Source organism: Homo sapiens, chromosome 15 (assembly GCF_000001405.40).
Source record: "Homo sapiens chromosome 15, GRCh38.p14 Primary Assembly".
In the NCBI taxonomy this organism is placed as follows: domain Eukaryota; kingdom Metazoa; phylum Chordata; class Mammalia; order Primates; family Hominidae; genus Homo; species Homo sapiens.
In genome coordinates, this window is record NC_000015.10 from 98,065,666 (window position 1) to 98,209,844 (window position 144,179).

At 42.6% G+C, this 144,179-nt stretch overlaps 2 long non-coding RNA genes and 1 pseudogene across 3 annotated transcripts, besides 3 other annotated features; all 3 read right to left on the bottom strand.

The window, feature by feature from the left end:
- RNU6-1186P (RNA, U6 small nuclear 1186, pseudogene) lies at positions 9,002-9,098 on the bottom strand (annotated as a pseudogene).
- Positions 11,575-11,869: an enhancer, noted in NCBI's record as "tiled region #12410; HepG2 Activating non-DNase unmatched - State 24:Quies, and K562 Activating DNase matched - State 5:Enh". NCBI's record gives its function as "activates a minimal TATA promoter and a strong SV40 promoter by Sharpr-MPRA in HepG2 and K562 cells {active_cell/tissue: HepG2 | K562}" and the evidence as "EXISTENCE:reporter gene assay evidence [ECO:0000049][PMID:27701403]".
- On the bottom strand, positions 17,314-23,088 carry LINC01582 (long intergenic non-protein coding RNA 1582). The gene is made up of 4 exons (NR_120325.1): positions 23,033-23,088; positions 19,957-20,109; positions 18,169-18,235; positions 17,314-17,784 (listed from the first exon to the last, which is right to left on the bottom strand). It is a non-coding gene; the product is annotated as a long intergenic non-protein coding RNA 1582 (long non-coding RNA).
- Positions 26,151-26,712: an enhancer, noted in NCBI's record as "OCT4-NANOG-H3K27ac-H3K4me1 hESC enhancer chr15:98635045-98635606 (GRCh37/hg19 assembly coordinates)". NCBI's record gives its function as "activates a minimal SCP1, AML or CMV promoter by ChIP-STARR-seq in naive H9 embryonic stem cells {active_cell/tissue: H9 hESC(naive)}" and the evidence as "EXISTENCE:reporter gene assay evidence [ECO:0000049][PMID:30033119]".
- LOC105371010 (uncharacterized) lies at positions 46,116-66,846 on the bottom strand. 2 transcript variants are annotated; one of them, XR_932698.4, is made up of 3 exons: positions 65,769-66,846; positions 48,888-49,043; positions 46,116-46,523 (listed from the first exon to the last, which is right to left on the bottom strand). It is a non-coding gene; the product is annotated as an uncharacterized LOC105371010 (long non-coding RNA). The 2 variants fall into 2 exon arrangements; XR_932699.4 differs by having other exon boundaries at positions 48,888-49,121.
- Positions 112,555-113,754: an enhancer, noted in NCBI's record as "CDK7 strongly-dependent group 2 enhancer chr15:98721449-98722648 (GRCh37/hg19 assembly coordinates)". NCBI's record gives its function as "activates an origin of replication core promoter dependent on BRD2, BRD4, P300/CBP, MED14 and CDK7 cofactors, with strong dependence on CDK7, by STARR-seq in HCT116 cells {active_cell/tissue: HCT116}" and the evidence as "EXISTENCE:reporter gene assay evidence [ECO:0000049][PMID:35650434]".

Sequence of the window (144,179 nt, forward strand, 5' to 3'; positions counted from 1 at the left end):
ACTTTTGGATTTACAAAAATGGCTTTTAACCACGGTACTCATTTTCAGATTTAATTCTAACAACAGTCACTGGGTAGACACAGCTATCCTCATTGGAAATATGGAAAACCAAGGCTCAAAGAGTAATTTTTTCAAGATTCACAGCCAGTAAGGTGTAAAGACATAATCTTGGCAAACTCCCCTGAGGATAATGCAACTAGGGGAAGCAAGGAGTGTTCATACATTCACCCCACACACCATGCCTTCCCAAAGCAGGTCCAGAGGGTATTGAAGGCCCCATCCCTCCTCCCTTTCTGCCCAAGTCTCTGAAAATCATGAGGTACCAAAGAAAGGAGAATGAGCAGCTCTAGAGAAGGAGATAGCACCGAGGCTAAACAAGGGATCATCTGTTTATCACATCACATGTGGCTTCATCGCTTTTCTACCTTCTTTAAACTCCTTCTTTTGACTGGAGAGGCTGGGAGCCACAGCCCAGAGGGCTCTTTGCCTTTAACAAGGCTCTGAACATCCAGACCATGTAGCCAACAGCCCCTTGGCCACATTAAAAATCATTAACTGGGAGGCCATTAGACTAAAGCAGCTCCAGCTCCCTGGGTTCCTACATGAGCAAACCAAAACCTAATTCAGTGTAAATGGTAAAACTAACCTTAAGCTTCACCACTCAGAAACGGCCAAGCAACCTCTCACCAGGCAATCTCCACTGGAGTAATCCAAATAAGGCTATGGCTCCACATTAATTAATCAATCATTTTCTTTGACTCACTTCCAGGTTCACCCTGTAAGTCTTCCCCCCTCGTGCTCCTTCAGCAGAGCCCCCAAATGCTTGCAGTCTGGAGTTACCCAATTAATGAGTCAGTCTGCTCAAATAAAGTCTTTACATTTTAATGTGCTTCAGTTTATCTTTTAAAGGCTACCAAGAGGAACTGAGGAAGAATCAGTCTCTGCATAGAAGCAACACTCTTCAACAGGCATGCAACAGCAGCAACTGGGCACCTGTCAGACGAAAGCACTATGAGCTGTGTGGGACTCCAGAAACTAACAGCAGCACAGAACACTAGTGATGCTGTGGGTCCCCCAGAAGCATTTCCACAAGAGGAGCTTCACTGGACTCTCACTGAATGCCTCCGAGAAGTCTGTTGAGCAGAAACAATTACCCCCAATTAATACATGAATATAACTGGGGCTCAGGGAGTTTACATAAATAGGTAGGTAGATATCCTTCATTCAGTATTCTCCACAGGACAGGCATTACAGTGTCCATTTCCATGAATAATCTTTCAATCCTCACAAGAGTCCTATGGTGTCCACCTTAAAGAGGAAAAACTCCGAAGTTTGGAGAGATTATGTGATGTGCCCAAGGTCATTAAGCCAGCAGTGGGATGGGGTCCCACACTCAGGTCTTCTGGCCTCAAGTCCAGAGCTCTGTCTACAACTCAGCAAAGGCCAAATTTTATCCCCAAGCCTCCTAGAAACTCCTAAGTAGTCACTAACACAGCATATATCCTTTATAGGCTTGTCAGAGCCCCCAGATAGACACAATGACACAACATGTTAAGTGGCATGCTTCAAAGAAGGAAAATATGAGTCTGCATGTTAATTTGGGAAAGCCTATTCCCAGTAAATAAGTGTTTAAGGCCTGGACTTCAGGGAGTTTCCAGGATGGATGGTACATAGAAATAGGCAGGGGTGGGAGGTCAGACTTTCCCTAGAGTTGAATTTTTTCTTGAATATTTTGGTCCAATTTATGGTAAATTCTGTTTATACACAAGGCCTTCTGAAGTGGATTTTAATCTCTCAATCTGGAGTTAGAGCACGCAGCAGCAACTGCCTTATAAACTGCAGAGGAAGTGAAAGATGATAGCTGTAATATAACCGTTTCATTCAGCATAATAGGAAATAAAGTGGAATGGGTGATTGGAGCAGATACGGCACAGAGCAAGTACCAAGCATTACTCACACTCTTGAAATGATCACAATTACATGCATCTCCTCATGACTTGGGCAAAATAACCCATGAAAGAATATCTGCTGAATGTGAAGTTGGGGGAACAGGAGGTTTTTAGGAGGGGAACAGGATTCATTACACTCTACATCTTAAAGACACAAATCCACTTGACCAAGGGATGTCTGTGCATTAGCTCCAGTGCACCTCGGAATCCCTGGAGGATGATACAGCACTTCACAACTGAGCCATGGGATGAGAGGCTGGTTTGGATCTCTGTCCTGGACAAGAGAGCCTGCTACACCCAGGCTGGTTAAAGCAGTAATCCTGGAGATGCCAGTAGGAACTCCCACATGGCCTCTGATTTCTTTACTCTTTATACTGAGAATGGGTATGACTGAGTTATCCAAATGAGGTCTCTTCTTGGAAGATGCAGCATCTGCTTTGAGTGTGCCTGCAAGCCCTACCCTCCTGCACTCCTGTAAATAAAGTGCAGCACCACATACTCTGGTCAAGGAAGGGCTCTGTTCGGAGACAACTGCTGTATTGCATCTATGGTGGCATAAGAGAAGTCTCTAAATTTCCAGCAGTCCTAAAGAGCAGATGATAAGGTCACAGAAGACAGTGACTCAAGGCCAACGTCATGCAACTCGCAGGTCTTCCCTACCCTGCAGCCCTGAGCTCTGGGCTTATCCCCAGAAGTCCCACCTCTTATAAGCTTTACCGGGAGCCTAAAATCATGAGAAACCTCAGGCTTCCTGGATAAAGACCAAGAGAGCATGCCAAAGAGGACACCGTTTCTCTAAACCCAACCTGTGAAGGAAGACCTGGGATAAATTACTTGACCCTCTGCTAAGGAAATATGTCCAGTGGGGGAATATCTGTCACCTGCCAACTTAAAGCCCTTCAGAATCTGTCTGCCACCTTGGGTATGCAGTGCACACCCCACCAAGCACCAACCCCAAGGGTGCTCCACTTCCAAAAGCCTCTGTGGTTCAACTTGTTTGAGATGCACTCCCAGGTCCAACCTCCTCTTGGAGACTCACAGTGCATGCAAGCATTGTAAAGGCTCTGAGAAGTCCCAAAGTACATAAATCCACTCCTCCTGCAAATTCCTTTTGATTTGAGCATCCCGTCATCAATTTTGCAGAGCATGGTGAGCTAATTTATTGAGAGAATCTGATACATTTCCATGCTGGTGGAAGAGTCCAATAAAAGAGAGCTCTGCTCCCCATCTTAGGCCATTGTGTTGCAGACATGGGACTTCCTTTGTGTCTAAGGTCAAGTTTAAATATCTTTGCATTTAAAAAAATTAACTGGCACAAGAAGTAGAGTGGGGCTCTAGAGTTTGAGGGAGGTAGACTTCAGCATCAAGTCCTAATGAGAAGAGATTTATCGAACAAGAAGAGGCCTCTAGCTTGGAGTTTAGAGTTTCTGTCTTGAGAAGGGACAGTCTCTGAGTGAGGGGATGGTGGACATACAGGTCCTGTGCACCTGCAGCTAAGCCTCAGGAAAGACTCAAATGGACAAGTCTGGCTGGAAATGGGGAAGCTACCCCCCGCCACACACAAACACACACCACCACCACCATCAAAAGGGGCCATGCTGGCTTAGAAACTGAGCATGAGTGGAATTTAGTGTGCACCAATTACAGAAAGCCCTCCTCAAGCGTTCCAGTATGTGTCAGTTCCCTGCAACCTTCCCACGGTGGGTGAGTAGGAGGACGATGCCCCTTAGATAATTATGCTTAAATTTTCTACCTCACAAGTGCATGGTAGGTTCAGTCAGATTTAATTAGATTTGCAGAAACAGAGTAATAAGACTTTCCTTACACTTCAGTCTCACTGTGACTGCATATTCAAACTGCACCCCAGGAGTTACACATACCAACACTCCATGGAATTTGTTTCCTGCATATTACTCATTAGGAAATGCTTGAGAGGTTTGACTTTGTTCTTTTCCCCAAATCTTTACCTCCTTTCCATCCCTCTGTAAATAAGTTGAGGAAAAACGTTATTCTAGTAATTAAATAAATATGACCTCAAATAGAGCTGAATGTCAACATTCTTTCAAACATCTGCACCAAAAGTAAAAACCTGATTTGGCCTTTTTCATTTCACATTTTGGAATACCTGGATATTTGACCTCTCACACAGACAGCCAAATTTTCTTCCATTAATTTCTTCACTACTTTGACCTGAACGAAAATTTTTGAATCTATTCACCCGTTTTATGAAAGTAAATTACCATGAATTGAGTTTTTAAAATAATCTTAGGATTAAAGTCCTAGAAAAAAATGTTCATGATATATTGATAAGCAAAATGTAAGTCAACAAACAGAATGCTCCACATATACAGTCATGTTCTATAAAGTTGCTGCCAACACTGAATTAGCAAATATCGAACCACTGCTCCTAAAGGAAACAAAGGATTAGGTTCCTGTGAGCCTCTGGTCACAATATTTTTATTAATAGATTAATACATAATCTTTGTTTCTTGTGTTTCTGCTTAAATAAGCCTTATTTAGTATACATTATTGCTTCACTAACTGGAACTCACTACTGACAGCACTGTAACTTGCTTAGGTCTGAAGGAAACTTATCTAATACACATGACTTTCTCTGTGCAGTACACTACAGCCATCCTGAGTGCAGGAACACTAGCCAGCACTTCAGCACTACTCTTGGGGGCCATTTCAAAAGGCAAGAACACCAGCAAAAACACAGAAATGCAAAATATGCGACACTAAACAGACAATGAAAACCACATTTGTTTACAATATGAGAGCTCCAACAGTAAGGCAGAGCTTCTCTGTATTCAGCCTCAGCTGGGAATGTGGTCCTCAGAGAACTCAAACATTTTGCCTCTCTGCACATGTCTGTGAATGGCCATGACAATGGCATGAGTATTGATTTGGCGGCTACAAAAAAATTTCAATAAGTGAATTTGCAAATACAGAATCCACAAATAATGAGAAACAACAGTACTATTTTTATAATCATAAAGAATGTTATTAAACTTAAAATCTTGGCCCTCATGGGATGACAAGAATAGTGATTGTAGTATACACATACTCAGTGTGTTCTGAGCAGCACAATCCAAATTTCTCTCCTTATATTAGACACAATTGCTCCATTTTGCTGATAATGAACACAATTGGATTTTCCCTTCTGATTCTACCCTTTTCCATTGATCCTATAGACATCACAAGAAACAAATGTGGCCCCATTTTCTTTTATCATAAATTTATGATTATAAGAAGACACTCCCCCATTTTCCCAATGTGAAAATTTTAATATAGGATCCTTAAATGATGCAAATAAGCTTGCAATATTTTAGAACAAGTAGCCAATGTAGTTGCACATAATTTTAACCTTACAAATCACAGAATAAGGTGTTATTTTTAAAAGATTGCTTTTTTTTGCTAAGTATTTCATAAGAGAATTTTATTCAAACTGCTCACATATTTTAACGTCCATTTCTCCAGCATCCCTGGAACCAGATTTTTAACCATTATATGCCATTTTGCATTTATGTCCGCTTCCCTTCTAAGTTGCTATACACACTTTTAAAACATATAAATGGGACAATCACTCTAATTTTTATCCCAAGCTTCAAGTATCCACTGGCACAACATTAGGATAGTGCTATGCCTCAAATCTCCTGTGGCGATCTGACAAAATATTTCTTTTTAACGTGTCCTTCAAAAGCTAATCTACAATTAATGACATTTCAAATGCTGAAGTCTTCTTCCTAAGGATGATTACTACTCAAGTATTAATATTCTTTCCCACTCCCACTCTTCTTCTCCCATTCTTCCTGGTGACCTATGAGAGTATCCTAAACTAGAATTGATTGAAATCATTTAAGGCTAAGTGTGTCTTCCTTACACAATTCATATTGTTCAAAGTAAAACAACTAAGATACTGTCCTATAATAGAAGATAATTTGTAAGGATTTGAATATTGGGCAACTCCTTCCTTTCGGGAAAATAATTCAAGGGAGGGGAGGAGGAAAATCTTCCTTACATCTGGGCACATATTATAATTTTATTCCAAGAAACTAACAAAGCCTCTCCATAGGCCATGGGCCCCTCCTAGAAAATCTGACCTCCTATTTCCCAAACCTTGATAAACCATGCCTTTATCCATGTATCTGGTGGTGAGGAAAAGCTAGCAGGGAATTAGTACACAGGGTGATGGAACTGGATATTAGATTTTTGTCAGGTAATAGTTTGCAAATATTTTCTCTCATTCTGTGGGTTGTCTGTTTAATCTGTTGATAGTTCCTTTTGCTGTGCAAAAGCTCTTCAGTTTATTAGGGCCCACTTGTCAATTTTTGGTCTTGTGGCAATTGCTTTTGAGGACTTAGTCATAAATTCTTTGCAAGGCTATGTGCTGAATGGTATTCCCTGGATTTTCCTCTAGGATTTTTATTGTTTGAAGTCTTACATTTAAATCCTTGATTCATCTTGAGTTAATTTTTGTATATGGTGATAAGTAGGGGTCCAATTTTACTCTTTTTGGTTTCATGTGAATTTTAGAATAGTTTTTTTCTAATTCTGTGAAGAATGACATTTGTAATTTGATAGCACTGAATCCATAGATTGCTTGGGGCAGTACGGCCATTTTAACAATATTAATTCTTACAATATACAAGCATGGAATGTTTTCCCATTTGTTTGTGTCATCTCTGATTTCTTTCAGCACTGTTTTGTAGTTCTCTTTGTGGAGATTTCACCTTCTTGATTAGATGTATTCTTTGGTATTTTATTTTTTGACACTATTGTAAAAGGGATTGGGTTCTTAACTTGGCTCTCAGCTTGAATGTTATAGATGGATAGACATGCTACCAATTTTTGTACATTGACTTTGTGTCCTGAAACCTTGATGAAGTCATTTATCAGGTCAAGGAATTTTTTGGATGAGTCCTTAGGGTTTTCTAGGTATAGAATTATATCATCAGCAAAGACATGATTTGAAATCTTATTTTTCCTATCTGGACGCTTTTTATTTCTCTTGCCTGATTGCTCTGGCTAGGACTTCCAGTACTGTTATTTAGGAGTAGTGAGAATGGGCATCTCTGGCTTATTTTTGTTCTTAAAGGGAGTGCATCCATCTTTTGCCTGTTCAGGATGATGTTGGCTATGGGTTTGTCATAGATGGCATGAGGTATGTTTCTTCAATGCCAAGTTTGTTGAGGGTTTTTATCATGAAGGGATGTTGGGTTTTGTGGAAACTTTTCTCTGTGTCTATTGAGATAATCATATGGTTTTTGTTTTTAATTCTTTATGTTTGTGAGTCACATATATTTTCATATGTTGAACCAACCCTGCATCCCAGGAAGAAAGCCTACTTGATTGTGATAAAATAACTTTTTGGTGTGCTGGTGGATTCAGTTTGCTAGTATTTTGTTGAGGATTTATGCATCTATGTGCATCAGATTGGCCTGTGGTTTTCTTTTTTCATTGTGTCTTTGCATACAATCAGTTAGGGAAGAGTTCCTCCTCCTCGATTTTTTGGAATAATTTCAGAGTTCGTACCAGCAATTTTCCGTTATGTCTGGTAGAATACAGCTGTGAATGTATCTGGTTCAGGGCTTTTTATGGTTCACTTCTGACTGATTCGATTTTGGAATCTGATATTGGTCTGTTCGAGATTTTAATTTCTTCCTGATCCAATCTTGGGAAGTTGTGTTTCCAGGAATTTGGCCATTCCTCTACATTTTCTAGTTTGTATGCATAGATGTGTTCATAATAGTCTCTGAGGACCTTTTGTATTTCTCTAGAATTGATTATAATATCACTTTTGTCACCTCTGTGCTTATTTTTTACAGTCTATCAAGCTTGCTTATTTTTTCAAAGAGCCAACCTTTGGTTTTATAAACCTTTTGTATGGAATTTTGGGTCTCAATTTCATTCTGTTCTGCTCTGATTTCAGTTATTTATTTTCTTCTGCTAGCTTCGGGGTTAGTTTGCTCTTGCTTTTTAAGTTCCTCTAGGTGTGATGTTAGAGTGTTAATCTGAGATCTAAATTCTTAATGTAGGCATTTAGAACTATAAACTTTCCTCTTAATACTTTTGTTGTATCCAGAGATTTTGCTATGTCATGTTTCTGTTTTCATTTATTTCAAATACTTTTTTAGTTTCTGCCTTAATTTTGTTGTTTACCCAGAAGTCATTCAGGAGCAAGTTGCTTAATTTCCTTGTAATTTTGTGGTTTTGAGAGATCTTCTTAGTCTCTTCTTCCTGGTATTGATTTCTACTTTTATTCCACTGTGGCCCAAAGTATGGCTGGTATGATTCCGATTTTTTTAACATATTGAAATGCTTTATGGCTTAACATGTGGTTGATCTTACAGTACGTTTTATGTGCAAATGAGAAGAATGTATATTCTGTAGTTGACGGATGGAGTGGTTGGTAGATATCTATTAGGTCCAATTAGTCAAGTGTCGAATTTAAATCTAGTATTTCTTTGTTAGTTTTTTGCCTCAATGATGTGTTGAACACTGTCAGTGGAGTGTTGAAGTTTCCCACTATTACGGTGTGGACTATATAAGACTTTTCATTGGTCTGGAAGTACTTGCTTTATAAATCTGGGTGCTCCGATGTTGGGTATTTATATATTTAGGTTAGTTAAGTCTTTTTGTATTGAATCCTTTATCATTACATAATGCCCTTCTTTGTCCTTTTTTTACTGTCGTTAGTCTGTTTTATCTGATATAAGAATAACGATCCCTGCTCTTTTTTCATTTGTGTGATAGATCTTTCTCTACCTCTTTACTTTGAGCCTATGGGCATTGTTACAAGTAAGATAGGTCTCTTGAAGATGGCAGATGAATGGGTCTTACCCTTTTTTTTTTTTTTTATCCAACTTGCCACTGTGTGCCTTTTAAGTGGAGCATTTAGACTATTTACATTCAAGGTTAATATTGATATGTGAGGTTTTGATCTTATTGTGGAGTTGTTAGCTGGTTACTTTGTAGTTTCTATTGTGTAGTTTCTTTTTAGGGTCTATGGACTACGTACTTAAGTTTCTTGTGTGAAAACCCATTTTTTAAAAAATATGGAATGCTTCATGAATTTGTCATCCTTGTACAGGGGCCATGCTAATCTCTGTATTGTTCCAATGAAAACCCATTTTTGAATGGCCAAAAAAATTACTCTATGAACAGCCTCTCTAAAGAAGAGGTTCATATGGCAAAGAAACCTACAAAGAGATGCTCAGAGTCATGAGGAAAATAATCAAAACCACAAAGACATACCACTATATACATATTAGAATGGCTAATTTTTTAAGTGACAATACTTAGAGCTGGTGAATACATGAAGCAACTGGAACTCTCCTAAATAGTACTTAGTATTGGTAGGGATGAAAAATGGTGCAGCTACTTTAGACAAGAGTTTGGTAGTTTTTATAAAAGTAAACCTCCACCTGCCATATGACCCAGAAATCCCACTACTAGGTATTTACACCAGAGAAGTAAAAACATACATTCACACAAAGATCTGAATGTTAATGCTCATACATACTTGATTTGGAATTGCCAACAATTAGTAAATGACCCAAATGTTCCTCAACTGGTGAATGGATAAACAAATTTTGATATATCCATGCACTAAAATGTTACTAAAATAAAAAAAAGAAGAACTTATGCTGAAACCACATGAGTGAATCTCAAAGCATGTTATGTGAAAGCAGCTAGATACAAAAGCCATCATGCTATCTGATGCCATTTATACAATCCGGAAAAAGTAAAACTATAAGGAGAGAAAATAGATAAGTGATTATCAGAGGCTGGGAATGAAAAAAGGAGGCTGACTACAAAGAGGCAAAAGGTAACTTTATAGGGGATTCAGTGGTTATTACACAATTGAAAATTTTACTGTATGTAAATGATTCCTCAATAAATCTGACATCTCAAGGTTACTATGGGCAGCATAGCAGGCTATCTAAACTGTTTATCAAACAGAGAAGAAAGAATAATGAAAAACTCATAACTTCCTGGAAACATGTCTGGCCATCTCCCTTCAAAGATGCTAAAGTCTCTACAAGTTCAGACAAGGCCTTGGTTGAACTGTTTCTTATGGGAAAAGCATTTAATATTATCATCCACCCCAAATACTAAGTGATGATATTATCTTTCCCTACTAGGGAGAGATATTTCAAGTATAAATGTGATTTTAATTAGATGCTCCTCTTTCCAACCCAGTTATGAATTCAGTTTCACCCATGTAAGAAGTAGATGGGAGAACTTGATTAAAGCCAGTCACTGGGAAAACAGCATTAGCATAGATGTGGAACCTCAGAAGCATATAACAGGTATACTTTTATAACCTTGTCCATGACATTGACAATTATGATCTCAATGGGCATTTCTATTTTGCCTTTTCAGTAAGTTCATAATATACTACAAAAAGTCCACTTGATTAATGTTCAATTTTAAAATATGAGATCAAAGAAACACAAAAACCTATTCAAATGCTGTGCTAAGATGCTCTGTCTTCAATAATACTGAATTAGTACGAGCTTTTGGCTATTGACTTCATTACTTTGACAGCTGAAATAACATGTTCATGCCTTACGTCTGTCTTGACTGTTTGGGGTTAGAAAAAGAATGCCAGGTTATGCATGGTATTTTCTAAATTAACTTGAGCTCTGCATTTGTCTACAGGCCTACGAGGTTCAATCCGTAGGCTTGGTACCTGAGGAGGTGGCAGGCACAAGTGGAAGTTTCCGCTTGGCTAGGTGCCATTGTCATAAGAAGCCAGTGTCACCTCTTGTAAAGGAATTATTTAATCTTTTAAAACAGATTCAGTAATAAATTCTACCCTGAAAGAGATAAATTAGTGCATAAAGTACAAAAAGTAATCCCTTTGATAAGCATGCTATCATGCTTATCTATTTTCTGTCATGACTGTGAAATCAGAGTGAAAATTTAACACTGATTATAAACATCTTAAAATTTAAAGTTGCAAGAAAAAAAAAGAGGTAGTGATGGTGATGAAAATTGCAGTGTCATGGCTAGTTCAGAAAAACTTCTTCAGAGTGCTGCAGGCTTCCAGGAACAGCAGAGGGAGGGGCCGTGCCTGTCAGACCAGAAATAGCAGCAGGCCAAAGGGCCTGTTGTCCATTCCTCCCAAACCTCCACCAACAGAAAACCCCCTGGATGATCCGAGTAACCCGAACATCTTTCCTTTATTTCACTTATAAAAGAAAAGGCAAATTTCAACACAGGAAGTTAACCGTGACCTGGTGAACTGAACCCAGAAGATGGACTGCTCAAAATACCACGAAAAGACTGAAATGATTTAAGAAAATGACAAAGAAAAAGAGAAGGAGAGAGGAAGCCACGATGAAGGAGAGAGAGCGATAAAATTTTGGAATCTGCAGAGCCCTGGGCCAAAAATGCAGGCACTCAATTTGGAGGGTGGGGGGCAGGAGCACAGCAGTTCTTCTCCTCTCTGACCCTTCCTGAGAGCTCAGGGCCTGAACACACCTGTCATGGGTGGGGAAAAGGGCTTACGAACAGGTGTGCATTTCAGCCTGCAACAGAGGAGCTGTGAACCCCAGGATCCCATCCAACCCCATGCAGCAACTACCACCCTCCAAGCCCGCAGGGCCCATTCTGGAACAGCTAAAACAAAGAGGTCTGATCTGCTCTGGAGATCAGGGAAATGGATACAGAAGTATAAGGCAGATGACTGGAAACAGGGATCAGGGAATGGTAGCGAGATCTGCCTTCCCACCCCTGTGAGTCACTGGCTGTGCCCCACCTACACACCAGCACGCATGTGCAGCCAGGCAAGAGAAACGACGCGCATGGGATTCCCTCCTCCAGAAGGAGGGAATTTCACAGTATTTCATGGTATTTAACTTTTTCTCTGATTTGGTGAATTTATGAAAAGTGTCATCACGTGTCAGGAGCTGCATGGAGGACGAGGCTGTTTAGATTATGTAATACTTGATAGAGACAATAAAACAGATATAATGTATGTCAGAGTTAAGAGGCATACTCACAAAACCAGTACCCCAACTCAACCACCAAGCTCAGAAAGAGACCACGCCCAACATAGGGAAACCCCTTAAGACCCCCTGACTGCATCCCTCTGCCTCTGCCTCAGAGGGAACAATTATTTCTAGTTTTCTGCTTATCCTTCTCATTTTTTTTTAAGAAAAAGATTTTTTTCAGATTACGTCTGTATTCCTAAACAATATACTCTTTAGCTTTGCTTGCATATTAGCGTGATAAAAATGGTATCATCCCATATTACTGACTCTGAAGTTTTGAGGCTCACTGTCACCCATCCATTTCATGATGGTGGCAGCTTTGGGTCATTGATTTTGACAGTTGTATCATATCCCACTGAGTAAATATACCCAGCTTTTATTCATCTATTTTCCGATGGTTGGACATCTACATTATTCTCATTCTGGCTACTACACCAAGGCAGCTAAAGACATTCTGTTGTACATGCTTTTTTAGTACTCAGCGGCAGGAATTTCTCCTGGGTATATAATCAGTGGGTTCATAGGACTTACTTACATTTAAGTTTATAAGATAGGCTCTTTGAAGTGCTTGTATCAGCTTACACTCATGCCAGCAGTGTAAGTTCTTTCTGTTTTTATATTTCTGAGTACTTGATCTTATCAAATTTCTTAATTTTTATAAATTGAAGAGTATTTAAAAAGTATCATATGATGTCTTAATTTTCATTTTCTTGAAAATTAGTATTTTTTTTTTTTTTTTTTTTTTTGAGACGGAGTCTCGCTCCGTCCCCCAGGATGGACTGCAGTGGCGCAATCTCGGCTCACTGCAAGCTCCGCCTCCCGGGTTCACGCCATTCTCCTGCCTCAGCCTCCCGAGTAGCTGGGACTACAGGTGCCAGCCACTACGCCCGGCTAATTTTTTTGTATTTTTAGTAGAGACGGGGTTTCACCGTGTTAGCCAGGATAGTCTCGATCTCGTGACCTCGTGATCCACCCGCCTCGGCCTCCCAAAGTGCTGGGATTACAGGCGTGAGCCACCGCGCCCGGCCCGAAAATTAGTATTTTCAATTAAAGGCAGCCAAGAAATTTCTAAGAAATGTAGTCAAGAAAATAAACTCAACCCATACTATTGAGTTTTTCCTCTTTTTTACTATTTATGTTTCCACCTATGAGAAATTTCCTCTTTTTTACTATTTATGTTTCCACCTATGAGAAATGTCTATTTGTATCTTTTTTCCTCTTCCATTAGGTTGTTTTTCTGAATTTATAATGGTTCTTTATACACGCTGGATACTAATCCTTTTCCAGCTGTACATGTTACATCTACATGTTTTAGATTTGTCTCTTCCTATTTTATAGTGTCTTCCAAAGAATTTTCTTTTTTTTTTTTTTTTTGAGATGGAGTCTCACTCTGTCACCCAGTGTGGAGTGCAGTGGTGCGATCTCAGTTCACTGCAAACTCCACCTCCCAGGTTCAAGTGATTCTCCTGTCTCAGCCTCCAGAGTAGCTGGGATTACAGGCACCTGCCACCACACCTGGCTAATTTTTGTATTTTTAGTAGAGACAGGGTTTCACCATGTTGGTCAGGCTAGTCTCAAACTCCTGACCTCAAGTGATCCACCTGCCTCAGCCTCCCAAAGTGCTGGGATTACAGGTGTGAGCCACGCACCCAGCCTAAAGAATATCTTAATAATTAAAAAAGTAATCCATATTCAAGGTGAAGAACTCTCAATATCATAAAAATGTCAAGTCTACCAAAAGCAGTCTATAGCTTCAGTCAACTTCCAGTCAAAATCCCAACTGGTTTTTAAGGTAAGTTACCTTGTAATTCACCTTCCTGTTTGAGTCAATAATTATTTTGTGCAAAAATCAACATGGAATGGAATAAGCAGCCTTTCCTACACCTGGAATAGTGGAGCAGGCCTGAGTCACATGGAAGCAGGTTTGAGTCTGAGTCCTATGTTCACCAGCTCTGCACTTGAGCAGAGTACTTCTCAAAGTGTCTATTTTCCTGTTTTTATTGGAGATAAGAATAACTAATGATAGCATCGCTAAGCGAGATAACATATACAAACTCTTCTAGAGTCATGGTACATAGTAGGTGCTCAGTAACGTGCAGACTGCCTTCTTCCCCATGCTTCCCTTTGTCTCACCATCCTCCCTTGAAGCATAGGGCTATATGGGCTTCCTGAGCCCAGCAGCCCAGCCCCCGTTAGAAAAGAGAGGCTCCCAGAGACCCTGCCCTTGGCTGGACACCCTGAAGTTCTCATGGGGGACTGAGCTGCAGATGCCTGCAGGGACTGGGTACCTGGGCATGGAGGAGGCAAATAGTCAGGGCCCACAGGCCCAGGTCATCCTACCCCCATCCACAGCCATGGAGACTGATTTAATAGTAATATTAAACATAATGAATAATAATAAATAATGCTATTTATTGTAAAACCACTTAGCAAAGTCGAAGTAGACCCTAAGATTAGTGTCACTTTCATTATTGTTATTTTTACATGTCAGTTGCTTTACATGGATTATCTCATTTAATTCTCGTAACGACCCTATGAGATCAGTCTTACAATTTTTTTTTCTTGGCTTTTGACAGCCCAAGATGCAGAGGCTCAGATGGGACAAACAGGTTCCTTGTGCAGGGTCATGTGGGTACCAAGTGTTGGAGGCAGGATGAGAAGCAAGCAATCCACTTCCACTGAGGCCCCACCTCCCACTGTTGTTAGCTCAGTGCCAATAGCTGCCTTTTACTCCACGTCATGGACAGTCTAGCCCATGGTACGCCGCTAACTGGCCTCTCCATCTTGACCAAACCTCCACAAGGCCTCAGGTTTGCAGGGTCCTGTAGACACAAAGTCTGCACCTCCTATTCAGACCTGAGCCTTTCCCTGCAGTGTGGACACTCCGCAGAGCACCTGGTAGGAACAGGCCCCTTTCCCTTTTCCTAGGCAGAGTGCCCTATGACTCTTCTGCCCACAAGCCCAGTCCTGTAGTCCCACAGTTTTCACGACCCCATCCAAGGCGCACAGAACCCATCCACAGCTGAACCTAAGCAGAGTAGACTTTTGCCAGGTGTGCACCTGGCCAATACACTGCCTATCTTGTGGCATGGTACTGTGGGTCAGCAAGGGGCATGTAACCCACAGACTGGAGAGAATAATGACTAACCAAAACAGGTGTATATAAAGAATTCAGTGCAACATTTTACAGTAAACCTTCAATGTTTGGCTTCACTGTAAATGCCATTGTTGCTTCTAGACATCTGCACCTATATTTGCTCCGTGTATTAACTCACAATGACTTCTGATGAGACTTTAATTGCTTACAGTCATGCAAAGGCAGAGTGTACTAGTGCACCTTGCCATGGGCCTCAGCTCTGTCATTCACTGCCACCTTCAGACAGTCATTCCCCTTCCTGGCTTTGCTATCTGTAAAAATGACTAATCAGTGATCACCAAGGGCCCTTCCTTGTAAAACATATCTCCTTCCATTAGCTTTCCAATTATGCATCCAGTTCAACCAATTAACAAATATTGATTGATGTTCCACGACCTGCCAAAAGTGAAAATGCTTTTCATCTCTATCTAGAACATGATTTAAATCTGTTTTTGTATCATGCAGAATGGAAAATACGAAGCACTAAGATCAAAGTTAAGAGCCATAAGGCCTTGACTGTCTCTTCCTTTCCCCTGGAATGTGATACCAGGCAATACCTGGCCCTTTCCTGAGCAGATGAAACTTACACTTCCGGGCATCTCACTTGCACTCACATAGGCACCTTGCATGGCCCAGGGAGGGGCTTCAGCAGTATATGCACATGGTCATATGTTTTTGTCCTATTTTCAAAAGTAAGACATTTTAGCTGCAATCAGTGAAGGCTGTGTCTCTTCCCACTGCTGACGCCCCCCTCCAATCAGGCCTTCCATCATGTTAAGTGGAAGGGGAGTGAGACTCCCCATGAGAACTTTTGGGGTCTAGCTAAGGACAAATTGAGTTGGGGGCACATTGACTTGAGTAGAATATGTGCATGTGGTTCACAGTAACTTCCTTGGAGAGCTAAGTTATTGCTGTCCTGGTGTAGGAATGACGTCCAGGGATACTTCTACTACCCTCCAAGCAGACTCACTGAGAGCCATGACACCAAGATAGATCATGTCCTGATATGGTCATGTGCTACTACTGTCCACACCACCAGTAGCATGTGATTAGAGAAAAAAATAGATACAGAAGCTGGTCTGAAATATCCTTCCAAATCTCACAACTCATATATGACATATGAAAGAAAATTGATGGAGGAAATTTAAAATTTGGCAACAATTCTAAATATTTACCTGACATGAAAGTGCTTTTTATCTGTATAGCAGGTTGAGAAGCTAAAAGAAACATCTCAAACTATGAATAACACCAAAAAATGTTTAATTAACCACAACAGAGTAGACTCCATTATCTTGAGTCTCTCTATAAAAAGCAATATCAAAAACACTGCTATCAAAGACGATGCAGGCAAAAGATCAAAAAAAAATGACAGAGTATTCCAGGCAGATAATTAATTTAAAATATCATATTATTTTGTGATGTTCGTAGTTTTGTCAACTTAAAAATTGTGTAGCTTGTGATTTTTCTTTTCTACATATCCTCTTGCATACCTAATTTTATTAATTCACAAATTGCATTACTATTCTGAAAGAGGATCCTCCAACTGCAGAACATCAAAGCTCCCCCACCACCAGGACCTGCCCCCTAACTGCACCTGAACTTGAGAATCTTCAGTTTTTCTGAGTGGCCTGGGGTCTCAGAGTGGACATCATTCACAGGGCAGTCAAGGGGATGGCAAAGGGATGGCCACCAGGCAGCCAATCCTAGGAGACATGGGCAAGCCAAGCATGGCAGCAGGCCTGATCCGACCCACTTCTATTGTCTTCATGAAACTAGATGCTGGGGAGACACCTGATCACTGCTCTCTTGCCTCATTTGGGGCAAATAAGCACGACACCACACACACACACACACACACACACACACACACACACACACGGCAAGCCAGCAGGGCCCATCCAAAGGCCTCAGGCAGGAGCTCTGCAGGCACTTTCTGTCCTCCTCTTCTGGAGCCTTACAGCCCACCTTTGACAAGAGATTCAGACACCTTGAATTCCTGTGCTTACCAACGGCCAGGCCAAGGAGAGTCCAGGAATGCCACCTGCTTCCCATGAGAAAGGAATTTCTCACATGACACAGGGAAAGAGTATGCCCCCCAACTCCCGGAATTGGGAGGATGACATGAGACAGGAGGGATGGGAGCAGTGTTTCTAGAATGCTGTGTGTAGGTGCTTATAGAGTCCACATGAAAGATAGAAACAAAGTCCAGACCCTGCACTTGATCTTCGTTTAACCAGTACAATTTATCTTTTCATCTGAGCAAGCTCCAGTTCTGCCAAGTAGTCGCCACTCTATATCCCTGACTCTGGGCCACTGTAGAGTATTCTTGTTACCGGCCAGGACTCAAACTATTTAAACTTGCAAATAGGCTACTTGAGTCTGCAAGGACTTGGGGTGATGCAGCCAGAGAGGACACGAACACGTTACCTCCACTACACTCTCAGACTCTCAGACCATTTGCTTTGGTTCTCAGGAGCTTCTGCCCAGCCCGACTCCCCTTTTGGCCCTATGGAAGTTGAACTTGAGGCTCCAGAGGCAGGCTACACAAGGAGCTCCTTGCTGGCATGCCTCCAAACGGTATCCACCAGCGCCTGCTCCGATTCACGCCAAGGTGACATGCACACATTTGAGCTGGTGAGGTACTTAAGAGGCAGGACTTCTGGTTCATTAAGCAGCGCCCTCCAGGACTACATACCTGATAGGAAGGATAAACAACTCAGTTAGTAAAGACTGTCCGTCATCTCCAGCTTGCCAGGGAAACAACTATCAAGAGCTTTCTTCTGATGAAATATCAATTTCTGTGCATCACTATGCAGCAGTGACTTCCTCCGCCCACCCTCACCCCCCGGCATCCATCAATCTTCCTTACAAAAATGATTACAGATAAATGGACAGTGAAAATCACAACTGCCCCGGGCATCTCTAACTCCCTGTTGCAGTTTTCACGTGCAGCATGCAGTGTGAGTTTTGCCCTCAGAGGGGCTCTGTGTGCAGGCTGCTCTTGCCTTTCCCAGTGGGAAACGAGTGGAGCCTGCCTCTGTTATTCGCTAAATCTTTCCAACATGCAACATAGCCTCACCTTAGAGAATGCTGGACAACTCAATGTCAAAAATAGCCTGTTTCATTGCCAATACGCAAGGCCAACCCTAGGCAACAAGAATGAAGATTAATGCCAAATCTCAATTCCTGGTTCCTCACATCCTCCTTGATTTTTAAAAAAGTGAGGGAAAAAAAAAAAAATCTGAGGTGGACAAGAAGCCTATTTGGCCTCCTGCTGAAAAGATATTAGTTTAATACACATTTTATTAAACATTATTTTCATACATGCATTCTGCACCTAGCATGTACGAGGCCATATACTGAGCATTTTGCACACGTTACCTTTTGTAATCCTTGCAATAACCCTTGAATTAAGTAGTGAGCTAAAAAGAAAGAGGCAGAATGGGCCAGAAATCCAACTTTCTCGGATTCTGATTCTGTGCTGTGTCTTGGTGCATAATTTTAAGAATCATGGGTATCTCCCTTCAAGAGCCTTCCCTACTTCCACCACTTCGGAAGTACATCCTGGAAGGGACCAGGTAGAGGCAGAGCCAGCGGCCAGCTGCTGGGAGGAGAAGTAGAGAGGGCTACTTAGTACTCCTCTTCACCTCTCGGGCAGAGATGATAAAAAGGAAAATTAAAAGGATAAAGGCTTAGATATTCCCAGGCTAAGAAAGGAGAAGAAAACCCAAAGTATATTAATATTAACCAAAAGGTATAAAAATATATCCCTGGCCGGGCACAGTGGCTCACACCTGTAATCCCAGCACTTTGGGAGGCTGAGGTGGGTGGATCACCTGAAGTCAGGAGTTCAAGACCAGCCTCATCAACATGCAGAAACCCCATCTCTACTAAAAATAAAAATTAGTTGGGCTTGGCAGCGCACGCCTATAATCCCAGCTACTCGAGAGGCCGAGACAGGAGAATCACTTGAACCTGGGAAGCAGACATTGCAGTGAGCCGAGATCACGCCATTGCACTCCAGCCTGGGCAACAAGAGCGAAACTCCATCTCAAAAAAAAAAAAAAAAAAAAAAAATATATATATATATATATATATATGTATATATATACATACACACACACACACATATATACATATATATGTATACATATATGTGCGTGTGTGTGTATATATATATCCCTAAATCTGGGATGCTTGGCTCAAATCTGCCCTACAAAATTGACCCAAGTTCCCAAGTTGACATTGTATCTCTTGAGAAAGGGGTCTATTCAGTGTTTAGAACTGTAATATATACACACAAATACAAAAAGTACAGAAGATAATATAATACACACCATGCATTCCCCCTCCAAAAATGAGAAGTATTGTTTCCACCTCTAAAAATCACAGGTTTACTAACTTCTTCTAAGAATCTAGACAAAGAGGCCTTCTAAGAAATGTTTTCGATGGTGCCACCTGGTGGATTCATCCTAAAAGTGCTATCTGCTCTTGCTCACAATTAAACTGACTTAAGAGGACAAATTCTCATACATAATGAGATATTTGACCCACTAATTTTTTCCCCCAGCTTTCCTTTATTTTCTCTCTAGGCATCCTCAGCCTCCCTTCCATTCCACTACAATCAACTGATCCTTGGAGTTCCCATTTCATTTCATAGCCTTTCTGCTGCATTAGAGCAATTTTACAGCAAGATTTACAACAATGTCAGGAATAAAGAAAACTGTTGTAAAATAGCCATGGACAACATTACAAACTGGCAATAAAATCGACCATAATGCACAGCTGGTATTTATGTAAGCCACCTGTTCCATTTTTAGCTACTCCTGATCCCTGCTTTTATCCCATTCACTGTGCTTTGAAATACCTTTTACTTGTCTCCTTCTCCTCTAAAGGTCTTCAGAACTGATAAGTTCCAGAATTTGCTGAGCCCTCATATTGGGGTACCCTTGCTCATCTATGAGCCCAAAGGCCCAACATGGCTGAACTTTGCTTCCCAGTCTTTGAACTCTGCCAAAACCTGGATATTGAACAGAAGAAAAGTTTCAGCAAAACCCTCATGCAACTGCAAGATACATTTAAATATAAATACATATACTCATCTAAAAAAATTAAACAGTCAAGGAACTATGTACTGTTCACCCACTATGGAGAAAATACTAGAGCCATAATTTGTAGGACTGGTTCCCATTGAATGAGCAGCATCTAAGTATGAGCTTAAAATTTTACACATTATCTCTAATTCATGCAGCAACTCTTCAAGGTTGCTTGAATCAATTACTCACTACCTCTGTGACTTCAGTAAATAATTCTATCAATCTCAGTTTAGAAGTTGGCCTATCAGGGCCAGGCGCAGTGGCTCACGCCTGTAATCTTAGCAATTTGAGAGGCTTAAGTGGGCAGATCACTTGAGGTCAGGAGTTTGAAACCAGCCTGGTCAACAAGGTGAAACTCCATCTCTACTAAAAATACAAAAAAAAAAAAATAATTAGCCAGGCGTGGTGGTGCGTGCCTGTAGTCCCAGCTAGTCAGGAAGCTGAGGCAGGAGAACTGCTTGAACCCAGGAGGTGGAGGTTGCAGTGAGCCAAGATAGCGCCACTGCACTACAGCCTGGGTAGCTCGGTTGAAGAAGAGGAAGAGGAGGAAGAAGGAGAGGAAGAGGAAGAGGAGCAGAAGAAGAAGTAGAAGGAGAGGGAGAGGAAAAGGGAGGAGGAGGAAGAGGGAAAGGGGAGGGGAAGGGAAGGGGAGGAAGAGGAGGAGGAAGAGGAGGAGGAGGAAGAAGGCGGCGGCCTATCAACTGTGTGGAATTGTAGTGAAAATTTAGAGTAGCTGTTTTAACAGGTAAGATTCACCAAATGTTTATTCTGTACTAAGCATCCTTATAGGAACTCTCCACATATTAACTCATTTTATATAGTCACAACCAACCTATGAGATGAGTACTATTAATATGCCCAGTTCATAAAAGAAAGCTGATACACAGACAAGTAACTTGCCAAAGGCCACAAACCCGTAAGTAGCAAAGCCAGGATGTGAACCCCCCCAAAAATCATATTCCAGAGCACTCTGTTCTTCATACAGAGAGATATGACTATTATTTAGATCATTAATTTTTTAAAAATCAAGGAGTGAAGTCAGCATAAATGATGGAAATAAAGACTAACAAAACTTCTGTTCTCCACAGAAACAAGGAGAAAGTTGGCAAAGATTATTAGAATCAACTTTTCCAGAACTCTAGAAATTGACCTCTAGAAATTGACCAAAGACTTGTAGCAACTCAAGAAGCATGTATTTAAGAAAACCAGCCAATTCTCAATAAGAACAGTAAGCTTTGTGGCATTTTACCTTGATTCACTCTCATGCCTCACTTTCCTTTCCTGCAGTGGCCTTGAAAAATGACACCCCACATTCCTGGAGCGGTACTGGAGCCACCAGAGTGAGCAGAATGAAGCTGTTTTTAAAGCCTCATTCCCAAAGATTTGTCCTTTCGGAACTGTCTCGTCAGACCTGTCTGGTAATACTCTGGAAGACTCCACATGCAAGATTGTCTGTATTTGACCTGACTTGGAGATTTACTGGTTTCTGGTATTTACAGAAATCTCTGTCCTATCCTTACTCAACAACCAAGCTAACCAAATAGAGACTTCAGTTGCCACAAGTAACAAAGAGTACAGACTTTGTAGAATTAGTTCAAAAAAATTATTAAATATACAAAACAGCTAAAAAATTGCAGCACCAACAATATACTCTGGGGAGGGAGATAATGATTTTAAGAGGTGTCACAATGTATTATTTTAAGTAGTCATCAACAGAAATTACAAGGCATGTAAAGAAACAAAGTATGGCTCTATAATAGGAAATTAAGCAACTAATAGAAACGGTTCCGAGAAAGTACAGACTTTAGTCTTACTAGAAAATACTTTAAAATTGGTTATTTTAAATGTGCTCCAAGAGCTAACAGAATGTGTGTCTAAACAACTGCAGTAAATTATGAAAACAATGTCTCACCAAATGCAAATATTCACAAAGGGATCGAAATTACATATTTTTGAAAAATTTATAGAAATTCTGGAGTTAAAAAGTACAACTAAAATGAAAATTTCACTATAGGAGCTGAGCACAAAATTTGAAGAAGCAGAAGAGAGTATAGCAAACTTGAAGATAGGTCAATTGATATTATCTAGTTTGAAGAACAAGAAGAAAGAAAATGAACACAGCTTTGGAGGCCTTTGGGACATCAGCAACAAAGCAAGATGTAGATTAGAAGAACTTCAGAAAGAAGGGAGACAGAGAAAGGGATAGAAAGAATATTTGAAGAAATAACGAATCAAAACTTCCCAAACTTGATGGAAAACATCAATCTACATATCTAAGAAGCTCAACAAACTGCAAGTAGAGTAAACTCAAAGAGATACACAGTCAGACACATCATAATCAAACTGTTGAGAGAATCTTGAAAGCACGAGAGAGAGACAAGTCATGTTCAAGGATCCTCAGTAAGCTGATTTCTCACCATAAACCACGGAGGCCAGAAGATACTGGATGACATATTCAAAGAGCTGACCAATGTCAACAAAGAATTCTATGTCCAGCAATATTATCCTTCAAAAATAAAGAAAAAATTGGGACGCGGGGGCCCAGAGCTTTCGGGCAGGCCCAGCCATTGAAACCCGAGACGCGGGGAGGAGCTGTCGCTGCGCTCCGGGAGGAACGAGGGCGGCCCTGGGCCTGGCCAGAGCGGCTCCCCTTACCTGTGACTCAACAGGCGGCCTCAGCCTCCATCCTCGGGCTAGGCTGGCGCCGCGCCCCGCCCCGGAGGCTGTCCCTGTGCCCCTGGCGTCCTCCTCCCTCTCCCATTCCTCCCCAGGGGCTGCCCCCATTCCCCGCTCCCCGGCCCCTTCCCCTCCCCCAGGGTCACCACCCAAGTCTTCCCAGCTACCAACCCCTGGCTCCCCAGAGAGTTTGCAAAGATTGTGGGCTCCACCTTCCCTCCTGATTCGCCACCCGCAGGAGAATTTACTATTTCTCTTTCATTTGTGGGGAGAAGACACCGTTAACGCCCCCACCCCCCGCTCACACGCCCACCCTCGCCGGTGCCCCGGGCCTGAACGCGGCACATCTCAACCCCCTCCCACGCCCCTTCACACTTCTATTATTTCTGTTTCTTTGGACAAGAATCATTTGCGTTAATGATTTTTTTTTGAAAACGTTCAAGTTTCACTCCAGTAAGCTTCCTAGAAGGAAGGAGGAGGTGAGGGAGGAGAGAGAAGGAAGAGGAGGAGGAGGAGGCTTTGGCTGCAGCTGCGGCGAAGGCGGTTTTGGCGACTTTGGCGGCGAAAATTTAGACAGTTGAAAAATAGGCCAAAGCACACTGAACCTGCAGGACATCCCGTAATCTTTTCTGCCCATTTCAAAGTCTTTCCCTGTCCTCACCCAACTATTACAGGCCGCTTTTGCTGAAACCTGACAATGTCATTTAGTAAATGTTCAGCTAGTATTCATTTGAAATAGAAATAACCAACAGCAGGTAATTTCTTCTTGGCCTGTTTCTGCGTGTTATCCAAGGGGAGGTGGAATACAGTGGTGGTTTTAAAATGCCAGCAGCCTAGGAACCCAAAGGCCTCAGCAGCCTGGCACCTCCCCACCCCCCTGCGGCTCTTAGGGGCCGAAAGATTGAGGGTCGTGATCAACTCAGTATACCACTGGAGGCCACGTGAGTAAGCAGCAAACTGTTTCTCATGAGAGCAGGGTGTTGGCAAACTGACAACCTGTGTCTGCCGCCCAGAAGGACTGCTGAGGGCAGTCACCACCCAGGTGCAAGTGTTTAGGATTAGACACAACTGAAGCCTGTTAGTAATGAGAACTTGTGATAATCAAACAGCTGACCAGTCTTAGGGCCTCCTCCCTGCTCATTCTCCCAATGAATGCGAAGGGCTGTGGAAGCTCGGGGGGCTGCCTTCGCTCACTAGAAGCAGGGAGCTCCCTTCTTCCCGGTTTCCCCTTCCTTTAAAACAGATTTTTTTAATCATTTCTACGTTTGTCCTTTCGTTCAGTCCTGTAATGACGGTCTCAAGTAGTAACAATAACTGTCGTAGTGACGGTCTCAAGTAGTAACAGTAATAACTGTCATAGTGACGGTCTCAAGTAGTAATTGTGGCAGTCAGCCACAGACACACAGGACTAAAGGTTCATTAATGTCTGCTGTAAAAATGTAGAATATATTTCTTCAAGGTCTGAAGAAGTATACATTTTTTGATGTACGTTTTTGTCACATTTTTTAAAGTTCTCTTGTTTTTAAAAAATAACATGTATAGGGCCGGGCGCAGTGGCTCACGCCTGTAATCCCAGCACTTTGGGAGGCGCAGGCGGATGGACCACCAGGTCAGGAGATAGAGACCATCCTGGCTAACACGGTGAAACCCCGTCTCTACTAAAAATACAAAAAAAATTAGCCGAGCACCGTGGCGGGTGCCTGTAGTCCCAGCTACTCCGGAGGCTGAGGCAGGAGAAGGGTGTGAACCCGGAAGGCGGAGCTTGCAGTGAGCCAAGATCGCGCCACTGCGCTCCAGCCTGGGCGACAGAGCGAGACTCCGTCTCAAAACAAATTACATGTATAGTGAACAGTTCCTTTAAAATACGTGTGTGTGTGTGTATACAGCATATATAAAGAATAATGAACTGAAAAGTTCCCTGCTTCTCATTCAACTATTTCCAAAGTCAGTATTAGTCAAATACCTTCTTTCCTTTTAGTTTGAGTTTTGTGTCTCACATGAGTAACTTTAAACTACTCCAAAACTAGAAAATAATTCTTCTAAATTTACCTCCAGTACTTTTACTGTCTTGATTTTCAGATTTGAATTTTAATCCAATCATAATTCACTGACCTATATGGCATAAGGAATGGATCTAGCTATATCTCATGGTTCCCACACCATTAAATGGTATATTCTTTCTGCTACTAATTTGAATTATCTCTTTAACTATATATTAAATTCTCATACACATTCTAGCTATTTGATTGACAGTTTTCCTATTTCTACAACAATATTGCACTATTTTAATTACCCTAGCTTTTAACATATATTTGGATATCTGGGAAGGCAAGCCAGTTGCATCTAGTCTTTTAACATTGGTTTGCATTAACATTTTTAAAGTTTTGAACCTTCCCATTACAGAACATGGCATCCTTTCATTTATTCGGGTCTTCTATGTTTTTTTTCCTAAAGTTCCAGGTTTTTTTTCTTTTTTTTTTTTTTTTTGGAGACGGACTTTCGCTCTTGTTGCCTAGGCTGAAGTGCAAAGGTACAATCTCCGCTCATTGTAACCTCCGACTCCTGGGTTCAAGCCATTCTCCTGCCTCAGCCTCCCAAATAGCTAGGATTACAGGCACGAATCACCACGCCCGGCTAATTTTTGTATTTTTAGTAGAGAACAGGGTTTCACCACGTTGGCCAGGCTTGTCTGGAACTCCTGACCTCAGGTGATCCACCTGCCTCGGCCTCCCAAAGTGCTGGGATTACTAGCGTGAGCCACCGCACCCCGCCAGTTCCACAGTTTTCCACAAAGGCATCTCATACATTTCTTGCCATGTTTATTCCTAGAGATTTCTGATATTTGCAGGGCATTGTGGATGGGCTCTTTTCCCCAATTACATTAGAATTAGTTATTGCTGATATATAAGAAAACTCTTAGGCCCCGAGAGGTGGCTCCCACCTGTAATCTCAACACTTTGGGAGGCCAAGGCAGGAAGCTCACTTGAGGCCAAGAGTTCAAGACCAGCCGGGGGAGGAGCCAAGATGGCCGAATAGGAACAGCTCTGGTCTACAGCTCCCAGCGTGAGCAACGCAGAAGACGGGTGATTTCTGCATTTCCATCTGAGGTACCGGGTTCATCTCACTAGGGAGTCCAGACAGTGGGCGCAGGCCAGTGGGTACGTGCACTGTGCGCCAGCCGACTCAGGGCGAGGCATTGCCTCACTCGGGAAGTAAAAGGGGTCAGGGAGTTCCCTTTCCTAGTCAAAGAAAGGGATGACGGACAGCACCTGGAAAATCGGGTCACTACCACCCGAATACTGTGCTTTTCCACGGGCTTAAAACACGGCGCACCAGTAGATTATAACCCGCACCTGGCTCGGAGGGTCCTACGCCCACGGAGTCTCGCTAATTGCTAGCACAGCAGTCTGAGATCAAACTGCAAGGCGGCAGCGAGGCTGGGGGAGGGGCGCCCGCCATTGCCCAGGCTTGCTTAGGTAAACAAAGCAGCCGGGAAGCTCGAACTGGGTGGAGCCCACCACAGCTCCAGGAGGCCTGCCTGCCTCTGTAGGCTCCACCTCTGGGGGCAGGGCACAGACAAACAAAAAGACAGCAGTAACCTCTGCAGACTTAAATGTCCCTGTCTGACAGCTTTGAAGAGAGCAGTGGTTCTCCCAGCACGCAGCTGGAGATCTGAGAACGGGCAGACTGCCTCCTCAAGTGGGTCCCTGACCCCTGACCCCCGAGCAGCCTAACTGGGAGGCACCCCCAAGTAGGGGCAGACTGACACCTCACATGACCCCGTACTCTAACAGACCTGCAGCTGAGGGTCCTGTCTGTTAGTTTTCCTTCTAACAAACAGAAAGGACATCTACACCAAAAACCCATCTGTACATCACCATCATCAAAGACCAAAAGTAGATAAAACCACAAAGATGGGGGAAAAAACAGAACAGAAAAACTGGAAACTCTAAAAAGCAGAGCACCTCTCCTCCTCCAAAGGAACGCAGTTCCTCACCAGCAACGGAACAAAGCTGGACGGAGAATGACTTTGACGAGCTGAAAGAAGAAGGCTTCAGATGATCAAATTACTCCGAGCTACAGGAGGACATTCAAACCAAAGACAAAGAAGTTGAAAACTTTGAAAAAAATTTAGAAGAATGTATAACTAGAATAACCAATACAGAGAAGTGCTTAAAGGAGCTGATAGAGCTGAAAACCAAGGCCCGAGAACTACGTGAAGAATGCAGAAGCCTCAGGAGCCGATGCCATCAACTGGAAGAAAGGGTATCAGTGATGGAAGATGAAATGAATGAAATGAAGCGAGAAGGGAAGTTTAGAGAAAAAAGAAAAAGAAACGAGCAAAGCCTCCAAGAAATATGGGACTATGTGAAAAGACCAAATCTACGTCTGATTGGTGTACCTGAAAGTGATGAGGAGAATGGAACCAAGTTGGAAAACACTCTGCAGGATATTATCCAGGAGAACTTCCCCAATCTAGCAAGGCAGGCCAACACTCAAATTCAGGAAATACAGAGAAATCCACAAAGATACTCCCTGAGAAGAGCAACTCCAAGACACATAATTGTCAGATTCACCAAAGTTGAAATGAAGGAAAAAATGTTAAGGGCAGCCAGAGAGAAAGGTCAGGTTACCCTCAAAGGGAAGCCTATCAGACTAACAGCTGATCTCTCGGCAGAAACTCTAAAAGCCGGAAGAGAGGGGGGCCAATATTCAACATTCTTAAAGAAAAGAATTTTCAACCCAGAATTTCGTATCCAGCCAAACTAAGCTTCGTAAGTGAAGGAGAAATAAAATACTTTACAGACAAGCAAATGCTGAGAGATTTTGTCACCACCAGGCCTGCCCTAAAAGAGCTCCTGAAGGAAGCACTAAACATGGAAAGGAACGACTGGTACCAGCCGCTGCAAAATCATGCCAAAATGTAAAGACCATCGAGACTAGGAAGAAACTGCATCAACTAACGAGCAAAATAACCAGCTATCATCATAATGATATGATCAAATTCACACATAACAATATTAACTTTAAATGTAAATGGACTAAATGCTCCAATTAAAAGACACAGACTGGCAAATTGGATAAAGAGTCAAGACCCATCAGTGTACTGTATTCAGGAAACCCATCCCATGTGCAGAGACACACAAAGGCTCAAAATAACAGGATGGAGGAAGATCTACCAAGCCAATGGAAAACAAAAAAAGGCAGGGGTTGCAATCCTAGTCTCTGATAAAACAGACTTTAAACCAACAAAGATCAAAAGAGACAAAGAAGGCCATTACATAATGGTAAAGGGATCAATTCAACAAGAAGAGCTAACTATCCTAAATATATATGCACCCAATACAGCAGCACCCAGATTCATAAAGCAAGTCCTTAGTGACCTACAAAGAGACTTAGACTCCCACACATTAATAATGGGAGACTTTAACACCCCACTGTCAACATTAGACAGATCAAGGAGACAGAAAGTCAAGAAGGATACCCAGGAATTGAATTCAGCTCTGCACCAAGCAGACCTAATAGATATCTACAGAACTCTCCACCCCAAATCAACAGAATATACATTTTTTTCAGCAACACACCACACCTATTCCAAAATTGACCACATAGTTGGAAGTAAAGCTCTCCTCAGCAAATGTAAAAGAACAGAAATTATAACAAACTGTCTCTCAGACCACAGTGCAATCAAACTAGAACTCAGGATTAAGAATCTCACTCAAAACCACTCAACTACATGGAAACTGAACAACCTGCTCCTGAATGACTACTGGGTACATAACGAAATGAAGGCAGAAATAAAGATGTTCTTTGAAACCAATGGGAACAAAGACAACATACCAGAATCTCTGGGACACATTCAAAACAGTGTGTAGAGGGAAATTTATAGCACTAAATGCCCACAAGAGAAAGCAGTAAAGATCCAAAACTGACACCCTAACATCACAACTAAAAGAACTAGAAAAGCAAGAGCAAACACATTCAAAAGCTAGCAGAAGGCAAGAAATAACTAAAATCAGAGCAGAACTGAAGGAAATAAAGACACAAAAAACCCTTCAAAAAATTAATGAATCCAGGAGCTGGTTTTTTGAAAGGATCAACAAAATTGATGGACCGCTAACAAGACTAATAAAAAAAGAGAGAAGAATCAAATAAACGCAATACAAAATCATAAAGGGGATATCACCACTGATCCCACAGAAATACAAACTACCATCAGAGAATACTACAAACACCTCTACACAAATAAACTACAAAATCTAGAAGAAATGGATAAATTCCTTGACACGTACACTCTCCCAGGACTAAACCAGGAAGAAGTTGAATCTCTGAATAGACCGATAACAGGAGCTGAAATTGTGGCAATAATCAATAGCTTACAAACCAAAAAGAGTCCAGGACCAGATGGATTCACAGCCGAATTCTACCAGAGGTACAAGGAGGAACTGGTACCATTCCTTCTGAAACTATTCCAATCCATAGAAAAAGAGGGAATCCTCCCTAACTCATTTTATGAGGCCAGCATCATCCTGATACCAAAGCTGGGCAGAGACACAACCAAAAAAGAGAATTTTAAACCAATATCCTTGATGAACATTGATCAAAAATCCTCAATAAAATACTGGCAAACCAAATCCAGCAGCACATCAAAAAGCTTATCCACCATGATCAAGTGGGCTTCATCTCTGGGATGCAAGGCGGGTTCAATATACACAAATCAATAAATGTAATCCAGCATATAAACAGAACCAAAGACAAAAACCATATGATTATCTCAATAGATGCAGCAAAGGCCTTTGACAAAATTCAAAAACCCTTCATGCTAAAAACTCAATAAATTAGGTATTGATGGGATGTATTTCAAAATAATAAGAGCTATCTATGACAAACCCACAGCCAATATCATACTGAATGGGCAAAAACTGGAAGCATTCCCTTTGAAAACTGGCACAAGACAGGGATGCCCTCTCTCACCACTCCTATTCAACATAGTGTTGGAAGTTCTGGCCAGGGCAATTAGGCAGGAGAAGGAAATAAAGGGTATTCACTTAGGAAAAGAGGAAGTCAAAATGTCCCTGTTTGTAGATGACATGATTGTATATCTAGAAAACCCCATTTTCTCAGCCCAAAATCTCCTTAAGCTGATAAGCAACTTCAGCAAAGTCTCAGGATACAAAATCAATGTACAAAAATCACAAGCATTCTTACACACCAACAACAGACAAACAGAGAGCCAAATCATGAGTGAACTCCCATTCACAATTGCTACAAAGAGAATAAAATACCTAGGAATCCAACTTACAAGGGATGTGAAGGACCTCTTCAAGGAGAACTACAAACCACTTTTATTTCCTCAAGGAAATAAAAGAGGATACAAACAAATGGAAGAACATTCCATGCTCATGGGTAGGAAGAATCAATATCGTCAAAATGGCCATACCGCCCAAGGTAATTTACAGATTCAATGCCATCCCCATAAAGCTACCAATGACTTTCTTCACAGAATTGGAAAATAGTACTTTAAAGTTCATATGGAACCAAAAAAGAGCCTGCATCACCAAGTCAATGCTAAGCCAAAAGAACAAAGCTGGAGGCATCACACTACCTGACTTCAAACTATACTACAAGGCTACAGTAACCAAAACAGCATGGTACTGGTACCAAAAAAGAGATACAGACCAATGGAACAGAACAGAGCCCTCAGAAATAATGCCACATATCTACAACTATCTGATCTTTGACAAACCTGCCGAAAACAAGCAATGGGGAAAGGATTCCCTATTTAATAAATGGTGCTGGGAAAACTGGCTAGCCATATGTAGAAAGCTGAAACTGGATCCCTTCCTTACACCTTATACAAAAATCAATTCAAGATGGATTAAAGACTTAAACATTAGACCTAAAACCATAAAAACCCTAGAAGAAAACCTAGGCATTACCATTCAGGACATAGGCATGGGCAAGGACTTCATGTCTAAAACACCAAAAGCAATGGCAACAAAAGCCAAAATTGACAAATGGGATCTAATTAAACTAAAGAGCTTCTGCACAGCAAAAGAAACTACCATCAGAGTGAACAGGCAACCTACAGAATGGGAGAAAATTTTTGCAATCTACTCATCTGACAAAGGGCTAATATCCAGAATCTACAATGAACTCAAACAAATTTACAAGAAAAAAACAAACAACCCCATCAAAAAGTGGGCAAAGCACATGAACAGACACTTCTCAAAAGAAGATATTTATGCAGCCAAAAAACACATGAAAAAATGCTCACCATCACTGGCCATCAGAGAAATGCAAATCAAAACCACCATGAGATACCATCTCACACCAGTTTGAATGGCAATCATTAAAAAGTCAGGAACCAACAGGTGCTGGAGAGGATGTGGAGAAATAGGAACACTTTTACACTGTTGGTGGGACTGTAAACTAGTTCAACCATTGTGGAAGTCAGTGTGGCAATTCCTCAGGGATCTAGAACTAGAAATACCATTTGACCCAGCCATCCCATTACTGGGTATATACCCAAAGGACTATAAATCATCCTGCTATAAAGACACATGCACACGTTTCTTGTGGCACTATTCACAATAGCAAAGACTTGGAACCAACCCAAATGTCCAACAATGATAGACTGGATTAAGAAAATGTGGCACATATACACCATGGAATACTATGCAGCCATAAAAAATGTTGAGTTCACGTCCTTTGTAGGGACATGGATGAAACTGGAAATCATCATTCTCAGTAAACTATCGCAAGAACAAAAAACCAAACACCACATATTCTCACTCATAGGTGGGAATTGAACAATGACAACACATGGACTCAGGAAGGGGAACATCACACTCTGGGGACTGTTGTGGGGTGGGGGGAGGGGGGAGGGATAGCATTGGGAGATATACCTAATGCTAGATGACGAGTTAGTGGGTGCAGCACACCAGCATGGCACATGTATACATATGTAACTAACCTGCACATTGTGCACATGTACCCTAAAACTTAAAAGTATAATAATAAAAAATTTAAAAAAAAAAGACCAGCCTGAGCAACATAGCAAGACTCCCTCTCTACAAAAAAGAAAAAGTTAAAAAATTAGCCAAGCATGGTGGCACACACCTGTGGTCCCAGCTACACAGAAGGCTGAGGTGGGAAGATCGCTTGAGCTCAGGAGTTTGAGGATTCAGTGAGCTCTGACAGTGCCACTGCACTCCAGCCTGTGTGTCGTCAGAGGGAGACACTATCTCTTTAAAAAGAGAAAACTATTAGCTTCAGTATATACCAGTCTCATATCCAACCATTTTTAAGAGGTCCAGTAATTTTTAAAAATCAATGATCATAAATATTATAATCGGATTGTCTATAAATAAGCTGGATCACTAAGCCTTTCCCAAACCTACTCAGCCACTTAGCACTCACTTCTGACACGAAATTTACCCTCGGCCCCAATCAAGAAAAAAAGAAAAATGCCTCTTACATGTGTATACCGGAAAATAGTGGCCCCTTGAAGGCCTGGTGCATGTTTTAGTGTGGCCCCTCTTCCATTCCAAGAGGATATTAAGCTCTCTGCTGCACCCTCCATCTGGCCTCATTTGTCTACACAAGAATTTCCTCAGTGTTAAGAACACAAATGTTCCAGTCATTCCTAAGATATTTGTGAAATTTCAAAGAAAAATCCAGTATTTAAACAACAGGGCTAACAAGCTACTGGATTTTAACAAACAGAAAACTTCCCGCTTCAACAGTTGTTACTTTGCAGTCAAAGAGCTGTAGTCCCTAAAAAAAAAAAAAAAAAAAAAAAAAAAAAAGGCTTAGCAAAAATCTAAAAGAAAAATGTAAGACAGAAGAAAAATAAAGACAAATCCTTCTACAAAATATAAGAATTATCACCTTGTGATATAGCATAGAAAACTGCCAGGAATTTTATTTATTTATTTATTTTATTTTTTTTGAGACATCGAGTCTGGCTCTGTCACCCAGGCTGGAGTGCAGTGGTGCGATCTTGGCTCACTGTAATCTCTGCCTCTCTGGTTTCAGTGATTCTCCTGCCTCAGCCTCCCAGGTAGGTGGGACTACAGGTGCACACCACTACACCCAGCTAATTTTTGTATTTTTAATAGTGATGGTGTTTCATGATGTTGGCCAGGCTGGTCTCGAACTCCTGACCTCAAGTGATCTGCCTGCCTCAGCCTCCAAAAGTGCTGGGATTATAGGCGCAAAGCACCACACCTGGCCCTGCCAGGAATTTTAAAACAGCCATTTTCAAAACTATTAATTCAAAATTCACAGGTGAAGTTGTAAATTCCATTATCTTCAATATCAGTTTCCCATGGCATATTGAAGATGATACCAGCATACCAATTTCTTGATGGTTTTACAACCATTTTGAATGATTGTTTCTCGTCTTTTTTTTTTTTTCATTTTTAGAGACAGGGGCTTGCCCTCTCATCCAGGCTGGAGTGGAGAGATCATAGCTCACTGCAGCCTTGACCTCCCAGGCTCAAGCGATCTTCTCCCATCAGCTGGGAGAAGCTCCTATGTAGCTGGGAATACAAGAGCATGCCACCATGCCTGGCTTCAAGTTTTTAATTTTATTGATTCTCACTCTGTCGCCCAGGCTGGAGTGCAATGGCACAATCTTGGCTCACTGCAATGTCTGCCTCCTGGGCTCAAGCGATTCTCCTGCCTCAGCCTCCTGAGTAGCTGGGACTACAGGCACCTGCCACCACGCCTGAGTGTTTTTTTTTTGTATTTTTTTTTTTTTGTAGAAATGGGGTTTCACCATGTTGGCCAGGCTGGTCTTAAACTCCTGACCTCAAGTGATCCACCTGCCTCAGCCTCCCAAAGTGCTAGGATCACAGGCATGAGCCACCGCACCCAGCCTCAAGTTTTTAATTTTAAAAGAAGTAAATGGTGTAAGCATTTGAGAAGCATCCTTTAGTATAAAGTTCAAAAACATGAATGTATAGTGTCCAATACCTCCAAGAAGATGAATTAGAGCTTTAGATTCCTAACCTACCTGGGCACAGCAGCCAGATCCCACCTTGAACAACCAGCAAATTCACATCCCGGTTGGAGTGGTGGGGTGTGGGAGAATGTTTTTATCAAATTTTTAACAGATTGTACTAGGAAAAAATTGTAAAATAATTGTAAAAAATTAGTGGTGCTAACTGCTTCTGTTAATTCCTAGTACACATCATAAAAAGTATAATTTTGAAAACAAAAATGTTGGCCATGCCTCTTCATAATGCTCTTCTAACTATTGTGAATAGTGCCACAATAAACATATGTGTGCATGTGTCTTTATAGCAGGATGATTTATAGTCCTTTGGGTATATACCCAGTAATGGGATGGCTGGGTCAAATGGTATTTCTAGTTCTAGATCCCTGAGGAATTGCCACACTGACTTCCACCATGGTTGAACTAGTTTACAGTCCCACCAACAGTGTAAAAGTGTTCCTATCAGCAGCCATACCATGTCCCCTGTTAAGAGAAATATTCAAATGCAAGATTTTGCAAATGACAGCTCACAGCCCCACTAAGCCCATTGCCCATTTTTGAACAGCCTGAGAGCTAAGAATAGTTTCTACACTTGCAAATAGCTGAAAAAATCCAAAGACTATTTCATGACACATGGGCATTATATTAAATTCAAAATTCAGCATCCATAAATAATTATTGGAATGCAGTCACACCCATTCACTTACATATTATCTATTGCTACTTTCACACTGCAACAGCCAAATTCCAACTGGCCCACAAAGCCTACAACGTGGGCCAGGTGTAGTGGCTCACGCCTGTAATAACAGCACTTTAGGAGGCTGAGGCAAGCAGATCACTTGAGATCAGGAGTTTGAGACCAGCCTGGCCAACATGGTGAAACCCTGTCTCTACTAAAATTAGCCGGGAGTGGTGGCGTGCACCTGTAATCCCAGCTACTCAGGAGGCTGAGGCACGAGAATGGCTTGAACTGGGAGGCGGAGGTTGCAGTGAACCGAGATTACACCACTGCACTCCAGCCTGGGCCACAAAGTAAGACCCTGTCTCAAAGACCCTCCTAAGAGGGTCACATCTTGCTCTCTTAATCCTAGAGTCAAATCTGATTACAAACATTTTCCTCTCTGGAATCCCGCTCGTAAAGAAGATCACTGTGCTCTCTGTTAAATAAAACAGCTCCATTTAGTTGCCTTATTCGTTCTCAGGCTTACTGTATTTTATCGGCCTGAAGACTGTTTGACATCAATTTTTAGAGAGCGTTTGTTTTTACAAGGGAAAAAGAAATAAAAGTGCAGATGTTGAACCTCAAAATCCATACTTCTCGGAGCTATTTTCATTCCAGAAAGTAGGAATGTGCTGGGGGTTTCTTGTGTGGGGAGAGGGGAGGTGAATGAATACAAAAATAGACATATCACTGTGACTAAGTAAAATATTTTATGTCTGTTGTTTTTCCTATTAATTTCAAAATTAGAGAAAACTTTAGAACAAAAAAAAGTGAATTATGGGAAAGTGAAAACTCCAGGACACAATCCAGTTTAATTAAAATAGGAATAGCTCCTGTCAAATCAAAAAAAAAATGATGAAAATTTCAGCTTTGTTATCAGAAAAGTAGTATGGTTAAAGATGGGCAGTCTTTGCACTTAAGGAGTCTGCTTAAACACAAGTTCCCATTCCCAGACCTCATCGGTGAATGTTGATAGCAGAGTTGGACCCTAGCAGCAACCAACTTTACAAATGTGGGCATTTCTGGCCGGGCGCGGTGGCTCATGCCTGTAATCACAGCACTTTGGGGGTTCGAGGCAGGTGGATCACGAGGTCAGGAGTTCCAAGACCAGCCTGGCCAAGAAGGTCAAACCTTGTCTCTACTAAAAACATACAAAATAGCCAGGCGTGGTGGCAGGTGCCTGTAACCCCAACTACTTGGGAGACTGAGGAAGAGAATTGCTTGAACCTGGCAGGCAGAGGTTGCAGTGAGCCGAGATCGCACCACTGCACTCCAGCCTGGGCGACAGAGAGAGACTATGTCTCAAAAAAAAAAAAAAAAAAAAAAAAAAAAAAAGACACAAAACGGCTGTGATGGGGGGCATTTCTTAATGGCCCACTCTCTTCCTTTAACTGTGCAGGGGAAGCCAAGACCCCATGATGCAACTAGGTAAGTGATAGGAGCCAGGAGAGCTGCTCACCAGAAGAGGTTGAGACCAAGTCCACAAGTGCCTCCAGGAATATGAGAAACTGGGTAACTTCCGTGAAATGAGGCGAAGTACAAAGCCCTCTGCATCCCACTCAACACAAGGTGGGCTCCAGCTTCTCAGGGCAGGGAGTGGGAGACCAGTGGGAGCAAATGGCACATCCCACCTGTCCTTGGCTATAAAGAAGCCTGCAGCCCACACCAGGAGCCAATTAAAGGGAATTGTACCTGGTTCAGAATCCCAGAAAGCCATCAAGTGGGGTCTAATCCCCTGGCGTGATCCCAATTAAAAGGGAGCGCTATCAGGAGAACAATTCAGCAGATGGAGCCACGTGGTCCTGCTGTTACACTGAGCTCTCTAGAGGCCGAAGGGTGCTTGAGAGGCTCTGCCTGCTTCCCTGAAAGGAGTTTCTCCTCCCCAGACCTAGCTAGGGACAGAGAATTATGGCTCTTATTATACAGCTTTGGAAAAATAGTATTTTTAGCTTAAAAAAAGTTTTTAAGACTATTTTGAGAGACAAGGTCTTGCTCTATCACCCAGGGTGGAGTGCAGAGGTGCAGTAATGGCTGACTGGGCTCAAGTGATCCTCCCGCCTCAGCCTCCCTGAGTAGCCAGGACTATGGGCGCACACCACTTTAGAAATTTAACTGACGCAGTCTTGCCATGTTGCCCAGGTTGATCGTGAACTCCTGGCCTCAAGCTATCCTCCCACCTTGGCCTCTCCAAATGGTGAAATTAAAGGTATAAGCCAATGCACCAGGCCAAAAGTTCTTTTTTTTTTTAAACAGTATTCCCTGAAAGATCAAGATATTGTATAACAGTTTCTTCAATAGAGGAAATAGCCCCAAATGTTAGCTTTTTCAGTTATTCTGACACAATTAAGAGGAGGACTGTCTGCAGAGCCAGATGGCATGCCACGGCTGTGGCTCACTGTCAGTGGCACATTTAACGAGTCCAGCAGTGTCAAGCAAGCACTTTTCACAGGCAGAACGCAGAGTCGTGAGCACAGAGCTAGCAAGCCTGCACAGACACTAGCTAGGTGGCAAGCCTCTATTCCTCAGGGCCAATGAAGCTGGGTAAAGCGCCTGGGACACAAAGAATCCATACAGGATCCGGTGTGCGATCCTCGTTTCTCAAGACAGGAAACCTGAGCACAGAGGTTAACTTCCCTGAGGACCCACAGCTTCTAGACAGCGGTGCTTGCAATCAATATTTTAAAGGTAGGCGCCATAAGATTCATCTATGGTTTTGTTTTGTTTTTTTTTCTGCTCACATCGCACATGTGGAATCAGTTTCCAGAGCAATCAAATTTTACCAAATATAACGGCCAAACACAATGAGGAGCTCCGGCAGGGAGCAGAAATTCCTAAAGAGGAAACAAAATCTAAGTAAACGACTTGTAGGGTAGCCCACAGTACCCAGGACGGTACCCCTTTGAGCACGTTCTAGTGTCCCGTCCCAGACACCCCTCCATCCCAGGCAAACCAGGACAGCTGGCAGCCAAGCCTTTAGCTCACCTTTGAACCATCCTGAACAACTAACCAACTCCGAGCCGAATGTCCAGAAAGTCCCTGCTAGTATTCCTATGTCCGGAATTGGTGGGTTCTTGGTCTGACTTCAAGAATGAAGCCGCGGACTGTCGCAGTGAATATCACAGTTCTTAAAGGCGGCGTGTCCAGAGTTTGTTCCTTCTGATGCTCAAATGTGTTCGGAGTTTTTTCCTGCTGGTGGGTTCGTGGTCTAGCTAGCTCAGGAGCAAAGCTGCAGACCTTCACAGTGAGTGTTATAGCTCTTAAGGCACCACATCTGGAGTTGTTCGTTCCTCCCGGTGGATTCGTGGTCTCACAGGCTTCAGGAGTGAACCTACACACCTTTGTGGTAAGTGTTACAGCTCATAAACGCAGTCAGAACCCAAAAGAGCGAGCAGCAACAGGTTTTATTATAAACAGCAAAAGAACAAAGCTTTCTTGATCTCAAAAGTGACCCTAGCGCGTTGCCACCACTACCTGGGGCAGCCTGCTTTTATTCTTACCTGGCCCCACCCACATCCTGCTGATTGGTCCATCTTACAAACAGCCGATTGGTCTGTTTTACAGAGAGCTGATTGGTCCGTTTTGACAGGGTGCTGATTGGTGCATTTACAGTCCCTGAGCTGGACACAAAGGTTCTCCACTTCCCCACCAGAGTACCTAGATACAGAGTGTGGATTGGTGCATTCACAAACCCTGAGCTAGACACAGGGTGCTGATTGGTGTGTTTACAAACCTTGAGCTAGATACAGAGTGCCGATTGGTGTATTTACAATCCCTTAGCTAGACATAAAGGTTCTCCAACTCCCCACCAGAGTAGCTAGATACAGAGTTCCATTGGTGCATTCGGAAACCCTGAGCTAGACACAGGGTGCTGATTGGTGTATTTACAATCCCTTAGCTAGACATAAAGGTTCTCCAACTCCCCACCAGACTCAGGAGCCCAGCTGGTTTCACCCAGTGGATCCTGCACCGGGGCGGCAGGTGGAGCTGCCTGCCAGTCCCGCGCCGTGGGCCTGCACTCCTCAGCCCTTGGGTGGTCGATGGGACTGGGCGCCCTGGAGCAGGGAGCGGCGCTCGTCGGGGAGGCTCCAGCGGTACAGGAGCCCACAGAGAGAGGGGGGAGGCTCAGGCATGGCGGGCTGCAGGTCCCGAGCCCTGCCCCGTGGGAAGGCAGCTAAGGCCCGGCGAGAAGTCGAGCACAGCAGCTGCTGGCCCAGGTGCTAAGCCCCTCACTGCCCAGGGCTAGCGGGGCCGGCCGGGCGCTCCGAGTGCGAGGCCAGCCGAGCCCAGGCCCACCCGGAACTCGCGCTGGCCCGCAAGCACCACGCACAGCCCCGGTTCCCGCCTGCGCCTCTCCCTCCACACCTCCCCGCAAGCTGAGGGAGCCGGCTCCGGCCTTGGCCAGTGCAGAAAGGGGCTCCCACAGTGCAGCGGGGGGCTGAAGGGCTCCTCAAGCGCAGCCAGAGTGGGCGCCAAGGCCGAGGAGGCGCCGAGAGCGAGCAAGGGCTGTGAGGACTGCCAGCACGCTGTCACCTCTCACTCCCACCCGCTGTCCTCAGCTGCATCCTTGTGCTTTCAAGGGGCATCGCCTTATCACCCTCCCCTAGATCCTTGGCCTTTCCGGGCCCAGAACGCTAAGGAAGCCCAGCAGCCAGGAGGAGTTGGGCTCCCGCTCCACAGTGGCCCGGCAGTCAGCACGCGACCAGGCCCGCAGAGCGCGCAGAGCCCGGCCGCTGGGCCGCCGCCTGACCCAGGAAGCGCAGCGCGAGCTCCCACTCCGTCTTCATGGATTCCCAGCCCAGTTGCGTGGTGGTGACTGGGTAAAACTATATTATTTTTTTCTCTCCTATTTGTTGCCGCTTTTAGCCTGCCCCTGGAATGCGCACTGGCCTGATCCTGGGTCTTAAATAGTTCCCTGAGGGAAAAAAAGAATGGCAACTGGTGGTGCTAATAATTCCAGATGGAAACGAACTTGCTGCTGTGCCCCATTAACAAACAATCAGGATCACAGGCATTTCTGCTTCTGTGGTTCATTCGCTTCAAATAACTTGAGTGGCGGGCACGAAGGTGCCACTGGTGGCTTAGGCTCAGACCTTGCCTTTCAACCCAGCAGGGAGGAAGCTGAGGCTGGTACCTGTTTTCCCTGAGTGGGGCCCGAGGCACGTGAGGTATCCCTTGGGGGTGCAGGCTCATAGCAAGGAAGAGGGATCTATACGCCCAGAAACCACAGGGCCCTCACAAGGCTTGCAAACCCATCTACAACAGCCACCCGCAAAGGAACACACAGTCCCCACTCCCAGAGTAAGAACTTCCATTTTTCAGGGAGCTGTGAAGCACCCCCTGAGAGCCACTAGCTGGAGACCCTGAGCCCCAGAAGGTCAACTTGGAAGGAATGGTGGCTGCTCACTCCTGCAAACACCAGCACATCCAGAGTCACCCCCACCCACACGTGCCTCACCAAGTCAGCATCCCAGCTGGTCCCTGGGGGCCTGATCTTCACAAAGCTCTTTATTTTTATTAATTTTTTTTGAGACAGAGTCTCGCTGTGTCCCTAGGCTGGAGTGCAGTGGCACAAGCTCAGCTCACGGCAACCTCCGCCTCCCGGGTTCACGCAATTCTCCTGCCTCAGCCTCCCAAGTAGCTGAGTCTACAGGTACGCACCACCACGCCCAGCTAATTTTTGTATTTTTAGTAGAGATGGGTTTTCACCATGTTGGCCAGGATGGTTTCGATCTCTTGACCTTGTGATCTGCCCGCCTAGGCCTCCCAAAGTGCTGGGACTACAGGCATGAGCCACTGCGCCTGGCCCTATTTTTATTTTTATATTTTTAATTTTTCTGAGACAGTCTCCCTCTGTTGTCCAGACTGGAGTGCAGTGGCTCAGTCATAACTCACTGCAGCCTCAAACTCCTGGGCTCAAGTAATCCTCCCACCTCAGCCTCTGGAGTAGCTGGGACAACAGGCACTCACCACCACACCCCACAATTTATTTTATTTTAGTTTTTAGTAGAAACAGGGTTTTCCTGTATTCCCCAGACTGGTCTCTAACTCCCGGGCTGAAGTGATCCTCCCGCCTTGGCCTCCCAAAATGCAGGGATTACAGGCATGAGCCATCATGTCCAGCCTTCATTTTTAGTTAGACACATTTGGCCGGTTTTAAGTTTTCTGAATTGTGTTGGATGAAGAGGCAGGGTTTCCTGGATGAATGGGAAATTGAAAGTTGTGTCGCTTAATCTTTTCAGACTATAATTCTAACTCCTGTCGACCTTCTGAGAAAAAGTTCTTTGGGAAACCTTTTATCTCCCTTGCTCTTATTTGTGTTATTTTGGTTCTGGAGATTGAATGGTTCAAATTACTCTTGAATTCCTAAGGAAACTGTACTCTAATGCATGCAATGCTTGTCATGAATGAAATATGAACATTGAAGCACCATCTTAGAATCACACTGACCCCTGCCTTTGTCTTGTCAGCCTGTGGTTTGCTGGCAAACTGGAAATTGTTTGATGAAATACCTGATAATCAGCCATGATTCGGGAATGCCCGCTGGATTCCAGAGCGTGGCCTTCCTGTGTTAGAAATGCTTAGAGCTGCCAGGGGCAGTCTCTTCATTTAATTGGATTTGCTTCGTGTGTAAATCTCCTCAAGACAATTGGCATGTAGACAGATGGTGGGAGAACCAGGGCTCCGACAAATTGCTTTGAGATCAAAGTGTTCAGACTGGCACCAACGATAACCACAAGAGTGAGAAAACGTGCATCCCTCCCACGGGCCTCTCAGAATTCTAAGATTTCTCCAGCTCCGTTTGCAAGTTGCACTGGGGGCCGACCAAGTTTAAAGTGAGGTTTGAACTTGAAACACAAGAGCTTCAAACCTTCACTTGCAGAGTTGATTTTTCTAATTTAAAACAGATAAGAGATGTCATATTTGCTGATACAAATATGATTCTAAAGCAGAATGTGATTTTTGTGTGTGTTGCTGCATTTTTATTGTATTTTTATTATCCCAGGAGGTACCTGGCTTCTCAGTGCTTTTTTTCTTAATCTCACTATTTTCTATAACTGCCCTTTTTTTTTTTCTGGCTGTTTCCAAGGGCAGCTAAAGTCTTATTTATTCTAAAGAATTTGGTCAAATCAGAGGACACCATGGGCTTTTTGGGACATTCTGTCCAAAACTTTTTCATTCCCTGAGAAAGTTTTTACTCCCTCATGAGCCAACCCTGTTTGTGGGTCTAGACCCAGATGTTCAGGAATTGCAAAGGCATAATTCAAGTTTCTCTCCGGAACTGGTTCCTAGTCTAAAGGTCTGAGGTCCAGGGAGCTGGGTTCTCAGAGACTGACATTTAGTCACAGCCCTTTCCTCATCTAAGAATTTGAATGACTTGAGAAATATGTCACAGGAATCAGAGATGGAACTGAAAACCTCAGCTGTACTCTGGGATAAAGCTGAGTTAGAGAATTCCACTTGTATGTGCAGCCCACTTAATTGAGCACCTGACTCCATCACAGGCATATCTGGCACTGGCTAGTCTCCCACACAAGAGGCCACACAGTTTTAAAACTTTTTATTTTGAAATAGATATTCATAGGAATTTGCCAAGAAGTGTACAGAGAGGTCCCCTGTACCCTTTACCCAGCCGCTCCTGATATTTCAATATAAAAGCCAGGATATTGACATTGGTGTAATTCAAGTTTGTATGTGCATGCAGTGTGTGTGTGTGCATGTGTGTGTACCTTCAGCTCATGTGTAGCTTCCTATAACCACCACCACAATCAACATACCTAGCAGTACCACCACCACAAAGCTCACTCATGCTCCCTTTGGGAAAAGGAGTATTTACCCAATTCCTATACCCCCACTGTATCTTGGAAGTAACGAACTTGTTTTTGATTGTTACAAGCTCATAGGTAGAAGAGACTAGCCTTGTCTCAGATGACTTTAGACTTTGGACTTCTGAGTTAATGCTGGAATGAATTAAGACTATGGGGGAAGGTTGGGAAGGCATGATTGTATTTTGAAATGTGAGAAGGACATGAGATTTGGGAGGGGCAAGGGGTAGAATGATATGGTTTGGGTTTACGTCCCTTCCCTAATCTCATGTCAAATTATAATCCCCAGTGTTGGAGGAAGGGCCTGGTGGGAGATGACTAGATCATGGGGGTGGATTTCCCCTTTGGTGCTATTCTCATAATAGTGAGTTATCACAACATCTGGTTGTTTAAAAGGGTGTAGCACCTCCCCCTTTTCTGTCTTCCTCCTGCTGCAGCCGTGTAAGACATGCAGGCTTCCCCTTTGCCTTCTGCCATGATTGTAAGTTTCCTGAGGCTTCCCCAGCCATGCTTCCTGTATAGCCTACAGAAATGTGAGCAAGTTAAACCTCTTTTCTTTATAAATTACCCAGTCTCAGGTATTTCTTTATAGCAGTATGAGAACAGACTAATACTACTGGCAACAGTTGACCTGCTGGGTAATGCCCAGCTTCCCTTGCAGAGGCCCCCATGCTGCTAGAAGCCAGTTCCAGACAGTTATGTAGCATCTTCTCCTACCATCCAACTCGTCTGTGCTCCAGCCACATAGGGCAACTTGATGATCTGCAAGGTTCCATGCTCCTGCCTGCCCCAGTGACTTGCCCATGCCTTTCTCTCAACTGCTCCTCTCTCCTCCTGGATGAGTCCCCACACCCACTCCTTATTGGTCCTCTGCAGAATCTCTGGCCAGTCCCCAGCAGAGCTGACCTTTTTCCCCTGAACTACCCTGGAATGCCCTTGGAATTTTATTGGCTCCTATTCTGCTTATCCACTTGTTTTTAGTCATAAATTTAAGAGTCCTTTGAAAATGGGAGTTTTTGAGGAGAAAGATGATGATTTTCTCTATTGTTATTTCCCTAGTGCTGAGAGTTGGTGCTCAGCAAATGTTTGAGTGAATGAATGAGTGAATGAATGAATGGATGAGTGAATGAAAAGTGGGGTCCTCTCAGAGGTGAGCAAATGCTTTATTTTAATTGTGTTCAAGTGTCAGATGTCCCAGAAAAAAAGCACAGACCCTGAGGCTAAGTCCGTGTGCTATAATTCTTGGAGATCCAGGAAGCACATAAGCAGGTAAAGCTGGAAAACAGCATCAGTCAAGAAGCTCATGGAATCCAGCCTTTCCCAAAAGTGTTGGCCCTGGCTCCAGGGCAGGTGGGCTATGCAGAGCAGGCACCATGGCAGCACCACTGCAGGTGCTGACTGCAGGGCCCTCACTGCAGGGCCACACATTTCTCTTAGATAAGGCTGACAGGAGGGGCTGTGCCTGGCCTCAACCTCATTCTTCTCTGCACCCACCATCTTCTCTCTCACTTCTTCCTTCCCCTCTGCAAGGCAGCATGTACCACAGGCACGTTCCCAAATCTAGACCTGCCTCACCATATGTGAACGTTATGTCCCAGGCACCAAAGGTCAGTGTCCTTAGCTACAAAGCTCTACCTCTCACCCCATTCATCCTCCTGTTACCCCACATGGCCCCATCACCCCTCCCCTACATGGACTCAGTGTCCCTTGGCTCCCACAGGGATACCCCTATCCCATGCTTCCAACACATCACTGCAATTGCCCCTAAGGCACCCTCCTACAGCCCATCCCAATGCATACATTGAGGTGGAACCCCAGTAAGATTCTTCCCTGAAGGTGCTGCCAGTCAGCATCAAGCCAGTTAAGCCAATTACACCAATCCCCACATGTAAAAAGGTTCGTGGATCTGTGTCTGAGTTTCTTGGCAGCTCAGGTCTTAACCCAACAATGGACTTCGTTACCCAAGTGCTTGGGGATCCCTGTTTCTTACTGGATTTGACAGGGAGACCAATAGCTACTTTTAAGTACTAGAAAAGATCAACTAGAAGAGTAATTCACAGAAGATGAAAATGAAGAAAACAATGTCCAAACCAGACTCCCCTCCCAGTGGGCTCTATCTCCAGTTCCTGGGGCTCTTTAAAATGTGCCATGAAATAAACAGAGCTAGGTGCCTTCAGGCATCTCTGAGGTCACTCAGATTTGTTCAGTCTGTGAGGGTCCATATGGGGAAGTGGCTGACAGTGGGAGGCAGCCACGCGGGGGCTGCAGGGAGCCTTGCTGCAGCCACAGTATCTCAAGGCAGTCTTTGGCCTTCAAGAGATGTTCTCTTCTGAACTGGAACCTTGCCCTTCTCCTTAGCCTCCAGCTCTGATGAAAACAGGCCATCCTGTTGGAGGGACCTCCCCACACCTGGCTTTCTCCTCTCCCTGATCTGAGCTCAGGCTCCTACCAGCTCCCTTGCAGCTGGATCAGGGGAACTTCAAGGGACCATCCAGGGTTCTGCACCTCATGACAACCCCAAAGGCCGGGGTTCCCTTTGGAAAATGCCTGAGGCTGCACAGCAGTATTTGGGCCAAATTCACTTACAGGCACGAACATCATGCCTTTAAAACTCCTAGTGTAAGTTTCCTAAGTTTCTTAGAAACTTGGAAATCGTAGAGTAGAATGAATCCTAACTGGTGGGGGCTGCATCACTGCGAAAAGTGAGATAACTTCAGTGGACGGTGACGTGACATCAAATTAAGTCTTCACTTTAAATTTAAAACATATTTTAACTTCATTTTAAGTTTAAAAGAAAGTAAATTACATAGGGAGAACACTTTCAGTCCTGCTTATTAGGGCAAGAAGAGAGTTCCAGTTTGCTGACGCTATTTCTCTAACACCCCCACACCACACACTGATCTTCCTCTTCAACAAACAGGAATGAGGCTTCAGGCTCTGAACCTTGATCAGGTCACTACATCTCACCTGATGTTAAGGATACTTTCTTATTTTTATTTTACTTGGGTTTTTCAACATATAAATCTCTCTGTCTATATATAGATTTTTTCAATATATAAATATGTATTTTTTCAATATCTAAATCTCTATATATGTGTATATATATAAATGTATGTAACTTATACATTTAGAAACTTAAATAAAAGTATCCTAATGTCAGGTCAGATGTAGTGACCTGATCAAGGTTCAGTGCCTGCAGCCTCCTTCGTATTTGTTGAATAGGAAGATCAGTGTGTGGTGCAGGAGTGTTAGAGGAATACATACATATATATATATAAATTTCTCTCTATATATAGAGAGAGTGAATATATAATACATATTTAAGCTTCTAAATATATGTTACATATGTGTGTGTGTAGATATATATATGTGCATATGTGTGTATATATATATATGTATATATATATATATATATAGACAGAGAGAGAGAGAGAGAGAGAGAAGCTTAAAGGGAGAGTCCCCTGGAAGAAAACGGACTGATTAAATCACGAGTGGTACACAGACAGCGGCCTTGATGAGGAGCATTGACCACAGCTGTAGACATGGCTACACAGCAGAAGCATTATTTGAATGATGGACATTTGGGAAACATGGGGAAGTAAAACCTCCTTGTTTCAGAGATGACAAAAGCAAACCAGAGTGAGGCCAAGCACTTTGTTTCATGGAGGTGTGATGGCCCTGTGAGGCCCAGGCACATGGCATAAATTAGGTTCTTACTTTTATTAATAGGATATAATCTGGGGGGGAGTCACTGCTAGCTTCCTCTACAATGTCTGTCTTCCTCTTCCCTCCAGCTACTTGCCCTCGCTATCTGGCTGGATGCAATGCTATTCAGACAAAACACTCCCTCTTTGGTCACCCTCCACACTAAGTATGACAGACGACTATGTTCTAGTCAACAAGCTGAAAACAGAAATGTTTTGTGTAACTTCCAGGAAATCTCTTCACGAGACAAGCACATGCTCTCTTTCCTCCCCTTCAGTCATCTTGCTCTCTGGTACCAGCATGTGATGGCTAGAGCCCTAGGAGCCATCTTGGGCTGTAAGGATGAGGCCACATGTAGCAAAGGTGGAAGCAGCCTGGGAAGCTGATGAATTTATGGACCTGCTGCACCTGCATGTGAGAGAAACATTTGTATTGTGTTTCAGCCCTTTTGATGTAGGGTTTTTCTTCTCCTACGTGCCACCAAACCTAATTTAAACTCATATGTAATAGATCTATATATAGATATATACATATATATGTAATTATATAATATAACCTTTGCCTCTTAATGTAGAATTCTTTAGCATATACAAAAGCCTATAACATCCACTGTTTTGTTTGATCCTCACAAGACCTTAAGAAATAGGCACTTACAATTCTTTTTTAAGAAGCAGATGAAAAAGCTAAGGCCCAGAGCTGGCACAAGACCAGAGGGGTTGATGAGGACTAGGACTTATGGACTAGAGCCCACGCTCAATCTCTGCATCCAACATCCCTGAGTTGGTGAGGCTTATCCTGGGCCTGACTGTTCCTGAGACAACCCACTCAGGAAATCCCCCACCTCAAACAGCATCTGGATTCTCCAAGCAGCATCCTCGGGTGACTTAGGAGAGAACTCTGTAGAATATTCAGTAAAGCAATCCCTCTTTACCTGCCCCCCTCCTGACACACACAGGCCTTTCCTGAGTGACGGTTTAAAGCCATGCTTTGTGCTTTCATTGAGTATTAGAATAAGAAAGTGCCAAGTGCAGACTTCGCACCATTTGTTTTTTACAAATCCACAGTGGCTGCTTCCATACCAGTCACTAAGGTCATGGAGGCTGCTGTGTTTTTCTACCTGAACCAATGAACGTAATTCCTGCAGCAACACTTCTGGATGGGTGGGGATGGGTGGCTAGTGCAGGGCCAGAACAGCCCAATGATTGCACACTCTGGATAGAGCTGGAGAGCCCAGCCCCCTCTGTGTGGCTCAGCAGGTATGGAGCTGCGCTGAGCATTTTTGCTGCTGAGCTTGATAAAGCAATGGAAAGTTTGTAGATTGTTAAGTGAGACTAAATTCCAGGCAGATCTTGAAAAATAGAAGAGCTTCACCCAAGCAGACACATACAATACAAGGCAGCCTGATCAGAAGCCACACCAATCCAAGGAGGCCTGTGCTGCAGAATAGTAGGCCCATAAGCAGCACAGCAGTGAAAGCATGGTGGGTCATTGAGGACCACGGTCTCAAAGCAAGGGAGCCTCCTAGACATGACTTTAAAAGCTAGGATAAATTAGCAGCAGATGCAGGGGCCGGGAATCAATCCTTCTAATGGACTCCATATTGTTGCCTTCCTCATTAGGGTTTCTTACCCAGTTTGTGGTCTCTACATTTTAAGAGAGATGTCAAGACCTGGAGATGGGCCAGAGAAATGCAATAAAAATGATTAAAGGGCAGGGTAATAGGTCTTGGAAAAGATGAGTGAAAAATTAGTGACTGGAGAAGACAAGGCCACAAGTGACTCTAACCATGGCCTTTCCCTGCAAAAAAGGTCAGAAGCATCCGAGCTCCGGAAAACTCACTCCGCACCCTGGCTGCGTCCAATGAATCCAAATGTCTAGGCATTTTGAAATAGCATCTTTTAAAGCTTTTAAAAAATTTTTTCATCCAGCTGGTGTTGTGTTAACCCAGCCTGAATGTAAATCAAGCACAGACATTTGCCTCCGGAAAGATATCTCTACCATGTGTTGGTCTCTGGTTTGGGGTTTCATCAACTAAAATTAACAAAGGAATTTACTGAGCCTAAAATTTTAAATAAAAAGGGCAAGAAGGAGACATTAGAATTCCCAGAGAGGTTGGCGAACAGGCTTCAGAGGGGACATAAGAGAAAAGGAGGGGAAAAAGGCAAAGTCAGAAGTTTTATGGGTCAACTGTGGTTGATGAGCTGCCGTCTTGGGTGAGAAGCATGGCCACCATGGATGAGTAAGCTGTGGTACCTGTCCTCAGGGGAGTCCAAGGGAGTCCAGTGCAGAATGAGAAGTGTCAGGATGGAGTCTGAAGCACAGTGCCAGAGGCATGAGGATAAGAAGCACCCAGCTCCTTCTGGGCAAGGACTCTCTCATTTAGTCCAATGAGGTAGTTGCTTCCTGACCCTGAGTTGTTTGAAATTAAGTCCCTTGCCCCAGGTTGCATGGTCAATAGACAGTGAAATGCCAGCTCCAGGGCCATGTTCCATAGCAATGCAGCCAGGATGAATTTGAGAAAGCAGCTTTAAAAATATCCCTTTTTATCCATTTAAAGTATCATCTCTTAGCTACATGAAGAGAAGCTTACATCATAGAAACCAACCAGAGAGCACTTACTAAAAACTAGCCTCATGTGACATAGTGTAGATGCCCCTGGGGAAACCAGGACATGTGACCACAAGTGACGAAGATCCCCTTGAGGAGAATCAGACATGGAGTGTCATGAACACTTATGGCTCCGAGGCATCACAGAGATTCCACATCACCCACCTCCTCGCCTCCACTCAGTTTTACAAAGGTCCATCTGGGGCCCAGAGAGGTGAAACGACTCAGCCCACAGCAGAACTTCTGAGGGAAGATCCTCTGCTCCAACTGCAGTCTTTTGACTCCAAGTCCAGGGCTCTCTCCAGCACCCAGCATACCTGGCTACAGATGACAGGAACCAAGGAAGGGTGTCAGTCATGAGACAGAAAGCTGTTTCTACCTGGAGAAGGCACAGTGGCTCTGGGAGGAAGACCAGAGGTAGAGAAGAAAAATTATTATACTGAGCTGATGAAAACCATGGGGAATGAGGAAAAAACAATGTCATCAATGAAAATCTTTCCCTCTTGGCCTACACATATTAGAGTTAATCATTAAGAACATCAATATATGCCTTAGAGAAATCAGCCATGATGAAAGCCACTGTGAAACTGATAAAACACATACACACGCACATGCAGCTGTGATCTCTCAGGTTGGCTGGCACTAGGAGAACCCAATAATGCAATGTTCGCTATTAAAGGATGTTAATAACACTCTAATACAGCATTGTGAATAATGCAATACTGACTTTAGAAGTGGAGTCAGAAAACTTGAAAACAGCAGAAAAGGAGGGAAAACCTTCCTTGCAGAATAATTCTCACCCATTCCCACAGGATCCCATGGGTGCTTCTGTGACAGGCCCTAGTGCTTGCCTGCCTAACAGCCATTCCCCTGCCTCCTTGCTAGCATAACCCTGGCTTCATATCAGGACCATGCACTCTACTGAGGGCATGACTCACCATGATCTGGCCTAGGATGGCAATACCATTCCCCGTTGCCTGATGGCTAAGCCCCCAATCTCCCTGGTAATTAGGGGTACCCATGTGATCCACTTCTTACCAATGAGACTTATGGAAACATTCTCCAATCTGGAGGGCTGCTTCAGGTGCACCACATAAGACTTGCCCACTTCTGAGTGAAGCATAATACAGAACTATGTTATTTCTCCTATCGTATAGATCGAGCAAGGCTCTGGCCGGTTTTCCCTCCATCTTTCCTTATGAGACACCATGTTCTATTTATCACCTCCTCAGCTCTCTGCATATTCACCCATCTCTGACACCCCCGCTATGACCATACTGATCATTAGAAAAGTCAGGTGTGCACTCCTATTCAACATAGTGTTGGAAGTTCTGGCCAGGGCAATCAGGCAGGAGAAGGAAATAAAGGGCATTCAATTAGGAAAAGAGGAAGTCAAATTGTCCCTGTTTGCAGATGACATGATTGTATATCTAGAAAACCCCATCGTCTCAGCCCAAAATCTCCTTAAGCTGATAAGCAACTTCAGCAAAGTCTCAGGATACAAAATCAATGTGCAAAAATCACAAGCATTCTTGTACATCAATAACAGACAAACAGAGAGCCAAATCATGAGTGAACTCCCATTCACAATTGCTTCAAAGAGAATAAAATACCTAGGAATCCAACTTTCAAGGGATGTGAAGGACCTCTTCAAGGAGAACTGCAAACCACTGCTCAATGAAATGAAAGAGGATACAAACAAATGGAAGAACATTCCATGCTCATGGGTAGGAAGAATCAATATCGTGAAAATGGCCATACTGCCCAAGGTAATTTACAGATTCAATGCAATCCCCATCAAGCTACCAATGACTTTCTTCACAGAATTGGAAAAAACTACTTTAAAGTTCATATGGAACCAAAAAAGAGCCCGCATCGCCAAGTCAATCCTAACCCAAAAGAACAAAGCTGGAGGCATCATGCTACCTGACTTCAAACTATACTACAAGGCTACAGTAACCAAAACAGCATGGTACTGGTAACAAAAAAGAGATACAGACCAATGGAACAGAACAGAGCCCTCAGAAATAATGCCACATATCTACAACTATCTGATCTTTGACAAACCTGCCAAAGACAAGCAATGGGGAAAGGATTCCCTATTTAATAAATGGTGCTGGGAAAACTGGCTAGCCATATGTAGAAAGCTGAAACTGGATCCCTTCCTTACACCTTATACAAAAATTGATTCAAGATGGATTAAAGACTTACATGTTAGACCTAAAATCATAAAAACCCTAGAAGAAAACCTAGGCAATACCATTCAGGACATAGGCATGGGCAAGGACTTCATGTCTAAAACACCAAAAGCAATGGCAACAAAAGCCATAATTGACAAATGGGATCTAATTAAACTAAAGAGCTTCTGCACAGCAAAAGAAACCACCATCAGAGTGAACAGGCAACCTACAGAATGGGAGAAAATTTTTGCAATCTACTCATCTGACAAAGGGCTAATATCCAGAATCTGCAATGAACTCAAACAAATTTACAAGAAAAAAACAAACAACCCCATCCACAAGTGGGTGAAGGATATGAACAGACACTTCTCAAAAGAAGACATTTATGCAGCCAAAACACACATGAAAAAATGCTCATCATCACTGGCCATCAGAGAAATGCAAATCAAAACCACCATGAGATAACATCTCACACCAGTTAGAATGGTGATCATTAAAAAGTCAGGAAACAACAGGTGCTGGAGAGGATGTGGAGAAATAGGAACACTTTTACACTGTTGGTGGGACTGTAAACTAGTTCAACCATTGTGGAAGTCAGTGTGGCGATTCCTCAGGGATCTAGAACTAGAAATACCATTTGACCCAGCCATCCCATTACTGGGTATATACCCAAAGGATTATAAATCATGGTGCTATAAAGACACATGCACACATATGTTTATTGCGGCACTATTCACAATAGCAAAGACTTGGAAGCAACCTGAATGTCCAACAATGATAGACTGGATTAAGAAAATGTGGCACATATACACCATGGAATACTACGCAGCCATAAAAAAGGATGAGTTCATGTCCTTTGTAGGGACATGGATGAAGCTGGAAACCATTATTCTCAGCGAACTATCGCAAGAACAGAAAACCAAACACCACATCCTCTCACTCATAGGTGGGAATTGAACAAAGAGAACACATGGACACAGGAAAGGGAACATCACACACCAGGGACTGTTGTGGCGTGGGGGGAGGGGGGAGGGATAGCATTAGGAGATATACCTAATGCTAAATGATGAGTTAATGGGTGCAGCACACCAACATGGCACATGCATACATATGTAACTAACCTGCACGTTGTGCACATGTACCCTGAAACTTAAAGTATAACAATAATTAAAAAAAACAAAATTTTCCACAGAATAGCTTCTGGTTCTGTATATTGTAATAACCATTTCTCCTTTACTGACTATATACTTCTAGGACTGGGTGCTGTAGGGTACATTCATAATATAAAAAAAAAAAAAGTCGGGTGTGCTTTGCTCTGATGGTTAAGCACCACCGTCCAGCCCAGTGCTATCAGTAAGCCCATTTCTAGAACAGTATTTATCATCAGCCATGGTTTACAGAAGACAGCTACTATGGAGTTTATCAAATATGCTGCTGCCTTCTCAACAGGGCACTCCTTCATGGCCTTGGTAGGTAAAATGTTCTCATGTTTGTATATCTGTTATATTTAAGGGAAGTTAAACTAGGAAATGTTTTTATTTTATAGACTTCCAAGTATTTTTTATCATCTAAGAAATCTTGATTTGTTTTCTTCTCTTGCATAGAAAGGAAAGATGCTGAAGGATGGGAGATTGTTCAGAGAGGAAGATCTGTTTGTTCTCAAGCAACAGCAGTGATGCCAAAAGTTTCATTAGCAACAGAAGCCTTAAGATCAAAGGATGACAGTAATAAAGAAAATGTATATCTTTTACCTAAAGTACTTTTTTTGGAACATGGGATTTTGGAGTGGCAGGCCTACATATTATATACATAGTATATTCACTCCAGGATGCCTGCTTCTTTGAGCCCTTTTTTTTTTCCTTGAGACAGAGTTTCACTCTTGTTGCCCAGGCTGGAGTGCAATGGCGCAATCTCAGCTCACTGCAACCTCCACCCCATGGGTTCAAGCGATTCTCCTGCCTCAGCCTCCCAAGTAGCTGGGATTACAGGTGCCAGCCACCACGCCCAGCTAATTTTTTGCATTTTTAATAGAGATGGTGTTTCACCATGTTGGCCAACCTGGTCTCAAACTCCAGACCTCAGGTGATCCACCCGCCTCAGCCTCCCAATCACGCCTGAGATTACAGGCGTGAGCCACCATGCCCTGCCTCTCTGAGCCCTTTGATCCTTCTTGTCTTCCCCTGACATGGCAGTGCTAGGACTCCTCCTTCACTTGGTGTATGCTTTTGCTTTCCCCAAGCTTCAAGCGTCATGCTAGCAATGTATTAGCACCGTCTCCCAGGTTCCTAGCCAGAAGGCTACTCCTGTATCATGGACAAATGCTCCCCTATCCATAAACCATTCCTTATCCAATTTTATGTTCTACCTCTAAGCATCTGAGGATCCAGTCCCATACATATTCTCCTACATCCTGCAGTTTCAAGTTGACTAGTCCTTCAGCTCCTTCAAAATATAGTTCCTTTCTTCACTTTGCTGGCCCATCCCTTAGCCAGCCATCTTAGGTTGTGACTGAATCCTATATATTGGTCTGAAGGACAAGACAGAAGGTGGAGGTAGATCTTGGGGGTGGTGGGCAGAGGGGACATTTTATCTGCAAGACAGAGGCCTTTGCATTATCTTGGAGTAAGGGAGGAGAACTAATCTTTAACATGGAAGAGTGGGCTCATACAGGCCCAGAGGGTTGAGGGGATTTTTCTTTTTTTTTTTTTTTTGAGATGGAGTCTTGCTCTGTTGCCCAGGCTGGAGTGCAGTGGCAGGATCTCGGCTCACTGCAACCTCTGCCTCCCAGGTTCGAGCAGTTATCATGCTTCAGCCTCCCCAGTAGCTGGGACTATAGATGCATGCCATCATGCCTGGCTAATTTTTGTATTTTTACTAGGAATGGGGTTTCGCCATGTTGGCCAGACAGATCTCCAACTCCTGGCCTCAAGCGATTCGCTTGTCTCAGCCTCCAAAAGTACTGGGATTACAGGCATGAGCCACCGTGCCCGACCTAGGAAACAGGATTTTTTAGTACATCAATGCAGATGTCCCATCCCAATTCTCAGGGAGCCTAACCTAATCGGGACCCTGACTGTTTCAAACCAGACCTGTCTTCTCAGTGCTTCCTCTACTCTCATAATAAGTTCCAGGTCTAATCCTGGGTTTTTTTCTGCCCTCTGCCTAGAGCAAGTCTCTTTAAAAGCTGTCAGAGATGCCTTCCAGTTTCCACACTGAGCCTTAAGTTGGTGATTGATCACTCACAGCCTTTCATTGTCTCGCTGCAATATATTGATGGCCCCATCCATTGATAACCATCCAATCCCATAGTCCTTATGATTTCTAACTTTTAAAGTTTGACTACACTGTTTAATGCCTTAGACTTTGTGCCCACCATGCATTCCCTTCCTCTGGCAGCCCCACCGAGGCCCCTACTCTGCCAGAACCACACTACCCCATGCCTGTAGCAATCAGGACTCCATTTACCACCAGGAATGGGCTTTCATTACCATCTGATCCAGCTCCAAAATCCCATTTTAAAATCTGCTTCCTCATCCCACTGCTGGCATCAACTGCTGTTGCTCAGATTCCCAGGAAACAGGCTTTGAGATGGAGAGTCAGGCACAGAGGCTTTGGGAGCAATTGCACCAGCATCCTCAGAGGATCTCACAAGGAGCTGTGAGGCTGGGGTGGCTCTGAAGCTGAGTTATCCTAAATCAAAGCAAGGTCACTGATATAGTTTGGCTGTGTCCCCACCTAAATCTCATCTTGAATTGTAGCTCCCATAATCCCCACATCCCTGAGGGACCCAGTGGGAGGTAACCGAATCATGAGGGCGGGTTTTTCACATGCTGTTCTCATGATAGTGAATAAGTCTCATGAGATCTAATGGTTTTATAGAGAGCAGTTCCCCTGCACAGACTCTCTTGCCTGTCACCGTGCAAGATGTGTCTTGCTCCTCCTTCACCTTCCACCATGACTGTGAGGCCTCCCCAGCCATATGGAACTATGAGTCTATTAAACTTCTTTTTCTTTATCAATTACCCAGTCTTGAACATTTCTTCATAGCAGTATGAAAATGGACTAATACAGCCACCAGGCCTTTGTGCCACTCCATCAACCAGTCTTTGGATGCAGGCTGCCCCCAGGGAGTGGACTAGCCTCCCTTGGATGAGACAGCTCCAATTAGACAAAGACAGGGCAACTCCTGCTGAGGCACACGCTATGAGTCATCAGCAGGCAGTGGTCAGCTGGAGCGATGAGTGCCTTGATTTTTCAAGGGAGATTCAGGCAACACACAACAACATCCACTACAGCCTCTTAGTCTAAAAGACCTCGATGAAACACAAAATCCATACCATGGGGTGAAAATAAGTAAAGTCAATCAGAACTACAGGGAAATGAGGAAAGAGGAATAAAATAAAATCACATTTGGCACACAAAATTTACCCCAGGGATGCTACACATCTATAAAACATGAGCCACAAACATGAATCTAAGATTCCCAGTGACAAGAGGGAAATGCGGTCATTTCCAAGAGTTACAAGATCCACAAAACAAAAACCTTCCATATGTTTTTCTTGACACTAAGGTCTGAGAGGTGTTTGTTCTCTGGGTCCTGCTACAGTGTGAGCCTTGTGATGTGGACGAGAACACCAACATCATCCCTGTGGTCAATACAATAGCAAGAATGTCAGAGCAACTTCTCAGAGCACACCTAGAAGCTCACCTCAGATGCAGCCCCAAAGAGCAGCGGCTAAACAACTTGAAAAGTCTGTGCCTTCCCTTAAACAGCCTTACTGTACATGAAACATTTCCCAGGCAATTTCGTCTTAGATTCCACCTTCACAGAGAGAAATGTATGAAAACATTTTTAGAACACCTGTCCGTCCGTTGGTAAATTTTTTTTAAAGTGGGTACAATAATTGCAATAATCTATTGCGTTTTTGAAACATTTGTTCAGCAAACAGTCTTTTTAAAAAACAAATCATTTTCATTTGGCTGGTGATAAATTAAGCCTTTTATGCTCATAGAAAATGTTTTTTTGTTTTATTTCCAAATCTCTCCCTGTCGACATTCAGAGAGACATATTTATGGAGAAAGCAAAACAGATGATCTGGCCACGTTGCTGAAGGAGGGCCACATCTGTCTCTAAGTACCCTGAGCCACTAACCGGGATAAATCTTTCTACCACAGAAACATTACAACACCAGGCTTCTGAGCCTCCTTTCCAAATGGCCTGCGTTTCCAGCTTCCTTTTCCTCCTACAGACACTCACCTGGGTCTCAGTCACTCTCCCAGCCCCCAGCATATCGTGACCCCTGTTCCTCTTTCTCCTTGAAATTCTCCAGAGCTCACTCACTTGCATCTGCTCTTCCTTCACAAAAGAACATACCTACAGTCCTTTCCAATTTGAGGTCAAGTTCCTTCTCCATAAGCAGTATTCTCCCAATATTTTGCTGCTTTTCAAATTCATATTTTCCTACTTTGAAAGGACTCTGACCTCCACCATGAGTCCAAGCGTACATGATGAAATTTAAAACATTTCCCCATTCACCCGCTCCTTCACCTTTCAGTGATGTCACATAAACAGGCACTCTAGAGACAAGCCCAGGGCCTTGCCACTCCCCATGTGCTCTCTCCAGGAGACAAGACCAAGGCCTGTTTATTCCACTTAAATCAACAGAAGAGCTATCCTCAGGCTGCAGTCCTGCCCTGGCCAGCCAAATTTGGAATCCACATGGCATGCAAAGTCTGTTTAAACGAGACAGCCAGAGGGATCATCTTCAGGCTATATGGGGGAGAGGAGGGCCGTGTGGGTGGAAAAGAGCATGGATGGGTCTTGGATTTAAACAAGACTGATTTTGAAGTTTCCCTTATCTTTATCTTTCTAGGTTTCACTTTTCTAATCTGTTAACAAAGATGTTCAAGCCTACCATTCAAATTTGTTGTGAAGATTAAAGGAAACACTGTCTTCTTAGTTTGGGTCCTACTTTAGCAGATCATGAGACAAAGATTCACATGCAAGTAGTTTATTTGGACATAAATTTGTATTTGCTTACTAGGGCTTCCATAACCATGTACCATGGATTGACTGGCTTATATACCGAAATTCAGTGTCTCACACTTCCGGAGGCTGGAAGTCCAAGATCAAGGTGTCCACAGAGTTGGTTTCTGCTGATGCCTCTCTCCTTAGCTTACAGATGGCCATCTTCTCTCTGAGTCTTCATAGGGTCCTCCCTCTGTGCATTTCTGTGTTTAAATTTCTCTTATAAGGACACCAGTTCTATTGGATTAGAATTCATGACCTCATTTTAATTTAATTACCTCTGCAAAGATGATATCTCCAAACACAGTCACATATGGGGGTACTAGGGGTTAGGATATCAACACATGAATTTGAGAGGACACAATTCAGCCCATAACAGCTCCCTAACCCCCACCTCCCCACAAACAAACAAATGGTAGGGAATGTGGAAATTAAACAGGGAACAGAAAGATGCCACACTGAAGTCTATGCTATGGAGTCGGTTACTGCTCTCCGCAACTGGAATTCAACCTCACTGAAGAATCTTAAGAGATGGCAAGTCCATAATTAGCCTGAAAATTATCCCAACTCCCTGCTTCTCATGGGTTGAAGGTAGTGTTTCCATGTGGGAATTCCCTCCTGGAATTTCTCAGAAGGTTTTTATATCCTAAACCCCAAATCCCAAGAAAAATCATGTGAGAGTTCAAGGACATGGGAAACAGAATTGTAAATATTAACAACCAACAAAGAACTATCACTGGTCCTAACAAACCCACTGAGTCAGGTCTAAAGCAACAGCAGGGAAGGCTGCCATGGAGAGTGGAAGGTGAAGGTCACACTTCCTGGAACCAGGACAGGAGCACGCAGCGGAGAAACATCACATCTAACCAGTCAGCAGTCAGCCTTCTTCACACAGTGGCCATGTGACAAGGGTGTGTTCCTGGTCCTGGTTGCTGCTCATGCCATTCTTGCAATTACAATAAATATTAATCAGTTCTTATGCTTCATGTGCCTCATTCAAAACATATGAGTGGTGCTGGTGTTTCAAACAATAACGAGGAAGCAATCAAAGAAGTCCTTAAATTGGCCATTTTGACATGTGGTTCTGTGTAGTGCTGTTAACCCTGCTAGAACGTTGAATGTTGTGTTACACAAACACTACCCCATGTTTTCTAGCATTTGAATATTTGCCATAGGCTATGATTCTTTGTAGATACAACTAAAGCACCTTTAAAAATACTATTAAAATACTAAATACTACTTTCACTTTGTAAACACAACTATAATGCAGAATAATTTATGATTTTAGGAGTTCCCAGGAATTTAGATGTCTTATCCTCGAATCCCTAAGATAAGTAATGTGTCAGGAATTTAGATGTCTTATCCTCGAATCCCTGAGATAAGTAATGTGTCAGGAATTTGGAAATGCTAGTTACTGGGTATGCCCAGAGCCATTAATCCCCTGGCTCAGAGCTCATCCTGTGGGCGAGTCTAGACCTGCTCCAGGAGGCAGATGAACATCCCCTGACAGGGGCTCTGGCATTCTCAGGGAGCACCCCTAGGTGGACAGGGGATTCTGGAAGAATCCGGCAGGACACCAGCAGCACTGACTCTAAGTGCCTAAGACGGTACCAGGCACAGGTCTCAGGACCGCCCTGGGCAGTGCTCCATCACAGCTCGGTATCACCAGGGGATCCTTGGCAATCCTTCCCCTGGGGCCCTCCTCATGTTGTCCGGCAGCCCAAACGTGTTTTGATGGGTTCACACTCCCCTGCCCCTATGCCATCCATATCTGACAATCTGCCAACCTGCTTCAGCCTGATAATCCTGCTGACTCTGGACCATTTCATCCTTAAATCTCATGCAAAGATGCTTCACCTTCACCTGCTCCAGGAGGTTTTGCGGGCTCAATCAGAAATGGTTTTTTTCTCCCTCATTTTTTCTTCCAAAATAAATCCTTCCTCACTCCGTTTCTAAATCTAGTGTTCACAGCAGCGTCTTCAAACTCAGGCATGGGAAACCCCCTCCTCACTTGTAAAATCGCATTTCTAGGGCACATGCCCTCATGAGCCCTGGAGCTGGCATTTGAGAAACTTCTCCAGGTGCTGTCTGATCCTTTGAAAGGGCCTTTGGTGGGAGACCTTCCCTGAAGCAGGGGGTTGCATGCTTTTCATGTGATTCAGAATGCCCTTGGGAGGATTTGTAAGGCAAGATTGCTAGGGAACACTCTCAGTAATGCTGACTTAAAAGGTTTGGAGCATATTTAGTGTTTTATCCCACTGCACTGGTGGTTCTCAGGCAAGTGGCCAGGAAGCGTATGGCCCTCCACGTGGCCTTCCTTTGGCAGCGTCCTCATTTGCTCTTCGAGAAATCGGCAGCCACCATGCCCAATGCCCCTTCACCTCCCTGCATCCTCCCACTGCCGGCTCAGTCAATGCAGCTATGGATATACTCTGCCTCCTTCTAAGGGACTTCCGCTTGCAGGTGACAAGCTTTTCCCCATCATGTGGATAACTATGCCACAAACATTAATCATTAAAATCTTATCCTACATAGTGCTTAACTCTGAAACTCAGTGCATCAAGCTGGGTCCAAGAGGCAGAAACCTGATGAGTAATGGAAAGATGCTGAGAAGATGGACTGTCCTGTATGGGACAAGGAGAAATTTAATATAAAGAATTGTTCTCTATGATACCAGAGTGGCTGTAAATATGAAATGAGGACTCTAATAGGACCCAAGGAAGGGCAGATTTCCCTCAGGCTGGTGTTCAGGCCTCATAGGAGAAGGTGTGGCTGCAGCCAACTGGATGATGGAGGAGTTCACCAGGATGCCTAAGCCAGAGCTGCCCCACAGCTACCAGGCAAGCGGGAAGCAGCCCTCCAGGGTGCAGGCTGGTGGATGGGCACAGAATGGGTCACGGTGCTGGCAGTCCACCCATAAGGAGAGAATGCAAGGCCTGGGCATGTGTGTGTGTGTGTCTGAACTGGGAGTGCTCTGGGAAGGTGGTTGATGGGCCAGGACAGGCAGCAAAGATGCCAGGGGTCTGTGCACTCTGGCCGCAGGGCTAGGGCACACCAGATGGCCCCGACAGCCACATCCCTGACTGATCCTTGCAGTGGGAGCCAGGAAAAAACAACAAAAACGCAGCTACTGGAACCAGAAAGAGGTGCCCTTCCTCCTGCAATGACCCTCCAGTCCCCTCTGCTGACCAGGCTCACTATGGTGTTCACTGTGAAGGAAAAAACATCCATTATGGCCCAGGAGGGACTGAAGAGAGAATTTGCAATTGAGAGGATGTAAGGTGATGATCACCACAGTTACGAAAACGCTGAAGGAATCTGCATCCTGGCACTTTGAGAATTACCCAATCCGAAAATATTTGATTTTCTTTTGTAAGACTGCAGACCCCATAATGCAAATCTATTATATGGGGAAAATAGAATCCAGCAAAGGGTTCCTCTTCAAATAGGGCTCTGGTTTAAAAGGGGTTCCTCAGCAGCTGTGCCAAGACATAATTTTTCTAAGATGGAGAATTTTTTTTTTTTTTTTGAGACAGAGTCTTACTCTGTTGCCCAGGCTGGAGTGCAGTGGCACAATCTCGGCTCACTGCAACCTTAAGATGGAGAATTTTAATCAAAATATTACCTCTCTCTTCTTCAATCTCTCTCTCTCTCTCTCTCTCTTTCTCTCTCTCTCCTCCCACTTCCCCCTCTTCCCCACCACTGCCCCCCCTCACACACACACAGCACACACACCACAGGTAAGCCAGGAAAGGAGTCCTGGGCCTAGAAATAGGAAATCTGCTACCCTCTCAGTGAAACCAGTAGTAAATCCAGAGGGTACTGCGCCACATTCTCTCATTTGAAATGCAGGCCTGGCTTCAAACACCGGATGGTTGGACCCTGTGACCAAATGTACACATTAGGCAGCTGTTGGTTTCAAGTAACAGAATACTTAACTAAGTGTGGCTTGAAATCCAGAGATCTGAGGGCAGGCCCTGGGAGGACTGATTCTGTGACTCAAAAATATCAGAGCACTGGGTCAACATCTCTGGAAAAAAAATGTCTTGTTCCTCATGTCATAAGATGGCTACAGATCTCAAAGCATTACATCCTCACATACGATTGCTCAAAACGAACAGGATGGGAGCAAGAAGTGTCTTCTTCTGGACTCTGCTTTATTGCCTTAGGAGGAAGAATTTTACCCAGAATACCCCAGCTGACTTCCCATAACATCTCATTAGCCATGATGGGGAGGTCACATTTTCACTTCTACACTGATCGCTGGCCAAGGGCATGGCATTGTCATGACTGGCTGACACCGTTCATGACTCATGTCTGAGACACGGGCACATTCACTCCAAACAGTAATAAAGACCCATTGGTAAGCAAGAAAAGAATCAGCTGACAGGAGGCAGCCAACAAGACCTTACACACATTTTTGGTTTGTTTCTTGAGATAGGGTCTCCCTATGTTGTCCAGGCTGGTCTCAAGCTCCTGCGCTCAGGGTCCATAGCAAACATTTTATGACACCCTCTCCTCTCCTCTCTACATTGTGAAAGTGTTAAGAGAGCAATTATGTGCGGAAAGTCAATGCCACATTTTAAAAACTGAGTTTTCAATTACATGAAAATACTGCTGTTGGAAATTAGAAATCAAGCTCCCTTCTGCAATCCAGATAAGAATCCCTCACAAGCTATAAATAGTTGCTCATAGAAGGGCTCTGAACTGGATGCTTTAGTCAGTTTTTTAAAAACAGTACTTAATTCTTCAATGAATTATAATAACTGTCCCCCAGAGATAAAGACGAAAGGCAGGAGAAACCAAAATAAGTGAGCTCAAGAGGGGCTCTCTTGCCTCTTTCTACAGTGTCCTTCCTGGGGTTCCTTCATTCCTCTGAGATCACAGTTGTAGTCATCCACCCATCTGTCTAGTGAAGGAAAGCCCTGGAGAATAGGGTCCTTGCTTTCTTCTGTTTGAAGGACTGACTTGTAGAGTATCTTCATCCTTCCTGGGGGAGATTGCAGCAGAAGACGTGGCCTCACCACCTCCTCTCCCAAGTACTTTATTCCTCTTCTTGGCTTCTTTTCTTTAACTCGTTCCCTCTCCCCTTGCTTCCCCTTCCTCATTAGCATTGGTCATTAGCATTTTCCCTGCAGTTCTGAAATACTGCTCTCCTGTCAAGCCTGAGGCCCCCTGCAGCATGAGCGATGACATCGGTGTCCCTTTCACCCAGCAGGAAGTTGGCACTTGCCCTTCTCATTGCCCCACCCTGACACATTGTGGGGTGTCATCTCATAACACTCTTGCAGCTGCCTATCTATTTACATGGTGACCCGGGGTCCTGCTCATAATTAGGAACCCTGTGGCCATCATACACAGGATGGTGGCAGAGACAAAGCAATTTAGGAAAAAAGCAAGGATTTTGAAGTCAAGCAAATCAGCTCCAAGTCCCAGTTCTGCCTCTCACTAATTATGGGTATGGTAGATTAAAGATGGTTGAAATTTTTTGCTCTCCTCCCATTGAGAGATGGAGTCTAATAACCCTCCCATCACGTGTGGACTGGCTTGAGTGATCAGCTTGATCAACAGCTTATTGTAGATGTGACAATCTCAAACTTCTGAGGCCAGGTCATGAGAAGTCTTGCAGACTTTTGCAACTCACACTCTGGGGGAAGCCAGCTCCCATGCAAGAAGTCTGATTACCCTGAGACCACCACACTGTGAAGCTATAGGGAGAGAGATTGAGGTCAGAACAGCCCAAGCACATGTGTGAAAAAAGTGCACTTGAATTCCAACCCCAGCAAACCTGAAATGAAGAAAACCTGAGGAATCTAACCGGCATCCAGAACCAAGCCACCAGAACCACTTATCTGGTTGACACCTCCACGTGACACCTCCAGGCATTTGAGCCAAACTAGCTGAGACCTCAGTCACTGTGGAACAGAAATCAGCCACCCCATTGTGTTCTGTCTGTGTTTTTTTCTAAGTTGAATGATCTTCTTGGGCAGCCTCCTGAGCACAGACTCCTGAGCACAACAGAACGGTAGTTGTTTTACACAGTTAAGTTTGGGACACACATTTTGCCGCAGTAGATAGCCAGAACTAGGGGCACTAGCCAAATCCTCAACCTCTCTGAGCTTCCATTTCTTCATCTATAAAACGGGGCCAAGGATAGCACCTACCTTACTTGTATTATCTATGGATTAAGTAAAACAATGACCCTCAAAGAGTAGCCCAGTGCTTAGTATATGACCGGCAATGATTCTACACTGGTGCCTTGACATAAGATAAAAACATATTCTAAGCACTATGTGTTAAGCTCCTAGTTAGGAGCTATGAATGACGGCTCATAACGCCTCCTCCATTCTTGGGAGCTGACTGGCTTATGAGTGTCTCCTGAGATGTTGAGCACCAATCAGGCTGCCCAAGAGATCATTCAACTTAGAGAAAAATCTCTGCTAAACTGGAAAATGAGATCAACAGGAAGTACGGAAGATGACAACATGTATGAAGTAGCATTATCTACGACTTCAAACCCTTTAGTACTGTTTATCATGAGGGCTAATTCTATGTGTTCACTTGGCTGCATCATGGTGCCCAGATATTTGTTCAAACATTATTCTTTATGTTTCTGTGAAGGTGTTTTTTAGATGAGATTAACATTTAAATTGGTGGACTCTGAGTAAAGCCGATTGCCCTCCCTAACATGGTGAGTGTCATCCAATCATTCGAAGGCTTTAATAGAACAAAGACTGACCTGCCCCAAGCAAGGAAGAATTTTGCCACCAGGCGGCCTTTGGAGTCCAACTGCAACATCCACCCTTCCCTGGGTTTCTACCCTGTTGGACTACTCTGCAAATTTTGGACCTTCCAGCATCCATTATTGCATAAGCAATATACACATATATAATATATACACATGTAACGTACACATAATGAGTCTGAAAGCCGAGGTGGAAAAAGCATTCAAGTCGCAGGAATAGCATATGGAAAGGTTTGGGACCAAGAGAAAGCAGAGTATATTCTAAAACCTTCTGCATTTTAATAGGCAGGTGGGAATGGCAAAAACGATGTGGGAAAAGTAGGTAGAAGGCAGATAATACAAGCCCTTTTGTGGTAGGTAGGACTTGCAATCTTCAGTACCAATAGGGATCAGGCAAGTCATGAAGAATTATATTGAAAACAGAAAAGATTAATGAAATCTGTAACCAATGTGCTGTTCCCGTTTTAATGAAAAAGCTTCCAAAATTCATATTACAAATGAATATTGACCTGGTGAAATAACAGACATCTACTGGTCAGAGGGTATCTTCAGGCCACCGGTTTAGATGATGAGAAATACTGGAAGTTTTTGAAACAATAGAATCATAGGATCAGATTTGGGTTTTGGGAAGACCATTCTGGTAGAGATTGCTAAGATAGAGGCAGAATAGGGTGGGCTTAAAGGGAAGAAGAGCCACTCCAAGAAGGGGCTATTGAGACTTCCAGGTAACAGATGCTAAGGTCTAAACCAAGGCAGTGGTGATGGGCGTGGAAAGCAGGGACAGATTCTACAGCTCCTTCAAACTTAGAATCAGTGACCGCAGAGGAAGAAATGCAATTCTCATAAAGATTTCTATTATGTCCAAATTTGCAGCACATCATTTGAAGGAGTCATAGGCATATTTCTTTATATATGTCAAAAGCATTAAGACATGCAGCCTTTTCTGCAGTTCAGCCTGAATAAAACAGGTTGTTTTTAAAGACCCAATGTGTAAAAAACACTATCTTTTGAAGCATTAAATCAGATTATAATGTAACCAACTCTCTTCTCCAGTTTCTAGTTTTCCTAACCCAATCACTGTTTTGCTGGGTGAAACATCTCCATTAAGTCACCCATTTCTCAGCCTAGAGATGCAAGAAGTAGATGGTAATCAATGTTGCATAACTGCTGAGTGTAATAACAGAATGAAGAAAGGAGTCCCATTAGCAGGGCCACCTCATTAGCATTCATTATAGCCAACAATGCCATGCTCCTCACCTCCTCTTTATTAATGGGTTAACCTACGGCCATCAGCCTGCGTATATCATTGCATAGTAGCTTTCTGTAAGGCACAGCTAGCTCATTTTTATCATTTCACAAAAGTTCTGCTAGTGGCAATAAAGTCCTTTTGCTGACAGCCCTTGTGTTTTATTAAGGCAGTAAGCATTGGCAGACACATGAGGCTGGAGTTCTATGCCCAGTGCAGATCACAGTAGGACAGGTGCCAGGCTGGGCAGCAGGCCCCAGCTCATCTCCTGCAGGACACTCAACCAGTCATGGCTGAGCCCATATGGAGCCTGTACTCATCTGCTATCCCAGGTGACCTTAGTGACCTGAGATGTAAGCATCCTATTAGAGCTTTACCTCCATGGTCTCCTTTTAAAAGAAAAAAATCAAAAAAGCTAGAACATATTATTGGTATCTACCTACATCCCCCCAGCACTCACCACCTGGTATATGCCCAGGAATTCTTACTGTTAGCACCTTTGATTCTTTGCATAGGGCCTTCCTTGGCCACAGGAGCTTGCCACCTGATTGCTATTAATCTTCTTACTAATGGAACCTGTTTGTGGGAAGAAATGTGTCTAGCTCTAGGGCAGAATGGAAATGTCATGGAACTAATGTTCCTCCCTGTGAACAGCTCTCAACAATCCCACATGGAAGTTGGAGGATAAATACCCCAGCTCTCTCACCCTTTGGATGAGACAACCTGGGGGCATGTTCTACACAGTATCCCAGAAGACCACAGTGGGATGAACTCTGGCTGCCCAGAGTGGTAATTTGCTTCTTAAGGCATCCTACAGTGTATTCCTTCCCTTTCCGGTCTTACTTACAGTTAGGGGAGGACTTGGAGGTCCTGACTCAAGGAAATACTTTGTGCTTCCTGAGATCTCCTCCTAAATGAACAACTTGCATCCAAACCTTCCTTTCAATGTCATCTTCTGGGGAAGCCCAACAACTAGAGCTATGAAGAGTTTTTCATTGACTTCAGATCCATTCCTGCTCTACAATTTTGCTTCCTAAATATTGCACAAATGTGTCTCCTTCTCTACCAGCCCACTGTTTCTGAGTTCAGAACCTCATCCTTTCCCACTGTGACACAACAATGGCCCCTTAGTTTATCCAACTCTCCTCTTCTATGGTCCCTTCCCATTTACCTACCCTACTGCTGCAAGAGTGATTTCTCTGGCAACAATAGAGTATACACATGGTTCAATCTTTCAACATTTTCCCACTAACTATGGGAAGACTTTCAGACCCCACAGCCTAGCCTACAAGAGCCTCATTGATTTGGTCATGCCTTCCATGTCCAGCCATCATACTCCCATCACAGAAGTTTGGAGTCAGATGTTCTCCACTGAGCCCTTTATTTTTCCCCTATTGACGCTGTCTTATGATCCCACTGGCCATTATTTATTGAGAGCCAGCTGGGAACATACTGCTGACTGCCTACATTGTTCTAGAAAGCTTTGCCTTTCTCCTAGTGGCCATGTAGGTTTTATGGAATGCTGAGCATCTGTTTGGTCTTTTGCTCTTAAACCTAGGAGAGGATTCTACTCCAAACTGTCCGGCCGAATGATGCAAGATGCTGAGTGTCCCCACGGAGAATATCAGAAGGGACATCATAAGACAAGCATTTCTCAACAGGGGCAAAGTTCACAGTGGCAGTCTCAAGGCTCCCCTGTTAATGTCTAAGGAGGTCATAGTAGTAACAGAAGGCTGACCTTGGAAAAAGAGTTGTAAAATGCTTTGATGGGTGAGGGCATTTTTCCCCCTATGATTTCTTTAAAAACATGGTAGAAAGGATCAATCCCTTGCTCTCAGAATGTGGCAGACTTGGCAATATCAACAAAATTACTTAAAGACTTTCTAATCAGGCAAGTTTTATTTCTCTTTGTTACCTTGGAATCTAAAGAGTCATGGTTCTGAACAGAGAGTCCTGAGAGCATATTTTCCACATACACACACACACACACACACACACACACGCACACACACACATGCACACACACACACACACACATGCACACACACACGTTTCTTTTCATTGCACCATCACAATAACTTGTTGAGGTACTTTACTCAGTTTCCTTGTCTCTAAAACAGAGAAAACTATCTAACTGGAGCATTTTGAAGATTAAGGGAATTAATGTAAAACACTTAGAGCAACATCAGGCACATAAGGGCTACAGCTCACCTTTTTTATTTTTAACATCATCATCCTCAGCAACAACATCCCAAGTTCTAAAATAAAGAAACTAACACATTGAGAATGAAATAATTTGACCAAAATCAAAAAACTGGTGAGTGTCAGAACAGGAATGAACCACACCCATGCCTGTCTGCGACATTGCCCCTCCAACCAGAGCTGAGCTTGTCACAGGCCAATGGCCTCCCAGCCCTTGGCACCTTTTCACAAGTTACTCCTTCTGTCTGGCAAACTCGTACTGATCCGTTAAGACAGCTTTTCTGTGTTCCTGCGGAACCATGGTATCTGATTGACTACCAGAAGGTGAACTGTTTTGGAGTCCTTCCCTGCTCTTTCTTAATTATCTTTCTATTCCCAGGTCATTGAAGAGTACCAAGCATATGGTTAATCTCCAAATACACATTGGATAAATGTGTATATGAATATATAAGTATATGTATTTATCTCATGGTGAAGATGTTGGCTTCATGCAAGAGAATGAGATGAAAATTTGTTTCATTTAGGAACCCTGGTGGAAACGTGGGATTAAACTACTCTAATGGCCACAATTTACCTCATGACTGAGCTGTTGAGTGTGAGAGCCAGGACTATGGAGGCTTGGTGGTAATGGGGGAAAGGGTTTAGGGCCAGTCATTCTGGAAGGCTCTATAATAGATTATTTCTAGAGAAGAAATGAATATTTCTACAGAAGAATGAATATTTTATTCATTCACTCACTCATTCATGTGTTTATATTTGTTCGATAAATATTTATATCTCCTACAGTTAAATCCTCCTAGAATATCTCTGCCCTTCCTGGTTGCAGAAAAGGCTTGGCAAAAAAAAATAAAAGAGACAGACTTTGAAATAATTTGAGACATGGAATCAGGTCCTTGGGTAAATCATTTAACCTCTTTAAACGCTGGCTTCTGAATAACAGCTTCCATCTACTGGGGGCCCATGAAATGGTCCTGGGGTATTTGCACACCAGCTGTTTGATCCTCTTAAGCCTTTGATGCCTATCTATCAAGGATATTTGTGCCAGGACTAGGGACAATGAACTTACGGCACTTAGAACCAACCAGGCAGGTAGGGAGTATTCATCTCCTATTATTCAGAAGGGATGTCAATCAGTATGCAAACTGTGTCTCCAGCCCACCACTACTAGCTTGCACCCCAGGGCTGGTCTGTGCCATGACGTCTTGAGGGCCAACACCCACCCCGTACTTCCCACCAAAGAACCATAATGAAATCTAAATTGAACTGTCCTACACACCTGCTCACGGAGCACTCATTGGCTCTGTTCTCCCAGGTTGGGCTTCTATTGAGTCTTGGCAGCTTTTGTTAAAATAAATGTTTCTCCTCAACTCAGGTGGATAAAGAATTGAATGCAACAGTTCACGAGTTCATGGTTGCTTGAGGTCAAGTCCAATGGGAAGGGCAGGAGAAGTTCAGGAAGACTCAGCAGGAGGAGATTCCAGGCAGCAGAAATTCTCACAAACCCAAAGTGGGCAATGCCACAGAGCTCACAGTCCTGGACAGACAGGAGACCCAGGCAGGGCTGCAGATATGGGCTTCAGGGTCCAGACCTACTCTCGCCCATGAGCCCAAGAGACTCAGAGAGAGGTTTCCAGTGTGCCACAGGGAAAACCAACTAAGCTTCGAGTACTGACTGTGTGCCAGGCAGTGGGTGAGATGTAATACGTGCACTACATTTTATTCTCCTTAACAACCCAATGAGTCTGAGTTTATCGCTTTACAAGGACCACCCCAAAGTTCAGAGAAGTGAGAAACTTGCCTAAGTCCCACAGCTAACAAGCAACCATGCTGGGAGTGAATCCCAGATCTGCCTGACTCCACAGCACACACATTTTCCACTGCACCAAGTTATTTTCTGGACAGGCTGGTTAGCATTTGGGACAGAATTCCATTCTGAATAGGGCATTTATTGACAACTGAGACATAGTGGGTATTCAATAAGTGATAGCCGCCATGGTTACTGTTGTTGTTTCAATAGAGTAATAGCAATCATTACCATTCTGGCCAGTCATGGTGAGTTACATAAATGTACTCAAGCTTCCAGGACTTAATTCAAACCCACTTCATCACCCATGAAAACTAAGATAATGGGAAAGATGACTTCACCTTGAATGGCTGCCCCAAGGATAAGCCCTGTTGGAACATCTCCCCTGCAAAGATACACAAGATTATTTTTTACGAGTGAAACAGTGAGCCCTGATCCTGCAGTTACAGGACCACGTGTGCGAGTGAGCACTGTGGCAGATCTGAGCTTTAGTTAAGACTTTACAACAGCACAATGTTATAGGCCCCCAGAGGCTCTGGCTTCTGACCTCCTTTGACTGCAGACAAGCCACTGGCTCACTGGAGGAAGACGATTTATCTGACGGCATGCAGAGCCAGCCCTGTATTGCCTTCAGGCTGGGGTGGGCTAGCTTAAGCCAGAAATGTCTAGTCAGGTGTCTTCAGTGCGGGATTTGTTTGGCGACTATCCACATCTACGAGAATGTGAGACCCAAGCCGACTTTGTTGTCTTCTTTACTTCCTTACTCTTAAAACCTAGTATGGAGCCTGACCCATGGTGGGCACTCAGTGAATATTGGCAGAATAAATACATTGCAACCATTATCGAGTGGCCCCATGTGCTGAAGCACCAGGGACAAAGACATGAGTGAGTCAGAGGACAAGCCTAGCCCTCTTCTCCCAGAGCGCCTGGTCAAGGAAGTGTATCAGAAGGAAGCAGATGATTCTGCTGCTTGCACATCAGTATCAGAAGGAAGTCATCCCAGGGGGTGGCTTTGAAAAAACAGAGAAGGGACTCTCACAAGCCCAGGAGGTCAAACAAGATCCTGGAGAAGATGAGGTCCTACCTCAGAGGGTAAGTGTGAGTCAGGCCAAGAAAAAGAAGAGTACATTGAGGCAGTAGCAAAAGAACAAAAATGGATCTCAGAGAGCACAGGAAAACTCAAGTGGCTCACACAGGCTGGAGCACAGGATGTGGAAGCAAGAGGCCTGGATGAGGTTAGAGACATAGGAGAAGCCGGATCACCAAGGACCTCACTGTGTCATTCACAGGTGTTCTTTTTACCTAGAGCGGCACTTCCCAGTTAGTTCTCTGGAAGACTTGTTTAAGTGGGAGCGGAACAGTGAGAACACTTGGACACAGGGAGAGGAATAACACACACGGGGGGCCTGTTGGAGTAGGGGATTGATGTGGGGTGGGGAGGGAGAGCATTAGGATAAATAGCTAATGCATGCTGGGCTTACTAACTAGGTGACAGGTTGATAGGTGTAGCAAACCGCCATGGCACACATTTACCTATGTAACAAAACTGCACATCCTGCATGTGTACCCCAGAACTTAAAATAAAAATAAATAAATAAGTTAGTCTCACAAACTGAAAAAAAAAAAAAAAGGTTGCTTGGCAAACACAAGCCTCTGTGCTCAAACAGATGAGGGAAGCAGTGTGTTTAATTCCCTCCCCTACAATGCACATTAAACTTCAGAGGTCCAGAAGAGGCCTGCGGTGAAGAACCCTCCGTAGTGCCCTGTCATAGTCCAGACCCTGCATACACACTGCAAAATGTTTCCCAAAGGCACTCGGGAGTGATGGAAATGTTTTAAGCAAATCAGTGAGCTGATTTGTCATTATTTATATGTTACAAATGATCATTGGCAACAGGCAACAAGTGAGAAGGCTGAATTCACAGACTACCTCCTTTTGGTGATGGTGGACTGTATAGTCCTCATCAACCCTCTCTGAAAGTATGTGGAAAAAGGTGGGCGAAATAAAATAACAAGGTATCTTCTTGAAAACATCAAAGAACTACCAAGGTAGTAAAGAATTACAGGCCAGGATAGATGCCCAGAGAGAGGCAAAATTAACACTCAGAAACACTTTGGTGAGGGGTGGGGCCTGGAAGAGGTGGGCAAGGAGGTATCTGCTGATTCCCGTCAAGGCTGAAATGCTGAAAATTGGCTATTCATGTGGGAGACAAAAGAAATTAACTCCTGCTTCATAACATGTAGAAAAATTCTATGTGAATTACAGATCTAAACGTGAAAGGCAACATAGTAATTAATCATAATGACTTCAAGGTTGGAAAATGTTTTTTTAAAAGACGTAAAAGGTACCAGCCATTAAGAAAAAGGTTGTTATTTGACTGCACTAAAATCAAGAATTTCTGTTTATCAAGAGACACCATTAAGACAGTGAAGAGGAAGATGGTAAAGAGATATATGCGACAGAGGTAACTGACAAAGGGTTTATATCCAGAATGAATAAAGAAATTTTGCAAATCAACAACAAAAATGACAGTCAAACCAATAGAAAAAAAATGTATAACAGGAACTCCAAAATAAAGGATACCCAAATGGATATTAAACAAATGAAAATTGCTGAACATCATGAGTAGTCAGGGAACTGCAAATTAAAACTACAATAAAACATCACTTACATCACCAGAATGACTAAAATTGAAAAGACTGATGAAACTAAGTACTGGCAAGCACATGAAGTAATGGGAGCTCTCAAATGCTACTGGTAGGATTGTAAATTGGTACAAGAAGTTTGGAAAACCGGGCCAAGCATGGTGGTTTACACCCATAATCCCAACACTTTGGGAGGCCAAGGTAGGAAGATCTGAGTCCAGGAGTTCAAGACCATCCTGGGCAACATAGTAAAACTCTGCCTCTACAAAAAATTTTGTTAAAAAATTAACTATGTGGGCTGGGAGCAGTGGTTCATGCCTGTAATCCCAGCACTTTGGGAGGCCAAGACTGGCAGATCACGAGGTCAGGAGATCGAGACCATCCTGGCTAACACGGTGAAATTCCGTCTCTACTAAAAATACAAAAAAATTAGCTGTGCGTGGTGGTGGACACCTGTAGTCCCAGCTACTTGGGAGGCTGAGGCAGGAGAATGGTGTGAACCCAGGAGGTGGGGCTTTCAGTGAGCAGAGATTGGGCCACTGTACTCCAGCCTGGGTGACAGAGCAAGACTCCATCTCAAAAAAAAAAAGAAAAAAGAAAAAATTAGCTATGTGCAGTGGCACATGCCTGCAGTACTAGCTACTCAGGAGGCTGAGGTGAGAGAATGAGAACCTGGGAAGTTGAGGCTGCAGTGAGCCATGGTCCTGCCACTGCACTCCAGGTTGGGCAATAGAACAGGACCCTGTCTCAAAAAACAAACAAACAAACAAAAAGTTTGGAAAACTGGAACTAGCTACTAAGATGGAAGATATGTAGACCCTACAAATTATGAATTCCAATCTGAGAAATAGGCTCAACCAAAATCTGTGCACATGTGCACCAACAGACATGCATGAGAATGTCCATAGCAGCATTATTCAGAAAGGCCCCAAACCAGAAGCAATCTACATGTCCATCCACAGAAGAATGGGTAAATAAAATTGTGGCATGTTTATACAATGGAATTCTAAATCACAGTGCACTCAAAATATGGATAAAGCTCTTGAACACAGCATTGAGTGAAAGTAGCCAAACACACAAGAATGCATACTGTGGGAACCCCTTTATATGCAGTTAAATTAAAAAGGTAAAATCCAACCATAGTGTCAAAATTCAGATTATTGGGAAAGGATTGAGGACATAATGATTGGGAGGGCAGAGAAAGTTTCTGGGGTCCTGGCAAGGTTCTAATTGTAGCACTGAATGTTTACTTGTTGATAATTCATGGAGCTCTACAGGATGCTTTGTGCCTTTTTGTATGTGTTCAATGTCAAAATAAAATAAAAGATTTTAAAAAGTATTGAAGGAGAAGTGAGAGAAGTGAGACTAGAATTAGGAAGACATCGGCAATATCTGGACCAAAAATGAGCCAGCGGCAGTGAAAATGGAAAAGGAAAGTCAATCTGTTCGATAACAAGAGTTTCTTACTTTGAAAGCTAACATTGAGGAGAGCTGCCACAATTTCAATGGATCTAACCCATCAAGTATTTTTACATCCGTAAGTTCATAATCACTTTAAGGGAAAATAAATCACTCTCAGAGGCTGACAGGGAACCAACTTGTTATCTTGAAAACTGGTAAACAAAGAGAAACAATCAGTGTTTATTTTGCCTTTTTTTACATGAACTGGACAAGTGAGTCACCAAGAGGTAGATGGGGGCAGCCTCTCATTATAAAAGAAGTCCAACTTATAAATGGCAAAGAAATTATAAAGTTAGAATATCACTTTTTGTGCAGCCCCCTATGAAGTAATAAACCTAGAAATTGCACATCAATGGCAGTTTGCGTCATAAAAAAGGGACAACCGGAAGTCAGGTATCTTCTGTGAAGAAACACAGCGCTGCCTATCAGTCTGGCTAAAGGAGTCTAGCCTGAGTCTGAGCAAGCCTCAGGAGCCACTGCTTGTGCAAGAAACGCAGACTGGAGAGGAGCATGTTAGTTGCACCATGCGTGTACAATCCGCAAAAGCCTGTGTATGGAAAATTGCAGGTCAAAGGAACCAGTTCCTTCACCAGATAAACTGCAAAAAGAGAAAATGTAGATTTAAAAGGGTCTTAGAAGACATGTAGCTTTTTTAAGGGCAAAATTATATCATAATGTCTGGTGATGCACATCTACGCAATAAAATAAAAGAAAACACAAGGAAATAATTTCTACAAAAGTCAAGACACTGGCTACTTTTGTGGGGAGAGAGGGGTCTGTGATAGGGATAGAGCAAGTCGGGGGCCGGGCTTCTAGAGAGGATGGCAAAGATCTATATCTTGCCTGGGGTAATGCTTACAGGAAGTTCACCTCATGATAATCCATTCAGTCATACATTGGTGGTGTGCGGTTTTCTGTATCTGTGTTTTTCTTTTCAGTAAAAATATTTTTGTATCCTAGCATTAACTTGTCATATAGTACAATAAGCTACCTAAACAGAAATTTAAATTCTTTGAGGTTCTAAAAGAAGGAAATATTAAACACACAGTATTTACATAGCATGTGATAATTTTACAGAAACGTTCATCTTCATTGCCTCCTGTCATGATTACACAAATTGGTGGTGGTATTATTCTGCCCACTTCACAGATAAGGAACATACGGGTTCATGTTTGCCGTGTTTCTTTTGCCCATCTTTTTTCCAACTCCAAATTCCATACCTTTTCTTCTAATAGTTATTAAAATACCCTTTTACCATGGATTCTGTGGCCCATCTATTCCAATCATTACCAATGGAAATTCCAATAAGACAAAAACTCAGTTATACAATAGAAAAGTAATTCAATGAGAAAAAATACTTGAGAAGAAGACAAAATTTCAAAACCCAGTGAGCAACTCATAGGGTTACTAGTAATAACCTTTGGTCACATACAGACATTAAAATCTATGGAACTGTGCATAATTCCGTGAAAGGAACTGAGGAAAGAATATGCAGTTTTTATCCATATTTAGTATATTCCATAATAGCAAAACAACCTAAATTATCAGCAGAATAATGAATGTACATATGGGTATGTTTATATGATGTATTATTATTTAAAAAATAATAAATCTCAAAAATATATTGTGAAAGAAAAGCATCTCCCTCCCAAAACATCTCACCCTCCTCTTCTTTCTGCTTCCTAAGATATGTCACTCCATCTCCTTGTCTTTTCTTTTTTAATTTTTTTTTTTTTAAGTTCGGGGATACATGTGCTGAACGTGCAGGTTTGTTACATAGGTATACATGTGCCATGGTTGTTTGCTGCACTTATCAACCCGTCATCTAGGTTTTAAGCTCCACATGCTTTAGGTATTTGTCTTAATGCTCTCCCTCCCCTTTCCCCCCTACCCTCCTACAGGCCGCAGTGGGTGATGTTCCCCTCCCTGTGTTTATGTGTTCTCATTGTTCAGCTCCCACATGTGAGTGAGAACATGTGATGTCTCGTTTTCTGTTCCTGTGTTAGTTTCATGAAGATGATGGTTTCCAGCTTCATCCACGTCCCTGCAAAGGACATGAACTCATTCTTTTTTATGGCTGCATAGTACTCCATGGTACATATGTGCCACATTTTCTTTATCCAGTTTATCATTGATGGGCATTTGGGTTGGTTCCAAGTCTTTGCTATTGTAAATAGTGCTGTAATAAATATACAAGGAACTTAAATTTACAAGGAAAAAACAGCCTCATCAAAAAGGAACTTAAATTTACAAGGAAAAAACAACCCCATCAAAAAGTGTGTCAAGGATATGAACAGATACTTCTCAAAAGAATACATTTATGAGGCCAACAAACATATGAAAAAAAGCTCATCGTCACTGGTCATTAGAGAAATGCAAATCAAAACCACAATGAGATACCATCTCACACCAGTTAGAATGGTGATCATTACAAAGTCAGGAAACAACAGATGCTGGAGAGGATGTGGAGAAATAGGAATACTTTTACACTGTTGGTGGGAGTGTAAGTTAGTTCAACCACTGTGGAAGACAGTGTGGCAATTCCTCAAGGAGATAGAACCAGAAATACCGTTTGACCTAGCAATCCCATTACTGGGTATATACCCAAAGGATTATAAATCATTCTACTATAAAGACACATCCTTCTCCTTTTCCATATGGCCACTAACCTAGCCCACCAACGTGAGCTCTTAGCAAGATTGTTGTACAAACCCTTCACTGTCATCTTTGTTTTGAACTTTGCCCTGCTCCTCTGCAAAGTCATCTTTCCAGGGGGACATAAAGAGAAAGCTTCTAACCAGAGACTTCCAGGGCACACATACCTGTAACTAAATCCTGTCTCTACCATTTGTAGTCATATGAACTTGGGCAAATCATATAAGATCTTTGAGTCTTCATTTCATTATCTGGAAAATGGGAATAATCATTGTTCTGACCTAGAGGAAACAGATCATTTATCTTCTAAACCAGAGTCACTATTCTAACCACATAGGGTTTTGAAGGCACATGGGATAATAACAGTAAAAGTACCCAGTAGAGAGCTTGGAACTTTGTAAGCACTCAGCAAATGTGAATTATTGTTAATACATCACTTCTCTGCCTGTTGGGCTCCACTGCCTTGAGAATCAAGTCTAAACTGCTTAGCATGGCCTACGAGGCCTTGCTTATCTCCCCAGCCCACCCCTGCCACTGCCCCTCTTGTTGTCCAAGCCACAGCCACACTTACTGAAACTCTCTGAATGTCCCGTGTTCCCTCTAGTCCGGATCGTTACACAGGATCTTCACTTTACCTGGAACATCTCCCATCCCCTTTACCTGGGCAGCTTCTTTCCATGCTCCAGGCCTCAGCTTATTTGTCACCTCTTCTTGCTTTTCATTTCCACAGACACTTGTGTTTCCGCTGTCATTATGCATCACACTGTATTGATTGACAAGAATCCATCTTTCCCTTGATGTGCAACTGCTCATCTGCCTTGCTGATCAGCATATTCCCTGTGCCAGGCACAATGTCTGGGACGCAGCAGGTTCTAAATAATCCTTTTGGAGTGGATGAATGAATGAATGAACAAAAGCTGAACATTTATAGGTAAAATGGCCTCTCCACCTTCCCTGTAACTTCACTCTAAGCAAGAGACCTCCTCAATTTGGTTCCTTGTGAGTAGGGGTGGGGTGAGGTAGCACTCTCTTCCCTCCTATGTCTTGAAGAATTTCATTATCAGTCTCACCCCAGGCTCATTCCACTGTCTGTTTATTCTGGAGGTGTCTCTCTTCCACTCACTTCTTATTCCTAACTTCAGAAATCATCATACAATGTGTTGACCTTTCCTGATATCCTGCTCAATCTCTTTTTAGATCCTTGCCCCTTTTACAAATATAAAAGCTCAATACCCTATCCCCAAGATTCTGAAATCCCTTCAAATTCCACCAGTTAGAAAGCAGAAATTTGCATTAATATTGTAAATCACATTCTGAACATATTTTTTCCACTTTTCCCAGTACATGCACGTCCACCCACCATCCTGACATAGGCCTCCTGGAAAAAGCATGCTCCCTCTCTCCCCTCCCCACTACCACCAGGGGGAATCCCTGCTCTAACCTTCCGTCTTGTGGCCTTTTCAGCAACCATTTAGGATAGGCCTTTCCCTGTCCCAGTAAGACTGAAAGGGCATTCAGAGAGCTGTGGCCCAAGAAGATTTGATGTCCACCCAAATGAACTGATATTATATCTCCTCCTAAAAGTATAGGCTCTTCTCAGTGACCCTACCCATGCCCCCATCCAAAGCAAGAAGGTCTTCTCTATGATCTGGCCAAGTCAGGCATCTTTGCAAGAGCTGGGAACATGTAAGGATCTGCGAGGTGCAATAAAGTGAGGTGTACCTGCATTATGACTTTCTAGGTCATAAATTCTCCTTTGGTTTGAGATTATTTCTGTAGATTCAAGTCCCTGACAATTGCAGTGGAATTTTAAGCAGAGATTTGGCCATACTTCTGGAATCAGATTAGCTTCCGAATTTGATATGACCAGGATTACTTCAAAGGCAGCTGCGGTTTCATAAAATAGAGGCTCCCTGCTGTAGGCACTTCTTGTAGAGCTTAGGAATGCACCCCTGGGGGATGGCAGGCAGTCTGAATTTCTTCCACCAGGTCAGAGAGTCAATGTCACAGCTAAAATCTGCACCTGGGGCGGGACAACTGGAAACAGCCTCAGGAGAATGAGGGCAGATTGTCAGCGTGTAAAGGGAAAGGATTTCTGCCTTGGAGAGTCACTGCTCATTTTCCTTGCAAAAAAGGCCCAGGCTCTGCTTTTGCCCATCCAGTCTTTACCCCTGGTGTGAGAGTGGGGCCAGCTACTGACCAGACCTCCTCACCTTCTGCTCTTACCTTCTGTCCCCTGTTGGTGAGAAGTAAGGTCTCTGGCCTTTGCAAAGTGGGGAAGCTAGTTCCATGCTAGCGGTTCTAAAATGGGATACTTTTTAAATAGAAACGGGGGGGAAGATTTGCTGAAAGAGTCAGAAGACCCAGGAGAAGCCCATGAGTGTACACCCTTCCTTTTCTGGGCCCCACAACACGGTTCACATCACCCTCCACCCCTTTGCTAATGTTCCTCTCTCCCTGAACTTCTTCAGCACACAATTCAGGTCTCCCCTTGGACTCTGGGTTCTCCCCAAAGCAGATTGTGTTAGTCAGGGTTCTCCAGAGAAGCAGAAGCAGAAAGATTTAAAGAGGTAAGACAGAGGAGATTTATTTATGGTGAGAGCTAGTTCACGTGATTGTTGAGTCCGAGAAGTCCTACAATCTGCCACCAGCAAGGTGGAGACTCAGAAAAGCCAGTCCAAGACCAAAGGCCTGAGAACCAGGAGGGCCACTCGTTCTTGGGTCTGAAGGCCCAAGAACTAGGAGATTGGATGTCTGAGGGCAGGAGCAGATGGATGTCCCAGTTCCAGAAGAGAGAGGGAATTTACCCTTCCTCCACCTTCTTGTTCTATTCCAGCCCTCAACAAATTGGATGAGGCCCACCCACATTGGTGAGGGCAGATCTTCTTGACTCAGTACACCGATTCAAATGCTTATCTCCTCCAGAAACACCCTCACAGACACACCCAGAAATAATATTTTACCAGCCATCTGGGCACCCCTTTGTTCAGGCAAGTTGACACATAAAATTAACCATCACATAGACCCCAAGACCCCAAGGTCACCCCAGGAAGCACTGTGAGGAAGCGAGGGAGTGAGACAAGGGAGGGAGCAGAGCAAGTTGTCATTGCAGGCAACTGGGGTTCAACCCATTGACCTCTAGGAGCCAGTGTAGGCAGGCCCCTGAACTGACTCATTGAGAGTTGAGAAAAATAGGGTGTTTATTCACCAGCTTTTATCCCTCACTGGCTGGGGGTTGTTCCTGGGGTGTTGATTTCCTGGCACTAGCACTGGCCCCACCCCTTCATCAAGCCCGGAGGCAGCACCCAGGCTAATAGATGCAGAAATCCCTGGTGACCTGTAAGGGATGTGTCTGCAGGTATCTAGAGTGCTTCCAGGGCAGACAGACAAGACCCCAAGGTGTCTATTCCATTCCCTTTGTCTTTGTAGTCCCCCTGCTTTCTCTTTTGTGGGTCTGGGGGTGGGGGTCTAGCACACAGAGGATCAATATGTATAGACTGAAAAATGGAAGAGTGGAGAGAGGTGGGAAAAGCTGATGAAGTCCTCCCTTCTGCGGCCTTAAAGCTGGGCTTAGGCCACTCACTTCAAAAGTTCCCAGTGCACTCAAAGCACAGGTAATGAGGAGCCTCTGTGTACCTGGATGGCCTGGCCATGTCTGCACGCCAGGCTTCTGCCCCTTCACAGGGTGAGCAGCAAAACTGCATTGTCATGCCATCTAGGGGACACTTGCATTCCACTCGGGGGCTCTCCATCATGGTGGCCCTGAGAACCAGCTCATACTCCTGCACACTGTGGTCAGTTGTGCTGGGTGCATTTTACAATTCCTGGTTTCCTGAAAAAAAAAAAAATAGCTGCTCATACACCCATTTCTGGTAGTGATGCCTCTCTCCAGCCAGCTCCTATGCCATCTCCTCGGGCTAGACACTCTCCAGGAAGTCACATTTCATTTCATCACAGAGTATTTTTAAAGTTGGAGTCTGAGGATGAAGACAAAGAAGTCCCCTGTGCCACAGGAAGAAAAATTAATGAATCTGTAAATTTGGGGTTCATTAACTTTTTGGAAAAATTTTATATTTTTAGATCTATTTTGTAGATTACGAGAACCGATACTATTACTAAACAAGTGTGAGTTTTGAAGTCTTTCAAATATTTAAATATAAACTCTAAGAAAAGTTTCAAAAAGAAAGAAAGAAATGAAGTGGGGCCACTAATATTAGCAAGCAATACTTAAAGGAGATATAGCAAACGTGAAGCACAGAGCCGGGAACAGAGTGGACGCACAGCAAGGGCTGTCGTCTCAAATGGGGTGTTGTGGGTTCCTTTGGATAACAAGGAAAACTGAAAAGGAGAAACAGACAGAAAGCAATAGAGGAAGTGGGTGGGGGCAGAGAAAAGAAAGGAGAGGATCTGCAGGTGAAGGAGAAGAAAGTGGATGAAAGATCAATGAGGGAGATGAATAAAAAAGGAAAATGAGCAATTAACCCACAAGGAAATTGGAGACCCTACTCAGCATTTTCTTTGACCTCTTCAACGAGAGTTGGATGTAAAAGATCTAGGGTGATGGGCAGAATAATGCCTCCCTCCAAAAGATGTCCACCTCCTAATCCAGGAACTTGTCAATACGTTACCTTACATGGCAAAAGGGACTTTGCAGATGTGATTAAGCTTAAGAACCTGGAGACGGGGAGCGTATCTGGAACTACCCAGGTGGGTCCAATCTAGTCACATGAGACGAAAAATGGGCAACACTTTTTGGCTGTGGTGAGAGACAGGGGTAGTCTGAAAAGGCCTCCACATCCCCTTGCTGGTTCTGAAACGCGAGGCTCGGTGCCAAGGACTAGAGAGAGGCCTCTGGAGGCTGGAAATGGCAGGGAAACGCACTGTCCCCTTGAGCCTTCAGGGAGGAACTCACCCCCGCCCACATCTTAATTTCAGTCCCCGGAGACTCAAGTGGGATTTCTGACCTCCAGAACGGCAAGATCATAAATTTGTGTTCTTGCAAGCCACCAAGTTCGTGGTAATTTTTTACAGCAGCAGAAGAAAAACAAATACACCTAGGGACATCAAAAATGGGAAATTATCAAATATTGCTCTCCGACTCTCTGGTATTCTGCCTGTAATCGGTTTCCCATTTAGGTTGGAATTGTTTTTCCTCTCTGCAGAACAGAGGGTGGCTGCTCACAAGACTCATTAATATGCATAAAGGGTGGCATAATTAGTTGCCACAGGTAACCCTTCTCTGGCTGTGTGAAGTGAGTTAATGTGCAAATGCATGCTGCACGGGCGAGCAGAGCGGTGTAAGTAAAAGTCCCCGTTTCATAAAAGGAAATATTTGAATAATATGCAAATGCACTGGATGTTATTAGCAGGATGTCAGGTTTGACAGTCTGTGTTATTGTGAAAATAAATGAGTTTTGACACAAATAACTTAGGTATGCATTGATTTTTTTAAAAGCAAATCTTGTAACGAGATGTTATGTATTGTGCTGTAGGTTTTATAAAGATTTTGATGGCTATGAAAAGAAAAACATGGCGAAGGATCGTTTATTAATGTATTCATTAAGCTGCTCTAAGGTGTAACAATAATTACTTTCCTCCAAAATGTACAATGTTCCTCTTGCGTATTTAATTGACTTTGGCAATCCATATTTAAGACAATGAGGGGAGTTGTCAGCAATGTGAAGACAGAAATGAAGAGAAAGCAAATCGCCGTCATTGGTATCTAAAACGTGCTGCGTATTTTAACTCCTGGGAATATTTTCTCTGGTTGGTCTTCATCTTGAAGCAATCTGCCTGATGAAATTTTTCTGGCCCACCGTGTTTTCTTTCTTTTGGGCCTTTCTCCTCTTGATTTTTTCTTCAAGGGCTCTCTGGTAAATGGCAGGACCCAGTGTTGAAGTCAGCACTTCCTGTCACTGGGCAGGGGCTGGGGGTTTCTGTCATCGGGGCATTTATCCTTGAGAGGCAAAGGAGTGAGGCATCCAGGAAACATCTCCGCCTAAGGACAAACACCTGCTGGAGAAGCTCCTGGGACTGGTTCACAGGCTCAGTGGAGGTTGCCAGCTGACCCTCTCTATCCTCTGAGGTCTGAAGGGGAAGAGCTGACAGGTCAGGGAACACTGCCCCAGCTGAGCTGATGGCTGATCAGCCCTCCTTCTCCATTCAGGCTTCCAGATGTTCCCTATGCAAAAGAGGAAGGGCCGCCGTGAAACCAAGTTCTGAGGTGGTTCCCTCCCCACAGGGGCCAGGTTTTATTTGCAGTCAGGAAGCAAGGGAGCTTTGGGGCGCAGGGCTTACTTTGAGAGTGGGAGGCAAATACCACCACCTTGAGGCCGGGATGCAATGGTTTTATGGGTATTTGACACCCAGAGAGCCTGCATTGCACAAAGAATTTGGGTTCTCAGTTCCTCTTCTGTCGCCTCAGAAAATGAGGACAAGCTCCTGGGGCCAAGATGAAAACAGCTTCACCTGGAATAGGGGAGACGAAATGCCCTTGACCAGCGGAGTTCAGACCAGTCAACTGTTCTCACCCAGGGCGGCCTGGGCACCATGAAGCCAAGAAACACGGAAGCCTCTGGAAAAGTCTGGAGATGTCCCTGGGAAAAAAAGGTCTCAAATACGGCCATTAATGGCTACAAAAGATCACCGGCTTGGGCAAATTTCCCCCACTCTGCAGACTAGGAAAACAGAGGTCAGAACAACACAATGCCTACCCTCAGTGGATTTCCGGGCTAATGGAGGAGACAGATATACAGAAAGAGAAGGAAAGGCTGTGCAAAGGCCTGGGATAGCTATATCAATAGGAAGTTCAAAGCATGGAAAAGGGCCACCACAGGTCATCCAAGCAGCTCACCCATAATTTCAGTTTCACCCCTTCAAGGCACATGGCAAGGTCCTGCTTCCCTGTCCTTGAGGATGCAGCAGCCTTATGATTTGCTCTGAAAATCTGAAAAGTGAGGAGCAGTGCCAAGTGCCACACCACAGCAGAAGCCGTAAGAGCAGTGCCTGCCTCATCAAGCCTCAAGGCACAGAGTTGGAGCCCCTGCTCTAACATTCTCATACAGTATAGGACCACACCACCTGCACTGATGTCCCTCTGATGAAGGAGCTACTGATGCTGCTTCTGGAACTGATCTAGCTACTGCAACAGTTGACATTCTCACCAAAATAAATCCCAAGAAAGCCTCTGCTTCCTTGCACCACTCATTCCTGAGTCAATGCCTGGCATGGATGAGTCTGACTGGCAGAGCCAAAGTCACATAACAGCCCACCACCCTCCCTGAAAGAGAGGCTGGGAAAACAAGTTGTGTCACTTCTGTTTCTATAGCTGGAGTGGGTTGCTGCCTCCCATCTTGACTGATAAAGTAGAGAACCTCCCAAAGGTAGAAAGGGCATGCATATGTTGAGTGGGTAAAAATACTGACAAATGTTTCCTAGAGTCCAATTCTCTGGCTTTCTTACATCAGTACATGCTGTTCCTAGCAAACTTTATAAGGATCAAAAACACTGCCTGCTGAACACAGTGCACGTCTCCAACATACAACCAAAATCATACCCATTCCAGAAGTTGGACAACCTGAAGGATTATGGTTACGGCATCTGTGTTCAAGACCAGCATCCAGGGGTAATGTCCATTCATCCTCTAGTTCCTTCATGATCTAGCCTCAGTATTTGATAACTGTAAAGTGTACCACCAATGACATGCCCTATAAACAGGGTGGAAGAAACAGGGGAAAAATAGGAAAACAAATAGTTTAAATGTGTTATATGTACATGATACACCAAAAGAGAAAAATCTCCCCTTACCTAGGGTTTCAATTTCCATGATTTTGGTTACCAACAGTCAACTGTGTTCCAAAAATATATTAAATGGAAAATTTCAGAAACAGACAATTCATAAGTTTTAAACTGCATGATGTTCAGAGTAGCGTGATGGAATCTCTCGCTGTCCTTGTCTGGAACATGAGCCCTCCCTTTGTCCGGTGGCTCCACACTGTAGATGCTCCCTGGCCCATTAGCCACTTAGGAGCCGTCTGCAGAGTGGATCAGATTCACCGTTGTGGTGTCACAGTGAATTCAAGTAACCCTTATTTTACCTAGTAATGGCTCCAAAATGCAAGATTAGTGATACTGGAAATTCAAATATGCCAAAGAGAAGCTATAAAGTGTTCTCTTTAAGTGAGAAGGTGAATATTCTTAATAAGGAAAAAAAATCTTACACTGAGATACTGAGATTGCTGAGGTCTACAGTAAAAATGAATCCTTTTTTGTCTTTTTGTGAAAGTGTGAAGGAAAGAGAAGCTTCTAAGAAAAGCAAAAATGCCTAGTCCTTGTGTAATTTGGTCTGTGCTTACTGCATGGCAGTTCAAAGCCAAACAGTATATTGTTTCTCAATATATACCTAGGTGGTTAAAATATAAAGAAATCTATAGAAATGATTGACACAAAATGTGGGGATGGGAGAGTAGAGGGACTTGATTGGGAAAGGTGGTACTAGGAGGCTCCCAAGGCACTGCTCAAATCCTATTTACCTTAATAATGGACTCATGGGTGTTCATTCTATTATTCTTTCAACCACACATATGCATATTTACATTTCTCTATATACATTTCACAATAGCATTTTTTAAAATCACATGACATTCTTTACTGCAGAATGCAAAGTAGAAAAAAAAAGTTTTCATTTAAATTGGATAGTTGCAAGTCTGCAAGATTTTTCAACATAGAAAATAAAAAAAATGCCAAATTATATACTGTTTGGTTTGGGAGCCAAATGAAAACCAGCATTTAAATTTTTGTTGTACCATCAAAATAGATATTTAAAAAACAAAATTTAATATTCTAATATATGGAGTTCTTTTGTAAGATCAGCTGTTTTCACAGTATTTTTGAATTTTGACTTCACAGTGTAAGAAAGAGGAACTTACGCTGCTATTTTGAGCATGTCTAATATCACCACATAGTCATATGTAATAAATGTGGTAAATGACCTCAATTTACAGATTAGATGACTGCTATGTGAATTTTCATGTTTGTATATCAAGAAGAAGAATAATTGCAATAAATTGAAACACTTAAAATATGTTGAAATTCATGAGTTATATCGAAATCAAGTTTTTTGAAAAAATCTCCTTGGTCACCCCTTGAGGATGATAGATAGCTAAATCATTATTTGAAAACAGGCAAGTAAAGAGAAATATTACACATTTGACTTTCCTATGAAACTGTATCATTGGGGAAACAAGTAAGTAACTAATAAGAAGAAATTTCTCCATACAGAAGTATTCCAGCTAATAAAGGAAGAGAAATAACAGGATGAAAACTTCAGCATTTCATCACCCTGAAGCAATTAAGGATGAAAACAATGATCAGCCATGAGGGTGGCTGACGTTACAGAAAGAGCCAGCCAGACCCAGGTGCTTCCTGAGAGAGACACCAACATTAACGGTGAGTCTGTCTTGCAAAAATCAAACAAACCAAACAAAAAAAATTAATTGTATCAATTGTTTAAATCTAACTACAGGGAATACATCCAGGACAACATCTAAAGGGTACTTTGAGGATACGATCAGGAAAATCCAGACTGATCCAAACTGTGGAAAGTTCTACAGGACAAACAATGTAGTTTTGTCATTAAATAACTGTAAGGAGAGAGAGAGAGGGAGACAGCCCATAGAGTAAAAAGGAATTAATAGCATAAAATCAATTTCAGTGAAGATATAATTCCAGTCATAATTCAAACAAAGACATTAAAATTGTGTGGCTGTCTGAAAACTGACTGCGTAGTTAGTAATAGTGTCAGGTTCCAGGTGAGACAATAGTGTCATTGTTGTGTTTATAAAAAAGATTTACTTTTAGAGATACATGTTCAAATGCTGCACATGAAATAAGCTGATATCTAGAGTTTGCTTCAAAATTATTCAGAGAGGTGGGTGTGGCTGGATGTGGGTTTAAGAAGGAACAAGACTGGCCATCAGTCAGCAAGTGTGCAAGCTGGTGATGAGTACATAAAGATATACTAAAGTATTTTTTCACTTGTATATTTTTAAAAATATTCCATAATAAACAAAATTAAAATGTTGCCTCAAATAAAATGAGAAATAGTCTATGCCGTGTATATGATAAACAAAAGTCTTCTGACATTAATAGAGACATCTCTTACCTATAACTGAGAAAAAGAACAATCTAACATAAAAACACTTGAAGAATATGAAAACTTCAAGAAAAAGACACACAAACGGCCAAGACATATACAAAAGGTTGTAAATATCACAATTTAAAATTTGATTAAATATTTAAAGAAGTATTTAAAGAAACGCAAGGAGTGACCATAATTCTGGAGGTGAAGGTGGAGTAATTGTGAGGCTTCACTGAGACCAGAGAGAGAACAGGGAAAGATCAGCATCCAAACAAGTCTCTTGAGATACATTATATAGTAAATTTTTTATTTTGAGATGAGTGTGTGTTTGTGTGTGTGTGTGTGTGTATAAATGAAGCTGGGAGGACAACTTTAAACAGAAGTGTTCATTTGTTGGCGGTCTTACTTCATTAAATACATAACTATGTGATAAAATTAGGCTAATAGTTTTACTCTAAATAAAAAGAAAGCTCTTCAGAATTGTTTTAAAGCTACAGTGATACAGTGTCCTGGCATTCTGAGTAGGCTTCCAGTTTTAGACCTGTAAGTAAAAATATTCGCAAACAACCTTAAAAGCAACAAAAATGGAACTGGCCCCATAAAGAACAGTTTCCCACACATGGAGGATTGCCGGTCAGTGACTAAAGAAGTTTGAGGCCCACTGAGTGACAGAACACCCATAACCCATTTGCCCTCCTGACATTGTCAATCCCACTTTCCAGTGGAAAATGTGCTAGATAGTCATTGAATGATATGGTTTGGCTCTGTATCCCCACTCAAATCTCATCTCATAGCTCCCATAATTCCCACATGTTGTGGGAGGTACCCAGTGGGAGATCAGTGAATCACAGGGGAAAGTCTTTCCTGTGCTCTTCTCCTGTTCTTGTGATAGTGAGTAAGTCTCATGAGATCTGATGTTTTTAAAAATAGGAGTTCCTCTGCACAAGCTCTTTTTTCTGTTTGTGTGTGTGTGTGTGTGTGTGCATGTGTGTGTTTTGTTTTGTTTTTTGCCTGCTGCCTTCCATGTAAGATGTGACTTGCTCCTCCTTGCTTTCCACCATGATTATGAGGCTTCCCCAGCCATGTGGAACTGTGAGTCCAAGTAAACCTCTTTCTTTTGTTAATTGCCCGGTCTCAGGTGTGTCTTTATCAGCAGGGTGAAAATGGACTAATACACTAATATAATCTAGCATATATGATGTGAGGTAATATAATATAACATAACATAATATAGACATCTGCTTAAACAATTGGAATACACAATATTCACAGTCAAACCACAGTACAAGCCTGAAGTCTAGTTATTGGAAAATTATAACCCCAAAATGCCATTGATGCAAAAACATATCACTGTATATCATGGAGTTAAACAGAACATACAACAAACTAAATTGATGGAACCAACATAATTTATAGCAAATTGCAATTAAAAGTAAGAAGTAGCATCAACTGAAACATGAGATGAGAACGACTCAATACAACACTTATAATACAGGGTTTTCCAAACTGGGGGAATTCCAACCGTCTGAGAATGCACACATAGGAGATCTACAACATGGCTAGTACTGCACATCAAAATTTTTTTCCAATACAAAAGTAATTCGTGAATATTATTCATTTAATAAACTTCAGCTAAGACAGAACTGTGGAGAGTGAAAATTCTTCCTTGACCTTCCTTCCTTTCCCACAATGCACTTGACTCCCCAGTGAAAATTTCCCACACACAAATGCACAGTGTGAGGGGTGTGAGGTTTCCATAAACGGGGTTTACTTCACATGTTAATCTGCAGCATCTTTGCTTCTTCTTAATAATAAAACTTGGAAATCTTTCCATGGTAGTGCCTATGTATCTACCACATCCTTTTTTAACAACGTCCAAACTTAGTGAATTAGAGTCCTCAGAAACACCAAGCAACATACTGATTTCATCTCATGAACATTAAACTTTAGTAACTCTTAGTGGGTTTTTTGGGTGTTTGTTTGTTTGTTTGTTTTGAGACGGAGTTTCACTCTTGTTGCCCAGGCTGGAGTGCAATGGTGCAATCTTTAATCACACACACACACACACACACACACACACACAATATCAAAGTCAAAGAAAGGACTGTCACTTTTGGACCAATTGCTGCCTATTGGGAGGACCCAGTGAGATTAGTAGCTTATTTTCAGGCTTAAAATTATTACATAATTTAAAATAACATGAACTATTGAATTACTGAATGTATGTATGAATCACTATAAATTTTAAGGTTGAAAATGTGGAGCAAAAATAGTAGGTCCATACTGCCTATAAATATATTTCCACATGCCTATAAAATTTTATTAAAATATGAGCTCCTTGAGGGAAGAGAGAAGGAACTATACCTTCTTTCATCTCATACTCCCAGTTCCAGGCACAGGCAGAAGATAGATGTACCAGATAATCAACCCTCTGTTCATTTATTCATATCTTTAACAAGTATGCCAGTCACTGTTTCAGGTAGAGAGTGAAGCCATCCTCACAGGGTTAACAAGAATTCTGGACAGAAATATAATTAAGCATTAATCAAACCACACTTTGATCCACTTTCTTGCAACCCAAACTCATGTAACACTAGATACTGGCCATTTGCTTCCTTATTGTTCCTATAGATAGGACTTCTAATGTTAGAATCATAAGGCTTTTAAGATAGATAGGATTTCTCACATTCAAATAAGGCTTTTGTTCAAGAATTGCTTAAGATGTTTTTCAAATCCTGAATTCCAGCAAAACAGCGGATGGCAACCAGTTTGAAGACCCCCCACCACACACACACACACACACACACACACACACACACACACACACAGAGGCACAGAATAAGCATGAGAACACAGCTTCTTCACCTCCCTGTCCCATGACTTCACCCTGCACTCTTTGACGAAGTCAACAATCTCCACACTTTGGCCCACTCCAAAACCCTTAAAAACCCTAGCCGAAAACTCCTTGGGGAGATGGATTTGAGGTTTCCTCCCATTTTCTCGTTTGGCAGCCCTATGGTTAAACCTTTGTCTCTGCCACAACCCGTTGTCTCGGCGTATTGACCTGCTGCATACATTGGGCAATGGACCTGTCATGGTTCCACGAAGATTCAAGGATGAACGGAGTAGGCATGCTTCCTAAGCCCATGGAGCTCACATTCTAGTTTGGGGAGATAGACAATTAAAAATGGTAACAAGATCAACAAGATAATTTTAGATTACATCAAGTGCAGTAAAAACAAATGTATCATGTAGTACAATGACTAGGAGAGGGTATTTTTAGATAGGGTGTCCAGGAAGAGTCTTTCTCAGGAGGCAACATTTGAACTGGGATCTGAATGACAAGGAGCCAGCCTTGCAAAAAAAAAAAAAAAAAATGGAGGTAAAGACAGAGGGAATTGCAAATGCAAAGACCTTGAAGCAGGAGCACCCAGGTTGGTTCAAGGAACTGCGAAAGGTTCAGAGCTGCCACGTGGCTGTAGCACAATGAGGAGGGAGAATGGTGAATGTGAACTCAGGAATGTTGGCAAGGGCTCCTTACGGGAGCCTGATGAGGAAGTCAGAGGAAAGATTTTTTATGAGTCAGTGGGAGCCCCTCAGGGCGTTATGAACAGGGGATGGCTCCATCTGATTTGTGCATCAACAGGCTCCTCAGCCCATGCTGCTGCTGTGTGGAGAGGAGACTCCAGAAGGGAAAGATGAGCCAGTGCAGAATGAGGATGCTGAACTCAGAGGCTGCTACAGAGCACAGAGTGTCTGGAGAGGAAAGAGGGCAGCTGGCAGGGAGTGCGGTGAGGAGTAAGAACAGAATGAAGTGCAGTTATCTGTTTTGGAGGTAAAAGAAACTGAACTTGTGAATGGATTGATTGTAGCAAGCAGGGTAATGAGAAGAATACAATGATTTCTCAAGTTTTTAATTGAACAAAAGGATAGATGGACTGGCATTTATTGAGCTAGGAAGACAGAGGAGAAACAGGTCAAGGGGAAGAGAAAAGAGTACTTTGGGTGCTGTTTCATCTAACATGACTGTATGCGTAGACCCAGTGGAGATTTCAAGCAGACATTTGGATGAAAGTCTGGAGCTCCCAGGAGAAGGCTGACCTCAGAGATATAATCAGATGAGTCACCAGCACATGATAATTAAACAATGGGATTGAATAATATCCTATAGGGAAAGAATGGAGATAAAAGAGAGATAGGACTGGGGACCAAGCAGTGGGGCTCCAGTTCTTAGTGAATTGACTAAAGTCAAAAGTAGAGTTAAAAGTAATAAAAGTGAGTTTAACATTTGTTTGATTCTTTGCTCTCTGAAAAATTACATTTGTTAATAATTTTAAAACAAAATAAACTCATCTAAGCAAATATCCCTGCAGCGTGCTCTACCAGGCAGGCAGGTCACCTCCTGCTTATAGAGAAGGAGTCTAGCCATCTCCTGCAGTCACCACCTCGTGCACCTCTGACATCAGTGATGAACCATCCAACTCATTTTAGTTGTGTGACATTTGCTGTTGTCAAAATCTTGAGCCAAACTGAAGCTGAACTCATAGAAAATCATCAACAGGACTACGGGTCCATTGCAAATGCTGCTCATGTGTATCTGCTCTAATTTAATTTCTCTGGTGTCAACACAGACGATTTGAAGTGTACCAATTGAGATTTGGGCACAGTTTGAGTGGGCAGCTTCCAGTAGTTAATGATGTGTGTTTCTCTAGTGATTGGGCTTCAAATTGAAGGAAGTGTGAAGGAAAGGTCTGAAGCTCTTCTGTGGACAATTTTAATCTAGTTTAACCTCCTACTCCACTTAGGTTATCTTCTCCTTCTGTTTTCTTTTCTCTCAAAAGGAGGATAAGTTAGTTGGGTAAGAAGTATTACCAAGGTTCTTTTTTAGGCCAACTTCCAATCACTGTGATGGTTAATTTCATGTGTCAACTTAGTTAGGCCATGGTGCCCGGTTGTTTGATCAGACACCAGTCTAGATGTTGCTGTGAGGTATTTGTTAGATATGATTAACATTCAAATCAGTAGACTTTGAGCAAAGCAAATCACCCTCCATAATGCAGGTGAGCTTCATCCAAGCAGTTGAAGGCCTTGAGCAAAGACTGAGAATTCCCAAAGCAGAAGCAATTCTGCCTCAACATGAAATCCCAGCCTTGGTTTCCAGCCTGCAGACTTTGGAGCCAAGACTGCAAAATCAACTCTTCTCTGAGCTTCCAGCCTCCAGACCTACATGAACCGATTCCTTAGCATAAATCTATCTTTATAGATAGATAGATAGATGGGGAGTTTGGGGAGACAGAGAGAGTGAGAGAGAGAAAGAAATCTCCCATCTCCCATTGGTTACGTTACTCTGGAGAACCCTGACTTCCCTTCTCTGTGCCTTTGTCAGCCCGTTTCATCACATCCACCCAGGTTAACACAAAGTCACTTAATGTGAAGCCCTTGTGGAAAGTTTTGCACTGAAGGCTGAGGAATAGGGGACATAGGCTCTGACCCTGGGGTTTTAGTATCTGAGTTCCAATTGACTCCAGCACTTCGAAATCATGTGAACAAGTGATGCAAACCCCGAGTCTCAGTGTCCTCACCTGGGTGAAGGGAGGAGTAGGAGCTGCACATTGATTTTATGCCTAAACCTGAAGTAGTTTCCAAAATCAGGATGATGGTGCTTTTACAAGAATCCAACAGCTCTGTCCCCAACACTATCTATAATATTGAGGTAAGTAGGTTTAAGTAATTTATTCTGAGAAAATATCTAAGAAAGAATGAGAGGATTGCCCCTCAATCCTGGTGCAATATTTCCTCAGCTGAGTATTTTTTGTCATTACAACTTCTGATAAAATAAAATGGCTCTTTTTGTCATTACAATTTCTGATAGAATAAAATGGCTCTCAGTGCTCACTGTATTCCAATTTTTTCAGAAAATTAGCACACACACACCCCCACACTCAGTTGAGGATTTTGAACACTATTAGAATCAACAATAGGTTATAATTAGATTAACTATTTTGGTTAAAGAGAAAGAAACAATGAACACACACAATTTGATAACCAATGTAGTTTTAAGTCTTTGTTCAGCGTTCAAAGTGAATCAAGCCCACTCAAAGCACGTGGTCAGGCTTCAGTGGGCTTTTTTCTTTAAGCCAGATTTGAAGACAGAGAGTAACCATGTTAAAGAAATCCCTGGTGCCTAGGTAGGAGACTGGGGAAGGACAGATGACTTAGGTGGCAAGGCATGGGATTTAATGGAAAGGCTACTGAATTTGGCATCAGGAACCCTAGGTGGTTTCTTCCAACTCTAAACTGCATGGCTTCATGAAAGAAAGGTAATCACCCCTGCTGAGCTTCAATTTCCCCAGGTCTAAAATGGGTCAACCAATCTCTACGTGGTCTTCCTCACAGTTTTATTATGAGACTCAAATGGGATAAGTGTGTTCAAGGGCTTTATACTGCACTTTACTAATAGCAGCTATTATGATCACAGGACAGTATGAAAGGGTTAGTGGTTCCATTTTGGCAAAAATTCTAGAAAGGGAGTCCTTGTTCTTTGTTTTTTCATACAACATACAGATCCCAGAAGAAGCAATCCTCCTTCTAGTTTTGCCCTGTGTGGTGGTGCAGACCAGCTCTCATCTTTGCACCCAAGAGATCATGAAGATTATTACACGATCTCAGAAACCTCATCAAGCTGATGTATTGGGCCTTTTTCCATTACGGTCTAAGGCAGGGAACCTGGAGGTAGAGGGGCTCAGGACAGACTCACGGTGTGAGGTTAGAAGGTTTGCTGGGACTAAGTTCTAGGGTTAAATTTAGTCTGTCTCCACTGGCCAGAGGAGGTATGTGATCTCTCTGGGGACACCTGGGTGGTATCTGAGTACCCCAAGTTTTGCGAATCCCTGCTACTCTTCAGTCAGAAATTTCAGATGTTTCCAAAGCCTGGTTTAATGCAATACTGCTACACTTTCTTCAAATGATGTAATTTTTTCCTAGGCATCTATTTATATTATCACAGTGACATGGGTACTGAGTTGCCCTCCTGGCAGATTAGAGGCCATAAAAAGGTGGAAACCATGAACATGTGAGGAAAGTTCTCAATAAAGAAAGAAAACCCATCTGCTAAAGGCTGTCCTCTGGGACTAGGGATGAAGGCAGTGCCAAGTACAGCGTGAGCAAACAGATGAACAGAAACTGTCAGAACATGTGGCTGAAAAACAAAGAAAAAGTAACTGTTAACCTTTACCAAATACTCTGTTATGCCAAGTTTCCTGACAAGCATTTAAGATGCTTCATTTCATTTGATCATTTAAACAATGTTAAGTTAGACTACTATTATCTCCAACGTGCAGATGAGGAAACTAAGGCTCAGGAAGGATGTGTCTAGTTGAAGGTAGCACAATTAGTAAATGGCAGAAGAGAATTCAAAATCAGCCTGTTCAAAATCTTTTCACTCTGCAGCCTTCCCAGAATATTGAACAACCCCATTATAAGGTCCATTTATTTTGATCATCTTAATAGCTTTCTCCAATTGACCACTCAGTGACCCAAATGAATAATGTCCTATTTAAAACTGATGATCAAAGATCAGGAAACAGGATCTGTAAAAGGAACTGAGAGAGCAGCTGGAGGGAAGAGCCCGTCACTTTTACCAGGTAACACTTGTTTGGTCTCATGTTTAAGCCAAGTCTTGCTCCTTAAAAGAGCAGCCCAGCATATGATAAGTGGTAGAAGGGCGTATGTTCATCAGTCACTCCTAATATATAAGGTCTTAAATGGATGCTTGTTGCCAATATATATTGAAATGTATCTAGATGGAGCATCACTGCATCTAAGTAAAGTGTCAAGATGATACAAGCAAAGCATAAGGTCTTATGTCAAATATGTGAGAATATAATCATATCTTTCACCTTGCAGGTAATTATAATTGCCAGCTGGGTACTTCATGCCTTCAGGTAGGTAGATACGTTACTTGCAGAAGTAAAAGAAAATCGAGGTAAATACTTCACTGATGGTTTTCAGATGGGCCTTGGCCTGTCAACTCTCCAAGAAAAGGAGGTACCAGAAATTCAAAGCAAATGAAAACCTTAGGATTTGGCCCCACTGACTGTATGCAGGATGCCTCAAGGTAAATGCCAGGAGGAAAGGAACAAAGGGAAATAAGGGGAGTGAATTAGTCAGGGTTCTCCAGAGAAACTGAGCCAGTAGGAGATATAGATACATGCATAGGAGATTTATTATGAATTGGCTCATGCAATTATGGAAACCAAGAAGTTCTATGATATGCTGTGTGCAGGCTGGAGACCCAGAAGAACCAGTGGTCTAATTCAGCCTGAATTCAAAGGCCTGATAACCAGGGAAAGGTCTAAAGGCCCAGGAACGAGGAGCTCTGATGTCCACAGGCTGGAGAAAATGGATGTCCCAGCTCAAGCAGGGAGTGTAAATTTGATCTTCCTCCACTTTTTTTTTTTCTATTCAGGCCCTCAAATGATTACATGATACCTACAAACATGGGTGAGAGAGATCTTCTTTACTCAATCTACTGATTCCAAACTAATCTCTCCTGGAAATACCTTCACAGACACATCCAGGGATCACGTTTTACCAGCTATCCGGCACTGCAAGACCAGCCAAGCTGACATCTGAAATTAACCATCACAGGGAGCATCTGCCGCCCCACATCCTCAGGTATGGGGAGACGTGCTTGATGGTCACTGACACCATGAATACTTGACGCTGATGATGTGGCATGGCTCCTCACATGTGTCTTCACCCCATCCTCTTCCAAAAGGAAACTGCTGCTCTCCTGCCCAGTTTTAGAGTCTCCCAGCAGGCCCTCAGGGGAGGGCTGGAGCACATCAAGTTATGACGGGGAGCTTCCTCCAAGACCAGGCTGCCACATCCTGTGCACAAAGCCTCGTGAACCGCAGTGACAGGCTCATTTAGAAACAAATTAGGGGTTAAGTAAAAAGTGCAGGACAGAGGCAAAACCGAGTTTCCCTTTCCCCTTCCTGTCGGTTAGCATTAGAAGGTGCCCATGAGCAGCGTGTGTCAAGAATATGAACGTGAGATGTCATTTTGGCTGCCTCTAATTGAAGCCAGGATAAATGGAGTGGAAAGGCAGCGTCTAATCCAATCAAAACATGAAAAAGGTATTTTGACATGTAAATTACAAACTTCCTGTGTATTTTGTCTCCCCAATTACACCCTCCCCTGTCATGTTTTTTTAAATTATATCTTAATCTCCCAGTCTCCTAATAATTATGTCATCATTCTTGCGCCCTGAACACTGTGTAATGGTATTTTATGGGATATGCCATTCATTATTAACTAAACTCACTCTCTGTCCCCAGTGATACCATATCTCATGGTGTTCAAATATGCCTAGTGTCAGCTCCTGCTTTGTAAATGCTACGGCAGCTCCACTCTCTGCTTCATGGTTGTATGGGAATGAGTTTGGGAAGCACTTGTGGACAGTTAATCCGACTCATCGGTATTTTTATATGGGGATAACTGACACTTTTTGGTTAGTGAAAAGAGAGATTGGTTTCAAATATAAATCTCTCATCACTGGGGCTCATGAAAATAGGGATTTTAACCGCTGCTCTTAAAGAACTAGCCAATATGAAGATCACACAATTAAGATCACAAAAAGAAGTAAAGAAAAATGTCAGTTTGATATGCAGAGAGTGGCTGTACTGTAGTGGTTGGAGGAATTACTAAAAGCAACCACACATCACTTAACAACGGGGATACATTCTGGAAAATGTGGCCTTCAGTGATTTCACTGTTGTGCAAATATTATAGAGTGCACTTACACAAAGCTAGGTGGTAGAGCCTACTACACACCTGGGATGTATGGTATGACCTATTGCTCCTAGGCTACAAACCTGTAGAGCATGTTACTGCACTAAATACTATGGGCAATTGTAACTCGTGGTATTTGTGTATCTAAGCATAGCATACAGTATTAAATCTTGTGGGACCACCATTGTAAATGTAGTCTGTCGTTGATGGAAACATCACTATTTGGCACACGACTGTAATGCTACAAATAGTCTCCAAGCAAAAGAGAGCCTTAAAGACCCTCTAGCCTAGACCCCTGAATTTACAGGTTTGAAAAAAAAAAAGGTGGCAGTCAGGTAAAGTATTTTCTCCAGGTCTCTCTGTTCTTTAGAGCTGGAAACAACAAGATTTCCCAGCACACCAACTGGGCTACACACGGATCTCATCAGCTTCTGCCTCAGACCCCCAGGAGCTACATTTGTGAACCAATACGTTGCACTTAGGGCCACTGATCAAGCAGAGCTGACATCTTTGACTCACCAAAGGCTTGGGCCATGAGAGGAGCAGGTAAAATTGAAAGTCATCATCGAACAATCCCGGCTTCCACTAGGCCCCTGATTTCTTTGAACTTTTTTTCAAAAGGCCGTCTTTTATTAAATGGCTTGCTCAGACTTAGAGCATTGCAGTGGGGCAAGAATAGGAATTGGGTTTGGAAAGACAGAAGTTCTAATCCTGGACATTGTACATTCCGGGGCTTGACCTTGGGCAAGTTACTGTGTCACAGGATCCTTAGGGTGTTGCTTTTCCAGGTGGAAACCTATGTGGCTGGTGGTACCTTTCCTGAGTTTGCCTGGGCCCACTGCATTCATTCTGCCCACTTGTCCCTGCAGGCTGCACTTGGCTTGTGCTACCAGCCTGGATCCCATACCTGCCAAGGGTGAGCCAGGCATGAAGTGGCAACAGGTATGTGAGCAAGCATGAGGTCCAGCCACTGCATACAGCCAGGCATGCCAGCTACAGCGGGGCAGGCAGCTCCAGGCACCAACACAGGCACCAGCTCCTTGCAAGGCTGTGACTGGACCAGGTGTACTGCAGGTGGCTTCCACTGCAGGCATGAGGGAATGTAGTGGTTCCCAGAAGCTTGGAGGTGCCAGGAACCACAGAGCCCCAAAGAGGGTGTCAGCCCTGGGTCAGGGAACCCCTAGGGCTGGGCTCCCCAAAAAGCTGCAGTACTTCTCCTCATTGCCTGCAACCTGGCGAGCAGGGGATGTGTTTCAGCCCTGTTTGTGCTACAGTTCTTTCAGTCCTGCCATTCAGCAGGTCCCAAGATCTGGTCTAGAGTCCAGGAAGAATGAGGAATATGGATAACTGGAGGGTGAGCAAGGCGTAGAGGAGCTTCATTGAGCAACAGAACAGCTCTCAGGAGACCTGGAGTGGGTAGCTCCTTTCTGCAGGCAGGTTGTCCGAATGAGTGGAGGAGACCTGGAGTGGGTAGCTCCTTTCTGCAGGCAGCTTGTCCGAATGAGTGGAGGAGACCTGGAGTGGGTAGCTCCTTTCCACAGCTGCTAGTCCTGATGTGTCTGTGAGTCTGGCTGAGTCCAGGATTTTTTTTTTTTTTTTTTTTTTTTTTTTTTGAGACGGAGTCTCGCTCTGTCGCCCAGGCCGGACTGCGGACTGCAGTGGCGCAATCTCGGCTCACTGCAAGCTCCGCTTCCCGGGTTCACGCCATTCTCCTGCCTCAGCCTCCCGAGTAGCTGGGACTACAGGCGCCCGCCACCGCGCCCGGCTAATTTTTTGTATTTTTAGTAGAGACGGGGTTTCACCTTGTTAGCCAGGATGGTCTCGATCTCCTGACCTCATGATCCACCCGCCTCGGCCTCCCAAAGTGCTGGGATTACAGGCGTGAGCCACCGCGCCCGGCCGAGTCCAGGATTTTTAAGGGCTTCAGAAGGGAAGAAGTGCATGCCGATTGGCCCATGGGCAGCCACGGGCAGGCCAGAAAAAGCACCATAAGTTCTCACTCTGGGCCGCAGACTTCACCCAGAACTGACAGCTGGGCCCCCATACTTCAGGCCATCCCTGGCTTGAAAGTGGTGCTTCACCGGGACCTGCCCCTTTCTGCTGAGAAGCCTGTCTGCCTCCTGCCACCATCAATCATGTTGTCCATGGTGCCCAGGCTGTTCCTGCGGAGGAGCTCCTGCAGGCCCCACCAAGCCACCCTCAGCCCCTGTGGCCTCCCTCCCGTGCTCGATTGCACCCAAAGTCCAAATGGAGCCAAAGTAGCATAGGGCTGGTGTGTCAGCACCGCCCCAAGCGCACGCAAACCTGGCCGAGTGGCGATAGTGCCCAGGCTCAGCCTCAACTTTACTCGGAAATAGGAGTGGGCGCCAGGAGCAGGGAGAAGCCAGGAAGCGGGAGCAGGCACTTCTGAGCCTGCGAAGACAGGGAGGCTTCCCCGGCTCAAGAGCACAGGGATGCCTGGGTCTGCAGCCTCGGCTCTCTGTTGCAGTTGTGCCTGTGAGGGCTGGGTTCCCACCCCACCAACTCAGAAGGGGCCAGGGCTCCCGCCTGTTCCCAGCTCCTGCTGGCTGCATGGAACTGCAGCCCTGGCCACGCCTCCCTCCACTGCAAGCCGCATCTTCAAAGCGGCCGCTCCAGACAGGCTGCCACTGCCATCAACTGGGACACCCCGAATGCTTACCCGAAGCAGAGAGATTATAATAACACAGCTCTACTGGGACAAGTAAAAGCAGACATCGTTTCCTCTACATAATCCAAAATTAGAACATTTAAAGTGTAAGAACCCTGAATTCGTGTCCTTTTTCTGCTACTCATTAGCCCTCTGACTTCAGTTTCTCCTTTTTAAAAAATGGGTAAAATAATGTACCTCCCAGAGTTAAAATGAGGTAACTTGGACCTATGTGTTTTACGAGGGTCTTGGCATGTGGAAGATGTTGAACACCCATCCGGGCTTAGACTCTTTTATTAGAATCTAAGTGACACCACTCACATGAGTCGGGGTAAACAGTGAAACTGGATGTGACAAAGGTGCTGAAGATGATCAAAACCTGTGGACAGATTATTAGACCACATCAGTTACCACACTGAATCCTTTGGCTGAATACACTATCCCGCCCTCAACCAGTGTTGAGAGGAACAGCAGATCCCCAGGGGCATCTTTCCCACCCACCTATACAGGTGTGGAAAGGAGGTCTCAGGTACCAGCAGTCAGTCGGCAGCTTCAATCTTTATGCTTCAAATAGCATTGATGTTGGTGCCATGAGAAATCAGAAATGATGAAGATACAGTATCTGTCCTCAACAAGTTCAGAAGCAGAAATAGGAGCTATAAGGAAATCATCCCTAATTCAAATCAGAAAGTGAGGTATGCCAACACAGTAGTGTAATCCTAATCTTTATTGTGTTAGAAAGTTCCTCAAGACGTAGATGGAAGTCCATACCCCAGGAGAATTACTCATAAAAATGAAATTTCCTGTTTTCAAAAATGACACATATGGTATAAAAGTGGAACCACACATGGTGATCTTACTACCCTGGGGGGTGCTATGTAAATGGGCCAGGGATGGTGTCTGGACATTTTCCTAAAATTGCTCCTATGTTCTTTATTTCTTCACAGGCAGATTAGGGCCTTTAGCCTAAAGCTTGCCAATACCAAATTCAGATTCTTACACAACCAATTGCTTTAAATATTAAAAATAAAATCCAAATATCTTTAATTTATATTTAAGTCTTAAAAATGCAAAATCTTTTTTAAAAATCAAAGTAAGCATATATTTAGCCATTTAGAACCTACCTACTTTGCGTACCTCACAAAACTACACCCAACATCTGCAGACCATAGAGGAGACAAGCCCTGCAGCTGCTAAAGACCCCAGACAGGTGCTGCCCTTCAAGGCTGTCAGAGCCCCCACCTTGCTGCTGCGCAACGTGATGTAGACAGGTGGTCCCTCTTTGGTTCCCCTCTCCCCTGGGTGAAGGCGTCACACCACTGTCTCTGGAAGGTCTCCTGCTGGAAGAAACTTCCCCCCTCACATAACCCTGTCCACGCACCACCCAAGAACACTTGTTGTGTATTTACTGCCTCTCACAGTCGTATTTCTTCCTTGATCGACCCTGAAATCCTTAAACTGGCCATAGAGAGCAACCACCATCTAATGGAATAAAGACTGGAATCATAGACTGAATGTGAGTCCCAGCTCCAACCATGTGCGTGCTCTGTGGCCTCAGGCTGGTTAAATATCCTTTGGAGCTTCATCTGTGAAGTGAAGATGCCCACCTCACAGCCTCGATGTGGCCAGGGCAGTGAACACCTGAGGAAGATCCAGAAAAGGAACTCAACAGGGCGTCAGTAAAGTGCAAGGGATCTTCCCCTGTGTCCCAGCAGAATTCCAGTGTTGGAGCTATGAAAAAATAATGTCTCAGGTCATGGCAAACATCTAGCCCTCCCAAATAATGGGAGGCTCCCAAGAGATTACAAGGGAAGTACCTTAATAGTTTAAGCAGTACCATGCTGGTGTCTGCCTGCTCCAGTTTTGCGCAGCTGCACATAAAGATGACCATCCACCAGTGGGCCTGAACCAGAGAGGCTCTCTTCCTCGTTTCCGAAGGGGAGTCTCCTACTCCCAAAACTGGTATCTGTTTTCTTGTGGTTTGAGTGAACCTGAGGTTCCTCAGGTGGCCAGTCAGCCGCCCTGGCTTCTGGTTCCCATTTCAACATCCCCAGCCTGGATGACTAAAGTTGTGGCATGCCTTCATCCAGTGTAGACTTGATTCTGGTATTCATCTTCCACTGACCACATCCGTCAGCCCATACGCCCATCTGTCTTAATTCTGGTAACCTGGACAACTGCTGTCTAGGTACTCCTCCCCATGGGCATTTTCCACACCATAGATCAAGCCCTTGCCAAATGGAACACAGTTTTTTTGGGTTTTTTGTTTGTTTTTGAGACGGAGTCTTGCTCTGTCGCCCAGGCTGGAGTGCAGTGGCGCGATCTCGGCTCACTGCAAGCTTTTGACCTTCTCCCCTGAGTCTACAAATGTCCAAGAGATATTTCTTCTATGATGGAAATATTATATGTCTGTGCTATCCAACATGGTAGCCACTATCAACACTGAGGACTTGAAATGTGACTAGAGCGACTGAGAGACTGAATTTGTAGTTCTATTTAAATAGTCCCATGCTACCAAATTGGACAACACAGCTATATATAATTTGTACATTCACATGCTCCTATGCTATTCTTTAACCATACTGGTTAGTTTTCCTTGCTCTCTCTCAACTACAGCTAAATTCCTCTCAAGTCTTAGAGCTTTTAGACTAGGAGCTTAACCAGTTTAATTTAAATAACACTTTTCCTCTTAGACCTGCATCTCCCTAGGTCATTAGCGCATCACTGGCTATAAGATGCAAGCCGTGAGTGAGCAGGTGCTTTGCACATGGAACATTCTGTATGTATAGCCCAGAAAGTCTGAGGAGCAGGGAGTCAGCCCTAAGGGAGCTTGTCTCAGACAATGGACATTGGATTTTGACGATGGCAATAGTGGTAGAGGTAGGGAAGAGAAGCCAGTTTCTAGATACAATTTGAAAGTAGAGTCAGTAGACTTTGAATTGGTTTGAATGCAGTAAATATAAGAGATGATGATATGGAGGAATGAAAAAGGACTCTGGAAGTTTGAACCTGCAAAAAAAAAAGCCAGTGCTACTAGAGTTTGGGCACTGGGGAGAAATAGCAAAATGGTTCCAAGTTGCTCTGTGCAGTTCCCAAGATCCTGAGCCCCACCCAGTGTTATGTCCCAAGTCTCCGAAGATGGCAGCTCCATAGAATGCTTTTTTCACAGTCCTGAGCACTTGCCCTGTTTGTTACAACCTGGAGGCTTTTACTCATGTCCATGACCCCCCACACACCCCACACTTCTATCTTCATTTTCATTCTATATTGTTCAAGGAGAGCTTCCCAAAAGATAATTGTCACTAGTCCTGACCTTCTCTAATTCTGCTTTCCATTGCTATGATTGTTATATTGTTACCTTCCTTATGTCACCTTTCTATTTAAAACCGTGTGATAAGCTGTAGAATATACATTATAGCATGTCATAGGTACAAAATAAGTCCCAAAGTCATTAGCATCCTCTGTGAACATTGCTAGATATCCAGTGAAGAACTAACAGCCCCCTCCTCTATGCCACTTTTGTGGTTCATTTCACTTACCACATGATTTTATTTTTCTCTAAACCCCATTGTCTTACAACACATACCCTGTCACATGGCAGATACCCAATAGACATTTATTATATCATTGAATTTTACATTTACAATTTTACAGTTTTTCAAAAGTCTTATTTTTCTCAGTCCCATTTCCTAGAATGTAGTGGCCAGAAGTCACAAATGAAATTAGGGAGAGCAAATAAATATAGTTAAATGTGCCATAATAGGGAGTGGTGGGGGGACTTGTGACAAATCACAGAGCATGTGGCCTATCTAAAGTCATTCAAACACACGCACACAAAGAATTAACTGCTGTGTCAGCCAAACAAAAAAAGATTGCAGCAAATTTAATTTATAGTCAATGTAACTCAGTGTACTGGTAGATCACCACTTCTGATCTTCTTAACGTAATAAAGACTTCTTCCCACTGGTATGAAGTTTCTGTGTTTTGCAAAGTAATTTGTAATTTACAGGACAACGAGGATAAGTAAATAGAAAACTCCTTGGGAGGCTGCAACTAGAGGAGAAATTACCATGAGATGTGCACATGAAGTAGTCTAGAGATTCTGAAGCTCCCCTCACCCCAGCCTCTCTGTTGGAGGAGTGACCTTGCTGCTGAGTTCATCCCTGTATGCCCAGCACAATGTCTGGTACCTACAAGAGGCTCAACAATTACATGCTGAATTAATGAATAAAAAAATTCGATGCAACCAATGCCTTTCCCTTTTCAGCATACTCTTGAAGCTACTCTTCCTGACAAAACTCCAGGGGCAGCAAAGACTCCCCATCGCCAAGGTGGGTGTCAGAGACAGCCATGGGACAGCAAGTGGCTGGGCTAAAAGTGCAGCGCTCAGGCAGAGAGAACCCAGTGCCCAGCAGAGGCAAGAAATGTAACAGGCACTTGCCGTCTTTTCCAGCATGTATGGGTGGTAGAAGTGACTTCCTGAATGCTCTGCAATGCAGGGCATAGATAACCAAAGTAATATTGATGAGGATGCACAGTTAAAGCCCAAACCATGAGCATTTGCTGACCAATAGGCTGAGCAATCCCTGCAATTGGTAACCTATGGCCTGATAAAGACAGTGACACCTAATGATGGAACAAGAGGATTCAGACAGAATGCAAAGGGACACACGTCCTGGTTATGTGTTTCCCTAGTCCCTGGAGAAGAGGGCTGGGAGCTGAGGCCAGAATTGCATCATGTATTGGTTATACTTCATATTGCTTAATGGGCTTACATTATCTGAAAGGTAAATTATACTGAAAGTACCCAGTACTTCCACATTGATTGATTGATTGTTCAAACAACACCCTCAATACTCTGCAAATGGGGTTCATAGTTTATCCAAAGGCCACAAATTTCTTCACCTTCCCTACCTTGGCACCCAACTGTCTCCTGAATGAACACAGAGCATTCCTCCCATACTCCCACCCTGCCCTGCTGTATCTCAGCATCACTCTTGCTCTAGCAGTATTGTCTTTGGTGTGCTTTTTAAACAAGCTTTGAGACTTCTCTCAGTGATGAAGTGGGTGTCTTCTTTCAGTGAATTAATAAAACAGTGATTCATATTCCACTTCAATGCTTAAAAAGACTTCAGGGAAGCTTACAGCAATGCATAAACTATAGCTAGATAAAAATAATTTAAAATGAATAACAACAATGAAGTAATGGGAATAACAGAATAACAATAATGAAGTAAAGAGAATATCAGAAAAGTTGAAGCCAAGAGCATAGTTTACAGAATACAGACAATGAAATCTTATACACTTGAAATGGATGAGCCTCAAAAGTCACAAGAATCAAAGTGTCAAAAAGGAAGGGAGAACACCCTACCTGTCAAGTGGTAAAAACTATAGCATCGCTTCTCAAGACTTGAAGGGAGTCAATAAGATAATGGCTGTAGGGCACTAAAGATGGTTCTTTTAAATACGTAAATAGTACATGTTTAGTAAGTGTTGGCTGCTTGTATAAAAAGCACATGAATTTCTTGATACTGAGGCCAGGGAGAACGTACTCTTCAGGTTCTCTCCCAAAGAGTCAACTGTGTGTTGGATAATGAGCATCCTTATAGGAAATCCAGCATGAGGTCCAACAAGTTCTCATGGTGCCCCCAGAGAAGGCCACGGTGTACCACACCAGCATCCAGTTCAGTACAGTTCTGCCCATGGCCCTAGGAAGCAGGCTTCTAGTGGCTTTGTCTTCATGTACAGTCATGTGCCATATAACATTTTGGTCAACAACAGACCACATAAGACTATAACGGAGCTAAAAAATTCCTATCACCGAGTGACGCCGTAGCCATTGTCAGAGTGCAACACATCACTCACGTGTTTGTGGTGGCACTGGTGTAAACAAACCTACCACGTTGCTAGTCATATAGAAGCCTAGCACATACAAGTATTCTTCCTAATGATAATAAACGGCTATGTTACTAGTTTATGTATTTACTATACGATACCTTATATTTTACAGTGTACTCCTGCTACTAAAAAAAAAAAAAAAAAAAAAAAAAAGGCAAAAGCTAACTCTAAAACAATCTCAGAGAGGTTCCTTAGGAGGTTTTCCAGAAGAAAGCACTGTTACTATAGGAGCTGATAGCTCCATACCTGTTATTGCCCTTGACGACTTCCAGTGGGACAAAATGTAGAGATGGAAGACAGTGATATGGATAATCCTGACCCTGGGTAGGCATAGACTAATGTGTATGTGTGTGTTTGTGTCTTAGTTTTTAACAAAAAAGGTGGGTTTTTGTTTTTTTGTTTGTTTGTTTGTTTGTTTGTTTTTGAGGTGGAGTTTTGCTCTTGTCGCCCAAGCTGGAGTGCAATGGCACAATCTCGGCTCATTGCAACCTCCGCCTCCTAGGTTCAAGTGATTCTCCTGTCGCTGCCTGTAGCTGGGATTACAGGCATTCACCACCACGCCCAGCTAATTTTTGTATTTTTAGTAGAGATTGGGTTTCACCACATTGGCCAGGCTGGTCTCGAACTCCTGACCTCAGGTGATCCACCCTCCTCGGCCTCCCAAAGTGCTGGGATTACAGGCATGAGCCACCGCACCTGGCCAACAGAAAAGTTTTAAGGTAAAAAATAACAATAATAATAATAATAGAAAAAAATCTTATAGAATAAGGATATTAAGAAAGAAAATATTTTGGTACAGCTGTACAATGTGTTTTAAGTGTTTTTACAAAAGTGTCAAAAAGTATTTAAAAAGTTAAAAGTTTATAAATAAGTGACAGTAAGCTAACATGAATTTGTTGTTAAAGAAAGAAAAGTATTTGTAGTAAATTTAGTGTAGCCCAAGTGTACAGTGTTTCTAAAGTCTACAGTAGGGTGTAGTAATGTCCTAGGCCTTCACATTCACTCACCACTCACTGACTGCCCAGAGCAAATTCCAGTCCTGCAAGCTCCATTCATGGTAAGTGCCCTAGACAGGTGTACCACTTTTTATCTTTTATACCGTACCATATGTTTTCTGTGCCTGTTCCATATTCAGATATCTCTAGATACACAAATACTTACTATTGTGTTCTAATTGCCTTCAGTATTCAGGACAGTAACATGACATACAGCTTTGTAGCCTACGGACAATAGGCTATACCATATAGCCTGAACGTGTAGTAGTCTATACCGTCTAGTTTGTGTAATTGTACTGTAGGATATTCACACAATGATGAAATAAAATCGCCTAACAGTGCATTTCTCAGAACATATTCCCATCATTAGACAATGCATGACTCTATTTTGAAACTCTGTTATTAGGCACGCAGATATTTAAGAAAGTTGGCCCTTTCATAGATTAACCATTTTATTATTATGAAACAATCTTTTATCTGTAATAATATATTTTTGCTCTGAAACCTACTTTGTCTAACATTAATGTAGCCACTCTACTTTTTTTGTCAAGTGAATGTTAGCATGGTATATCTTTTTCCATTTTTTTGTGTCACTAGTGTGTAAGAACTTTAAGATTGTATTCTTCCATTTCCTTTAAAATTGTATTCTTCCATTCTCCATTTGTACTATTTTGCCATACATTTATTTCTACACATGTTATGAACTCCACAATAGATGGGTCATTTTTTAATGGTCAAATATCTTTTAAAGATATTTCAATGATAAAAACCTTTTTAAATTTGTCCCCATAGTTACCATTTCTGGAGCTTCTTCATTCCTTCGTGTGGATCCATATTTCCATCAGGGATCATTTTTCTTCTGACTGAATGATAATCTTTAATATTTCTTGTAATGAAGTTCTGCTAGTGATGAATTATTTTAGTGTTTCCATGTCTAAATTTTTTAAATTGTATCTTTGTTTTTGAAAGATATTTTGCTAGCTTGACAGGATGGTCTATCAGTACTTTAAAAATATTTTCCACTGTCCTCTGATGTGCATTCTTTCTGATGAGAAATCTGTTATTTCTATCTTTGTTTTTCTGTACCTACCTAATGTGTTTTTTTAAAATATCTGGCTGCTTTTAGAATTTTTCTTTATCACTGGTTTTGAACAATTTGATTATGATGCACTTTGGTGTAATTTTCTGTATGTCTCTTTTGTTTATAGTTTGCCTAGATTCTTGACTTGTGGGTTTACAATTTTCATGAAATTTGGAAATTTTGGGGCCGTTGTTTATTCCAGTATCTTTGCTGTCATCTCTCCTTCCTCCTCTTCAATTACTTGATTATTATACCATGTGAAGTTGCCCCAAAGTTAACTGGGTTTTTTTCCAGGGTTTTTTTTTTCCATTTCATTTTAGACAGTTATTATTGCTAAGTCTTCAAGCTCACAAATCGTTTCTTCTAATGGTTATCCCAACCAGTGCATTTTTCACCTTGGACACTGTGGGCCTTTTTATGTATTCTATGTCTTTACTTAGTATGTTCAGTGTTTCTTGTAGCCTGTTGAATATACAGAATACATTAAAATAACTTTAAATATCCTGGTCTAGTAATTTTATTACCTATGCTATTTCTCTCTCCTCATCTCAGGGAGGTCTCTGGGCACTCCTTGGATTTCCTCTCCCCGCACTACAGCCCAGAAACTCTCTCCAGGCCACGAGCTAGGGACAATTCACCTAGATTCATCCTTTCTCTCAGAGACCACTGCCCTTCATTGCCTAATGCCCAATATCTTGAAAACCATTATTTCATATATTTTCTCTTTCTTTTTTGAGGTGAGAGAATCAATGAAGCCTGCGTTACTCCATCTCGTCCAGATGTTCTGGTCTTGTCTCATGGATGATGTCAGGCATCTGATTTCAGCTCCGCCAGGCAGCAAGAAGTGTCTCACCAAGTGCTCAGCTGCAGTGGTCTTCTTACAGGCTGTAGTTTTGTTTGTTTGTTTGTTTGTTTGTTTGTTTTAATTATCTTCCTCTCTTCTAACTTTCCTGGGTCTCACACTTTCCTAATTTTCTCCTTTTCCCTCTTTCTGTTGCTTCCACCCTCTCTGTTTTTACTCTTTCTCCTTCCTTCTCTCCTGCTTCCTCTCAAACTTTCAACAAACATTCCCAGCCACTAGGTGACAGGCGCCCAGCTAGGCTCTAGGGAGACAAAGATGAATAGGACAGGATTCTGGCCTCCAATGAGCATTTTGGGTTTCTCTTTCCAAAGCCCCATGCACTCTCCTCACACATATATTCTGACAAATCACAACTGAAGACTGGGGGGGTGGGGGGACTCTCTACAAGTGTCCAGAGTGCAGTGTGTGTGTGTGTGTGTGTGTGTGTGCGCGTGTGTGTGTATTTTATAAGATGTGTATCGTTTTCAAAATTGGTCTGGAACAAATTAGAAAAAGAAACCAAAAAGCACACCAGTGTCATTCAGCTTAGTGTGAGAGAACGAGTGCACACTTTGGAAACAGACTGTGTGTCTCTTCATCGTTTAAAGTTAAGCAAGTCCCTTACCTCTCAGTTTCCTAAGCCAGAAATGAGGGAAGATAACCCAATTCCTCACAAGACCGCAGTGACTATTAAATGAGATAATGTGTAGAAAGTGACCCTGCAGCACCTGGCACATAGTAGGTGTTCGGTAAATATTGGTTTCTCTTTCCCTATTGTCTTTTTCCAAAGAACCTAATGCTGTTTGTAATTCAATGCTTTTGCCATCATATTACCACACTCTATAAGCGATAAAAACTCAAACAAACCAAAAGTTGGTGCCACCACCGTGAGTATACTCTGAGTACTTAGGTAGAAGAATTAAATTAGCATAAAGTTCGAAGGTAAAAGCTGCCGCCTTTCTCACAGGGTTAACTCTTTAGTGACCCTCTCATGGTGTGACACTGTCACCATAACTGCTGGTGTCAAGAATTCAATTGAAAACCAACAGCCTGAGGGTTTTAAAATCCTGTACCTTTAGTAAGTTATTAACTTGAGGATCACAGTGGTATTTATTACTTTAATAATGCATTTAAGGCTACTGTTGCATGCTATTGCATGCTTTTTTTTTTTTTTTTTTGAGACAGAGTCTTGCGCTATCATCCAGGCTGGAGTACAGTGGCATGATCTCAGCTCACTGCAACCTCCTCCTCCTGGGTTCAAACAATTCTCCTGCCTCAGCCTCCTGAGTAGCTGGGATTACAGGTACTCTCCAACAAGCCCAGTTAATTTTTGTATTTTTAGTAGAGACAGGATTTCGCCATGTTGGCCAGGCTGGTCTCGAACTCCTGACATGAAGTGATCCGCACTCCTCGGTCTCCCAAAGTGCTGGAATTACAGACATGAGCCACCGTGCCCAGCCCAGATGCTTCTTTTTTAAGGAGGAATTGACTTTATGTTAACTTGCTATAAAGAGAGAAGCCAATCAGAAGATCCACAGGACAAAAAGCTATGAGAGCAAAAGGGCATATGAAGACAGGGACAGGGCTTAAGGCACTGCCATGGCTTCCCGAGGCAATGAGGATAAAAGCTTATGCTGAGGTCATGATATGCCTGCCCCATTTCTCCTACATTCCCCCGCCTCCCATCTGTCTGTTGTGCTGCTGCCTTCATGTCTCCCAGGTGCCACCTGCTGTCACATCTTTAAGCCTTTGACCTTGTTATCTTCTCTGCCTGCAGCACCTTTTCTCCTTCTTCCTAGACCAACCCCGGTTCCACCTCTAATACTCAGATAGAAGCTTGCATTTCCAAGAAGCCTCTCTGACTCCCCTCACCCTTGCCCTTCAGGCTTGGTTAGATCTTCCCAAAGCTGCAGCCATCGTAAAGTGGAAAAGGAAAGAATAAGCACAGATCAATAAGGCAAACTTATTCTTTAGTTTAGTTGAGTTTACATAGAAATCTGGAATGACATTTGTTGAGAGGCTAATCCCTAAATGGATTCTGGACCATAGAGAGATTTTTCCCATAAGATCAGAGTCTAGCCTATACTTAGCAGCCTCACAATGGGAGAGTGGCTGAAATGAAATCAATGCCTGAAATGCTGGATGTGGGAAACACACACAGGAAAAATATTACAGTTATACATAAGGAAGTGGCCCCTGCTGAGTGCAGCGCATACACCAGTTCACAGCAAAGGCTCCTGTGACATCCCCACTTTAATACACACTGCCTCATCTCTGTCCTCTGCTTTTATGACAGGTCAAATAAAACTACCAGAAAACTGCAAGGGAATGTTACAAAGACCATCATGATTAAGAAGCCATTTTTCTTTTTGTTCTGGGGTGCTGAGATCTCACTGCAGGAGAATAAAGCCTGTATGATTTGGTGTAAATTCATACACATGCACACACTCGCCGCATATAAATGCAGGCAAGAACAGCCATGGGCATGAGCTCATTGTGCAGACAGATCATTTGCACATCCAATTAGGTGAGAGGAGAAATCAGAAAATCCAATTACTTCATCTCAGGTACCCTAAGTTATTATTTCCTCCCAAACCTATTTTCAGGATGAAGACCACCCTGACAATATGCAATCTGATACTTCTGTGTGTGCACTTAGTTACTGCACAATCTGTATCTACAACTCAATGCTCATATTCCAAGTTGGAATCTCTTTCAGGATGCAACCCTGCTTCCTTCAAGTATGTAGTTCGTATTAAGTTTAGAGCTTTTCTCACAACAAAATCATAGGGGAATGAGTTATATTTTCCTTGTTTCAGTCATTGTCAGTTGGGATTTCAAAACACTTATTTTACCAAGTGCTTGTTTATCATTCTAATTGGTTTATGACTGTGTCAAGATGATGAAAGCAACACAGCAATAAACAAGTAAAGACTGTATTTTAAAAATCTTAATGAATCAAGCAAATCCACATACTATCAGTTGTGAAACTAGGTGGAAGCCCAAGTCAGATGCACAGGGGTTTATTCAGCTCCTAATACCTGTGTCCCACGCAGCCCCCAAATGACAGACAGAAGCGACAATAGGCCTTTCATGACAAAGACAAAAATCAACAGTGGCCTTGTTGCTTCTCCATGGTCTTGTTTAATGGCCATGGGAAACCACTGACTACTTTAAGGCCAAATTTTTCTCTGAATATTGGTGAAATGGAAAACGTATCCCCATATCTGGTCCAGGGTATAATACAGAGTACTTGAAAAACATTAATTGAATAAGTAAATATGTATAAGATATACGTGTATATAATTTGCAGAATACGCTGGCACAGTATGTCAGAGAAATTTAACCCTGAGGGCCTCTTCTAAGAGTCATTCAGCTTTGCTGTCATCAAAACAACATCCTTCCCAGGAATGTAAGAGCAGATCAACATCTGGGAAATCTATGCATGTAATGTACCACATTAATAGACTGAAGGAGAAGAGTCATGTGATCATCTCAATAGATACAGAACACGCATTTTAGTACACTATAAATAGAAAGGAAAGAAACTTCCTTGAATTGACAAAAAGTATGTACCAAAGCCTATAGCAAACATTATAATTAATGGAAAAACTGGACTTTTTAAAATTAAAAATAAGACAAGAATTATTATTACTACTATTGCTTATGGTACTAGAGGTCCTAGCATATGTTTTAAAAAATGATACATAAACGAGAAGGATGTTAGGACAAAAAGGCAAACTGTCATTATCTCCAGGCAACATATTCCTTATGAATAAAATACAACAGAATCAACAGATAGACTATTAGGATCACTAGTATTGTTCAGGAAGAAAGCGAAATACAAAATCACACAAAAAAATTAACAGCATTTTTCCACACAAGCAATACACAACTAGAAGATACAACTTTACGAAAGTCATGATAGCTACAAACATTATAAAATATCTGGGAATTGACTAAAGGAATACACAAAATTACTATTTTTAAATAGAAATAATATTTTTAAACTCTAACAAGAAATCTAAAAGAAGATCTGACAAATGGAGAGAATGTCCTTGTTCTTTAGACAACACCAAGTCTGGGACATGGAGAGAGGATCAGGCTCTGCCGGTGGGAATATAAAGTGGTGTGGTCATCATGGAGAGCCATCAGATTCGCCACACCTATGTCCTATGACACAGGAATCTGGTGGTCAGGTTCAGATCACCAAGAACCTCCCACAAATGCTCAAGGAGATATGGGTAAGAATCTTCCCACCGCACTGTTTGGGATCTGGAGAACCAGAGACAGTCTAGGTGGCTACTCTTGTGGGAGTCGGAAAGCATCATGTGTGGGATAAAATACTCTGCCACCACTGGAAGCAAGAGACAGGAGGCACATGCAGCAACATGAATAGATCTTTAAGGCACTCATACTGAGTGGGGAAGAAAAAGAAACAGAATGAGATCAACAGCCGAATACTGTTTATGCAAATTAGAAAGCATACCCACAAACAAACAATACATATACATTTTTCAGCAATACATGCTAATAAACAGATATATATAGGATATTGTATATTATATTTATTATATATATATAATATCTTAGCATGGTTGCTGTAAGGGAAGAGTGGGAGGAGGCAATGGAAGTGAGGAATGGGGATTTGGAAATAAATGATCAATCAATCAATCATTTAACTCTCGAATATTCACAAATATGCCAGCAGATGAGGCACATGATCAAGCTCAACATTTGACTTTATTGTAGATTTTGTTATTGCTTCTATTATGCAATATCCATGCTAGAATATATTTTATCTACCAAGCCAGTACTAGAATATATTTCAGCCTCCATGCCTATTCAATGTATCTAATTTCCTTCTAAAGGAAATAGACAAGTTGTACAAGAAAGCCTATGACTTCCTTTCCTTCCATACTTTAGAGAAAAGTTGTCATAACCCTACACTCTACAAGAACATTTACAGCTTTAAAAAATGTATTCAGTTATACTTCACCCCATTCAAAAAAGAGATGTGATGGCTACAGAAGGAATTGTAGACTATAGAAAAGAAGCAAAGAATAAGACAAGAGAAAGAATGGAAAAAGAAAGGGTTCATAATAGAATAGTGAGAAATAAAACTAAAAATAATAATTGTATCATTTCCTACCTAAATAAAGGCTTGCAAAATGAAATGTAGAGCTTGGCAGGAAATCGTTTTTTGAATTTGCCTGTGATCTCATGTACTCCAGTGTGACGCGGACTTGAAAGATTATGTTATCTGATCTCAACCTCTGTCTTTGCATTCTTCCCTGCTATAGTGCCCAATGAAGCTTGTGCACATACCTTCACGGACAAACTTTCAGGACTAGCTGCACACCAAGGCTCCATCTGTGTTGCTCTACCCCCATCTACTGATAAAAGCCTGCTACTTCTGCTACTTCTCCGGGAAAGCCTCCTCGTCAGTCCTCTTCCTGAGCGAGCTCTGTCTGAGGACCATTCGCAATAGAACGAGAGGATTCACTGCTGTTGTAAATCACTCCACCTTGGAAACTTTCAGGTCAATGTGGTGTATGTTCCAAGAATAATTAATAGTGTTCTAGTTTACTAACTGGTAAGTTACTTTTTTCCTTTTTTTATATCACTTTTGACAATCAAAGAAAAGACAATTATCACTTGAAGCTGTTTTCCCTTCTTTCTTTTGTTTTTTTTTCAAAGTGGGGTGTCAGTTTAATTAGAAAAAAAAATCACACATGTTGTGGTGGTTTTCAGAACATATTGTTATTCTAAATGTGTTGCTGTTGAATGGGTTTTTGTTTGTTTGTTTGTTTTTAAGCTTCACGGATCATCTTTCCACTGGCTTAGAGGGAGGTAAGCATGGCAGTAAATGAGATGCTTACGAAGTGGTTAGGATCCTTCTTGGATGGAGTTCCCCAGCTGGCAGCTGGGGTGAACGGACTTTGAGTGTTTCTGAGTGCTGGAAGAATATTACAGATTTGGTTGAAAAAAGTAGGAGACTTTGCATCTCCACAAATTCATGACGGGAGGCTTTGTTTAATTAAATAGCAATGATTTGAGAACAAAATTATAGCAAATTTTTGTCAAGTTTATCACTTCTGTGAGTCTATTCCTCACCCCACAAACCAAAAGAGAAGACAATTCACCTTTAATTTTGGTCTGCAAGATTAGTCGAGTCTGAGAGAAATTAAATGTCAATTTTTATCTTGGTTCATCATAGCTCTTTAATCAAAGTTGATGCGTCACTTCCCCTGGTTACCCCTGCATCAAAGGCTGACCTGAAAACCTGACACCAAGCTTCCCTGCGCGGGCTGGCTAATTAGGAACTTACTTGTTCCACCTACGGCCTTGGAGAAAAGGGGAGGGCGGAGCTGCCCCAAGGAGGTGGCCTCTTTATGGAGAAGGGTCCAGGAAAGAGGTCAGTGGTAATTACCAAGCCGCAAAAGAGCCCATGTACTCTTTGGACATTATTGGTTCATAAAATGTCTGGAGATTTATTCTAGAAAACAGAAGTCTCGTGTGTTGCATGTCAAGCTGAACTAAATCAGCCTGGCGTGATGAACTAGAGGACTGTGTCGGGACAGTAGGAAAGAATCCATGAAAAAGGATTGTCCTTGGCTTAGGGTGCAACCCAACTCTCCCCACATCAGCCATGTGGTTCTTTCTTTCTTTCTTTCTTTTTTTTTTTTTTTTTTTGAGATGGAGTCTCGCTCTGTCACCCAGGCTGGAGTACAGTGGTGCAATCTCGGCTCACTGCAACCTCCGCCTCCCAGGATCAAGTGATTCTCCTGCCTCAGCCTCCCCAGTAGCTGGGATTACAGGTGCATGCCACCACACCCAACTAATTTCTTGTATTTTAGTAGAGACAGGGTTTTATCATCTTGCCCAAGCTGGTCTCAAACTCCTGACCTCGAGCGATCCACCCTCCTCAGCCTCCCAAAGTGCTAGAATTACAGGCATGAGCCACCGCGCCCGGCCTGTGGTTCCTTCAAATAACGTCGTGGTTGCATCCTAGGCTAGTTGAACTTCACAAGTTCAACTCAAGGCCTCTGTGAAAGGAAAAGAAAGAATTTAAAAATGGAAGGAAATGCTGCCCATCAGTACACTTAGGAAGCGATCGTCCCAGAGGAAGAAGGAGATGGAAATGGGACTCTGTCGTCCTCTGCACAGATCTCAGGGTTTTTCGTAGGTCGTGCCCTTCTAATTGAAAGTAGTCAATTGCTTTATCTGGAGCTCAGTTGAAGAAATAATGGTTTATTCCAAGTTGAGAGAGCAAATATGTTGTGTTATGGGCAACCTATATGTTGGTCTCCAAAGCAGCAACTCCATGAAGGAATTTCGGCTGACTGGACTACATGGAGTTTTTGCTTTGTATGCTAACTTTGGAACCCAGCCCCACAGAGGGGGCTTCTCCACTCCACTCAACTCTGAGCCTAAGCTTTCTCTCCATAAAGCAGAGATAGTAGAAGTACCTTTCTGTTGAGAGGGCACCCAAAAAATGCCTGCCAAACAGGAGGTGCCCTGGAAGAGCCCATGAGCATCAGGTGACCTAGATATGGACTAGGGCTCCACTGCTCACCACCTACTAGCCCTTGCTCCAAGGGTGAAATGAGGTGTGTGCATATGATAGGCTCTAAGGTTCCTTCCAGCCTTGCTCTTGCTTCACTTCTATCTCAGTGACTTATTATACCTTTTCTTTAGAGACAGAGTCTCACTCTGTTGCCCAGGCTGGAGTGCAGTGGCACAATCATCACTCACTGCACCCTTTTATTCCTGGGCTCAAGGGATCCTTCCACCTCAGCCTCCTGACTAGCTGGGACTACAGGAGCATGTCACTGCACCTAGATAATTTTTTTTTAAATTTTTTGTAGAGACGAGGTTTCACTGTGTTGCTCAGGATGGTACCAAACTCCTGCTTCACACATTCCTTCCACCTCTGCCTCCCAAAGTGCTGGGATTACAGGTGTGAGCCACTGTGTCCAACCTATTATACCATTTTTCATATTAGCGCTGTATGATTATTTATTGGAAGAATATCAAAAGGGATATAAACAACCTTTCTATCAGAAAACGCTGCACATTTTCAACAAAACTACAGCAGAATCCCAGTGGAGAAGACACTTACAGAGTGAGCATCTGTTGAGAGTTTGCTTTGTGCCAGGCACTAGGCCTTCTTACAACCCTCACACCATCCCTTGAGGGAGGTACTGTTATTCATGATTGTGTGAATAAGGAAAGAGAGGCAGAAACTTTTAGGAAACACTTAGCTTAGGGAGTGGTGGACCTGGAATTAAACATACTCTTTTAACCACTGTACAGTAAGAATTTTCTCTTAACTAAAGTATCCAGTTCACCCATGTTTCATTTTCTCAGTCATAGGCCAAGGAGAGTCATATGCTTTAATGATAACTGTACTACTAAGAATGAATTAAAAGGGTTTCTGGTTCCAGATGGTGGATTGAACACACCCATTTACATTCTCTTCCTCGAAATCTTCCATTGAAAATACAGTATAGATGTAGGGAAGGAAATTTATCCAAGACTGTTAAGAGTGGGCCAGGTGTGGTGGCTCATGCCTATAATCCTAGCACTTTGGTAGGCTGAGGAGTTCGATATCAGCCTGGCCCACACGGTGAAACCCCATCTCTACTAAAAATATAAAAAATTAGCTAGGTGTGGTGGTGCATGCTTGTAATCCCAGCTACTTGGGAGGCTGAGGCAGGAGAATCTTTGAACCCAGGAGGCAGATGTTAAAGTGAGCCGAGATCGTGCCATTGCACCACTCCAGCCTGGGTGACAAGAGCAAAACTCAGTCTAAAAAAAAAAAAAGAAGAAGAAAAGAAAAAGAAAATAAGGGTGGAACAATAGGGAGGTCAGCATAACATAAATAAGTTAAGTTTTTTAAAAATCTGGAGAACAGAAATTAAATTAATTAAATTAGATATTGATAAAACAAAATTTACAGTGGAAAATGCTGTTGTCCTAATTGGCACATGGAAAGACTAGAGGAGAGGTTAAAGCCACTTTTCCTGGAATGGAAACTCAAGGAACAGGAGAGAAAAGGGGCACATGGGCAGGGGCTGGTGGTTCAGTGCCCCCCTCAAACACTGAGACTTTCCTGCTCAATTTCTGGGCCACTGGAATCAGGGTTCATGACTTCCAGACTAATACCAGGGGACTGTACCCTAATAGCAAGTGAGTGAGTGACCAGGAGAGAATGATTGTTCCTGGGATGGGCGATGCGTCTCTGCTGCAAAGCTCCCCATTTTGCAGCATGGAGGGTGTTTGGAAGAATGTGTCTCCTCCTTCAACCCCACATACCCCAAGAGAAGCTGTTCTTTTGTCATATTGACCTGTTGCTATGACCCGAATGTTTGTATCCTCCCAACATTCCTATAATGAAACCTAATCTTCAATGCAATAGTATTAAGAGGTAATGCCTTTGGGAGGTGATTAGGCCATGAGAGCCCTGTCCTATGAAAGAGGCTGAGGAAGCCTGTTCACTCCTTCCACTATCTGAAGACACAGCAAGAAGGTGCCATCTATGATGAACAAGCCTTCACCAGACACCAAATCAGCTGACTTTGATCTTAGACTTCCCAGCCTCTAGAACTGTGAGCAATATATCCTGTTGTTTATAAATTACCCAGTGTAGGGCATTTTTTAAAGGCAGCCTGAACAGAAAAAGACACCTGTGTACAGGAATAGAAATGTTCAGTATCACAGGAAAGCCAAGCCAGAGGACTGTGCTCACCAGCATGTTTTTTTATTTATAAATTTGAACGGATGGCCAAGAATCAGAGGGTCTATAAACAAAGCAATTAGCGTGAAAGAGAAGAGCTAAGATGAACAAATGTCCAGCATTTAACCCCAAGGGGAAGATTTCAGGAAACAGAAGAGAGCTGTTAGTATCCCCAGGGAAAAACAACCAAACTTCTTGAATCTATGAAACAAAAGCAGAAACATTCAGGGATTAAGTGAGTTCTTGAAAATTAAAAATATCATGACTGAATATAACAAAATAAATGTAGGATTAGAATATAAACTCTAAGAAATCTTCATAAAATGGGTCCAAAGATAAAGAAAAGGAAAAGAAACAAAATAGAAGATCCATCCATGAAGATTAATAGCCACCTCTTTTAAAGTTAGAGAGAAAAAATTCATCAAAACCTACAAAATTATCAAAGAAACTTGAACTTTCTAATTGGAAGAGTCCATCTAATGCTAAGCAGGATAAATGAAAAAGTGTAAAGAAATCTAGAATCCCAGAATAAAGAAACTGTCTTCAATATATAAGAGAGATGGAAACATATATTTATAAAGACACTAGAATCAGATTGGCATCAGATTTATCGGAAAATTAACTGCTATAAAATAATGAAGTCATGTCTTAACAGTTATGAAAGAACGTTAGTTTAAACCAGAATTCTATATCTATTCAAACTATCAGTCAGGAATGAGTGAAATAAAATTTTTAGGCATGCAGAAAACACAAAAGCTTTTAAAATTACTTGAAAATATAGTATACTCAAAGAAAATAAAACATTCCCAGAGAGAATGAAAGAAAACATAGAATCCAAAACATAGAGAAACTAACTTAGAATAAAATAAAATAAGTACTTGGCATCAATGCTATGTAACAAGCCAGGAATTGATCCAAAGAGAAGGGAAGTTAAAGCACGCTTAGAAAAATATTTAGAAAAAAGTTATTCCATTCAACAGTATGATTTAGCAGCTGAAAATTCATAGAAATGTCATAGGAAGGGCATATGTTTCTTTTCTCAGAAAAAAAGAAAAATACAAACTAAATAGCATCCATGAAAGTGTTCAAATACAAAATATTTTGAGAGCACATGTCATAGATAAGCAAGAGTCATTTTCAATGATTAATCTATAAAACCACTGCCTAAAAAGACAAATTCAAATGCAAGCCTGTTGACATTTTTGTCTGTTACTAGTTCTAGTCGTACTGAGGCCCCGGCAGATAATGAAAAGTGTGCTACCTTGTTCCTAATGAAAGGTGAAGGGAGCCCAGAGGCATTGAAACACTCAGGCACCCGGTATTCCAATTTAACATATGTTCCTGACACTACCAAGACTGCAAGCTAAATATTACAGCTAAGGTCCCTTCCAACTTTAAAATACTATGTGCATAAGCTGAGGTTTTCAGTAGTCTGTTCTTGTAGCATGAGAGTGCTCATTTCTTATTTCCCTTTAATTTTGTTAGACAACAGTTGAGATTCCAGTTTTATTATTGTTTTTGTTATAAAGTTGTTGTAAGTTGTGTTTATTCAAATGAATGTTTAAATTATTCTATAAAGCATTATTTGTAAAGGGCTTATGCAATGCAGAATTAGAAAACTTCTGGCCACTGGAACAACAACCCTCAGCTTCATGGCCAGTAAGGATTTTGACTACAGCTATGAAATGTCATGGAGCGGCTGGGTGTGGTGGCTCACGCCTATAATCCCAGTACTTTGTGAAGCCAAAGCAGGTGGACCACTTGAGGCCAGGAGTTTGAGACCAGCCTGGCCAACATGGTGAAACCCCATCTCTACTAAAAATACAAAAATTAGCCAGGTGTGGTGGCGCATGCCTGTAATCCCAGCTACTCAGGAGACTGAGGGAGGAAAATCGCTTGAGCCTGGGAGGTGGAGGTTGCAGTGAGCCGAGATCGCACCACTGCATTCCAGCCTGGGTGATAGAGGGAGACTCTGTCTAAAAAAAAAATTAAAAAAAAAATAACCTCAGTGGGAACCTGGGCTTGAGTAGCACGAACAGAGTAGACACAAAATGGAAATAATGCTGCCTCCACATTGCATTTTCTATAGCTTTTTATGTTACTCTTTTACATGTTGGAATCGGTGTCTGAGCCCGTGTCCAATGCCTGTTTAGATTTTGCATTTGTGATTGGCATATCTCTTTCCCTCTGTGCCCCTGAATTGGTCTCAGTCTCATACTCCTGTCTTCTCTATAAGACCTTTGACTTCCCTTTCATTTTACACATCCCCCTTGCTGCCATCTCTTCCCCTGGACTGTCAACAGAATATAATCAAGGGCTATATATTAAATTCTTTATTTCCCAATAGTTTTATATTCATAATTATAGCTTTTAATTTGAGTCTTGAAAATAAATTAATAAAGCAAGCCTCTAGGCTCAATTGCCTTTTTAAAAATATATTTTTAATTATAAAATAGCTTTAATTTAAAGAAAAACTTCAGATAGTACGAAGAGTTCCCATGCACCCTATCCACAGTTACCCCTATTGTTAATGTTTTCTGTTGGTAGGGCACAGTTGTCATCATTAATTAACCAATATGGATACATAATGATCAATTAAGGTCAATCCTTCATGCTAATTTCCTTCATTTTTACCTAGTGTCTATTTTCTGGTCTAGGATCCCATCCAGGACACCACATTTCATTTAGCTGTTATGTCTCCTTCAGGTCCTCTGGGCTATGACAGTGTCTCAAGACTTTCCTTATTTCTTATGACTTTGACAGTTTTGAAGAGTACTGGTCAGGGGTGTTGTAGAATGTCCCTCTGTTGGAATGCTTCTGCTATTTTCCTCACGATTAGATAGAGGTTATTTGTTTTGTGGAAGAAGAGCACAGAGGTAAAATCCCATTCTCATGACATCATATCAAGGGTACGCACTATCAGCATGGCTTATCACCATGGATGCTGGCCTTGAGGCAGAGTTTTCAGGTTTCCCCACTCTCATTTTTTCCCTCTTTTCATAACATATTCTTTGGAAGGGAGCCACTATGTGTAGCTTGAATTGCCTTTTTTCTTTTTTTTTTTTGAAACAGGGTCTTACTCTGTTGCCCAGGCTGGAGTTCAGTCGTACAATCGTAGCTCACTGTAGCCTCGACCTCCTGGGCTCAAGCAATGCTCCCACCTCTCAAGTAGCTGGGACCACAGGTACATGACACCATGCCTGGCTTTTTTTTTTTTTTTTTAATTTTTTGTAGAGACAGAATCTCCCTAGGTTGCCCAGGCTGGTCTCAAACTCCCGGACTCAAGCAATCCTCCCACCTTGGCCTCCCAAAGTGCTGGGATTATAGGGATGAGCCACTGTACCCAGCCAAGTTACCTTTTATTAGGCCTTCAGTTAATTTGCTTTTTCTGTGGATCAGCAGATAACAATACAAACTTCATCATGTATTGGAATTATAAATGAGATCACCCCACAACTGTAGATTGTGAACCATGCGGGACAGTTGGAAGAAAAGTACAATTCAAAGGAAAAGCAACATTATCTGATTCTCTGCCACCAGCTATAACTATCAATTGACCTTGTGAGGCAACTTGCACTTGTTTTACCTCCTAAACACTCTCAGACAACAATCCACGTCTGAAAAATGTGGTAACTCTCTTGATGAGCTTCTGCTTTGGTTCCTAGAAGAGTTTAGCTTATGCAATCTCTGTTCTGTGGCAATCCCAGCTTCTGGAGCAGCACAGGTAAGTCCTGGACATGAACAGAGGGTGGCAGAAAGAGGACTAAGTAAAGAATCCTAGCGTCATACTTCAATACCACGCAGGGAGCACCTTGATTTACTGGATGGAAATAAATCAGACCATTCTCTATGTCACAGGATTACTGTAAGCATCAATTCGGATGATATAATTTGTTTCACAAACATGAATATTTAGGTTAATGACAATGTACCTAAGCACAGCTAACCAGGAAAATATCATGAGGCACCTAGGGTTAGGAGGCATTGCCAATTCAGCAATTAGGACTTTCTGTGTACTGAGTGATTTGAACACATGCTGTCATTTAAGCTTCATAATTGCTCAGGGAGCTTATTATATTATTACTATGATTATACCCACATTATAGATAAGCACATTGAGGTTGGTCAGGCAAGTGGTCAGAGTACCAGGTATTGAATTCAAGAGTGTCTTACTCCAAATTGCATGCTCTGATAACCCCTAGTACATTGAACACTCCCAAGCATTTTTGCCCCTCCTGACAGTGTGCATGAAAGTGAATGAGGACAAGCAGCAATTCTACGTGGGGATTTCCACAGTTTTAATGATACCCATATAATTGCCAGCATGTATCCAAACTGATGGAATTTGGTTGATTTTTTTTTAACACACCTATTCAAATTCAGCAAAGCTACTGTTGGCTTCCTATGTGATATTCTTTAAAACTCTGATTTAACTTATTTTTTTCTTTGCATTTCAACCCCTGGTGCAGAGTTTAGGAAGCTTTCCTTACTAAATGTTTAGCTGTTAATTCTGAGGTCTGAGGCACCATATCTGCTGTGTCTGGGTAACAGAAGCAGAATTAAATATTACCAAAATAATGCTCCATGGCTGGGAGGATAAAGAACTTAGACACACTGATCCAACCTGCTGGAAGGATGGCTTGATGTAGCCACGGAATTTGGATGTAGATCATCTGAATTCCTAGAGTGCACCCAACTGTGGTCACCATCATTGCAGCAGCACCACCTTATGAGCCCTGAAAAGGCAAAGATTCGCCAGAGGTGTGCTGGAGGACAGCCCATATCACATGTATCCGCTCCGGACTCTAAGGCCAGTGACATCACATTGGTAGCATGAAATCAACCATGGAGGGTATATTTACACCACAGGAATCAGCAAATGCTACAAATCAGGCCCTTTTTTTCAGAAAGCTGATTATTAAACACTTACCAGCATACTACTGGTTTAAGTTCATAGACTTGGCAACTTTTAATGTGGCCTGATAAAACCTAAACCAGTCTGCTGTGCCTCATTCAGGCTCACTCTGAGATACTGGTTTCTTGTACATTTTATCCACCAAGTTGGTCACTCAGCCCAAGTTTGCTGAGCACTTAGTACGTGCCTTCTTGTGCACCAGATGTAGTTCCACTGAGCAGCAGCCAGATTGACCAGAATCATTACAGAAGGGCCGAATGTCCTAGGCAGGGATTCAAAGCTAAAGTCTACAGTGCATGCATCATCCTCGTCACCGTGAAGCAAAGACTGGGTACTGAGATTTGTGTGGTTTTCAGTACTGCTCATCAATTTATTTCAGGCAGCCCCACAATACTATATGATGAAATGCTTTCCAGTTATACTTTTTAAAGCCGCTACTGCATGGACATACTGTACCGTGGGAGATTCAAGGGTAAATCAATCAAAGACACATCCTCGAGGGGTTCATCCTCTACAATGGGAAATGTAGCATGGACACAGTCACCTATCATGCAGAATAAAAAGTGACAGGCTCCCAAAGGGACACCCTGCTGGATAAATGCCATGGATAAAATGCCATGTGGGTTCTGAGAGTAAGACACTGCTTCCACTTGGTGGCTGAGGGAAGTCAGGGAAGGCTCTTACCTGAAGCTTGTGGCCCATTCCTACAGGAAGAAGAAGGTGTCCTTCCATAAGGCCGTTTTAAAAAGGGAGCGGGAAACAAATGGACAACACAGGAACCTAGAGACATTTGCTCTTGCCCTTTGATGATGAGGACATCAGTCTAGATGGTGACAACTTCTACATCAAATATATTCAATTGTTACAGAGTTGGTTTCAAAAAACACTCAAAATGAATTTTTCTTGCTTCTGCCATTTGATCCAAATCCCAGATCTAAAATTTCTGTAAATCTGAATGGAACAAGACAGCCTGGAGCTAATGAAATTGCAAAGGTGACCTAGTGGGGCCGGAGGTGATCTTAGGAGGGTGCTGTCTCTCTTGTGCCACCATCTCCTGAGGGGAAGGTATTTGGAGTCTCTTCATTTCTGACCCCACAACCAGACGGAAGGAAGGCTGACCAGCCCAGAGTCCACCCCATTGGAAGTCACTCTCCAGTCTCCTATGAAAACTGACTCCAGGGTCTTCATCCCACTTCAGAAGGAACATTAAAAATTGAAAGAATTTCATTTGATGCCTAACTCACTATTTCCAAATTTAAATATTTGTGACCTCTCTGATCTTCAGTCCCCCTGATCCAGGAAATGAGAGGTTTGGACTCACCAATGCATAAGGTATCGTGCTGTGCTAACGATATAAAGTAAGTTAATTCATTGAACTGAGTTGGTATCTTCTGTTTTTTCCAAAGTGGTAATTCTGAGTAGCTCTCCAGATTCATTATCCAATTAACTAGTAGAGTTGTAAAACCTTGCATTGGTTCAACAAAGCATTTTTCTGAAGGGAAGTACTATTTAAATCAAAAAAGTTCAGAGATATTTGCCCCCTTCATCTCTGGTATTCTCTTGATGCCACTGTTGTTTCTGCTTATCCACTGTTCTTGAATGCCTGGAGTCATTCTGCAAATAGCCATTGCTTTACTAGATCATCATCACTCACAGAGAATAACCAGATGTCCTCTGAGCCATTTGTCCAAAATGACAGTAATATTTTATGAAGGGCAATGACAAGCAACATGTTTCTGAATTTCATTTAGCATATTGAGCTTAAACAGTGCAAACTAGAGGTCCAGTTCTCCTCCAAGATTACCCAAGGGGAGGAGAGAGGAGCCACCGTGTGTTGAGGACTTACTGAGTGCTGGATACTGTGATAGTTACTTTGTATATATTGCCAGTTCATTCATTTGGAAAGGTGGGGATGAATACAGTGGCATTCAAAAATCATTCCAAGGTACTTAAAGTTGTAAAGAATAATTCAAAGTAAGCAAAGGATAGGGAGGAGGAGGCATTCCAGAAAACAAATAGGAAGTAGAGAAAAAATAAAAATCCATCTATTTTTAAATAATAAATGTCTGATATGATTGAACAATTTATAAATATTCATCTATGACACTGGACTTCCAAGACTTTCCATAGCCACTTTGGTCCAAATATTGGCATGTTTTTTAATTGTGCACATAGTCACTAAACATTTTTGCCATCTACAACAAGTAGAGCAATAATTGAATCCATACATACGTGCTAATTTATAAACATTTTCACATTCAACCTTACAGAAGCCTATGCGGGAGAAAAAGCAGAGGCACAAACCTTTGTTTTCAATTATGTGCCAACCATGTAGAGTCTCAACAGACTTCATTGCATTTCACTTGATGCTCAATTTAACTTTGAACAAAGGAAGTATTCTTTCCATTTTACCGATAGGGAAACAGACTTAGCAAGGCGAGCGTCATAGCCAGCGTCAGACAGCCAGAGGACAGAGGATGAGACCAAGCTCCAGACATACAGGTTCTATGGGACTTTTTTATACAAAGGCTGTCTAAAAACACCATGGCCACCTTGAGAAGTAGTCAAGGTCCCTCTCACCAGGAATGTTGTAGCAGAGGTTGAGCATGGACAGTGGTCAGTGTATTGTAGAAAAGATATCTCCCAGCCGGGAGCAGTGGCTCATGCCTATAATCCCAGCACTTTGGGAGGCTGAGGCAGGCGGATCACCTGAGGTCGGGAGTTTGAGACTAGCCTGACCAAGAGGGCAAAACCACGTCTCTACTAAAAATACAAAATTAGCTGGGCGTGGTGGCGCATGTCTGTACTCCCAGCTACTCAGGAGGCTGAGGCAGGAGAATCGCTTGAACCTGGGAGGCAGAGGTTGCAGTGAGCCAAGATCACACCACTGCACTCCACTCTGGGCAACAAGAGTGAAACTCTGTCCTCACCCCTCAAAAAGAAAAGATAGGCCGGGAGCGGTGGCTCACGCCTGTAATCCCAGCACTTTGGGAGGCTGAGGCGGGTGGATCATGAGGTCAGGAGATCGAGACCATCCTGGCTAACAAGGTGAAACCCCGTCTCTACTAAAAATACAAAAAATTAGCCGGGCGCGGTGGCGGGCGCCTGTAGTCCCAGCTACTCGGGAGGCTGAGGCAGGAGAATGGCGTGAACCCGGGAAGCGGAGCTTGCAGTGAGCCGAGATTGCGCCACTGCAGTCCGCAGTCCGGCCTGGGCGACAGAGCGAGACTCCGTCTCAAAAAAAAAAAAAAAAAAAGGAAAAGATATCTTCATTAGGATGAAGTCCAGAGGAAATAGCCTCTCAGGTCTTTTCAAACTTCCCAGTTCATCAAATGAACAGTCACAGTGGTCATTAAGACTGTTCACAAACATTCTGGTTCTGCTCTTCTTCTGGGCACGCAGAAAGTAGATATGTCACACATCTTGTTTTGGCCAATGAAATGTAAGCAGAAGTGGCACATGTCACTTAAGAACTAAGCTTAAAGAGTGAGGCACAACTCATCTTGCTTTATCTCCACTGCTTTGGTGGTCATGAGGCAGGTGTCAAGTTGAGGTCTCCTTTGCTTGGGTCTCTGAATAATCCCAGTGATGATCTGAGGCCCCTGCTGAGCAGCAGTGAACATGCAGCATGAGCAGGAATGAAACTTTGGTGGTTTTTAAATAACTGAGACGAGGTTTTTGTTACCTCAGCAGATCCTGGCTTATCCTGACTGATATAGTGGCATTTTAGATCTGAATTCTTCAGAGACAACCCCTAGATCTGACTTCCTACATTATTGAGTTTAGCGGGTAAGGCAGTCAGTCCTTGCTGAGCAGTTCTGTAAGGTTAAGCTAGTGACAGAGACCAAATGAAACCCTTTCTTTCCTTTTCTTATTTCTTTTTTTTAGACAGATCTCACTCTGTTGCCCAGGCTGGAGTGCAGTGGCATGATCTTGGCTCACTGCAGCCTCTACTTCCCGGGTTCAAGCAATTCTCCTGCCTAAGCCTCTCGAGTAGCTGAGATTATAGGCACCTGCCACTACGCCTGGCTAATTTTTGTATTTTTAGTGGAGATGGGGTTTTACCATGTTGGCCAGGCTGGTCTCAAATTCCTGACATCAGGTGATCCGCCTGCCTCGGCCTCCCAAAGTGCTGGGATTACAGGTGTGAGCCATCGCGCCTGACCACGAAATCCTTTCTAAGTCGAGAGTGAGAGAGGTGAGAAGAAAGAACCATAGCAGAGGAGGGGTGTTTCCGTTCAAGGAGTGGAATTATCCCTCGCAATCACCTGGGCACAAAATCCAGTAATTTACCACTGCTGCATTCTCTTGACTCCCAAGAGAAAAGCAGAGCGCGTTCTTTCTAGAAAAATATTGACCTTTTCTCTCACACAGACAGACTAGCAGCAATTTAACTATGATTCCTGTAGCTCATCCCCCAGGACATCAGCTGTGCAAGGGAGAATATTGATTTTTATCTTCTTAAAAAATAAACTTGCTAAAATAAGCACGGTGGTGATGGTTTTGTTTTTGCTTTGTTTTTAATGTAGAGGCAGGTTGAATTTTTAAAAAATAGACAATGAATTACAGGATCAAGATTATATGAAAGGGATGGAAATGTTTGAGCTTTCAGACAGCAAATCCAGCAAGAATAACCTCCACTACTTTACTTTTGTATCCTGGGACAGCAGCTGCTTTAAATATAGATGCAGTTCAGTCTCTCTTAATGAGCTTCAGATCTGCATCTCTGGGCAGTTCCAGCAGGGCATAACCCTCACTGGGAAAAGAGGTTGTCTAGAGGCTTGGGTGGACCCAATTGCTCTTTCCAAGTGTCTAGTCCGACAGTCCTGCTTCATTTGTGTGTGTTCCAGTGCACAGTCAGCTACAAGGGCCACAGAGTCAGAAATTGCCGCTGCCTAGGAAGAGTTCAAGCAAAAAAGTTGCGTGGAGTTGACAAAGTTCACAACCAGGGATTCCAAATGTGACCACCCCCTTCCTTTAATCCATGCATACAACTTCCAGTAAAATGGGCTCCGAAACAGCAGAAGTTCATTTCTGGCGTTACTCCATTCTTATGCCTCACTAGATTTTACTCTGGTTCATCCCACAAACAAGGAACCACTTGGCAGGCCACGATAACATTAATTGGAACCTTTTAGACCATTTAAGTCATTGCTCACCCTTAATATCTAACATCTATTCCCCGAAAAGGGCCTGCCAGCCTTGCATGGAGGCTCCATTTTTTAACATAGGCACCCTTACTCGTTAAGTGGATTTCAAAAAACATGAGCAAGGAGTTTCTGGTCACCCCTCATTTTTTGGGATATTTTCCTTCATAGGTAACTTCAACATGACCCTCTAAATGAGGTCCATGGGGGTTACCTTTAACACATCATTCCCTCACCAGGCTAGAAATACTGTATATAATTTTTATTATAGCGTATGCTCACTTGTGCTGATGCAGAATTCCTACTTCTACTCTCACCTGAAAACCAAAAAACCGCCCGCTACATAGCTGGAGACGTTGAAGATGGGGAAAAAAGGACAGCCACACAAAGACTGTGTAAATGCTTCATTGCAGCAAAACAGAATTTGTCATTCCATGAGCCTTCCCTGTGTAATATAATTTTTCTTAAAATGTTGTCATGATCCAGTTGTCAGGCCCTGGCTGGGGGCTGGTCAACTTCTTTCCTAGAGTAGCTGATTAAGTCCACATCATGACCATTCCCCTTAAAGGGCTCCCATACTCCAGGGTCATTATGCACCTTTCCTATGTACCCCAGGGTCAGGTACCAGACAATAGCAACAGCCACTGGACCCTAGAGCCCACAAAATTGTTTAGATAAGCCCATGAGACCTGGCTGACCCACCCTCCCCTTGCCAACAAAAACAGACCCTATAGCTCCAGCTCTGTTATCCTGTCCCTAGGGGCAACCCCCTGTGTCATTCTGCCTGGAAGCCTCTTATTCAGAGCTGTAAGTGGCAAAGACTTCTACTTCTCAACTCTCTGAGTGTCAGTGTGATGTGTCCCACCATCAAAAGAACCTTTTAAATTGTATAAAACACCCTGAAGAACTCAGTAGATCCACCTCTTCACATAGTCCTCTCCCAGATCAAGAAGATCAAACACACAGGCCTGTTCTAGCCCCAGCCCCACAGCCATTTGGGCTTCCTTGACCAATCAGAACATTCAAACAGCTTGCTGGGAACCAGTTAAGACAGCTAAGTGAGCACTACCCTAGACAGCCACGGTTCACACACTTCACATTAGTAGCTTCATCTACTGGTCTTTGGACAAATAGAAATTGTGTCTATTTTCATTCCCCCTTTAACTTGGTGTATAGCAGAGTTCCTGTCATATAGCAGGTCCTCAATAAATGCATGTTGAATGAATGAAATGCAGGGCAAAAAAAAAAAAAGCCACAGAAAAACTAGCCATTCATTCAGAAATTCAACACGTATCTAATGGCTGTCTACTATGTTCCAGGCACCTGGGTTTCGGAAGTGATGATAACACTGTGCACTTTTATATCCAAGAGGCTACTAGCAACATGCCGGCATTGATTAGTTCTTGCTAGGGGGCATGTCATTCAGTGATTTAGTTCAACACTTATTTGAGTGCAAGGCTCACCTCCTGAATGGACCATTCCCTGACCTCCCCAGGAGAGGCATCTATCACCCTGTATTATATCCATTTGCTGACCTTGAGCCCCCTGAGAGCAAGGACCATCTCTAATGCATCTTCATATCCCCATATCCCTTTAGCAGAGTGAAGCTCAGGACATAGAAAGTGCCCAACAAGTGCTGGTGGAATGAGTGGATGATAAATAAATAAATTCCCTACAAAGTGCCTCCTGCTGTGTGCAGGCTGAGAGGTCATGGAGGTGGAGATGATGCTAAGGCACTGGTCCTCAGACTTGAGTGGACATCAGAATTCCCTGGAGAATTTGCTAAAACACAGAGTGCTGTGTTCCAAACCCCAACTCTGATTCTGTAGCTCTGGGAGGAAGCCCAGAGTGGGAATTTCACACAAGTTCTCAGGTGATGCTGCAGAGCAAGGACCACACTGTGAGAGCTGCTGGTCTAAAGGAAGAAGCTGATGTGGCTCCCCTGATGTCAGGGAGCCTACTATGAACGTATGCTTCCATAGAGGAAACAAGGAGGAAAAAAAACTGTCAGGCTGCTGACGATAGCAAGTTCATTTAAAAATATTCCACAAACAGTGCAGTGGACACAATAAATAGGAGAAATACCACAGCGGACTCCATTAACATTTTTCAAAGAAAGGGAAACAAATCCTAAGAAGCTGAATGATGTCAGAGGGCAAATCACAAGCAGGCTGGACAGGTGCAAGAGAAACGCTTGCCCGTGTGCACCACGTGGCATGTGCAAAAGTGTCCATGTTTTTATTCATAATCAGCTCAAACTGACTACCATCAAATTTCCATCAACAGTAAAATGAATAAATAAAGTGGGGGTATATATACAAAGGAACGTCACACAGCAATTTTTTAAACAACTACAGCTAAATGCAGCAACATCGATGAATCTCACCAATGCTGGGTGAAAGAAGTCAGACGCAGAAGAGTACATTCTGTTTTAATTCTATTTATACAAACTTCAAAGAGAGGCAACACTAATCCATCTTGGAGATCAGGGTGGTCACTTTGGGGGAACACAGGAGGAAAATACCTGGGAGGGGAAATGAGGACATTTCTGGGGTGCTGTGATGTTTTAACCCTTGCTGTGAATATGCTCACAAAGTGTGCTCCCTTTGATATTTTTTTCCATTTTTCTTCCTGCATGTTATACTTCAAAATACAGATTTTTTTTTGTATTTAAAGAGGCAAAAGAAAAAAAAAGTGGTTGAAAGGAAGAAAACAGAAGTGGAGCTGAATCTGTGAGTCAACTCCCCGTGCAAGGATCTGGCACAGAATCCCCTCTCAGAGCAGCGAGGAAAGTGGTGGTGAGCTTTTCCAAAGAGGCAGAGAGGAATAGGGATCACTCCAGAAAGCTTATTCCAGGCCAATTCCACAGGCCCAGCAAGAGAGGCGGTCATATCACCTTAAAAGTGTAATAATCTAAGTTAATCTTACTTAGATATGAGAATCATAGAGCTGGAACATACCTAGAAAATCATGAAAGTTCAGAAGATTTTCTAACAAAATTTCTTAGCAACTTTCACATAAACCAACTCAGTATTTCTCTCGGCTGGGAGCTTGGTGAGGTGGGCCAGGGGCAGATGCCTTTCTTGGCTCAACTTCCTCCCGTATAAACATGTTTTCTTATTGGATCCTGTAACCTTTCTCACCGTTGAGGAAGACAAGGCTTTATGTAGGTCTCGATCGAGAAGACAATGCATTCTTTTTTCTAAAGCCCATTGTTCAGATACATTTTTACCAACTACAAAGAAACCAGAGTGCTCCAGAAGTATTGAGACAAAATCTTTCTTGGGAGATCAGACTGTGTTTGTCCCAACATTTCCGTAAGCCAAGCAGCCCACCAGCTCTGCAGGCTGTTGTGAACATCTGGCTGGTTCAGAAATACAGCCTCCTAACTGAGCTATTACAGTAAATGGTCTAGGCTGTGCGACTAGAACTCTTCACTTTTTTACACTTCATAAACCTGTATGTAAGTGTAGGTGAAGGCAGTCGTAAATATAAAAACCACCAGAGCAGAATGGCCTTTGATTCTTTGTTTATCCCAGGCTAATTAAAACACAAGCTGAACATAACTCAGTTCTTTAATGGAGGTTACCAGATGTGTTATAACTTGACCCTGCTTGGTATGAAGTCCGTGTATAATAACTATAATTTTTTATTTAGCATAGCAGCCCTGCTATAGTCAAGGGTGTGTCTTTCTTTTGATTACAAGGTCCACATTTTAAGGAGGGGGGAAGAGGATGGTTAACTACTGAGAACATGTTCTCTGGGTATTGAAACTGTGATTAATATAAGCCCTGTCCAGGAGTGAATTCCTGTATGCCCTGCGTACTATAGTTATGCACTATGCCAGAGACACATTTTCACTGGAAGTATAATTACTGACTTTTAAAAGTCACCTTTCATCCCAAAGAACCCCAGCTCTCTCTAAAGCGTTAGAGAGCCATTACAAATTACAGTTAGAGTAATAGCTTCGACTATTCAGCCGTCACTTAAGAAACACTTCAGCTGCCTAGAGCAGGAAAGGTCAACCTTGCAGGGGCTGTTTCTGCTTAGTCGGGAAACCATGTGCATCTTTTTTCCAGTGGGATGGCCCTGGTGAATGGCCAAGGAACTCTGAGCATTTAGAACCCGCCACATATTACTCTGCATAGTGCCACAAGCATTTGGGCATCCAAGACACACAATTCCATAATGCTACTAGTGGGGCCAGAAGGGGCACTATTTCCACTGCCAGCTGTAAGACGGCAGCCCTCAAATGCCAACCACTGACTCCGAATCTGTGGGAGACTCACCTGAACCCTAGACTCATTCCCAGTGGATATCAGCACCTGGACGCCTCCCTAGGCACTTCAAACTCAACATTTCCAAAACGGAATGTGTCATGTTATCGGGAAACCACTCTTGTGCCCCACTCACTTTGCTAAATTCCAAAACCTCAGCTTTATCCTTGATTTTGCCCTCCTTCTTCATACTCTATCTATATCCCAAATCTATCCATTCTACGGGTTACCCTCTGACTCATACTTCTGCCTTTATCCTCCATCCAGTTCAGATTACCATTTTATCTCATTCCCTAAAACAAAGACTCTAAATCAGGGACAATTTCACACACTCTTTACCCTACCAGGGGATACGCGGCAATGTCTGAGGACATTTTTGGATGTCACAACTGGGTGATGCGGAGGTGCTACTGTCAACTAGTGATTAGAGGCCTGGATGCTGCCAAAAATCCTACAATGCACAAAACGGCCCCCATGACAAAGAATTGTGACTAAAAATGTCAGCAGCACCAAGATTAAGAAACCTTGACCTAAGACATCTCCCTGCCCAGGTGCCAGGGCAAGCTTAATAAAATGCAAATCTTAACATGTAACTGCTACTCAAAACCCTTCAAATATTATTGCTCTTACAATAAAGCCCCCAATCTTTGACATGCTCCCCAAGGCCTTGACCATCTCTGCCCACCCTGCCTTCTCATCCTAATCTGGTATTGCTCTCACCAGCCTATTCCACAGGCTCCACACTCTAAATGTCCACCCCAAGATCCTTTCACTTCCTTGAACTTCCTAGGTCTTTGCCTGAAATTCTCTACCCACACTTACCAAGGAGTTCACTCATTAACCTTCAGATTTCAGCCTAGCCTAATCTCCTATATGGAGTGTGACCTAGACCCTCCCATAGTACAGGCCTTTGTACTGTCCCTCACCTTGACTGTACCTTACCATTGAGCCTCATGTGTGCACCCTGTGTCAGGGGACCTTGTCTGTCTGTGGCTGTATCTTGTCAGGGCACTTGAGGCATGTTCACAGAAATAATGAATACACGATACCATATTACACAGGAGTTGATCTCTGGAGTATTTAGATTTGGGCAATTCATTTAAACAAAACCTGGTATCTTAAACAAATAGTTATTTACATTTTGACTTATTCATTAAATTGTTGTCTCATACACTTGGAAAGGGCTTTAAGGTAATCTACTGTAACTTCCCCTCAGATGCCCATGCCTCCTTTATAGAACTGTCCTGTACATGTTCACATACACACAGGACACATGCACATGTGTGTGCATTCATATGCACACAAGCACTATCATGAGCACAAACATGCATGTGTGCATACCTGTGCACATATGCACACACAAACATACATGCACATACCCACAGAGCCTATGACAACCAACCCTCCTAGTGACAAGAGACTCACCTGCTTTGAAATAATCAGTTCCATATTTGGTAAACACTTTTAAAAAGTATTTCTTAATACTGAGCCCTCATGTGTCTCCCTTGTGTGTTAACTCCACTCATTATTTCTAGCGCATTTTAGTGTTTCAAGACAAGCCAAACCCCTCTCTCTTCTACTTAACAGACAGACCTTCAGCTGCTCCTTTTCTTCCTCCTTCTATAGCCTCTTGCTCAGTGTTTCTGTCTTTCTTGTCTGAACCAGCTCCACCTAGTCAAGTTCTGTCTTCAGGATAACTTTGGGACAGTTGTTAGCATCCCATGGCTGATTAGCCTCCCAAATTACCACCAAATCTGTAAGAAGTAATGTGGCAATATCCACCCAAATTTACAATGCACATGGCCTTTGGCTCAATAATGAACATTTCCAAAAATGTACCCTCATGTACTCAAGGGCACATAAACAAAGACGTTAACATCATAGCACTATTTTCAAAGGCAAAAGATTGAAATGTTCTTAAGTAACCATCTTTGGAGGACAAGTTCATAAGCGATGGTCCATCCACACAATAGAAAGCCAGGCCACCACCAGAAAGAATGAGGTGACCCTCAATATGTTGAAGTGGCACAGGCTGTAAGACATGTCATTACATTCAAAACCCAAGTTCAGAACAATCTGCCTCATTATACACCCTAGGGTTAGAAGAGTGATGGAGAGGAGAAAAAGTATCAATCCTTCCCATGAGTTGCCTTGCCAAAGATAATTAAGGATTACAACTGATTAAGAGTCAACCACCAATGCACAGCAAACCAAAAACTTCTATTCAATTGACTGCTTACAACTCTCTATCTTAGGTTATTCAGAAAAGCCAGACTCTGCTAATTTTCACTAGTTTCTTAGTAAGGTTTTTAACAATTAAATGAATATTCTGTGTGCTATTATTATTTATTTCTACATAGCATTTGCTAGAAATGCAAGTTTCCTAACACCAACTCACCTTTGAAAATGGACCATTACCTAAATTTTAAGTATTATCCTTGAGGCAAAAACAACACTGACAAAAGCCGAACTCTCTGCCCAAGAAATCATAAGGAGAATTCAGATGGATTTTGAGTCTCAGAAGGTGACTTATTACTATTAATTCATATATTAAGTAATTTTTGTTAAAGATATTTTCAAATTTGGATCGCCAGATACCTTTGTGTACAGCAGAAAAATTATACCAAATCCCAACCATGAGCAGAATTCCCAGCAGTTCATATTTGGAAAGACAGATTGACATCAAGGCACATCTATCAGCATCAATACTCAGGGAAAAAACATCAAAGGCATCTGAAGCTGAAGATAGTTCCTGAAATGTGTTGAGCTTATTGAATTTTGACCCTAGTTGGGCCCATACATTTGGGGAACTTAAAAAAACAAAGAGGTGAGGTGTTGAAAAGGACTTTTCCCAAGGTAAATGACGAGATTCTGTGAGATGTCACTCTTTTCCTGTGTAAGAATTGTTTTTGCTGGTATTTTTTTCATTTAGTTTATTACTACCTACAGCAAAACACCATTTGCTGAGAAGATGGTTCAATTTAGCTTTTACAGTCTGAAATATCCTTGTTCTCTCTATCCACTCCAGGTCTCAGTTTCTTTGTCTGCCTGTAACTAATATTCCCACATAAGTAGTTTAAGAAATAAAATAAAGGGATCTTTAAAAAAAACAAAAAACTTTGATTTTAGGTTTGGGGACACATATGCAGGTTTGTTACATGGGTAAACGTGTGTCACAAGGGTTTGTTGTACAGATTATTTGATCACCCAGGTATAAAGCCCAGTACCCAATAGTTATCTTTTCTGCTCCTCTCCCTCCTCCCACCCTCCCTTTCAAGTAGACCCAGTGTCTGTTGTTTGCTTTTTTGTGTTCATAAGTTCTTACCATTTAGCTCCCATTTATAAGTGAGAACATGCAGTATTTGGTTTCCTCTTCCTGCATTAGTTTGCTAAAGGTAATAGCCTCCAGCTCCATCCATGTTCCCACAAAGACATGATCTCATTCTTTTTATGGCTGCATGGTATTCCATGGTGTATAAGTACCACATTTTCTTTATCCTACCTGTCATTGATAGGCATATAGGTTGATTCCATGTCTTTGCTATTATGAATATGCTGCAATGAACATTCATGTGCATGTGTCTTTAGAGTAGAATGATTTATATTCCTCTGGGTATGTACCCAGTAATGGGTCGAACGATAATTCTGCTTTTAGCTCTTTGAAGAATCGCCAGGCTGCTTTCCACAATGGTTGAACTAATTTTACACTCCCACCAACAGTGTATAAGTGTTCCTAAAGAGATCCTTTTAATATTCAAATTAATTGACCCCCAGACCCTACCACCTAGCAGGAAAATATTGTCTTTCTCCGCTTCCCAGAATCTCCCTCCTTTGTTAAATCTCAAAAATCCAGGAATGTTTTCTTGGTTTGCCAGGTCAGTTCTAGCCACATTCCTTCAGAAGAGAGAGCTCGGACTATAAGGACTCTTGTTCTCTCTGGAGAGCGCTGCTCTCTCGAGGCTCTGTGCTGACCTGCTAATGTGCTACCACCAAACTCTGTGGGTGCTCCCTATGACTCAGAGAGACCATGTGGGGGACCATGATCACCATTATTCACGAGCAAGAGGTGAAATCAGGGTAGAAGAAGACCGCTCTCCTCCCCAGGAGTAAGCTTGGTTCTAATTTGCTCTATCCTTGTACAGGTCTGGAATTATGCAACACTGTTGGTGCACACACACATACACATACACACACACACACACACACACACACAGAAGTTTCCCATGGCGTGTCCTTGCTGCCAGGTAGGTGAGGCTGGGGAGCTTTACAGTCTCAGCCCTCTTATTTTTCCATCTTTGTGTTGCACCCCTGAGCCACATTGCTCCTAATCTAGATCTCAATATCCCAAGGTCCCAGGGGCAAATCCATCCTCTTACACATAAAAAAAGAGATTCAATATTGAGTTCTTCATGAATCCAACAGTCTTAAATGCTGTGGTCCCTTATATTATTATCTTTGTAATCTCAAACGTTATAGTGTGTCATTACAAGAATAAGAGGAGACAAATGAAACTGACAAATAAGCAACTATTTACATGCTAGAATTTGGTTTTCAAATATTACTTCTGGGACTTTACAGTATGACTTCATTTGTCAGACAATCTGAGTTTCCAAAATCTGACCTTTGGTTAAATTACCCATCATTTTTCTTTTTTTTTTTTCTCCAGTCCAAAACTATTCCTTTCTTCAGTTATTCTCTTAGACGTGTCCATTTCTTCAAATGTACCTCTCCCTGTGCTGAGGGTGTGGGGAAAGAAGGAAAATGAGGTACGGCTCTAGACTTTCTCAAGCTCACATTCTGACAATGAGGACAAAACTCTTCCAAAAATTGCCTTTACGTTACACGTACATGAGCCCCACAAGTCTTCTGTCTCTAACCGGGAATCAGAATGTTGTTTAAACACCCAGCCAATGACATCTGTATCCATGACACCCAGCACACAGAGGCATTCAAGATATGTTGGCAAATGAGTCAATGAATGAATGAAGTATATTGCAAAATGCCAGCACAGTCTTTACAACTCACGATGATCATGAAAACGCCTTCATCAATTGAGTCAACCACTAGTTTGCCAGGAAGAATGCAATGAGAATGAAATATTCACCTTGAATCTTCTATTTTGATTCATATGTTAATGGTGGAAAATAGGGATTGAACAACTACACATCCCATAACCAGAGAGTCTCATAATTGTAAAAATTAGCTTCACCTTTAAAATTTATCTTAAAGTTTAACTGGAATCTAGCCCACCCCCAGGTGCTTCAGTTGGTGTGGATTTAAAGACTGAATTTTTCTTAAATATAACTAACACTTCTCTAATACTTCTTCTCAGCTTGCAGAGGTCATCTGATGAATCCAGCTACTGGAAAGGAATTATTTAACCCATAGGCTTTGAAAACCAGCCAACGATGTCATCTTATGTATTCATTTGTCTCTTTGGAAAAAATCCTGCCAGCAGTCTGAGGGTTAAGCAGTATTCCTGTCATGTTTGCCCTGAACTTGCCCAGTTAAATTGCAACAGCATGGGTCTCCGTAATTATCTAATTGTTAGTGTTGTGCCTTTACGTAATTTATGATGTAGCATTAAAGTCTGACCCTGGGTTTGAAATGAAGTGCAGTACTGCTGACATCCAAGCTCAAATTAGTAGGTAAGCACCCAATTAACGATTATGCTTCTGAGCTTTCATTTCCATCTGACCACACTGCTACGCTAATCAGTTTTCTAAGCCTTTCACCTTCCCCATAACTAACAAGCATTTCTCCTGCTTTTTATGTCTATAGATGCCCTACATCCTCATAAAAATCTCTCCAAGACTGCTGTCTTTAAGATTGCAGCCAAAAATGTCCACAAGTAAACTGACCAGCTCTGATACTCTTTGTTGGCAAAACCAAAGGTCCCATTTCCCTCTTCTGAAAAGAGATAATTGCATCGGAATACTTAGATTCTGCTGACGGTTTTCCTTGGCTTCTGGAATCATTTGAAGTAAAGGATGGAGCCCTTTGGATGTTTAGACCATGGACTTGGTGAATCCTCTCAAACAAGGGACCTCACCAAAATCCTCACCATCTATCTGACCACTGGGGAAAGATGAGCAAAAGCAGCCGTAGGAGAGGAAATATCAGGCATTAGTCCCTTTACCAACTACACACTTCCTTCACTCTGCTCTCCCAAACAACTGAGCATAAAATATTAGGATAATTTCAGAGACCTGAGATATCATTATACTGACCTCCGTACCTACACAAGGAAGATACTTAATATATATATGTGAATGCTCAGATAAATACCTTGTCAGGGAAGTGGCCCATTAATAACCATGCATGGGTGCAATTATTGCACTAGACTGTGTCTCACATCTTCTCACCCATGAGTCCTTTCTAGGGCATATATCACTTGCATTTTGATTCCTAGTTAGCTGAGCCACTCCTAGGCCCATATCCTAAAGCCAGATAAGAGCTGCATATTCATTTGCAGCCCCCTGCCAAATACTCAAAATCTGAATTTGGAATCCCTATAACTACTTTTCCTAACCTATACCCTAAAATATGTCAATATGATTGCCTTCTACTCCAGCTTTATGAACTTTTGTACCTGACACAGATATCGTCCTGTCCACATTGTGTGTTCTAATCATCATAATGCCATCAAGAACCTTAGCCAGCATCGGTGACCTTCAAGGCTTAGTACCAGAAGCTCATTTTTGTTTTTTATCCCCAATCGAACTTACTCATTACTATCACTCCAATATAAAAATGTCATTGTGAAAAAATGGATAAATATAGAGCTCTTCTGGTAAGAGTAGAGCTGAACCCCCTACCACCATGCTGCCATCTGAAGACACCCTATACACACAGTTTTAACACCACTGTTCTAAGAGAGGCCATGAAAGAGCAGGGATCAGATCAAAGTAAAGCTTTAATCTTTTTTAGTTGTCCAAAACAATTTCATACTCCTTGAGTGCAAAGTTTGTTTTTGTTAATCTTTAGCAATAAGAAAGAGGAAAGCATCCTTGTCTCCAGTTTGTGGGTGCTCCAGAACACAGACCCGGCAGAGTTGGGAAGTTGGATTCCCTGACTCTTGGCCATTTCTCTTTCCAGTGGCCCACACTGTCTCACTTTCAATGTCTCATGTCACATAGATATGCCTCATAATCACTCACAGATACTTGTTAAGTACTTTTGGTGGTGATAGAATGACAGTAAGAGTGAGACAAATTGAGTCGAATGCGAACTGAAAAGAAAATGCTAATAATGCAATATTTGAGAAGCGTATTACAAAACTAGCTTATTGTGGAATAAGTAGTCTCAGTGTTGTAGACTTTTCATTTAACTTAACTCTTCATTATGTAAATCAACAAGGAGAGGCACTTATCAAGCCCAATTAGATGAGCGATGAGGCTACATTAGCATATCTTCATCTTTTATCCATATTTGATCAGAATTGTTTATGTCATGCAGATATTTGAAAGTGTAAAATAAGCATATAAGTCAAGTTTCTTCCAAACTTAGTGGCCAAGGGATTAGATAACACACAGTCCTGGAAAAGTAATTGCATGGTAGTGACAGCTGTCTCTGGCTCTTGCTAAAAAAAGATGGTAGCAAGCTATACAAGGGAACCACAAAACCACTTATGAGAAGGAGCAACATTTTCCTCCAGGAGCCAGGAGTTAGCAGGAAGACCCTGATAAAAGAGGAAGTGGGGAGCAGCTGTGAGTGCATCTCCCATGGAAATTTCCACTGGAAATTTCATCATCTCACTAGCTCTACCTGAGTTGCATACATAATACACACTTCCGATTATTTAAAGAAAAATGTGTTTACCTTACATGCTCAGTAAATATTTCTGGAAGAAACAAGCAAACTGAAATTCCCTACAAGTCATTATTATGAAATTAAAAGCTTTTGAACTAGAAAGATTTGGATTCCAGTCTCAACTACTTATGTAACACCTGAACCTAGACAAGGCATTTAACCTCTCCCCAACCTTCCATGTTCTCATCTGTGAGGTGGGAATAATGATGCCCATTTCACTGCATCATTTGAGGATTAAATAGGATAATGCAGATAATGGACATAATGTACAGGGTACTTAACAAGTACTCAACAGATACTAGTTCCTTTCCTTTGACCCATAAGATCTCTCATGCAATGGCATATGGCTCTCAGTCCCACAATTCAAAAACACTTATTAAAAGATAATTTCAAGAAGGCACAAATAAATGGAAAGACATCCTGTTTTTATGGATCACAAAAAATTGTTAAAATTTCCATTCTGGCCAAAGCAATGTACAGATTCAATGCAATCACTATCAAAATTCCAATGACATTTTTCACAGAGATAGAAAAAAAACCCTAAAATTAATCTGGAACCATGAAAGACCCTGAAGAGCCAAAGATATTTTGAGCAAAGAGAAGAAAGCTGGAGGCATCACACTACCTGACCTAAAAATATAATACAAAGCTATGGTAACAAAAACAACATAGTACTGGCATAAAAACAGACACATGGACCAATGCAAAAGAATAGAGAGCCTGGAAATAACTCCACACATTTACAGTCCATTGAGTTTTGACCAAGGTGCCAAGAACACACTATTGAAAAAGGACAGTCTCTTCAATAAATGATGTTGGGGAAACTGGATATCCACATGCTCAAGAATGAAATTAGACCCTTATACCACATACAAAATCAATTCAAATGAACTAATGTGGGACTCAAAAATGTAAAACAACTAGAAAACAACACAGAAGGAAGCTCTATGACATTGGTCTGGAAAATAATTTTTTGGAAATGACCCCAAAACACAGATAACACAAGCAAAAATTGACCAGCAGGATTATATCAAAATAAAAATCTTCTGTACAGCAAAGAAAACAATCAACAGAGTGAAGAGACAACCTACAGATGTGAGAAAACATTTGCAAATCATACATCTGACAAGCAGTTAATACCTAAACTATATAAGGAATTCAAATAATTCAAGTGTAAGACAACAAACAATCTTGATATAATTTGGATGTGTGTTCCCTCCAAATCTGATGTTGAAATGTGACCTCCAGTGTTGGTGGTGGGACCTGGTGAGAGGTGTTGGGGTCCTGGGGGCAGATCCCTCATGAATGGCTCAGTGCCCCCCTTGCAATAATGAGGGAATTCTCACTCTGAGCACACACGAGATCTGGTTGTTTAAAAGAGTCTGGGACCTCTGCCTCTCTCTCTTGCCTCCTTGCTTGCCATGAGACTGCAGGCTCTGACTCTGTCTTCCCATGAGTAGAAGCTCCCTGAGGCTCCACCAGAAGCCAAGCAGATAACAGTGCCATACTTCCTGTGCAGCCTGCACAACCATGAGCCAATTAAATCTCTTTTCTTTATAAATTACTCAGCCTGAGCTATTCATTTATAGCAAAGCAAAAACAGCCTAATACAAAGCCATTTTTTTAAGTGGCCAAAGGGTCTGAACAGACATTTCTCAATAGAGGACATACAAAAGGCCAATATATATATGAAAAAATGTTCAATGTCACTAATCATCAGAGACATGCAAACAAAAATCATCATGTGATATCATCTCATATCTCTCAGAATGGCTATGATCAAAAATATGAAAGTGTTGGTGAAGATTGGAGAAAAGAGAAACCTTGCACACTATTGGGAATGTACAGCCATTATGGAAGACAGTACGGAAGTTCCTCAAAAAATTAAAAATAGAATCACCATGGGACCTAGCAATCCTACTACTGAGGATATATTCAAAGTAAATGAAATCTGTATGTCAAAAAAAACTGTACCCCGTATTCACTGCAGTATTATTTATAAAATCCAAGATGTGGAATCACTCTAAATGTCCATCCGTGTAGGAATGAATAATGAAAATGTGTCATATATACACAAAGGAGTAATATTCAGTCTTTAAAAGAGAAGGAAATCCTGTTATTTGTAGCAACATGGATGAACCTTGAGGACATCAAAACATACAAAATTTCAGTTAGATGGGAGGAATAAATTTGAGAGATCTACTGTACAATATGGTGACTATATGATAATATAATAAGAATATATTGTATTTCAAGATTGGTAACAGAGTAGATTTTAAACGTTGTCTCACAAAAAAAGTACGTGAGGTAATAGATATGTTGATTAGCCCAATTGAGCCATTTCACAATGTATAGATACTTCAAAACATCATGTTGTCTACTATAAATATATACAATTTTGTCAATTTTCAAAAATAAAATAAAAAAATACTTCGAGCTTTGTGCTTATTGAGTTTCCAATCTAGGCATTATAGCTAATTTTTAATAAAATTGGAAAAGTAACCTCTGTTTTCCTGGATAAGCAAAGGTGTTACTCTATTAACTCTTAATGGCAGAGGAGAAAAAAACAAAAACTAAACCCACCAAATTTCAATGTTATGGGATTAAAGAGGCTGTAATTGTGTTTAATCCAAAGGATGTATGCCAAATGCCGCAACAGAAGAGACATAACAGGCAGGTTGTATTCCATTTCTGTAGGACAGCTTTACTGAATCTTTCTATTTCCGCAGCCTTCATCACTGTATAGGGGATAAACACAGCTCACCGTAGGTAAACCTAGATTTTCCTAGAGCCTGAAACTAAAAGGAAGCCAGCACTTATGAAGACAGGGACCCCTAACAGCAGCTTTGCGGAAATGTCTCCAGGAGTCCATCCACCATACAACACCTGCAGGGTCATCAGTCGGGATTTTACCCAAGAAGCAGAACCACTATGAATGATTTGGGATAAGAGATGTGTTTCCCACGTTAGACCTGGAAACTGGGGGAAAGTCTATGCAAGGCTGCTGCCTCTGCACTGGGTGTTGTGCATGCGGTCACTACTATTAGATCATCTGAATGGGCAGTCAGGAAGGAAAGCTGGATGTGAGGTCAGGGAGAGCAATGATGAACTGGACCCCACATGCATAAGCTAGAACTCACAAACACAATCTGGACCTTGCATTTGTCTTTAACCCCTGTAACCTAAAATACATGATGACATGAAAAAGCTGACATCCTCTGCCAGAGTTGCACACAGCAGAAAACCTATGGAAACCTGAGTTGCTGTGGGTGCAGGTGCTGTCATGCCGGGAAGGTGAGCCAGCACATCAATGACAACCTGCCTGGACTGCCACATTGCTTGGTATCCCACCTATTGAAACTGTAGGAACATAAACTTGGCTGCTGCTTTACTTTCAGCTTCTAAATCTTGCACAAATTTCTCCCATGGCCAACCCTAACATGAGACCGGATACTGAAGGGAATTCTGGGAAATGTAGTTCCAGCTTAGCTAAATGCACATGGTGCAAGACCACCACAGAGTGCAAATAACAGAACTTAATGGTGAAAATACCCTTCACTAGTATGCCGGCCAGCTGACACCTGGCAGGCTCCTTCATTTCTCTCCATCCATGCTCCTCATGATTTCAAACAGCTGCTTATCCCAAATCCAACGTCCCTTACTCCTGTCTCCTATTGACCTGTGTTCAATTAACCTGCCAGAATATAAAAGCTGAATGTGGCCCTTATTTCTATAGTCACAAAGTTCACTTTAAACGAATGACCTCTGGTGATCATGGCAACTCTTCATCCCCCTTCTCTGGCTCACAAATTATCAAGGAAAGGACATCCTAATGGAGAGGGTAATTTAATCTGAATTGCTCTTTAGTCCCTGGACATCTCTTGACTGCCTGGCTGTCAGAAGAAAGTGTGTTTTTTTCAGCTGCATGGTCTATCGGGCTTTCATTAATCTAACTTGTTTTAATATCCATTAGTGAGCATTAATCTAAAAGGATGGGTTTGGGGCAGAGATCCCATTCCTCTTGTCTTCTATAATTTTCTAGTATCAGAGAAACTTTACTTTTTTTTTCCACTATGAAGCTCCAAAGTGAATAAAATCAGCCAAAGAGTGTTTGGACGGACGCCTGTCCACATTGGTAGATTGCTATTGGTGCCACCCCAGCTGGATCTGAAGTTTCTTCTTAGATTCCTCCTGCAAAGTGCACAGCACAAGTTCACCCTCTTCTCACACTGGGTTGTGAATCCCACCCTTCACCATTGACCACCAGCATATTCCTTCTTGGGGATACATTTTCCTTCTCCATGTATTCTTTTTGTTCCTACACTTTCCCCCAGCACAACAGAGCTGGTATCTGGACAGGGCCATGGAATCCAGCCTGCAGAGGTGAAGCGTTTGAGTCTAAAGCCATCCTGGAGTCACTGAACTTCAAAGTAACAATCCCAAAACAGAGTGATTCCAAGAAGGCAAAAAGACAAAAGCATTTCCCAGCATGTTTGACCAGCCTTACTACATGATTCACTGGCATTTCATCTGTGTCTTTTCCAGGACAATCTGGAGCCCTCCCTCTCTGAAAAGATTGTGTTCTTGAGCCATTCCTTTATGCCATTTATTCTGTCGTGGAGTCTCCATCTAAAAATTCAAGAGGCTTTTTGGTTTTTTTCACTATGACAGAGTTCTCCATATTCATAGTCTCTTCAGAGAACATTCAAATTGGCCTTAAAGAGGCACAAACATAGGGCATTCTGAACCTCCTATCTAACCCCAAATTTACAGAGTTTCTAAATTTTCAAGAGAAACCAGAAATCTATAATTTTATGTGAAATATTCCAAATCCAAAAATAAGCTTAAAATACATTAGACCCTGTGGTGTAAGTCAGAAAATATGTCTTCAGGCAGAAGCCAGCCCTCGGGCTCCTCATCTAATGATGTCATGCCCATTGCTCTGGCAGAAAGGCCGAGCTCCTACAAATGACTTGTCATCAGCTGTACAAGTGCAGTCATCACTAGTATCTTTAATCCACAATTTATTCCTATTAGAAGGCACTAGAGAGAGGGAAAAGCAGGTGAAAACTACAGTCACACTGAGTGAAATCCACATATATGCAGGTTTCTTTATAAGAAATGCCAAAGAAGTTCCTCAGGCCAGGATGGAATGACACTAAGTGAAAACATAGATCCGCA